Here is a 144,179-nt window from a genome sequence, read left to right on the forward strand (position 1 = left end):
GAATGTAGCAGGCGGGACTGAGGTGCTGTGCTGGGGGTCTCCGCTGCCTGCACCACCCTGCCATTGGGAAGCAGCCTGGGGGGAAGCCACAGGAGGCTGCTGACCCCTTGCTGCAACCAGCTGCTTTGCACAGCTGCACGCAACATTGAGCAAGCTGCTGAAGGCCAGCAGAAACGAGCTGTGTCTCTGCCAATACAATAAAACTGGTTCTGATGGAAAAAAAGTAATTAAAATCATTTGGAGGCCAGTACATCCCCCACTGTGTGTCTCACGTACCGAGACAAGCAATGATTGAGGCCAGGCTATTCCCCACATTGAGAGCACATCTGCATCTAGACAGAAACCTAACGCTTCAGCACAGGTCTCTGGGTACTTTACACAGAGTGCTCAACCCAAGTAGCAACCATTAACTGTTGAATTAGGACAATGCCTGCTATTCTGTCAACCAACCTGGCCTCCCCACCTCTGCCACCTCTCACTGGTTGCACTAACAAAGAGCTAGTGCATTGTTTACCCTGCAGTGCCCTTCCCACCTTGTTCACATCACCCCCAGAAACCCCTAAAGGTGATGCTGCCATGTCCCTTCCCCAGGCTCAGCAGCTTCCCCTCTTGTGAGCCTCTGCTTTTCTCATTCCTCTTCCCTCCCTCCAAGTGCCAGTACCTCCTCTTGCTTGAGGTGAATCTCAACTTTCAAGGCAGCCGGCAGGTTCTCCCACTTTTACAATTAGAACCACAATTTTTATTTGCTGCTTGGGATTTTTGGGGTAGGTGATAGGGGGAGGTTTAAAGAACAGACTCTTACTGCACAGCCCTACATGAAATATCAACTACATGCAACTAGTAAGTACCCATCAGTATCAGAACACTGAATCAGAAACCTGATTAATTTTTTTAGGTTTAAACAAGCACTTCTTTTTCAGGACATCCTAGAGATGAGATGTCCTTTACCTCCCAGGTAGTGGGAGGTAGCAAGACACAAAACAGACTGTGGTCTTTTTCATAGCCTGTATTTAATCCCAAATTCAAAGACACCTTGTACTTTAAAAACAGATCCCAGTAGAACTCGTCCGACTGGAAACAATCATGTATGTTTATTTTGTCATCGGTTCAACCCCATATGGTTTCCCATCTCTAAAATTCTGCTGTGTCCTGCCAAAAATCACTTGCAAGTATCTTGTGACAGTCTTAACAGGAACATAAGCGCTGATAACAGTGAAACACCAGGACAGCTTTACCGAGGTTGGAATGCATTGCAAACACCCCACTTGCCCTAGAAGTTGGATTCCCTGCATTGTCCTGATGCACCCCATGCTGGTCTTTCCTATCAAATCTGACCAAGTAAATACTTTATCTCAGTCATCTCTCACTCTTCAGCCAGCATTAGCAACTTTTCCCAAATAATTTAGTCCCCAAATTTACTTTAAAACATAGAATTTCTTCCTACAGGATGTAATCAGGCTTTTTGTCAAAACCATTAAAAATCAGGGTTTCTTGGCAGAGGTAAGAGAATGAGGAGAGTAGCATGTGTTTCAAGAAAAAAATATTCCGAGTCCAAAAGAAACAGACCTTGGCGCAAGAGAGAGCAAGGAATCCCACTCATTCTGTTCCAACTTACCTTGTTTCAGAAGAGAAGCCAGATTAACATGGCCTAACTTCTTAAGATATCTCATCTATTTACACCAAAACAAGTGCTTTGAATACATACTAAATCTGCAAACTCATTGATCTTCCTTAGGGAAGCCTGCTCCTTCACCCTCACCATTCCCAAGGATCTGGATATTTCTAGATTCTCAATACAACCCTTCAGTAGTGGTACCACTGAGCTTTGCTTGCTCAAATTCCTAGTTTGTACCAGTCACAGTAGAGGATTATCTATGTAGTTGAGCGAAACTGTATTCAGACTCTTTAGATGCCTCTGGATGATGAAGTGGGGCAAAGAACCCTCCCATCAGATGACTGCAGATAGCTACTGGATACAAGATACAATCAGAAAAATTCAAGACAACAGTGATGCTTCTATAACAGCACCAAAGTACTCCCCTATAGCAAAAGTATTGGAACAGTGTTAGAAATCACTCACAGTCATTCATCCACCTTAACTGTAACACATGGGAGAAAAACAAACGTTAGGATTAGGGAAGGCAGGCAGAGCCTAAAGGTAAAGCAGCAAATTACAGTACTAGAAGATTCAAACGATTGTGCTGGTGGGGAAGGAGGAGGAAAAAAAAAGTCAACTGTAGATTTCAATGTAACAAAGAACTACTGTTGCAGTAGGCTTTTCTTCCTTGGGAAAGGAAGAATTTAACTTAAAATGGGTTTTGTTTGTTTGAGGGTTTTTTTTTGTCTAATTTCTCCTACTTAGTGAATTCTTGTAACTCTTCATCCTATTAGTTTGCTAATATTTTCCCCAAACAAATGTACTCATTTGTGCATTTGAGAGTATTTTTTCCAGTCTTTTAACTACAGCAACTTGCCTATTGAGCATTTTAAATTTCAAATCAGCATTTTGAAGTTAAAAGTTTTATTTTGTGCTTCTCTTAGGACTGCTGTCATCAGCTTACCTGACAGTCCCTGGAATATTACGGCTAATGTTAGGGCTATCAGAATTGTGCTTTCCTTCTCCAACCACACTGCCTCAGTTTGTGCCTCTTGCACAGTCCATATATATTTTCTTGAATGACTTGCTAGGATTTCAAAATTATTTTTTGAGGACTAGAGGATTTTCATCTTAAAAAGAAACGCGATTTCATATTTGATTACTTGACATTATATTCTCACTTCGCATAACTATAAATGCTAAAAATGCAAGACCGCCTCAGTGACAGATATTCCCATATTAAATTCCCTTCGAAAACTGACCATGGAGAAAAAGATGGAATCTTGCTCTGAAACAAACTAGCCGACTCCACAAACTGCTTAGACTTCCACTGCTTCAGAAAAGCGTATTTACATTGTCGATGTTATGCCTCCCTCTACTGTTTATCGTAAGAAGTGCAGTTAGGCCTTAACATTCTGAAGTCTTCCTTAAAAAACTCCAACATATAAACCAATCTTTAGTGGCAGGCAAAACTCAGCAAATAAGCTTAATGAAAGTTTAATTTTTAACGTGAGATAAAGGAGGCACTGAGCAGAACTATCCCCACTTACCTCAAGCTCAATGCTAGATGAAATATCAACTACAACATGCTATTAGTCTCTTGTCGTAGTTTACAGTCTTTAAGAGTCAACTTCAAGCAGGCAAAAAGCTTCAAACACCACAGCAATGTAATGAAGAGTAAAAAAAAAAAAAGTCAAGAACCAAAGAATTATCATGGAAATAACTAGTCATGTGACAAAACAGTGTTATGTATTTCACATCATTGATTTCAAGAAATGAATTCCACAGACACATTAAAACAGTCAAAACAGTAGTGGTCTTTATTTCCATCAGACAAGTTAACACTTCTGTTGATATTAATTTATTTCAACATTCGGAAGAAATTAATGACTATTAAAAAAAGTGAAATAAACCCCTTCCAAAAATATACTGGATAATACATGTGTCTGAATTTTATACTGTCCTTCTGATGAGCCCTTTGCTTTATGTGACATCACATACAGTTTTTGCAAGACAAAATTTATGGACTGGTTTTCAGCTTCTGATTTGTGAGCCCTCACAGTGTCCAAGAACAGCAAGTTTATACATGCTATGCAGCAACCTAAGGACATAGGTTTCAAAAGGGTCTCAATTTAACTGAGAAAAAAATTAATAATCTAGAGAGGTCCACAAATCAAAAAAGGTAGAAAACACTGTATTGGAAAACCCACTCAAGTCTTAGTGTCCTGGAGGGAAAGTTAATATCAACTTAAAACCAGAAAATACATTAGTCAGTGTTTTTCTAATTTTAGAAACTGGGCTTTGAATAATGCAATTATCAGTTGTTTTCGATTAAGAACAAGTTTAAAATTGCAGACTACAAAAAATTCTTCAAATAAATGAAAACAAACTCCTCCCTTTGTCGCCTAACACCAAGTATGTACCATATAAGTAACATCTGTACTACAGAACTCCTCATATAGATCAGAGATTTTCAACAGGAACAGGATTTTATTTTAGTGTCAAGCAAATAATTAAGATTTTAGTTCACATATTGTTTAAAGTTTTTAACATAAAGGAGAATTAGTCCTGCAAAACCAGTTACCACTCTGTTCCTGTTGTAAGTCATGACTACTGAAAACATTAAGAATCTTAAACCCCCTGCTTCCACCAAGTTTTCTCACAGTCTTGCCAAGAAAGCCATGTAGTCATAGAAAGTTTGTAAATTTATTTTCTGGGGGGGAGTGGGGAAGATGTTAAATAAGAAAGTGTCTCATCAATGAGGAAACGAAAGGCAAACAAAATCAACGACTAGTTTTCACAGTAAAATGCATCAGCTTTGTAGTTTCATTTGAAACCAAGAACAAATCATGAAACGTCATGAAAATAAGATAAAAATATCTCCTAGAGTGATTACTAAATGAAGTTAAAATTATCACACTAATCAGTAAACCCCAGAAGAAAAGCAGATGCCTCATATCATAGGTTATACATTAAACAGTATCTGCTTTTTAAAATAAATCCATAAAATCTGTATGTTTGGCTGCTTTGCACATTTTTCCCCTAAAAAATACAGTGTACAGAAAAAAATTCTCATTATTCCCAATACGAATTCTGAAGTATAAGCTCAAAACCCAGAAGTTAAAGATCAGCTAAAAGAATTTTAAATTATTTACAAATCCAGCAGGTAGAACTACCATAATGGCTTCATTTCCATCCTTGTAGTGGCTTTCACTCTTATCCAGCAGCATCTGCAGTAGGAATCTCTTCAGATAGCTTCATCACTGATCATCTGTCATTTTAAGCAATTCTAGAAGAGCCCCAACAGCTCCAAAATAACCCTTTAAACAAGGCAAAAGCAAAAAAACCCCAAACCAATCAATCAAATCCCAAGATAAGACATAAGCATGAGCATGTAAAGTCTTCAGTTCTGTTCAGGCAATTAAAAGACCTTTCTTATAAGTCTGTTATGCCAAGTATTTTCTTTAATATGATCTTGTTTAGGTCCAAGAAAGGGCCTTATACCAGGAGACATCTCACACAGTTCTCCAAAATTGCCAAAAAAGAAGAAATTACAGAACCGCTATAATGATGCTGTATTGAGATTGGGCAGTTTCCATTATGAACACATCCATCTGATATTCACCTCAAAATTATGCTTACAAAAATTAATTCTAGTACAGATTTATATACCAGACCATGCAAAATAACATTGTTGGTACTAGGGTCAGAGGGCAAAAATAAGAGATGTACAATGTTTAGCAACAAATACCACAACATTAGTGATCAAGCCAGAGAGTTAAAAAGGGACATTTTCAAATGAATTTGTAAATATATTTATGCTCAATTTAAGTTTGTGCATTCACTTCAGAGCAATAGCATTGAAACTCTCCCATTTAATTTCACCAAGAACCACAAGATTTTTGTACTTACAAAGAAAAGTAAATTTGACATGTATTTCCTTACCTCGTGTTCCAAAAACAGAGCTTTCAGCTGTCCCTTGGACCAATAATCCATTGCATATGCTAGCACCTTCATAGAAATCATATTAATTCTGAGAAAGTTGCCAACAAAAACCACCTTGTCGATGTTCTGTAAAATTGAAAAGCAGACCAGCAAAAATTATATTCAGCTACATTATTTGCCTCATCCAACATGTACTTCTGCCTCCACTATGAAGTTATATGGGAATTTTAGATAACATTTAAATTCTCCAGACTGAAAATTAGTTACAGTTACTGACTGCTAAGTAGAGATGTTGCAAGAGCAAAAAAATAGTTTTATTCCAAAGAAAATGAGAGGCTGGTATCACAGATGTTGAATAGTGAATATTTGCTTAAAAGCACATGACCTTCCCAACATGAACAGGGTTATGACTCTTTTGTTGTATTTTGGGGGGTGGGGAGGTTGTGATTGTTCCTTCTGTTTTTTTTTTTTTGGTTTTTTTTTTTTTTTTTTTTTTGGTGGGGGGGGTGTGTGTGTAGGAGGGGTATTTTTGAATTACATATGACTATGACATGGCTGCACTGAAGACATCTTTCCCCCCATTTGTTAAATGAAGCAACTTCAGAGATCACTATGATTATTAAATCCAGATGGACAACCTCTGAAGGGTATCCCAGAAGGATTACATTACAGATGGGAAGAAGCATCTTTCATTATCTATTATCTGGACTGTGGTTCCATTTTCAAAAAACAAGTGAAACATGGCCAACATGATATTTGAATATATTGCATTCGTTTGTTTCAATGCTCACTTGTACTCAGTTTCCATACAGAAGCTTAAGATTTTTGAACAATCAGCACTACACGGTCAGTAAGAAAGCCACACGCTATCATTACCTACATGCACATCAGCGCATGTAAGCAACAGCTATGGTGCTCAAACAATGCCCATATCTTAGCAAGACCACTTTTGCCCGCCATGCACAAAAACACACTTGCATTTTGAATTGGTATACCATATGATGTTCATAATACAGTAAAATCTGTCTAGAAGACTCAGTAGCAGGCCATAAGGCCATTCTGGAGACAAAGTTTTTACAGGAGTCCTGAAGAAGGAGCCCTACAAATGTATCTTCAAGAGTCCTCTGAAAATTACCAGCAAAAATCTGCAGAGAGGCTTGAATTACCAAGTGTTACTTCTCTAGGTTCCTACAGCTCTATAAAGCCCAAGACTTGGCTCTGCAGCAATTACTTTCCCTGCAGACTGCAGTTTTGTCATGTCCAGTACTGTGCAGGTGGCATGCCACAGAGAACATCCTTACTTGAACACTTGATACTGGAGAGTGCCAATAGCCAGATGCAATCATTCATTCATCTTGTCTCTGATGACTGTTACATGTCTGACTGTCCTCTAACCAAACATCAATGCAAACTTTATTTAAATAATTCAGGCTTATAGTCATCTGTCCCCATACACTCTGCAGCCACATTGGAACACATTCATACTGCTTCCTGGGAACTTTTATGGCTGAAAAGAACTTCTCAATTTTCAAAAGGCTGCTATTAAACAGAGCCTAAAGCACCCTGCATCCTCTGACAAGGCAGTTTTGTCTCTGAAGTAATTTCTGACAAAAGAGGAACATGTAACTAATTAATTGCCTGTAATGCAATGCCATCAAATTTATTAAAATCTACATTTGGATTTAATTTTCATGAATTTGTATTTTTTGCAGAATGTACACACGCTACTGTTACCAAAAATCCACGCAAGCAGTACCTAACATTGAGTATAGTGTTACATTTGCATGTTATATCAACATGCAAATTTTGTATCAATTTTATTTTCCAAGATTGCTTGACTTGACTAGGTTAAAAATTATGTTAAAAGTTTTCTAGGTTTTTGAACTGAACTAAAACCAGCTTTGGCATATTTCAGGAGAAAATGAAGAAATGCTACTTTTATCTCTTAAGGGAGTCTTGCCACTTTTAAATTGTTCACTGCTGAAACATTCAAAGCTGAAAGACAGAAGTTTTAAACTGATGAACTGATAGTGACGAAATGACTAAGCTAACCAAATTACAACATCATGGAAAAGACACTTTCGCTTCGTAGGGTCTTGCTAAATTGTTCAACTACCCTGCAGAAGAAAGCTATAATATAGCTTCAATATAGTATACACACGTATTTCCAATATAATTGAGTAGGGGAATCTGTATTAAAGATGCAATAAAAAATACCCTCCTGCACATGTTTTTGCAAGAAGCCTTGTTCAGATGCAACTTACATGTTTTGCTAGTAAGAAAAGTATAAACCAGGGAGATTGGCTTCCTTTATGTAATTCTGCTGTGCCTAGGACAGACTGTTTCAAATGATGTGTAGCCAAATGGTTCCAGACTATGGAATTTTTCTACCCCACTGCCAACTTTGTGCAAGCAAACTTTGCTTTGAAGTTCTGCAGACAGAATATTTCATTTATTCCCCAGCCTCAATTTTTTTCTGCACATATGTAAGTCATTTTCAACACAATATTAAAGCTGCAATCATTGAAAAAAAAAAAAAAAAAAAAACCCAAGGAAAAAAAAAAACCCGAAAACCCCACCCGAAAAATACCCCATTAAAAAAACCCCCCAAAAAATCCCAACCACCACCAACAAAAAAAAACCCCCAAAACAAACAACAAACTAAAACCAACTTATCAAAACTCATGCTTCAGGGCATAAATTGATTTTGACAAAGAACTTAAAAGTGAGCTTCACCATAACCCTAATCTAATACAGAAAAACTCCACAAAAGCATATATCATATTCAACGGGGTTTTAATCTCTTATTTAGGCATTTCATTCATCAAGCTTGGTGAGAGTAAGAGCCATATCTCCCAAAAGGAATTCAGGTGTCTAGATTACTTAGCAAAACAATAGTATTACTTCCCCCCACCTCTGAGAGCAAGCTCTCTGGAGATCAGCTTACTTGCAATGATATATCATATTTGAATTTTTTAATAGTATGTAAATACTATTAAAATGAAGGTTTCATTCTGTAAAGCTACAAAATAACTTTGTTCATGTGTTGGAGAAATTGACATTGTCTGCAAAATGAAGAATACTTTACACATCAATCTACATTCTTCCACAGAGTTCTGTGGATCATGTCCAGTTTTTAAGCCCGCCCACAAAACAAAGATGTTAGGAACTTTTTCACAGTGACTCGGAAGCATTAGTTTCATTAGTAGCCCACTTCCTCCTCTGAATGCATCACATGTAGTTCCCTGCTGCAACTCTCCATGCTTTGATAGCCCTGTACAATGCTGCTTGAACTCCATGCCACAAGGCAACACTGTAAAGAAGCTGAAAGCAAAGAGAACACTGAAAGAGAATCATCCTGACTGAAAGAGTCAAATTGCCAAAAAAAATAATGTCTGTAGCCACTCTTCACGATAAAGGGAGGTTATCAGTGGCATTTGATAGGGGCAGACACTAAGATTTGTCCTATTCAATATATTTTAAAAGTGCTCTACAAAGGAATATCAGCAACAAACATAAAGGAATATTAGCAATAGACGTAACATGTATTGGCATATAAAGATATTCAGGAGAGTCAGGATAAAAAATTAGGAGCACAGCAATGCTGAAGAGACACACAGTGGCCAAGGAATAATATAACAGATGAAGTTTAAAGTTAAAAAAATGTGAAATAACAAATGGGAGGGGGAAGAGAGAGAGACTTCAGTATTCAGACACAATGATAGGCTCCAAATTAGCTACCCCCAATCAAGACTGTGGATGTACTGTGGATGGTTTCCAAAAAAAGAGATCCATGGTCACAAAAATTAAATACTAAGAACAGTTAGTAAAGGAACTCAGAACACTGAGTTTATCAGTATGTCATCACATAAATTCATTGTGCAACCACACTCTGAATACTGCATGAAGATCTGATCATTCATCTCCAAATTAGATCCAGAAAATATTAAAAAGACAAAATGAAACAGTGGAAGAGAGACACGGAGCACCTTCCAGAGCAGAGGAGATGAAGTATTATGACTTTCTGTCTTGGAAAGACCAAGAGGGAGATGTGGTAAAGGTTTATTAAAAACCAAAACCCACCAAAAGCAATATTTGCTATTTCTCATAAAACAAAAAGCTAGATAGGACCCAATAAAGTAATCAGATGGCAGTTTGGTGAATTTCTTGGGTTTGTTTTATTGGGGTTTTGGGGGGCTGTGTGAGTGTACTGTTGATTAAAAAAAAAAAAAAAACAAACAAAAAAACCAAAACAAACCAAGAGGCGCTTTCTTCCAAACACAGAATGCTGTGGAGCTAAAGACATTAAGTATTAAAAAAAAAGATTTGATGAATTAATTGAGAGCAGATAAAGATTAATTACCATGCAATAGTAAAGGATGCAATTTGCAGCTCAAAACAAGTGCCTAAAGGTTTGATTTGGGGTTTTTTGTTTTGGGTTTTTTTTTGTCTGTTTTGGGTTGGTTTTGTTGTTTGAGTTTGTTTGGTTTTTTTTTAAATTTTGTTTGGTTTGGGTTTTTTTTTGGGGTGTGTTAGTTTTTTGGTTTTTTGGGGTTTTTTTGAGGGGGTGGTTTTGGGGTTTTTTTTGAAGGGGTGTGTGTGTTCTGTTTTTTAAACTGCTAGAAGCTGGAAAGGTGTATGAATGGAACAATCCATCTATAGCTATCATTCTAAGGAAAATAATGTAACAGCATTTGATAGGAGTTTGAGGCAGGATAATGAACTATATTTTTCTTCTTTCTGACTCAATACAATGGATCTCATATCTAAACATTTAACACAATACACTATTTAAACCCATCACCCTATGGAAAAAAGCCAAACAAAATACTATTAAAAAAAAAGTCATGGGTAAGATCTGTTAATAACTACAAGGTAATTGGGAGTATTAATTTGGATTACAAAGGTGTTAATACACTATGTATTACATATAGCTTAAGAGCAATTGAACAGCTCTAGGCATCAATGGTTCAAGGAGATCTTTACAGTCAACCTTTCTCCTTTCTTCCCTAACTTTGAAGCTCAAAATACCTTACTCTTTGCAACAAAGCATACACATAACACAAATCACAAGAGTTAGGACACCACATTAAACGTATACATATTTCTCAAGGCCAGCTACACACTTGCTATACCACCAATTTGCATTTTTGTATTCTGATAATCTTACTATGTTGTTTCTAAAGGTTTTAAGCTCATAGTAAATATGCTATCTTACCTCATTCAATGCACACATGCGAGCAATAGAACCTATGTTGTTGGTGATGGTGACCAAAGTAGCTCTGGCCAAGTCCTCTTTACTGATGGAATCTCTCTTTTCTTTACTCATCATATGACCAAAGCTGTGTGAGGAAGATTATTCCTTTTAATATGAGTTATTCAGTAGTGCTAAAAGCCCCTAGAAATTTTATCATTTAATAAGCTTTGCTTGGATTCGATATCCATTGATTTGAGACAGACCTGAAATGTGAAAAGGGATCTCATTGGAAAGGTACAACAATGAGCAAAGACGTTTCTAAAATAACTGTAATTTAAATTGAGGCAAACTACATCAAGCACTGCTTACACCTGTTTAAAAAAAAGGCAAGTAGGTGAGAGATCTAAGGACAAACAACATGATACATTCAGAGTGACATTTCCACAGGGACCTAGTACATAGTCCAGGGATTACGCACTCAGTTCAGCATGCACAGTAAGTTTCCCAAGGAACTCCTTAAAACCAGCTCAATTAACACATACCTTGAGGCTACAGCAGACCCTTGAAGGCCAAACCGCTCATAGTCTCCTCCGTAAATATCCTTCACCAGCTTATCCACATTGGTGCTGTCTCCCTTCGCAGCCATTTCTAGTGCTTCTTCAAATGTCTCACAGCCAGTCAGCAGACAGCAAAGGCCCAGGAACGTTCCTCCTCCAAGACTAGAAAAGCACAGTTCCTTCAGACCAGCAGCTTGAACCAACTTTTACCACAGCACTTCAAACTCCTGTTCGCAACATGGTCTACATAGCTATCAATTGTATCTTGCAACTCCTCCCTCAGAGCAGTGAGGACAGAACCCTAAATTAAGTTTCTATTTAACACAAATGTCATCCAGCATGGTTTTAACTGAATTGCTCTTAAATCCTTAATATTTAAATTGGAGAAATGATACTAAATAAAGGGTTAGCTGAGAATAAAGTCCAATCCAACACTGCAGATGTCAGTTTGCTATTTGTAGCACTCTAGCAAGTTGCCCTTGTGCAAGAATAATTGGCCAGCAGATCGCTTAAGTCAGTGATGAAAGAATAAACAGAGATCAAAGCTGAACATCTATGCAGGGGCAGGCAGCCAAGACAGATCTTGTCCCCCTAGCCAGTGGCAGGAAGCAGTCTGTTCAGAGTAAGGCTAGCATCAACCCTGAACATCTCAGCCCTCTGAAGAACTCTTCTTTGAGAAGAAATCAGTCACTTTAATATCTTCCACAGGCTCAAGTACAATATTTACTGACTACAGAAATTTAGCAGATGGGTAACTCATTCATGAAAAATCTACTTTGGACTCTTCAGTCTTAACAGACATGAACTTCAACTTACTAACCTCTACATCCTTCCTCATTCTTTCTTAACCCTTGAGAAAGTTAGCTTATTTGCACTGATCGCAGTCACACCAACTGGAGCCACTGTAAACAAGAGGATCAGTGAGACACACACACTTCACAAGAAAGCACAGGTGGTGAGATAGGAACACCATTTAGTCAGTGCTCTTGGATTATTAGGCAAGTTTTTCGGAACACATCTAGCAGCACTGTAGTATACTCAGTATCTGAACAGTGGGAAGCTCTGTACACCAGCCACAAGACAGTACTGATTTCATCATCGATAGTAAGTCAGTAATCTACTGCAGTCATGTTTTTCCTTTTGTAGTAGGAAAGGTGGAAAGCACATCTACAAATACAAAAAGTGCTATGCTTGAAAAACAACCAGAACCACAAGAAAATCAATACCTCTTCCATTCAACTTGTGTTCATCTGTATCGTAAACAGAAAAACAGCTCATGGCTATCATGGTGGCAAAGGCATGCCCTAGATAAGGCAACAGAAGACACATAGGCAGTCATGTGCACTATACATGGGAAGCTTTATTAATATGTACCAAGCACTGAAGACCAGAATGCAGCCTGGAAAGGACTACAGCAAATCCAGAAAGCTTCTTTGGTGGTTGTTTTGGAAGGGGATTTTTTTTTTTTTTTAGGTTTCTAGTTTGGTGGTTTGTTTTAAAGATTACTAAAAATGAAGTATATCAATTTAGCTTGCATGTATGAAAAAAAGCAGGATAGATTTATAGGTATTTTTACTACTAGTCTGAACGGACACATTCGTAACTAAAGTGGATTCCTATCAGTAAGCATGGTTGCCACCTCTATAGCGCAAACTTAAATATGCCTCAAGACTGGTTTTTGGCCTTGAGAACAAAAGTCTGCATCCACGCTGCTGAAATCCTGAATTCCTAAACAGAGCAGTCACATCCAAATCTGTTACTGAACATAGCCCAGAGACCATTTCAACTCAGCTGTACCTTACAAATCATTTCAGAGAGCAGGAGCTAATGCAGGCTGAAATCACACTAAGGACAATGTAAGCATACAGACAATCAGGTTCTAGCCTTTACATGCAAGCATTTCTCAATTTACCAGCATGGTCCAAAGACTAGTGCAATCAGTAATGAGAAAGAGATCTAGTGAGATCCCTCAGCCAAAATCCAGTAGTACCAGGTAATCCACAAAGTTTTCCTATATCCTGGATTCATCCTAGCTACTAAGCGAGAGGTTTTTGTTTAACCCAAACATTTTTCTTTCACTGCTCTGGCTGTTCTGGGTGATCGAAGCAGGGGAAAGAAGATTCATTTACTGTGACAGCTTTATTTTGGTAATTCACAGCAAGAGATAGAATGTAGGTAAGAACACCAAGAGGAGACTAAGACAGCTCTAAAGCTGAATGGACCAATGATTACCCTGATGTAGGCCTCCTCTCTGAAAGAATCCTAGGATATTTCCAGCCTTGCTACTGGTGGCTTTTAAAAGAAATAAAAAAACAAGCACAATTTGGGGCTGCACCTACTAGTCACACTGTTTGGTTCTCTCTGTTCAAATAGTAAGGAGAAAAGAGAATTAAAAGAACACTGAATTAGTTACCTGGATCCTGTGACTCTTTTATAGTTGTCCTTAGAATACACAGCTAGGATGCTGACCCCTGAGCCTATGTTAACCAGCAGCATAGGATATGGATTATCAAGGCAGTAAGGCTTTTTCTGGCATTGTTCAGGATCTGTAGGATTTTCAAAATAATAGCACTCTGGTTGGCCATTGAAACCAACAGAATCAACATAAAGGAGGCCCTGGATCAAACAGTCCAATTCATCCAGTTTATGAAGTTGTAGATCAGCAATCTGGAAAACAGCAACAGGAAATTAATAAACAAACACTTCCTAGTATAATACAACACAGGACAAAAGGCTCCACTGAAGCACTTTGATCGCTTTAATAGTAACACATTATGCTATTTAAACAGTACAAAGATCTGTGTAAGCATGAAGTCCAAAATAAAACGTTTGTTATCTGCCCGACAATGGGCACCTCCCAAAACAATGACATGCTGCACAGTAACACTGCTTAGTTCCTTTGCCTTTGAGACATTCGCTGCTCTGCAAGCAGGAAACATTTCCCTCTCCCTCCCCCACCCCCCTCAGTATTCTGAAGCAATAAATTTCTTTCCCCTTATCCTATGCCAAGGGGAGCTGTGTTCTGCAGCTTTTGGACAGGATGCAAAGTGCTATAACTTAACATCCAATTACACTTCCCAGCAATTTAATGAAATTTTCAATAGAAATGTTAAGAGCAAGAAACTTCAGTTAAAGAACAAAATAGTTAAAGCCTTACGAAGTGCACATGTTTATGTTAATATGCATTAAATACACAGTGGATTACACTTAAATGATCTGACTTTTTTCAAGTATGCGTCACCAGTAATGTAAGAGAGCTTTTTTTATAAATTATGATGAGCACTATAAGATGCCCCATAAAAAAAAAAAAAATTAGGATTCCCCATGTTTGGTGAAAAACAATGTAAAAAAACCCACAACCAACCAAAAATATTGTCAGGCCCATACCCCCAGCAAAATGTTCACAGAAATATAACTGTAAAAGACGGCAGAAAAACAATTAATAAGAGCTTCAAAAGGACATTCCCTCTGAGATCTCACAGGTCATCTGTGATTGTATTTAAGCAGACATGCCTACTTGCCATAACATTCTGTTTACTAGAATTAGAAATTGCATCCCTTTCTTGAAATAGGATACAGTCACAATCTGTTTAGAAAGTCTCCTTCCCAGATGACATTGCGCTTAGACTCGTGTTAGGGAGAGGAGAGGGACGGAGAAAAAAAAAGTAGTAGCTGTCCATCCAAACCCTGAGGTCATTCGCATGCTCAAAAGTAGGTCTTACCTAACTCCACTTTCTAGCAGAAAAAGCTACAGGGTATTAGGAACAAAAGGAAGTTGTAAGTACAGAGCTCATTCTCAAACATTTGCATATTGCAGGATGTTTTTGTAACAGTTAATGGAGAAGATTTACAAGGCTACCTACCTCCTATTTTTAATTCTGGAAGCTATAATGAGTCACTATAAAGAGGCAAGATATTTCTGTGGAACAGGCATGGCCAATAGGTTACATTCTTTTGAGCTATTTAAATCTCTCCCCTTAAGTTTTTTCTCTACTTGTACATAGCCCTAACTTGCCTTAACTGAAAGCCATTCTATTCTTTGCATCTGACTTTTTGTTACGCTCACTAGTCCTCAAACCCTGGAACCACAGAAAAGAAATAAGACTAAAAAACTCCAAACCAGCAGTCTCAAAGACCTCAATATAGATCCAATTATTCATAGGACAATAGAAAAAGGTGGAAATAAATTCGTTTTGTGTAAGTATTTCCTCCTGTAACTTTTAAAACCCCTTTGTATTTTTTTTCTTGATTACCACATGGCTACACAGATTACAATTACAGAAATGCAGCATAAAAGACTTGAACCATTTAGCCAGCAAATAAAAAGAATAAACACAAATCGGGAGAAAAGGTTTTTAAAGAAACATTACAAAAATCTTCAGGCTGCTTCGCAAATATCTTGTATTTCAGCAATTTCTTGCTATTAGACTGAGAGGAAAAGCTCAAATCAAGAGATATACAATACAAGGCATTAACATAATAAATGCTTCATGCACTCTCTCTCACAGTGGACACTGTATGGAGCCCACTAAGTCACCACTTGTTAGAGGATTTGTTTTATTAAAGCCCAACTAACATTGCACAAAGCTAGTCAAAATATGGAAAGATTCTATACTAACCATGATCTCTCTCTACGTTATGTGCTGTACATTAAATTTCCTCATCTTACTGTATAAGCTAGATGCTGCATGACAAAACACGATCTAACACAGATACAGCATGCATGAACATGCTATGAACCAGAATCTTGCTATATAAAGAAAAGTCCTTAGTAGATTTATAGCCCCTACTGTCAAAACCTCCATTCACCCATAAGCCAAACACATAGCCACAAGCTGCTTTTGTCTCATCCATGTTATACCTTTACAAAAAGGTAAGCATCAGTGAGAGACTCTGCAAGACACGAGCCAGCAATACAAATCTAAGAGGAAAACACTTCTGGTGTCAGTGCAAAAACATAGACAAAATCCTGGTTTCCACAAAGTCTCCACTAAGCCCACCAATCCCATAAGGACAGAACAAAAGAAAACAAATCAAAGGTTCTTTTTCAAGCACTAAGCATAGCAGTTTTATTAGTCCAGCCCTCCATGTATAAAAGACATAATAGAATTTGTTCTGCTTTTTATAGCTCTGTGCTATATTTAACAGCTGATATACTGTAAGCAGAAAAGCCCTGTGATTGCTTTCTTTCATGTACGATATTCATAGCAGGCAGAAAAACTCTTTCCCTGCATTGTTGCAGCAGTCTGGTTTTCATTTTTGGAAGGAGCAAGACTGGCATCAGTATTCCATGTCAACCTGCCTTCATTCAGAGAACTATTCAGAGCTCTGCAGCCACTAGACCTCTGAGGCTCCAAATAACCCAGTGAGCCCTGACTGCTCTCGTTTCTAAAGAGAAATGAGGGCATAGTTGCAAGAAATGCAGTAACCCAGCCTTGCACAAGAAGCCATGATAGAACACGGGTCACAATTCCCAATACTTTTCCCTGTAAAAAGAACTGCCTTTTCTTTATTTGTGTCTTTGCTCAAGCAGCAAAACTGCACTACAAAATAGATGTGCTTGTAAACATCATAACTAATGTGTGATTAGGCAAATGTTTGGGTTTTTTTTCTGGTCCCATGACCTGACCTACCACAGTCTACTAGTCCTCATCTTTCAGTTGTTCAAACTGCTGCTTCTTGCAGGAACAGAAGTTTGCAAAAACGCAAAACAAAAACAGGAGTTGTGTGTAGAAGCAGGTTTAAATTTTATGTTTTCCCTACAACTTTTTAAAAATGCATTTGCAGATATTTTCCAGCCCTTTACAAGCACTAATGTGAGGGCAGAGAGCATGATGGTCAACTTATCCTGCTGTGCACTCCTGTAACTATATTCAGCACAGTGCCTCTCCAGAAAAGATCTATGTCAGAAAGTTGTGCTATGCAAGGAAGAGCTTCAGAACAAAGTAGCATACAAGACCCTGGAGGGAAAATATATGATGGTTACAGGCAAACCATATGTACATTTTTTATAAGACCAATTTTTCCGCACTGCAGAAATTCTTCTTTATTTTAGACTGTTTTTTTAAATACTGAGGGAGGGGAAAGAACAAAACACTTTGGACCTTTCATCAAACTCTTCAGGACCATCAAAAGGAGGGACACGGGACTTCAGCCATGGTTACAAGCAGGCGCAACACAGCAAGGAAGCAGTGAACACATCTGTGCAGTGTGGTTGAAGCCTAACGGATCAAGACTGGTGTACAGACATCTTTTTCAATGAAATTCCAGCCCAAGACTTCACTCAGTTTGAATTTGCAGTTACCAAGTTCTGATGATAACAGAAATGTCCAAACCTAGATGCAGTGATGAGTCTGTCTCTTGGACTTTTAATCAGATACAAGATTTTTTTTCCTGCAAGAAACTGTTAGGAACTAATGTCTTGTAAGTTTTTAATTATCAATTACAACAGCCTCATTTACTATATCACTGGGGCTTTTATATGCCTTCTGGGCATTGCTCCAGTTTTTATTTCTTATAATAGCTTTCAGTCTAGCTTTTCCTTCCATCTCCCTCCCATTATGTCTCCTTCACTTTCATAAAGACATACTTTGCTTCCTTTAGATTTTGATTGTCTTTACCTCAACGCCTAGCCCTGCTGCTTTTTGAGCTCAAATGAGGTACTCCCCCCAGCTGATTCCGCACCCTGAGGCTGGGAAACACCCACTCACATTCAAACAAGACAAAGTCGAATGCAAATAAAGGGTAAGCCCAACATTTGCTAAGGCATAAAAAAAAAGCACTAGTCTGGGATCTTCTGTAGAGAATCTGCCCTCTTGCCCAGCTAGGTGTAAGAACCTCTTCCCTCTCTTGACAGGGAAGAGATGCACATTGCTTCTCCCCACTCCCCCTCAAGAGTTTCCCAGCTTCTTGCAGTGGTGGCAACAGAAGGTACCACACTTACTTCACCCATTCTCTGGACGCAGCTTTCAACTTGAGCCCAGTCTACATACTACAGGCCAGCATCTATGGCCTGAGCAGCAGCATCCAGCCTCCTCAAGAAAGTTATGTGCAACAAGATTTTTGAGTGTCTTCTACTAACCTAGAGTTACATAGCTTACGCATCCTACAACACAGGACAGTAAAATTTCTATAGGTGTCTGTTCAGGAAAGGAATACAAAGATCCCACCTTTGAGCCACTGCAATAGAGAGGAATTTTGCAACAGAGCAGGTTTTAGGCAAAAGTCTGAATAGTCCATTCTTCCCTCCTCTCTCAAGTATCCATCGAGTTGCTTTAAAAAAAACTGAGTGACTTAATCATTTATTCCTCATTATATTAACAGCATACTTTCGTGCAAGTAATGTGTGTGTGCTATCATGGAGGAGTCACGAAGTATAAAGAGATTTATATCACAGGTACAAAAGCAAATATACTCCTTACTTTCATATAATTGATGTTACTTGAGCATTTACAGAACATGTAAAGTGACGGTACGTAGCTGGGTAAAGATTATCGGAATTAGATGACGTATCATAGATGAACATATTCATCTATGTTTTAACACCAGTGTTACCTGAAAGTAAAGTCAGCCAGACATAAAAATCAGTCATTTGGAAAAGAAGGAAGAAAAACCAAACAAAACCCAACAACAAACAAACCAAATTAAAACAAAAAACTAAGCTGGAAACAGTCCTTTAGTGAATTACTTACTGATGCTGTTCAATGAGTATAACCATATGGTTGGTAAAAATGATTTCTGTGGTCCAGTTTAATGAATAGAGTCTGTCTTCCTACTTCTAGCGGAAGCATTCAGATCTTAAGAATGAATTAAATGATTTGCCAGGCTACTGATTGTTATTGCTGGCAGTTACAATGCAGTTCATGGTGGCTTCTCCAGGTCTCCTATTACCCAACACTGTGGTTCACGTGAGATGGAGGTCAGATAGCTAAACCTAGCTAGCTTTGTAGATTTAGTCGCCTTTCTATGGCACAGAAGACAGGCTTCAACTAAACAGAAGATGCCTCCCTATTTTATTTTATAATACACAAAAGTAAGAGATGTCTAGACCAAACCCATCTAACTCATTTAGGGATTTGAAACTAGACACTGGAACAGGTGAGTAACAGGGTGCTTGCTTATTTGTCTGTTTTAGGGATAAAAAGTTGCTGTTATTTTAGAAGGATTCCTTATTTGGGATTTGAATGCTGTTTTGCAGTATGTTAGATGATCTGTCCTAAACCTGTGTAATCCTGAAAGTCCCATAAGCATTTAGAAATACCCTGAAAGACACATACCTTAAAAGCATGCACATTGAGAAATCTAGGGCCAGAACAAAAGCATGTGATCTGTATCAGTTTCATGAGTTTCATAACATTTAGTCAGATTTTTTAATGAAACTAACAACATTCACAAATATACTTTAGTTTTTCCACATTTCTTCCAAGTAACAGAAACAGGAATATTTAAAGTCTCCTCCATATAAGGCATTATACAATATTGAATCCTGCAACAGCAGGACTTGGCACATATTCTCCACTTCAGCAGGTGCATTAGAGTGATCAAATATTTGAAAGAGACATTTCAATGCTTTGAAAGAGCAATCCTGAAGCTGTTGTCCAATGTCAATTTACAGTCAGCAGAACACTGAGATAGCCAGCTGCTGTTACAATGGCTAATGAAGTGTGACAATTTAAGTGCTATTACCCAGGACGCTCAGCCCTTTGAGAGAGATTAAGCAAGCAAGCCTTCATGTAATGGATAGTATTGTGCTTCTGTAATACTCTATGGGTATTACAGTGAGCCAACAAATACTTGCTATAAAGGAAGGTGTGGAGCTGGGTAGCTGTGAGATGTCCAAAGCACTCACTTACGTGTGAGTGCACTTCACTGATGGCTACAAAACACCCCAGCCAGCTTTTATGGCGTTTTTCTTAAACTCCCTCTGAAGTGTTGCAGCACACAGAATGTTAACCAACACTGCAGTGATGTGGGATTCATGCTTAAGTCCACCAATAATTTACTATATGACCTCATATCTTTGTACAATAGCTAGCAAAACAGCCTCAACTTCAATTATGGCTTCCAGTGCTACATTAAGTATATTGCAACAGAGATTACAGAGACTTGTCCCTCACTGTAAGCTGCATATTTATACCAGATAAAGCCAAAGCTATGGAGAGAAATGCCAAGGTGCGATAGCCACCAGGAATCTTCCAGTTCAATTCTACAGCTGCGGGAGCAAGGGACGTGAACTTCCTTGTTAAGTAAGCAACTCCAGCTCCTAGTACAACATACAGGAGAGATGAATTTGGGAAGACTGACCATTCCAAAGGGATAGTCAGCCTCTTCAGAAAGCCTCAAAGTGACCTCCCATCGTTACTAGAGAACACGACCTGAATCATTCCCCAGACACATGGAAGGACGCTTGGAAACCTGAATGGACACCACACTGACTAGTGCTAAAACTCACCTTCTAGTGTGGTGCCAACATCCTTACACATTGTGAGACAAACTAAACTTTTGAGGACTCAATCATCAGTAGACCCTAACACAAGGGACTTGCAATCAGCCTAAAGGACAAGAAATTTGTGACTAGTAGTGGACGACTACAGCAATTCAGAAACTTGCTAGTACTTCATTAGACTAACTGCTTCCATGTCCAGCATTTACTGAAGATGATCATACAACACTATAACAGTTGGGATTCATGTTGATCTCCTTCAGCATTCTCTCTCCCCGTTAGGATCCTGGTCATCTGTCAGGTGAGGGATATTGACAAATTAAAACCCTCTTGCACTGCAGGAATAGATGCTTGGACTTAAACATGAAGCACACAAAGCCAAGGACTGCACTCAATAGCAGATGGTGAATCAGTATGCTAGCTCCCTAGACTGAAGCAGAGACAGAAATGCAACTGATGTAACCTGTCATACCCAGCAGCCACCCCTCACCCTCAAGATCAGGTCAAAAGTTAGGGACATAAATATCAGACCTGTCTGTCAAGTAAATCATTCACATTAATCTTAGTGAGACTGCTCTGGTACAGGCAGATTAGTCATTCTTTTACAGAAAATAAATGGAGATATGCTCCAGTTGAGACACATACACAACAGGCAACTGTCTTTCAAATGACTAGTTCTCTCTAATACAGTTTGTACAATGCCTCTCTATGCCTCTGTCACCACAATCAATTTTTGCAGTGCACTCAGTGACGTCATTTGGGAGCTAGGACTACTGCGGAAGTTTATACAAACAGCAGCATCCCAATACATCAGATTTACATCACCTTCTGGAGCGCCTACAGAGGTTATTTTTAAGTTCTCAGGGATCTGTGACTTAGTCACCTGATGAGCTGCTTTTCTTCATGATGTACTTCCAGAATTGAAATCAACAGCTAGCTGCTACTGTTATTCCTCCTGCACCATGCTTGGTCTTCCAGGCTCTTGACTTATGTCTGCTTGAAGATGAGTACAAGGGGAAGGAAACCCCAACCTAATCTCCAGCCTGCATGGCTTCATTTCTGGTTTTCCGATAGATAGCCAGTTTGAAAAGCAGAGTACCTGTAGTCTCGGGTTCTAGGTTGTCATAACACACCCTCAGTTGATTATGAAGCATCTGATCACCACAGCTGCACTATAAAAAAACCCCCCATTTACTGAAGATATCTTGCACAGTTAGTAGAACACCCTCTCCTGTCCCCTCCATGCTCTCAGCAATTCCACTGGTTAACAAATGTGAATTGATTCTGTTAGTCTTAACCAGTTAGGATGGACTTACAAAAATGTTTTCTCTGCCAGTTTTAATAGGGCTCCTATGACTTTTTCCCCAAAGTACTTCCCACTGAACCCATATGAACTATTCACATACCGTTCTAAAGTCTTCCTCAAACTTGTAAGCTCCACCTCCTGTGGCACAGAGCGTAGTGTGCAAACTGGAGAAGTTCTTTTCACTACCCATCTGTATGAACCTGTGCATGGCAGAGCTGGGAAAGCGGATGAAGTGCAGGTTTCCTTTCCGTCCACACATAGTCAAATTTTTCAGTTCAAGATGTACATCACGAATGCCAGTTTTACCATAAGCTGTATTGGAGGTCAAGTATTTCCTAATGCTTTTCAGATTTTCTACCTCCTCCTGCTCCTCTTCTGCAGTAATGTCCTTAGGTTCAAAGTAGACCAGTTTAACCAACGTTCCACCGATATCCATTCCAAACCATGGAAATGCTAAGGATAAGGAGAGGAAGAAAGAGAAAGTCACTATAAATATAGAGGTTACCCATATCACTTAAAGCATTTGCTGAAGGACAATTTAGTACAGTCACAATGACCTCGGTTAAAAAAAAGAATAAAGAAAATTTCAAGATACTCTTCTCTGGAAAAGTGGGTTTTAATAAAATGAAAATATTTTTCCCAGGAAAACATCTATTCCTCAGACAGCACCTCATGACAGAGCACATTTATTGCATTTCACCCAATTGACTCCTGGCACCAATTCTTAAAATAAACTAAGGAGGGTAGGAGAAAGAAACAACCAAACAGGAGAACAAGATATCTCAAGTAACACTGCCACTGTGTAACATCTACAATTGCCTTTCCAAGGCCAGTTGGAATTTCCACTGTCACAAGGCTCTGTCTAAGCAGCAATACATAACTCCCATTATGCTGAGAGTTTCCAGATTCCAACCCACCAGAACTAGCAGCTCTGTTGGAACTACACCACTTGTATATATTAGCAGAAAGAAAGATATTTGAAGTTGCATATTTACCACCGACAATCATTTTGAGAAAATATGAAATATACCTGTTGCTGTATGTGTTTGTCTACTATGCAACTATACAAGAAATGCCACTATTTGCTTCTCAGCATATATGCATTTGTCACAGCCAGACTAGATCAACCAAAGCCGCTGTTCTGCTAACAGCAAGAGAAAATGAGTATGGAGAACACGCAGGCATAAGATACTAACTCAACTAGATTAGTCTGCCTGCTCTGCTTGTATATGCAAGCACACAATTTAAATCCTAAACCAGGTAACTTCATGAAGCAATAAGAGGTGAGAATACAAAACCTACGCAAGGTACTGCAGAAGGAGGCAGCTAGTAATGTTTCTAGAGAAATGAAATTAAAAGTACTGAGTATGTGACTAACATCTAAGATGTTACTGCTACTACACTTTTGAAATGGTAGTCACATAGTCACTTCCCTGCTTTTAGGGACAATTAGGCAGACTTGCTAGAAATGAGATTCTACCAGCTAGGGCATCCCAACTTAGTTTTGCTACAAACTCCAAACCGTGGATACCATACACATTACTGATTTTTCTGCCAGTGAATCTAAATGTAAGCAACCTGGGGCAAAGATTTTAACAAGCATAGGAGGTACTGATCACACAGTTCTCCTCACATAATCACTGATTACTATTAGGCTACTCAACTTCAGGCTGAAAGGAGCTTAGTGTCTTCTTTTACAAAGGTCTCAGCATCACTCTTGTCTGGCTGGCCAATTCAAACTTCAATTTCACAATTGTCAATACACCCTCCGCCCCCTAAACCAATCCTTAAATGTCATGTTTAAAAAGGCTATTTTGCTCCTTTGCTGTATGCCAAATAATTGAATCCTCAGTTTCTCCCCCTTTCCCTAAGGACAAGGCAGACATAATGCATAAACTCCCCTGAAGTAGCTTGCTTACTGTTCATTTTTTCTAAGAGCAGCTACTGTTATCTGTTTTAATGTCTAATTTCTTTTTCCATGTCCTGCAAGCTGCAAGACACAAAGACACTGAAGTGAAGTCTAATTTGATGTTTGGGAAGATACATACTATGCAGATGCACGAGAGCTCCCTGAAACAGGAAAAATGCAAACCAGGTGTTTTTAAAACAGGCTTTATTTTAAAGAGGTGAAAAAAAATTAATTATCATGCACTATCCTGTAACTCAAACACTTTTGAAAGTACAAGGTAAACATTTAAGCACACTACCAACACTACAATGCATTAGAGCTCAGGATGCCAATCCCATTAGTGATTTTCACAAATCTTTATTTAAGCTGCTGAAAACTTTAATTACTTGTCCCACTGGAACAGTAAGTCTCCTCCTCAGATGTATCTTAACTACGCAGGCAGGAAGTTTAATTTTCAACGCAGCAGGGCTGGACTGTGCGATACAGAACCAGCCTGCAGCTAAGGGTAAGCCAACTTCCAATATTCTACATCAAGGGCACAAAATCTGCTACAATCTACCTGTAGTTGCTTTAATCAACAGTTGCTTTAAAGCTATAGTATAGACTTAATCTTCAAGAGAGGGAAGAAGCATTCCAGCCTCCTATCGAACACACATCCAACAATAAAAGCATTAAGTACTAACAGCTGAGAGCTACTCCTAAATGATTGCCAAGACATTTATTTTATATCTTAACATTTTGATGAGTTATAACCAAATCATTAACAAACAATAAGTGCTGTAGAACACAGTTCTTGACCGAGGTACAGATAACGCTCACATTTAAAAAGCAAGTAGAAATACCAAAACACTTTTTTTTGTTGTTGTTTCTTCTCTCTGTGAATCTAAGCTCCTTTCATTTTGTTGCAAGCCAAACAGAGCTGCAGGAAGAACTTTGCTCTTAGAACAGCAGCAGTTTTCTTCAGCACAAATAAAGAGCACAAGATCAGTCCACAACAACCAGTATTTTAGCTACACAGAACAGCAGTAGTTTTCTTTACAGCTTCTCAAATCAGCTGTCTGTTGAACTCACTTGCAACAAAGACAACTATTTTGACTGGTTGACCAATTAGGACAAAACCCAAGTCTCAAAGTTCCTGACAAGTCCCACTGTAATTCATATACTTCCATAAAACTGGAGTGACAGTAGAAACACTTCTGTATTCCAGTGATTATTTAAAAGATTTATTCATTGTACCTTTTGTTACTATCGATATGTTCCAAAACAAAATGCACCACTGAAGTTCCGTCAGTTCTTTTCAGTATATTCAGATACCCCACCTTAGCTGGTACATACACACTTCAACCTTCCTGACACCACTGAATGTGGTGGTAATAGAGGCATACATGCAGACTGCAAGGTGCTCCTGGGTTTTGCCACCTCCCTGAATACAGGGAGTAAGACCATACAGAGGCCACCACAGTTATTAGGGCCCTCACTACTACAAACTGGGGGTATGAAAAAAGAAGGGTACTTGTGCTGATACAGTCTCCACAGACTTGAGGGGAAATTGTGGAGGTTTTCTGTTTGTTTTAAACTGGAAATTCAGCATTTGATTGATAACCAGAATAAACGTTGAATAAAACTCAGCATTTGTTGAGTTCTTAAAGCCAGAAAAGCAAGGAGGGGAAAGTGAAATCCATCACATCCACATCTTAGGCTGATAACAGTTGTTCAAAATTGTGTGACTTACCATGAAAACTGAAGACACTGGATATGTTGCAGAAATGCTTTCACAGTGTAAAAAACACACTTAACTAAAATTGTCTGGTAAGACTGTTATAGGCCAATTTCTCTCTTCTCAGCTGTCAGTATTTGATCAATGCAACCTATTATTGTGGCGAAAACAGAACTATTCTACTCTATTGCTACACAGCAGTAAGTCATAAAAAGTAACAACACTATAAAATCTAGTTCTGTGTCCGATGGAATTGATACAGAAAGTGCCAGGATGAATTATGCACTCTTAAAAGCCTAGCATAAATCAAAGACTCTACTTAAGAAAATTAATTCTCTTTATGCTAATAAGCTGCACCAACTACTTACTGGTTTGTTACCTTGAGATAAAAATCTCCATTACTCCAAAATTTGCTGCAGAAGCATGTGACAACGCAAACAGAAGGTATCAACAGCATTGCATAATTAGGTAATCTGATGCACACCAACAGCTGTGCTATCTGGGGGAAAGGTTCACTCACAAGAAATTCCATGATACATTTCACCTACTTTCTGCACTAACTTTGGAGAGTATGAACCTAGAGGGCTATTCCTATAAGGCATTATTACATTTACAATTGAACACATTTGATTTTTAAAAACCCTATCCTTAACATACAATATAAGGAGGGGGGGTGGGGCATAAATATTAAATCACAACCTGCTCCACATGGACAAGAGCTCAGAGGAAGCAATAATGAAGAGGAACTCCTGAGTCCCTAAGTAACATCTCTGTTCCATTAAAGAGGATAACCAAGAGTAATCCTTTTCATATGTTTAAACCACCACAACATAAGGTTGGCTGAATCGTTTTACCCCTCAACTCTTACAGACTGTACCTGAATCCTGCTGATTAGAACTTTCTTCTCTCTACCTGGACCCTAGATTTACTCATGACCAATATGCAGCAGTTTTTTTCTTTTGCCAAAACTGTTTCAGCTTACACATCTCTTACAAGACATTTATTTCTTCAAATATAGGTACAGTATCTCCATTTTTCTTTTCAATCAATAATTTGAATGGTGGTATCAATACTCTGATATCTTACTCATATATATCTCAGATGAAATATCTTAGGTTCAGCTGCTTTTCTTCCTGGACACACATATGATGAAACCCTATTACTTAATTTACATTTCATTTGCATTGCTTGACAGTTTGATGATCTAAGAACTTCCCATTCTAATTGGAAGAGGCAAGAGAACACCAAAAATAGTGACGGGGTGAGGGAAGATCAAAACAAGAGATACATATAAGATGAGATAGTATTCTCACACCTTCTGAAAGCTGCTTTTTATTAAAAAAGCTGGTAATAGCTTACATAGTTTTTTTAATCACTCCTTACTATTTTACAAGCTATTTTGAGCAATCCAAACACATTGTAAAATTGAAGCATTTGTTTTCTTTGAACAAGAATAGAATATGTATCTTAAAAATTAATTATATCTGCTTAGTAATGGAAGTTTCTTCAAGCCTTACAAAGCTAGAGCTAAATAAATCATGCATATATATCAGGTGACGCCTTCCAGTTCATTTTCAGCAGCAAGGTCTTATTGAATGTCTAGCTCCTCATCAGAAAAGAAACCAAAAAATAAACAAACAAAAACAAACCCAAAGAACGACAAACCTCAAAGCACAGAGCTGTTTGATAAACAAGTGTGACCCTCACATGCAAGTAGTCATATCACCACAAATTGATTTCTGAAGATAGCACTAGGAGATTAGGTCACTACCTAGCCTGTATAGCTTCATTAAAAAACTCTGACAAATAAAAACACAACTTGCAAAGCTACAAGAAGCAATGATTAGCTAAGGAGAATCTCATTCTTTAATCTAATAGCACCCAATCTGATGGAAGTGATAAGTTTAATTTTCCCATTCCTGTTGGAAATGCATTATCTAGTTGATAAATTGGATATGCAGTTTTAACTCATGGGATGTTGGACCACAACACACCAACTAGTTCAGTTTATTACGACCAGTCCTATTTCTTCAGCAACCCTCACTTCCAACTACATTAAAAGCAGCTGAAGACTAACTTTAAGAATTTCTTCAGGTGACATGCTTCTTAGGATTAAAAAGACTGGGGGATATTCCAATGCCTTGGACAAAATTTAGGTAACCAATAACATTGTATTTATTCACAGCATCAAACAATAGCAAGACCAAAACCATTTTCACTCCTGTAGCCTTCACTAAAGCAGGCTAGATAATCACAGCATTCCATATGTAACATCACCACAGGTGAAAAAGCCTAGGTTTTCTTTATTTTCCACCTGGCCTTAAGTGGTACTACACAAGCATGCTGCAAACATCACAGTAACAACCTCAATATTGGCCAAAAGCCTTCTTTACTGTGAAGCTACAGCTCTAAGTGTTTAGAAATTATCCATGACAACTATAATCCATATTAGCTGTAAACAGTCACACTACCTCAAAACACACATTCTTTGACCCCTAACAGCTACCACCTGACTTGGGGTGAGATAAGATACTGACTGGAATAGACCCCAAAGCTTTATACTAATTTAAGAAAGGCAATAGAATTAAGAAGTCCCGCTGGCTTCTTCCCTGCCTGATGTAGAATAATGCTGTGAAGCACCAGTCTAGCTAACTGCTGCTCTGAAATCTTTGTCCTCACTTGGCTACAACGCTGTTTCAACAGGGATCGATGAAGGCACTTAGCCGCTCTTTTTCTTTCTTCTATTCAAAGATCACATTTAAACTGAACAACATGACAGTTTAGGAGGATTTTGAAATTTGCAGAGTTCACACTTTTATTATCTTCTGGAGCACTTCACAATGCAAGGCACCAGAACAGGTATTTTTCTGCATTCATTATGCTGCGCTGTGCTACAGAATGGTAATGCAGACCTTAGTATCACAAAAGTTCTGCACTAGTAATTTGAACCAGAAAACTGAAATAAGCCTTACATCCCTGATAACTCACCTAGTTCAGCTAAGGAAAACACCAACCAAAGACAAGCTTCTCAGCACAAATCGAGTCAAAAGGACATAAATTGGTCCTCAGATCCGTTCTTACCACACTCTAATCAGCAACGCACACTGGTTTCACAGCAAATCTTCCTTTCTCAGAGGGAAAACAGACTTGGGAATATAGAACTCTACCTCATGCTGGCAGAAAACAAAAGCAGTCAAGAAAACATATAATTTATAAGGATTTAAAGGGATACTTGTTGCAGAAAGATATGCTTCATTTGCTGAAATATTGGGAAATGCCAATTACCTCATTATCTTTTCCACAGCACAAAGCAAACCCCACAATCAATAGTGAAGTCTTACATGCCATGTGGCAACTGCTTTTCATTTTGCAATGTATCCGTAAGCACAAAACAAACATCTGCAAAGGCCGGGATTAAATACAAAAACCAGTAAAACAAGACTGTATAGTATTCACTGGAGATGGATAGAGAGGAAAGCTATGCAGTAGCAGAAGTTGAGTATAATTTATTTTTTTAATAATTAAAAAAAATTGTGTGCTATCATATTTTCCTGCAAGACTAATAATTGCAAATCAATTTTCCTACAAAATAAACCATATAAATTAAAAAGTACAAGATCAGCAAGAACTCATGTCATTTATTCAGCTAAGAAATTCCCCACAAAATAGTTCTACAAAGCACTTCCCTCATCTGCTGCTGTTTTCATTAAAGCCTCATTTCATTAAAACCCCACACTGAGGACTTGGTTGTCACACATCTTGGGCAATACTGCCAGTCACTGATGCTCTTCACTCTGATGGGCTCTTTTTCCCCCCAAGATGGGAGGGAAATTCCAAATTCCAGATTCTTTCTTATTCAAGCAATTACATGGATCCGTAAAAGCCTTATTCTTCACTTCAAAATAGTTTTTAACTGTTATGAGGAGTTTGATATGCAAGTGCTAACTTCTTAGTTACACCAAATCAAACTGTGAGTTAGCTCAAGTTCTGCAGTTTTTGTTGCTGAATTAAAGTGAAACTGGACAAAGACTAACCCAGTTTGTGACAGAGAATGATCTGGTCATCAATTTGGTAAATTAACTTTCAACAAGTACTGTAAGCACTACATGATTAATCAACAAAGAGAAAGTTCTAAGGGAAACTGGTAAGTGTAGCTCAGCAAAAACATTTAAAAAGCTGGACAAGGTACTGGCTACTAAGTAGCCCTGTGAAAGCTGCAGCTCTTCAAGGCTGTTTCTAACTATTTTGTTCGGCTTAGACAGAAAAGTTTTTTAAGTATTCAGTTCAAAAGAAAGAAAGGAAAAAAGAGATCCAGACTAGCTGAATGCACTCTACTTCCTACTGAGTAGAAACATCTTTAAGTTTTGGCAGCGGGTAGCTGTGATCCTGACTATTCCTGATTACCCTTTCAGAACATGCTGAACTTTTAACAAAGCAGCAAACATTTGTTGGCTTTATTGGAAGGGCTAGTGAAGTGGGAGTGCAAAGAAACAGTGCTTTCTCCATTGGATTGTTTTACTTAGAGCTTACCATGGAACTATTCGATGGCTCCATACCTACAGAGAAGAAGTTAGCCACGATCAAGAAAGTAAAAGATGTCATTAATCAAACTTTACACAGTTAAGTACATTAGAAGTATGGATGCCTGAGACTTGCAGCCTGAAAACAAAACATTAAAGACAATTCACTAACACCTCCCAAATCAACTAACCAAAAGCCACAGGCAATACTCAAAAGGAGCATGTTACAGTTTTATTCTGTTGGCAATATAATTTTTTCCCCTCCCTGTCAGAATAATTCGCACTCAGCTCCCAGGTCTTCTTTTCTCTTAATTCTAACAGTGCATGGGGAAGGGGAAGGAGCACGCACGAAGACCACAGAGCCTTCCCACCACCCAAGGGCCGACCCGGCCCGGGCTTTACTTACAGCGCTGCTTGGGCACTATGAGCTTCATGGGCACGTCCGGGAGGCGGCAGCGACCGGCAGGATCCTGGGCACCGCCCGACGCGGTGCTCGGCGCGGCGCGAAGCTGCTGCCGCCCGCCGGCGTTCGTGCCGGGCCGCCGCTCCCCGGCCGCCGCCGCCCCATTGGCGCAGGGCGGGCCCGGCCCACGCGGCAGCGGGGCCGTGCCCGGCCGCCGCCGCCGCATTGGCCGGCACCGGGGGCCCTCGCTCCGCCCGCCCGGCCCGTGGAGGAGGGAGGGGGAACGCCCGCGGCGCGAGAGCCGGGCGGCCGGCGGCCGCGGCGGGGCACCGTTCTGGGCGGGGGGGTGGGAAGAGGCGGAGGCGCAGGACCCGCGGCCGTCTGACACCGGGCCGATGTCGGGGCCCGCTGGGCCGGGCTGCGGCAGCGCCGCACGGAGGGGGCCGGGCTGCCGCGCTCATCACTTACGTGGCCTGTGCCGGCGGCCCGAGTCCATCCTCCGGCGTAGCCTGCATTTCTTGGCCGGGGAACCGTGGCTGAGCGGCGGCAGCTCCGGGCGCAGTAGCAGCGTGTGCGGCGCCTCCCCGCAGCCGCCGTTGCTCAGCGGCTGGCTCGAGGGGTGGAAGCCGTTCTGCAGCAGCCCGCCGAGCAGCGAGCAGGAGGCGGCGGCGGGCGGTGCCGGCCCCGCCGGGGCGGCGGGCTGTGCGCGGAGCTGCTCCCCCATGGCGGCAGCCTCTCCCCTTTGTCTCCCGGCTCAGCTCCGGCTGGGCGCAGCGGAGCCCCTGCTCATGCCAGCGCCCGTGCCCGCAACTCCGTGCGCTGGGATGCGGCGCCCGCCCCCCCCCGCCGGCGGCGGCGCACGGCGCAGGCGTCCTGCCCGCAACGCGCTGCAGAGGGGCGGCCGCCGCCCTCCGCCGAGGACGCGGCGACCCCCTCACCCTCTCCCCCGGGTAACGTGCGCGCTCTCGGGCGCCGCGCCCGGCACCTGCGGGGCACCGCGCAGCTCGGGAGCGCGCCGCGGCGGGCGGGGGGCTCGGGGTGGTCCCCGCTCGCACGGTGCGGGCTGGCACGGGCGGCGGTACGATTGCAATGCGCCCTCTCTCCCGCCGCCCGGCTCGGTGGCGCGCACCGGGCAGGCCTGCCCCTGTCGTTTTCTCTTCAAGGTGTCCGCAGGCCCGCTCAGGTGACTCGGGTATCTACACCTCGGAGGCCTGTGAGCCCAGGTGTGCCCTGTGCCTCTCACACACCTCCCTGGGCATCAGCGTTCACGTTTTTGTCGACATCGTCACGCGTTTCCTCCACAGCATACAGGGACTAGTATGACCTTGAGACTGTTTGACCTCAGGCTTTTTTAGTGCCTTTGCTCTCCCTGCGCAGCACTGGCAATCCTATGACTGTGATTTACGCCCTGACCACTGACACATCCAAGTGTAAAAACACATTTTCTGAATGAAATGTATTAAATATAAAGTGGACATAAAACAGGGCGAACCGTGCTGCAGTGTCATGTGTGTAGTTGAAAAGAAACACTAACTGAATTTTGCCCTGCACATGAAGGTCATGTCTTTAGACAAACTGCCAGTCACAGATGATTGTCCTTAAAGCAAAAACAGGCCACGTAATGGCTCCTCCTTATACCTAAAATTAGTACAGGACACAGGCCCTCCACTGTGAAACACCTACAGAGAATAAAGAGCTACTCTAACTGCGTCCAGAAAGGGATACTGTGTTAAGAAATTGCTTCACGAGATGTAACGTGACATTCTCTCCACTTTCTGGCTGAGACCAAAACATTATGTTAAGGTATCTGGGAGCAAGCCACAGGAAAACATGCACATGAAGTTGGGGAAATGAAGAAAGAGTGTTTGAGAACAACGAACAAGTAAAATTTTCTTCCTAAAAACCAGTTACCAATGTTCCAAAGGTGATTAAAACACTCCAAATTTTCCTCATATCCTAAACAACTGCTGTAATTGCCAGCCCAAAAGCAACTGCCCTGAAGAGGGTAGGAAGGCAGGCAGGCTATATACATTTACTTCTAGGAGCTGTAGTGCTTCCAAAACTGAAATTCTTCAAGACCCCCTAACTTACTGAATTATGTTTAACCTAAAAACCAGAAGGCTGCTGCCTGGACTGGCAGGGACCTTCACACCACTTGTTGGCAGTTCTATGCAGCTGGCTGGATACGCTTTATGAACTTTTCTTGTTAATTCAGACCTCTCTGGGCATGAGGAATCCTTACTGCTACTGTCCCCAGGTGGCAATGGTTGCCCCCCTCTCCATGCCTGACACAGAAACTGACTGCACATTCAACCAGCCCAATGCAGAACAGAATCATTCCTGCAAACCTGTTTTCCTCTGCAATCGCAGCGTAACTGGGAGCAGACACACGGGCAGTTACTGTATCTCAGCTGAAGGGTAGCAACTTTTTACCTGACTCCAACAAAAGCAAGACCACTTTTAATTGCATGCTTACATTTCCTTGTGGTAGGATAGCTGTCGTTCCACTGGCTCTCCAATGGAATGTGGTACCTGTTTCAAGTACTGTGCCCAATTTTAGGCACTAAGCTTCTGTAATAACTAACAAAGGATTAAATGAAAACATCAAGTTTTAGTCTAGGAAATGAAAGACTTGAAGGGATATTCAATTGGAATAGGTAACAGCAAAGGAAATACAGCACAGTTGCTGAGAAACCAGAAAGAATTTATAAGCAATAACTACAGTAAGGGAAATTCACTTTAGACTGGAGGTGGACATTTCCTAGGATGAAGTTAGACGAGCACCAGGCTGCATTGGCAGACTCAGCTGCCCATTGCTGCAAGCCTTTAGGAAAAGTTAAGTATCTGTGAGGAACAGTCTCGGTAGAGCTGATTCTGACTTAGAGCAAGAAGAAGGCATGGCCTGGACACCTTTCTGAAGTTCTTTACAATCTTTCATTTCTAATTAAATATTTCCCTAATATTTTACTGTAAATACTGCAGAATTATGCCCAGGGTAGAATACTGTGATGAATAGAAGTAGGTGGTCAGGAAAATACTGTTGGGATACGATCCAAATCACTGACAAGTTCAGGGGCAGTGTAGACCAATGGCATATAACAACAACAAATGTCACCTCAAATAATGCTGGAGAAAATATAAAAATGGAGAAATGCTAAAGACTGTCAAAATCAATTGACAAGGTTTATGTACAGGGACAGATTCACTTCCAAGTGTGGAAGTTTCCCTGATTTTGTAAGCTTTCCAGCAGGAATGGATGAAAACACTTTCCAAACTTTTTGCATTGTGTAAAGATCAAGTTTCAAACCAATGTGCTGCTTTATCAAACCCATTTCAGACTTTTGTACTGCTGAATCTCACATTAGCTGATTTCTGCACTGCAAAATACCACCTTTTTCAGATTATTTTTGTTTACACTTGTTTAATTTTGGAATGAGCTTCTCAAAAGGTTTTACATACCCTCTTTAGTTTTGATTTCAGAATTCTTCAGCTCTTCTGCAGTGTAAACTAAGACAAGGGCAATAAAATTAGAGTATGTTTAATGTATTATGTGATCATCTGTAAGCATTTAAAATGAAGGAATCTCATGTCCTCTGATGCATATAAGCATGGCTTATTTTGGGCACAAGAAACTACAGCGCAATCATTTGGCATTCAGGGAAAAAGACCTGAGCCTTTTGCATTAATAAAGTTGAAACTGGGAGCAGATGAACTGTTTATCCTGTTCTGCATCACCTGTGAGCCACAAGTAGAACCACAGCACCAGATTTCACAAACTCATTGCCTGATGCAGCTATACAGACAGCCCATGCTCTTCTAATATTCAGCACAGGGGCTAAACTGGTGACCTGATGGTCTTGCATTATACTCAGTATTTCAAAATCTGGATTGTCATGAAAAACACAATGCAGATGAAGTATGACAGAAGTGATAATGTCACCTCCTCAAAACAGGACAAAACGTAGAAATAAACTGTCCTGTTATTCTCACAGTTGAGCAGCTGGCTCAAGACCTGCTGTATGCTGGGTTTTTTATCCATACTATTTATGAGACAATGCATCACAGCACAACTGGCTGAAAGCAGATACTGTTTTTAATAGGTATTGTACTCTCTTGCCTTCACACCACATGTATACACACCCAGTATGGTACTGCCTACTCTACATCCCTTTATATTAATTTCTATTTATTTTATATATATTTAAGTTGTTGCAAATCTAGACTACGTAGAACATACAACATCCATGAAGTCATAGCGTGTATTACAGGTTCAGTTTCTAACACTTTGGTACAACCAAACTCAACTTTTCCTCTTCCTTTTATGCTAAATTTCTAAACAAACCCTGTGAGCCAGTTCAGTTTTCAGTCTTAGCTTGCAAGACAACAACCCAGGTAGAGATGCAGTACTGACAACCAAAATCAAGGATGCTTCCAGTTCTTTCAATATTAGTTTACTCGGTATTTCTGTCTTCCTTTCTGAACAGGAGTAAGTGGAAACTACTTGTTTATTTTTAAATATTTTCCTACATATTTCACAGTAAACCAGCAATCTGTTGGGGAAAAGGACTACAAACACATAGCATGCTGAAGAATCCAGGACACAAATGGACTCAGAACAGCAAACAAGTCTGCTATACTGACTCACTGCACAATGCACATTTGCATGGCAAACACTTCATGGATTATTCGATACCTGCCTACACTTCAGACACCAAGCTTTCTATCACCTCTATTTATTTCTTTAGAAAACACAGAGAGCCAGGCTGCAATTCTCTATGAGTCAGCTTCAGTAAACTAACAATTACCTTGTGATTAAGATACTCTGCTACAGGATCAGAAGTGCTGTGCTACAGGATCAAAAGCACTGTGCTCCAGCCCTTACAGTTTCAAAACCAATGGCACTGGAAAACAAAACAAAACAAAACCAACCAAAACAAAACACCCCATCCTTTCAGGTACGTTATCATGAGGCAACCTGACCTGAAAGTTTTAGGAACGTATGAGGATTAGCTCCTCCTCCCTCATTCTGTGCGGCTCACATATCCGTGGTCTGCGGATAAGCTAAAAAAGGCATCAAACAGGTGCAGTCCACGTGTACATCCATCACCCAAGAACCAAAGAGATACTACAAAGCACCAGCGGTGTTACTCTAATTCAAAGCCAGCCAGCTACAAAGCTTTGGTCACGTTTTGGAGAGAAGTGGTAATGAGGAGCATCTACGCATGTTCTCAAATTACGCAAACTGTATTATGCAACCCAAGTGTAATGAAACAGACTTCTGGCACAGCTGCCTGCAAATTTATGTTCAAGGGGTTGCTGGCACTCAGCCATTCCTGTTTATATTTCCATTTAGGTTACTTCTATGGTTATCTTGTTTCTATATTACAGGACAGTCATACTAGATCTTATTCAAATTTTTCCCTTTAAAAATAAAGCAAATACTGTACGGCTTAATAAATTAACATAAAAACATTAAGAACATTCCTTGCAAAAAAATCAGATCCTGTTGATTTGGTTTAGGTATATTCACATTTTACACATATTAAAAAGAAAGTGCCAAGTCCAGAAGTCCAGTATTCCTTCCCAATTTCTTTTCAGAACTGGGAAAAACCCCATACTTTTTTGGTGTATGCAGGACCTTCAGTAGACACATGTTTAAAATATATTTTAATGCTCTTTTTCCCTCACTTTAAATTGCAGGGCTAGAAGACCAACAGTCAAACATAAATGTATAATGACAAATGATAGATGTATAAATCAAATGGGACAAAACAGCTCTAAAACTGTGTAGAATTCTTATCTGGAAAATGCAATGACATTATTAATTTAAAGAATTATTTAAAGAAGGACCCAAAGGGCTCTAATATTGTCAGTGTGATCACAGGAAAGTTCAGCCTTGCTATGACAACAGCTAGCTAGCACGAGAATTTTGCTTTCCCCAAACACTAACACTTCTGAGAGAGGAAACTGACTGCAGATGACAAAGTGAAGGGCATAAATATAGTCATACGCCTAAATCTTTACCAGATGGAGGCCAAGAAAGATTATATCGAGACCATCAGTTCCTTCCCTCCCCACCCACCTCCTGGTACAGTTATGCTTTCTGTGACACTTAAACAAAACCTGTTGATTTAATAAAGAAAAATCCTGTTCCCCTGCAAAGAGTTGAAGCTATCTCCCCTTCACTTTCATTAAGGGAGCAAAAGATGGAGAAAGACACTGTGCCTAAGTAGGAACTTAGCTTTGGCAGTCTGAATGAAATAGGGCATAGATAGATCTCCTGATGCAAGTGCCAAGCTGAGTGTCCAGGCAAGGCAGTAAGAATGCTATCTGGATAAAGTTGTCTGGACTAGGACATGACTTGCATATCTACACAACAATAGCCAGGACTAGGGAGTAACAGTCAGAAAAGGACATAGGTATAGTCTGGTCTTACCACCCTGCCCATCCCTGTGGCCAGATTTTGCGGCGGCGGCGCAAGTGGTTTCTGCAGTTATCCGCAGGCAGTTCTGAGATGAGGTTGGAGATTGCTGTCTTTCATTCCAGCTGAAAAAAAGCACACAGCAGTCACAGTGAGAATCTTTTCCTTCTGAATCTTTCCCTGCCAATACTTTTGTTTCTCTGTGTCCAACTAGACAATTACAAAAAATTTGCAGGTGCATTTACTCTCCACAACTTTAACTGAACCCTGGCAGAGCTTTTGGTGCCATTCTTTTATAGGGGACAAAAACCTTCAGTGCCTTAGTTCAGTTTTAAATCTAGTCCTTAATTATTGTTTAGGAGTACAAGCCAGTGAAGATAAAGTAGGTGTTGGAGGTGAATCATCTTTTTTTCCATGCCACTTTCTATTCTGCAGTGATTTTATAAAAAAGAAAAGGCCAGGTAATGGATTTAAACTATTAGGTATGTAAAAAACCTAATTTTTCGATTACGCTCTCCTTTGACCCTATCATCTACTCTATCTCACACCCAAGTATTTGTCTCAGTGTACTGCTGCTTATCTTTAACTATCGAACTTAAATATACAAAATGTAATTGGAAAACATGCAAGTTCACAACCCACAGATTGAGAAATACTGTTCATCATCATAAAAAAAAGATTGCAAAAAGTGGCAGAGTATTTGGTAGAGAAAACAATGGCCTTTGCTCCTGACTGCTCCCCCATAGACAATTACCCTCATGTATGTATACATACCGGTTTTGCTTGGCTGTCTTCACTTTTTTCAACTTGGCATTTTTATATGGTCTTTCATAATGCCAACAGGAGGGAAGTGACAGTTTCAAAACCAGCACTTTGAAAGATTGGTTTTGAATGACAGAAAGGCTGACAGTTACAAAAGACTCTTCCTCATTCATCACTGCTACATCTGAAGAGGAGAAACAGGTTCTCCTATCAATACTCAGCTGCATGGTGATTTTTCACTTGCCTTGGTCTGTATTCCCAGAGTTTACATGCTGACATGAAATCCTCACGGATATTAATGATTACAAATCAGTAACAACAAGGAACCAGACTTTCTACATCTGTATGGGGAAGGGATAAAAAAGGCTTCTCTCTGAACTATTCTAGCTAGACACATATACCTCCAATGCAGACAAATCTGGCTTATTCCTCTAGCCCAGAAGGAAACACAGTGTCCATCAGAGGGTAGAGAGGACACAGAACTTCTATTTTCCTTCTTCCAAACTAGTCCACAGATGGGAATCAGTGTAAAACAGAAACAGACCACACCTTTGGTATTTCTCCTCAACCACCTTCAGTAGCAGGGGAATGTATGTCTGAATGAGTATTTAAGCTCAGGGTTAAGTCTAACCACCACAACTAATCTGGAGTTAAAATTTTAGTACTTGAACAATATGGCTTTGCTTTCGGATAGATAAACCAAAGATTTGTTTAGGTTTTTGATGCTGAAAAGAACATTTAATAAGTCCTTGTGAGATTAAGCTGAAACCACAGACAATAAAACTCAAATGCTAATCTTATTTTTAAAAATATCTTTTTATCCATGTTTGCAAAGAATAAGAGTCTTGTGTGGGAAGGGGCTGTGCTATAAATGACAAATTTGTTCCTAAAGGCTCCAACTACCTAGTAACAAAGAAGGGAAACAACCAAACATTATGCTAATATTGGGTTGGTTTGCCATAGTTACATTCTCTGATATTTCTGGGACTGGTGACCTTTCAGAGTAAATACTACAGTGAATAGTCTGTTCTTTGCAGTGCATTTAGTTTTGTTCAAGAGGCGAATTTGGAGCTTTCAGATCTTCACAAGATCAATACAAACTATGTACAACTCACGAACTGAAAGAAAAACAGAACTGAAATCATAGACTTCTGTTTTCTGATTAGACACGTTGTAAAGAAAAAAACCCAAACCAAAAGAAAACCAATAGGAAGTAAGTTCCAGGTCTCTCCTGCATAGAAAGCAACTTGCATTTCACTGCCGGAATCTTAGTGCCACCAAAATATTTGTTTTCTTGTAATAAAACATAACTAATACAAAACCACACTTGGTCTAATGGGAATTTAAGACACAAAGAGACCACCTGGGTCATCAAAACAAGTTCCTTGAATCAATGATTAACCTGAAAGGATCTAAGAAACATATATGCCAAGTACCATAGAGCACAAAATTTTGTATTATTATTTTGTAACATACGACTGGACACCTTGGGACCAAAGCATTATTTTGACACTCACATATAAAGTCCTAACTATACACATTTATTGTTGTTTTTAACCCAGAATGGCAAATCAGATTCCTTGATTTCATGAACACTGCTAACCAGATTTGTTGTATTTATCCTTAATTTTGACATGGAAGTCAGATAAAGGAGCTACAGAGTTACTTTTGGTGCCAGCAATTTCATGTATGGGAAGAGAAAACAAAAGCATTGTGCATCTCCTGTAAAACAGGAGACAAAGATACCTTTTTTTTTGTTTACAAAACCTCTGTTTATCCACTGAAAACAGAACTGAGAGGGCTAAGACACGGATTTCTCATACTTTTTGCCTGACTGCTCTAGATATAGCAAGAACCAATTTATTTGCTTTTCCTTCATTTATAAAATTTACTTAAGATACCAAAGGAGACATGTATCTTCATTCCATTTCCTCTTAGAAGAAAGGAGAAAAGGAAAAGAAAAAGAAAAAGGAAAAGCACACAAGCCAGAAAGAAGGTTCAGCTACTTCATCATATGCAGGTACAAAGAAAATACCGCTGCAGTGGTTACGAGGCATCAGCGGTCATGGATTGCAAATAGGAGAATCCTCACATGATCTAATCTCCATTCACAAGCACAGCTGTAACCTAGTATAAACTGGAATTGATACGCCTGACCTAAAATCCTAACCCAAGAAAAGTTGTCTGATTTATGACCTCCTTACTATTGCCAGTTTCCATACCTTAGATCCTCCCACAACACATAAACAATGCAGATGTAAACGAGGTCATTTTTAGAGCAGATTAATTCCCACGTTCTGAGGCAAACAGCACTGATTGACCCGACTGTTTTCACTGCACTAATAAAGACTACATAAGCAATGAAAACAAAAAAAAAAAAAAAAAAAAAAAAAAAGATCCCTTTCCTGCAAGAGAAATCAGGCTGGAACCCCAGTTTCAGTGAACTAGAAAGCCTGTGGTTAAAAAAACAAGCAAACAAAAAAACCCAAACCACTACTTCTCCCCTATTCACCAACCAAGTTTAAGTTTGATTATAAGCAGATTGATTTCAGTCACAGCACAGACTGGCATAAGGAAAAAGGAAGAAGACATAACATAGTTCTGAATTTAAATACTTTGCACTTCTCTGTACCCACAGATCTTCAAACACTTCACAAACTGTGAATAACCGCTCTTCTCACCTCCCATCTAAAGAAACAAAAGCAACAATGCTAAACCGAAAACTAGTGAGACAGCTGAGAAAGGACTTGCAGACAGGTCTCACCTCCAAACTGAAATCCATATTTGGATCAGTTTGACCCAGAATGGAAATTATAATACCTATGCCCCTCAACTGGAAGATTTAGTTGCAGTATTCCAGAATAATTTTCAGATTTTTAATTCATTTGCCTAGGCAGGGTCAGTGCTGAAATGGAAATCTGAAAGACTTCTGTTTGAAAAAAATCAGAATATCTTGATTTTCTTAAAAGGAATTCCTATTTTTCTCAGCCAGTCATAGACCCAAGAAACAGCTTCAGATCCCCAGAAGTTGTATTCTCAACAAAATCAGCTATTAATCTAGCAATTAGCAGTCAAACTTACGTTTCATCAGATAGAATATGCTGTCTTCCATTTGATGTGTCAGGACACTGGAAAGACTCCTCCTTCATGCTGCTTATTATAATCAGGATCCATTTAGGTTTAAAAAACAAACAAACAAACCAACCCCTTGCCTGAAGTTTCAGCAAATTAACTCATCAGTATTAGCTTCCTTTGTTGAAGCTCCTTGAGCCTCTCAGAAGCATACATTTTCATTTCACTGTCATTTTGCTGTTCTGCTTGTGAAATTCAATGAAAAGCTATTTATCTTTGCAGGTACATCCACATAAGTTGTGTCATTTGGCTGTTACCACTGTGATCAAGGTTCTAGGCACACAGGTTATTGACCTCAAAACACACTGTTTGAAGACCTTGTTTGACATAATTTGTGTTATTCTCTACGTCAATAGTAGTTTCATCTGTTGTCTACTACATTTACAACTGAACAAAATAAAGATAATAGAAACTAATATTCAATGCAGTTTTCTTAACACATTCTCCTGTCACAGTACAGGAACTAATTTCAGCTGTACTAGTAAGCATCCTGCTTTTTAAGGATAAGGATGTTTAGGTATCTGCAATGAAAAATGAATAATTTCTAATGTTACTCCAACTCCCAATGTAAGAATCATATTTGAGAAACATGAACATCTCACTAAAATGTGCCAGACTTTCCTCTTCATTACTTCAGCTGAAAATCATTCAGAACTATTACAATAAAATTGTGTTCCATATTTTCATTGCATGCTGAATGTTCAACATGGAGGTAATATCTGACTTCCTCAGTGAAGAGTGTACGTATAGCCAAATGAAACTACATGCCCAGCAACCAGTGACACTGAACTTTGATGTGAGTTAATACAGAGGAAGAACAGCAACAAGGCAAACTGGAGGGGAAAAGGGAAGATGAGCAACAAACTTGCCTGGTAAGAGGCCAGAAAGCACAAGTTTGTGGTCTGGGTTCTCTTCCCATCATAGGCGGGCATTGGCACTAGTTGTGGTTTCATCAGATCAACCCTGCATTATGATACTACCTTGCACACTGCAGCCGAGAAGGAGGGGGGAGGGCAGGGAGAGAAAAAGAAACACAACAGAGAGAGAGGGTTACAACCAACAATACAGTACTATATCCACCCCAAGTAAAGATGGCACAGATCTTCATATCACCCCGTGTCAATGTTCTCAACAATATTTGTCAAACAATTTACTACGAATTCTGAGACGGAAAGTTTATTCATACGATGTTCCTGTGATGAGGCTTTAATAAATTATAGTTCCTGGATGGAAAGAAATACATACCACATTAGATTTTCCTTGTCCAAGTTCACTGTTGAGATTCCTGGTGACCGTGGCTGCTTTAGACACCCAGTACCTAGCTACAACATCCACCTAAAACTGGGGGAAAAAAAAAGTCAGATAAAAAAATTTGGCATGTATAACACATCCTCAAGAAGAACTCTGGCATAATTTGCAGGGTATAGCTACATTTGTTATACACAAAATCAAGCCTCATGTTTATGTGTAACAGCAATAGCCATCTGATTAAAACAATAATAAAACTATAGCATCTACTTCTGAGTCATTTGTCTTGGATAATTAATTTGCCAAGAGCATGAGTCACTCAGTTAGAAATGAGTTAGAGAATGACTCATTTTAACTTTATACTAACATTATCCTTAAAATAAAAGGATTCCTTCCTTACCCTTAAATTGTTGCACATTTTGGTTCTTTTCACAATGCCAAAATCTGCTTTATTTAGAATAGCTGGATTAATTGTTGGAATAATTATCTTCTTTTTATTATGCCATTCACCCAGAAAGATCTTATGGTGCTTTATAAATGTGTGTGTATTCTTTAGAGCACCCACATATATGATGAAGCATAGTAGTATGACAGCACTTGGCAACACCACAAAAAGCACCCGACTGGAACTGCAGTCAGAACCTATAATCTGTTGAAATAGCAAAGGGAAATTCAGATGCACAAAACTGAATTACAAACAATGGAATTCTGCTGTTTACATCTCAGTTTTTGCAAAATGGGGTTTATTTTGACTACAGAAGATCAGATCAGCCAGTGCTTGGTAACTCATCTCTTCAGTGGAAACCTTTCTGTTTCTTCAGATATCAGCTGTGATCAAACGTTCAGTAAGGAAGCCTGGCCTGTTTCAAAACCTGCTTATCCTTGGCTGCAGCATGTTGTGACAACATCAGGCAGGGCAGCATCAAATTGAGAACTATATGTGGAACTATGTTTGGAAATACTCTCTAACTCTGCGAGTCTGGATATGCCTAAAGGCTGCAGTCCATCCAGCCACCTGCAATCTGACTCCTTGCTGAAGAATTGCCAAAGGTGCAACTTCACAAGCAATTTAGCCAATCTAAGACTGCCTAACAGAAGAGAAGCGGCCCTGCCCTTTTGTCCCACCAGCATTTCTGCCTGTTCTTCTGCTGTCCCAGCACCTGTTTGGTCACATAGATCTACTTGCTGATTTGGCTGAAAATACTGGTATAAAATGTGATTAAAAAATTAGCTGTTCATTAAGCCACTCTTTAGAAGCAACTGAGACTTTATGAGTTTTCATAATCTTTCATCTGCTGCTTCACTTTCGGGGAAGAAGACTGTGTTTCTCTTCAAGGACTGCAAAGAGCAGTGTAGTCTGACTGCATGGCACAAATACAGGCTCTTCTTTTCAGGAGTATGACTTCATTATGTGCAGGGCAGATGACTAGCGTGTATTAAGCTCTCTGCCTTCTGTTTTTCCTACAGGTTGGGCAATGCCAAGACTGAAATACTAATAAAATATAAGCTTAAAAAAGAAAAATGTTAATTCCATGCTGTTTTATCATTCTGTAGGATAACTGTGTTACCCAATATTAGACATTAATTTTGATAGCTAAACTAATAGCCTAGTGAAGAAAGCTAGGGCTTCACTCCTGCCTTCCTCCAGAGGGTAGTTCGGTTACAGTTACGTTGCTTACCTGTACCATGTAGCATAACTATACTTCCAGAACAAGAATTTAACTTAGGCCTGAAACTATTCTGAGCATTTCTCGCCACTGGCTCTACAGGAAGCCTAAGTTAATAAATATGAAGGTCAGTGGTGTGACTATCCCACTCCAATCGCATCCTCACATGAGTTCAAGGAGAAGCCTCAAGTGTCCAAAGCCATGATGACATTCCAAGGAACAGTACATAGTGTCAGAGAACAGCACTAGGTTCTGAGGTCAAGGCAGACAGTTGACACTTGCCAAGAATAAAAGAAGCTCTGTCTTGGGTGTCAGGGCCAGAAAGATGAGTAATACTACACTGAAATACTGTAATGACTGCACTGTAACATATCCTGCTCCTTGGATGCAGCCCATGTTACATGAGCAGCAAGCTTCTTGCTCTTGAACTACATCTTTTTGAGTCATCTTATATTTCTGACACACAGAACTGTCCAGTCTTCTGGCTTCTACACAGAACTTATGTGTGTGTATCTATAAACATGTACACACACACATCTTTAGAGGAAATCTTTCAGTTTCTTCAGCTATTACCTATATATCTGATATCTGTTAGATAGATCTTGGTATCTTGGCCAGTTTTTCTATTTCAGACTTGCATTACTCTAGATATTTATTGACTTTGTGTTCCAATTTATTTATCTTGTTTTCAGTAAGATGACACAGCAACAGTTGAGAATGCAATGATCAACAGAACGTCTTGGTAAAATTTTCTGGGGCTGTTCTGAGGGGTCTGGGACCATTAGACAGCTATTTACAACCCATATTTTACGTAACACTACAAAAGAAGAAACAGTGTTCTCAAAACAAAGTAATCCTAAGGATTAAAGCTTGAATCTCTTACACCATGGAGAATTTCTACAAGCAGCCTGGAACTGAAATAAAACTTCTGGAACCTAAACTGAAATACAACCGAACCACATGTGTCATTTTAGGAAAGTTAGAGGTTAAAAGCTAACACATTCTGCAAAGAAAATAATTAACATCATGTATAGCAAAAAGTGGCAACAGGTCTAGGCCTAGACTTGGAGCTAAAAAGACATTATGCAAATATTTTCAGAAATTAAGCACTGGTTTAGGAAACCTAACGAAATTTGGATACACAGTTCAAACACCCTTCATGAAATATAAGCAGCATACAGAAAAAAAACCCATTTTCTGAAGTAGTCAATGTTTCTGGACTGAATCTGTCCTTCTGTATCAACAACACTTCTCCATTTTTATGTCCAAAGGATACAAAGACTTGAAATCCATATGAAAGCTAAGATGTAAGACTCTGGCTATGTGTAATCAGTGGCAAAACTCATACTGACTTACCTAAATACAGGATTCAATTTAGTATTCCAGCTGTAGAGCCATTTCTAACAGTATGTCCTGAGACATCAGTATAATGTTGACTAGGAGGGAAGAATATTACACGCCTAGTCAATACCAACCATCAGTCTTCCTATTTGTGGATTTTCTGTTAAGGTTTCCAGTTATGTGATTATCAGTAGAACAAAAATGCCTGGTTTACATGACTTAGCGTGATCACAACCCATAGTGAGACAGTGTATTGGGTCTGGTTATGGTGGAGTTAATTTTCTGGGGCACATCATAAATGCCCCAGAAACTCTCTTTAGCAACCAGTTGTATGTAAAAGTAATCTGTGCAGACCGGTTTTTAAAACTAAGACAGTACACAATTTAAAAGAAATAATCTATTCTCATATAAATACACTTTCACAAAACAATCCTTTGTATATTTTTTAAACGATAGTTATACTATTCACAACACGTACCTTAAACACTTGATAACTAACTACATTATTTGCTACATGACTATGAATCAGACAGAACAGCTGATACATTTATAGTACAAATGCTTGTCTCAACGTGAAAACAGTTCTTACCATTTTCTCCAACAGAGGCCACTTTTGCTGTTACATTGACTAACATGATATTGTGTTGTTTGGCTTGATCAGCCAACTCATGTCTAAATACTTCAGCACCTTTCAGCAACAAAGAAGCAAAATACTTAGCCATCACTAGTGATCTTATAGCATCGGATGCCAGAGTTACAGAGAGACCCTGGAAAAGGCAGAAAAAAAGTAGTAAATTTTTTTTTTCCCTCCAGTTAGTAAAGCTTCAGTTTCCTTTGGTGATAAAACATACAAAATTATATATATACATACACACACATACACAAAATATTTCTCTATTATTCTTCATCTTGACAGTCTATTAAGTTTTACTCCAAATTGACAATTCAAATGAGTAGGGTGTACCACAGAAACATTTAAGAAACATATTTTATCATCATTTATGCTGTGATCATGGTTAAAAACCCCTGAGGTTAAGAATCCCACTGTATTAGGAAAACATGAGTACAGCTGCTCTAATGGAAGGCCCTAGTGATTCTGTCTTGAAAAGTTTCCTGTTCATAATAACAAAAGATTTAAATATGGGTGAGTGTAAAAATATACAACATGCTAATACTGAAAAAAAACTTAACTGCATTACTAATTCCTCAGAATATCCAAGCCATTTACTTGCTTAGAGTAAGCTTTACTTACTTAGAGCTAGTATAGAACACTATCACTGAGACACTTTGTTACATATGCTTATTAAAGAGCTGTTCAAATTCAAATAATCTGAAAACCTAAGTACACTCATACATTTGGTAAGCATTATGTTTCAAGACACATGAGTATGTCTATAGGTATGTTTTAAACCTGTTGATGAGAGGTAGAAGGTTCTGATTTCAGAATGCTAGATCTCACTTTCAAAACAGTGATTATGTATATTACTGCATTACAGAGAGTAATTGATTTTGAAAATTTTTGGTTTAATTACAAGATTAAAAGTTTGGTTACAGCTGAAATGATCTCTTTAGCTCATCAGAGAATTATGCAATAATTAAAAGAGGGACAGACAGAATAACCAGAGGGTTGACGGAGAATCAGGATGAAAACAGCGACAGTTTTGTCTCATTTGCACTCTCTCCAAAGACTAAGCCTTGAGTTATGCAAACTGAACAAAATACATCTCAGTAAATTTATTTCAGATCTTACCTACATAAGACAATACAGCTCCTGCTCAATAAGTAATACTACGCTTGCCATGCACAGGTTTTCCAATGAAACTGTAAAGATTTAAAAACAGTACGCTGAGCACATGAAGCACATTTTCATTACACAAAACACTGGCAAGGGACCAGGAGGCCTCACGGCATCTACAAGAAGCACACATGGGGCAATACTTAAACAAGCCTTCTTAACATAACCATGTCTCCAGCTGTGAGCTCCCTGTCTCTTCTCTCATCAGTGAATGACTTTTTAAACAACCATGACCTTACTTTTTGAAGCAACCAGCCCTGGCCCTGGGAAGCGACCAGAGGCCAGGAATCAAGCCCCAAATCCAGTACCAGGCACTCTGGTTTGCCTCCAGCTGCCCATCAGCTATCCCTTCCTTCGTTCCCAGGCTCCTACCTGGATATCCCACACTGGATTGTGCTCCTCAAGGCAGTGGGTCTACGATTCCTCCTCAAACCTTTTTGCCAGTGGGTCTATGATTCATTTTCCAGACTGTATTTTGTGCTTCCAGAGAACCTCAAGGGAGCGGCCTCACAACCATCCACAAGCTCCTTCCAGTGAAGGTTTCCTCCCACCCAGCCAAAATCCCACAATTACTCAGTTAACCAAATCAGCCACGAAACAGCCGCAGCATTTGTGGCTGGCAGAAAGCCCCTGCGGCCCTACTGGGGAAAGCTGCCCTTCGCCACCCAGCCCCATTGTCATCCCCTGCCCCGGGGCAAAGCCTCCCTAGCCAGGGAACACCCGCGGCAGCTCCCGATTCCCCTGGGCTGGCCTGGGAGCCTTCTGCTGGGGGTTGGCCTGAGAGCCCTTCAGGGTCAGGGTGGCAGAGGGCAAGCTGTGGTCTTAGTCCCAGCCAAGGAGGCTTCCCCAGTGCAGTGTAGTGAGCAGGGCTGGGAGGACCTCTGTGGTAGGGCCGAGGCAGTAACTCTGGACATTACTGCAAGCCTCACACTCACGGCCATGCCACCTCATCTCCTGTAATCAATCTGATGTGTGTTCATATCTGATTGAAGCAAGAAACGCTGTGCTATTCAACTTGCACAGGATGGCAACGTGAACATTTGTTTGCTTTCAGGTGGACTGCCTCTGTGCACACGGTTCAAGGGAAAGCTTCAACGTATGCAACACTGAAGCACACTGAGTTAGACTGACAAACCCAAGCCATTTTCCTCTTAAGTTTGTGACCTTAAAGCTAGTCTTGCTGTTTCAGATAACATGACACCAACTTTTACAGAAAACCAAAAGAAGATGTTTTAGGAGGCATAAGCAGGAAACAAGCAAATAGGTAAAGATTCAAAAGTCAACCATAGAAAAACGATATTGAACAAACTGGGAAATGTGAGACTGAAAAGTAGCTCATTGCTTAAAACAGATGATAAAGGAAAACATGCCTGTATTACCAAAGAAAAATAAGCAAATGACCAGCCTACAAAGTGATGAGTTCATAAAATCAGCTGTATATGCATCAGAAATAATGTCACCTGAAAGCAACTGATGGGAGCAGGGCAGTGGAGGTACCACTATACAGGTTCAAATTGAAGGAAGTGTGACATGCATCCACAGGACTGCAAACAACAAGATAAATGACAAGCGCTGCCCTGAAACATAGGGGTGAAAAAAGGCTGATGTGGCAGACTCCAAGCAGATAATACAACACACCATTTTCCTGCAAGACACCTGGGGGAGAAGGAATGGGGGCTTTCTTGCCAGTTGGCTGCAAACCCTGCAGAAGGACTTTGCAAGCAGGATGGGAAGGCAGCACGGTCAGAGGATGGGGAAGCACAGCAGAATCAGGAGGGCTGAGGGGAAACTGAAGTACTTAGTTAATTCCCTGGGGAAGGTGAGTTGAGTACAGAGAAGCTGAAGCCAGTCCTGGTTTGGCTGCTGCTCAGATGTGCTGAAGGATGTTGGGCCAAGTCCCAACAGTGTTGGCTGTGTCTCTAATTACTTCTGACAGCAATTTAAAAGCTAGCCGAGATATGCTGTCTCATACGGCATCATCTCATCATTCAGATGAGTAGACTATCCACAACTTTGGAATCCTGTCCCAAATACTAGGAGCATAAGTTTCTAAGGGTAATGGTGAGAGTTTTGGCAAGTCATTTATAAAAAATCTTTTCCGCTTCGGGCAGTGGCAGCCTTGCTCCACAAGTTATAGAGAATTTGAAAAGAAGCAATAAAATTTCAGGGGCGAAGGAGTTAACAGTTTTGGCAGCAAATATTTTTGTTGCAACTGACTGTCCTTGCACAAACCACTTTAAGGAGAAGATATTGGTGGAAAGCCATAAAGGTTATTTACGTAGATAGAGTTTCATCATCTCCCACTCCAAAGCAGGCTGGATTGGTTATACTGATCTAATGTTTTCTTTATCATGGTTTCTGTAAAGCTAGGAACACATGTTAGATCGTGTTTTAGTTTGCTCTTTCAGTATGCTGCCGGTAGTCCTTTGAGATGCCAGTTTAAATTATGCAGCATGTGCAGTATTATAGAAACAGTTTCCGAAATCTAATATTCAAACAAAACCAAAATATCGTTTGTACCATGAGCTTTGTTATGCTCCAACTTAGCAAGAACAAAGTTCTGCAGGAAACAGCTCCCAACCTTTTTAGGAATATATCTTGTAAAATACTCCAACAAATTGAAAAGAACAACTTTCAGGTTTGCTCCCAAGACCTAATTTTTCCATTTCCTTGACAGCCATTCTCAGTCCCCTCCTGGTATGAGAGGGGTGTTTTGGCATTAGGTTAGTTCAAGAGTTGGTATTTACTGTTCTGTTCAGGACAGAAACTAAGATACTTTTTATTTTAAAAGCCTAAGTCTTAAAGCATGTCTACAAGAGCTTGTCAGTTTTCTTTGGCAACAATTTCAAATTCAATGTTGCATCATATTCTGCTGTTAGAACAGACCTACTCTTGCAACATAGCCTGCATCCAAACTGACATCACAGAATCATAGAATAGTTAGGGTCGGAAAGGACCTCAAGATCATCTAGTTCCAATGCCCTCGCACTAAACCATGTTGCCCAAGACTTCGTCCAACCTGGCCTTGAACACTGTCAGGGATATGACATAGCCTCTGTTTAAAGAAAGATGGGATTTAATCTTAAAAAACCACCTCATTAAAACAGCTGATACAAGATCTGTGTAGAATTATTCTTTTCATAGAATTGCTTGCACTGGCTGGTATTCTTTTCTTCAAATGAAAGACAAACGTCTGGTTTTGGTAGTTATTGACTACATTCAAGTTACTTTTCCTTTAATTTCAATTTTAAACAGGCAGACATTCCTTATTAAAGTTCAAAGAATTCCTGCCTGAGTCTAAAGAGAAACTTATGATGATTTTGCTACCAAACCCTGTATATTTCCATACCCTGCCATTCTACAAAAGGATGATCTGTTTAGCATTATGATACTGTTTTGAAAATAAAGCCAAATGATTTCCCTCATTCTTGTTTAAAAAATTAAATCCCTATCTTGCAAACCTAGTGCCAAACCATATTTTCCACCTGCGGAAGGTTTTAGGCAAAAGCACCTTACTAAACATTTTCCACAGCTGTCACTCTGTCGGTATTGTAACCCAAGGTGAGGAACAAGCACAGCCTGAACTTAAAACCAGAGTTTCCCAATTCTGCTGATCCTTCCTCTGATATAACACACCTGCAGCTTGAGCAGGTCACCTGGCCTCTTCGCTTTCACCGCCCGCAAACAGTGATTATCCTGTTTTATACACAGACTGCAAACCGCCTGTGGAAATAACATCCCTGTAATCACCCACAGAATCGACAAGCTTGAACTTACATATATCCTTCTGCCAGGCATGAGGGAGGCGCAGCCCGGGCTCTGCAGGCGGCGAGGCGGGCAGGTAAGGGCAGGCCCGGCGAGGTTAGGGCGCCTTCCCGTGGCAACCCAGCCCTTACTGCCGCGGAGGGGGCAGGCCCTGGCGGCTTTGGGTGCGGGCAGAGCTGAAGCCCAGCAAGCACCCCCTCATAGCCCACTGCCATAGCAAAGCCCGGCCGCCTCCTGAGAGCACATCACACCAAGCCGCCCCGTCTTCTCTTCCCCGAGACTACATTTCCCGCCGAGCCTTGCGCGCAGCCACGCCCTTTCCCAGCAGGCCGCGCAGCGCCGCGCACTGCCATTGGTGGGATTTGAAAAGAAGCCGCGGCCGCGGCGGTAGCGTGGTACCGGTGGGTAACGGCAAGTGGCCGGGGAGCGGAGCGCTGGGCGTCCTGCCCCTGCCTGCAGCCGGCGGCCGTGCCCGCCCGGCGTGGCCTCGGCTCTCAGGTAAGCTGTGCGGGCTGTGGGACTGCCGGGCTTTCCGCTGAGGAGGCAAGGAGGCGGTGGTCGCGGCCCGCGGGCCTGGGGAGCAGCAGTGCGGGTGGCCGTGCTGGGGGGCGGCGCTGCGGCCTCTCGCGCTCGCTGCCATCGCGACTAGCGCCTCGGGGTGCGGATGGTGTGTGGAAAGTCACGGCTGGGGGGGAGCTTGAAAACTCGGTACGGCTGCGGGGAGTGCAAGCCGCGGGTGATGCCCGGCCCAGAGCCGTGGTGCTGGCAAAACCATGTGCCAGGGCCGCGTAAAACCGGGAAAATAGGGCAAAGCCTTGAAGTGAAAGGTTGATGTTTGCAGAGGGAAAATGTTACTTTTTTTTTTTCTCCTCCCGTTCGTTTTAATGAAATATCTGATGTCTTATATTTTATATAAGCTGCCAGGCCTGTGTGGTTTGGAGCCGTTTCTACCCTTTCTTGTGCTGCTTAACAGAGCTACACAGGCTGTGTGTGTACTGTGACTGCACTTTGCTGTGTGTGCCGTTCTCGATCCGTTTCTACTAGGGTGTCTGCAGCTTTAAAATCTATTATCACGATAATCAGAGTTATAATAACATATCCCAGTATGTAAGTACCCTTTAGTGCCTACAGCCAGGTAATATATCTGTTTACATGAGAATATCTATGGTAATTACAGTGCCGTATGACGCACTGTGCAGATGGGCGGTCTGCATCCTGGGTTTTCCATGCTGTCTGGCTGAACTTTACTGCTTTGAGTGCTGGGCTCAAAGTGTGAGCACTTACAGTTCCAGCTTTGAATGCATAGCTTAATGTTTGTCTTTTGCCTCTTGCGTAAAAAGGCACAGAATAAGAGCATAATCTTGACAAAGCACGTTTTAACTTTACATTTAAAGCAACTGTCAGTTATCTGGCAAATATTTTTCCTGTCAAGTCCTGTTAAGAGTTTTACAGTGTGACTTTCTATAGCCTATCAGTAAGACTTCTAGATTGTAGTAGCACAGGTATGTTTGTTTCCTCTAGTAGCTTAGTCACAGCTCAGTGTTTGTCCAAGCTGTGACAGTATTTCAGGCCAAGTTTTCCTGGTTTTCATACCAGGCCTGACAAAAATAAAACTGTAAATTAGAAGAAACAAAGTAAATGTTGCTGCTTAGCTTATGTATAGCTCTACCTCATCTGTAGCTTGGTGACATTTGCCTAGATTAATAAAATTCTGTGTTTGCCTTTTACAGGCTGGGTAGGAAGACTAAGCTTTGAAGTTTTTTAATGCTGAAGTGCAGACATGTTTCAGGTTTTATGCTGGGGGGAACAAAACATTACAACTGCTTGATAGGCAATACTCTTCCTGAGCAAAGGGGCTTTGAACCATCTCTGGTCTATTTCTTTAATGAACACTGCATGTGTTTCAAAGCTAGGAGGTCATGTGGTAGGTGTCCAATTGCTACAGTGCTTGCTGCCATCCTCTATGAGCAGTTGCTCAATGAGTTAGTTATTTTAAACTTAATCCATAATTAAAGCTGCCAAGTCACATCTGTAACTTCACAGGAAAAAGCAGTAAAAGAATAAAATGCCAACAAAATATACTGATATTTTTAAATGCACTTTTAAAAAGTTATTTTGAAATTTACCTGTCTACTCTCAACACTGAATCAGTTTACATTAATTTTCTATAGCAAATTTTCACTGCCCTGGTTCTGAGATGGACAAAAATCTTTAAATTATGGATTAATAAATGAATTGCTGATGAGTAAAATGACTGAAAAATACTAAGAAGCAATACTTATACTGTGGCATGAGGTCTTCTAATTTTCTAGTGTCCCCTAGTAGCTAAAGGTATTTTTTAGACTTTGGAATTTATAAGGTCCTGCAGAGATAACTGTGAAGTTTGAGTTACTCATACAACGAGTATTCAGAATGATTGCTATAATGGGATGATGGACAAGTGGATGTGGAATGATATAATTGGGTTTGGTGGGTTTTTTTATTGTATCTTCCTTGTTGGACATGTTTTTTAGCAAAGTTGTGGTATATGTGTAAGGCTTTTCCTGGTAAGCAGTTGCTTTTCATTGAAAGAAGAATGGAAGAATGGCTGCTCCTGTTTCATCATGATGCTAACCCCTCTGCAGACCCTTTCCCCAGCTATTAGAAACTGGCCATGTAAATTATGTGTAGAATAAAGAAAACTTTCTCCTTGGAGAAATTGAACCTATTGATTTCAAATAGTCTTCTAAGGGACTTCACAAGCTCTACGTTATATGCTCAGAGAGCAAAAAATAGTTCTGTTTTATCTTGCAGGATGGAACCAATGCTGGATAATGAGGAATTTTTCAGACGATCCTATGTTACTAGTATTGAGCCACCTCAAAGAACAGGACCAGTAAATGTGGAAGATATTAAAGCAGATCTCTCTACTGAATTTTCTTTGGTTTCTCCAAGTTCAGACACAAGCCAGGTAAGGAAGCTTTAATGTTTGCATTGTTTGGATATCTTTTAAATGAGCTTAGACCTTTCATTGGCAACAATAATCAGAACTTTACATAGAAGATGAAAAGCATCTTTAGTATGGCTTTTAATTTGGAGAAGATGCATAGGATTAGACTAAATAGCGTGGCACTGCATTGATACCTTGCTGGGTGCATCAGTCTTCTATGAATGAGGCTAATTGCCAGTGTAGAGTAGCTTAATTTTTTTTATAGAACGTTTTTGTGGGTTTCATTCTTGATATCTAGTTGACCTGTATGTAGTGTATATATGTGTGCTGCTAGGTTAATAACTAAGTTATGGCAGTGACCTTCTACAGGAGCCTAGGCACTTGTAAAAACTGATAGTATGAATTACTTTTGCTTCCCATGTCATCAAATAAGTCTGTTCAAAATAGCCTGTTGAAAATAAAACTGCCTGAACATGCTAGTTATCAAAGCATCTTGACAGATTTCTAACTTTTTTTTTTTTTTTTTTTTTTTTTTTTTACTGAAGAGGAGCAGTTTGGAGTCTAAGGGACACATACAAGTTTGTCTGCGTATTAGGCCGTTTACAGCATTGGAAAGAGAGAATGAATTCCAGGTGTGAAACTTACTTGGTTTAAAAATACCTTAAATGTATGGGGGTGGTTTTTTCCCTTATAAGCTGAGCTCTGTATACTCTTTTCATGCCTGCATTGCTTATGTTTCCTTTTAATAGGACTGTGTTTCACTTGAAGACTCAGCAAGCATCATACTGAAGCCCCCCAAAAACTCTTTGAGTCGACTAAGTGAAAAGAATGCTGGACAGATGATACAGAAGTTCACTTTTTCACGAGTAAGTTAATTGTCTTTAAATGTTTTTAATTTATTCCTGGAAAAAGTTGATTCAACTTATTTAATACTAAGCAAACTAGATTTTTAAACTGCCAATAGTCTTTAAGTTCATAAATATATAAAATTTAAAAGAGTCTTTAAAAGCTTCTAATGATTGCTTTACCAAGAAATATCTTTATTTTGTTTATGCTCAGGTGTTTGGACCTGAAACAACTCAAGAAGAATTCTTTGAAGGTGCCATGAGGCAACCAGTGCAGGATTTCCTCGATGGATATAATCGCCTTATTTTTACATATGGCGTTACAAATGCTGGGAAAACCTACACATTCCGAGGTATAAGCAGAAATGAGTTCTCCTTGAATTAAATTACTTTTCGTTTTTGAGTGAGCATTGCTTCTAGCAGAAATATTATAACTTTTTCCTTTATTTAAAATGTAGGTCCTAGACATTGGCTTCTCTTGAATATTAATAAATAGCCTTTGAAAGTCCCCTTCCATAACAAATATCACTAAACTGCCAACAGGTGGAGTCCCTCTCAGAGTTAAAGTAAGCATATAGTGATATGGATTTGTAAGGCTGCAATAATTTCAACCAGCTGTCTGTGATTTTTCTTTTTCCCTTGAAGTATCTAGAATGTCAGGGAGGAGAGGGAGTTAGGAAAATATACCTTCTATGTATCAGGATATGAAAGGTGTGTAAGTCACTCTACACTAGACTAGCATTTGGGGGATTTATTATTATTATTATTTATTATTATAAAGGTCATATGCATCTTATATGCCCTGTCTTCAAATAAGGAATAGTATTTGAGTCTGTTTCAATTATTACAGGCGGAGAATAAGTGTTTTGAAACATGTTTGATTACTTCAAAGGATTTCTGTTTTGTCTCAAGTTTCTGAGCTTATCAGTAATATCTTGGGAGACCTTGTCTCCTGATGCACTATTTCTGTGCTGTTAAAGCTCAATATTCTTTCTGGTCAGAAGATGTCATTCTTTAACTATTTTTCAAAACATTTTAGCAAAAAGGTGATTTGATTCACATGGAAACAATTTCTCCTATAATGAATCTAGCAGTTTTAGATGCTATACAGCTAATTTTATACACACAGGTAGTAGAAGGACAATGAGTTTTGTGCCATATGAAAATGATCTTTATTAAAGTGATATTTTCTTCTAAATGGTAATCTGTTAGGTGGATTATAACCAAAGACTACTGACAGTTCTTTCAGTTATCACTAATCTGGGGCAATTATGGCATGCTCTTTACTGTTAAATAATATATAAATAAAACCACCAAAATTCCTAAAGTGTTCAGTCTCCCATGCTTGACTAGTTTGGGTTATACTGTTTGATGTGCTTTTTTCAAGAATTTTTTATCCATGTTTTTTCAGACTGGGGACTTTTTCATGGTATTATACTTCTGGGACTTAACTATCAAGTTGTAATAAGAATTGGCAGGGCAGAATATTGCTTACTGGGTGCCATGATTTCCTCTTCTGTTATTCCAAGTATTGCCAATATAGCCTTTCCACTTTGGCATTACATGGGAGCCTGCATTCAGTCAATGGCAAAGGGCTTAAGTGAAGGATGAAGCAGTTTTTTTAAGACTGTTTATTGTTTGCCAGTAACTATTACTTTGTTCATATTAAGTTGAATAACAAATGGCATCACAATAAACAAAAAATGATTAGAGAAGAGAGTGAGGAGAAATAAACGTACTGCAACAGTACTTTAATTTCACGTTATTTAGTTACTGGCTTGGTTTTTAAGTGCCAGCCAGATTTCATGTAAGTTCTGACTTACGTGGCACAGCTAGTGTTGTAGCGTTTAGAAGCCAGTCCGTCTCAAGAGTAGAAGAAACTACCAGAGGCTGGAAGATAATGCTGTCAGAGTCTGAGACAGGACAGTAGTTTCTCTTCCACTCTATCACCTTCTCTCTGGTTTAGAAATCAGTTAAGTGAACCCTTCTTGAACTTGCATCTGGATTCAGAAAAATTGAATGTGCGCAGAGGCTTTTATTTGACTTCTTTTTGCCTTTCAGGTGCAAAAGTAGTATGCTCTGAAAAAAGGGTCTGGGATAGGGAAAGGTGTGCGTCTTGTCACAAGGCTTCTAGTACTTCTTTTGTAGGGTCTGTGGAATTAGTATAGGACAACAACTGAGAGATCAGTCATGACTCGTACTTGAAGATTACTTCCTTGAGAGAGTGAGCGAAGGCAGCTTATGAAATGCAATTTCAAAAACTGCAATTCTCTATTAAGTGTCTGTTGGTTGAGGTATTTTTTTTTGGGTTGAGGTTTTCTTTTTTTCCCTTTGAGGCTAAGCTTTTGAGAATACCCCAGCAGTTTTTTGTTGTATGTTATACGTCTTACTGTCAAAAGTGTAGCGCATGAGCAGTTGCTGAAACTGAATACTTTTCAAACCATTAATAGCATTTCTGTTATATTGAAAAAAACAAAAAACCCCTCCCACTGCTTGATGCTGTAAGTGGCCTCCAAATTCCTCACATATGCCTGGAGATTAGAATTGCTTATTTTTCTGTCTTTATTTATCTGTATACCTTGGTCCCAGTAATAACTCGGATCTTTCTTTTGTATGTTGCCTTCAGGGACAGAAGATGATGTCGGTATTCTGCCAAGGACTATGGATATGTTGTTTAAAAGCATTCAAGGAAAGTTATACACAGCAATGGATCTCAAACCCCATCGATGTAGAGATTATATAAAGCTGACTAAAGACCAAGTGAGAGAAGAAATTGCTCTTAAAAATTCAATACTTCGCCTAACAAAAGAGGTAGAGAATGACTTCTTCCTGTACTGATGAGTATGCATATCTTTAGATAGCTCAATGTTACCCTGTTCATATTCCAGCGGAAGGAGACTCTATTTAAGCATGGGCATGTCTATTTGCTGTCTGCCAGGTATTCAGATGAGCAGTAAAGTGGGCAGTAGAGCTGATGAATCCTGTTCTCCTGGGGATTTCTACCTTGTAGCTGAATACTTGATAGGATGTAAACCTGACAACTCATCCTCTAGGGTTACTGGTGCTTAAAAAGGACTGTATGCAAATAGTATCCCCATCTGTGGGGATGCTACTAGGTCTGCTCCTTTAAACAATTACTGTCTTTCAGGATACTCAAATAAAACTAATAATTTTGAGGTTGTTCCCCTCTCCAGTTTGGCAAGCATCCTCAAAAGAAGCAATATTTATTTTTATTTTTAAACAGCAGAGCTGTAAAGCCAGTGGACTTCTAAAGATTTGAATTAAAATGTGTTTTTTCTGGGCTTCCTTCTTAAACAGATCACTGTTGAGCAGTTCAGAAAAACACTTTGGTTTCATGAGCTGCCTGGATTTCTGAAGCTGTTTAGTCCAATTACATTTATGGGGGATTTGTATTTTATAGAAGGATACCCTTTTTCTTGATGTTTTTAATTCTGAAATGAATGGAATAATAGAAGAAACCTGAGCATATGTTAGCAATTTGAACTAGGAAGGGATTATTGTGGGTTTGTTTTATCTTTAATTAAAATACTTAATTTAATGAAAATACTTAATACCCTAGTGGTATGCTAGGTTATAATGAAGTGTTCTGGCTGTTGTGTGTAGGAATATATGTTATCTTGTTTTTATCTGTGAGTTAGTTAACTGGACTTCTCCAGTGCGGAAGGCAGGTGGCAGCAAAATTCAATTCAAAAGCACAGGCTTATGTTAAATCTTGCTCTAACAGTCTTTAAGAATTTCAGAAAAGCCTGTTATATATGCATTGAATACACATATATGTTCCCTCTAGCTTCTGAAACTGTACTTATAAGAACAATACTTCAGCTTATAAATTTGGTGGCAAGGTTTGCATCTATATTAAGAGACAGATTTTGGTAGGTGGTTTTTATGTGTAAAGTTTAAACCTAAAAGTTTTGATTACCTACCTATGTAACTATTTCAGGAATCTCTTTATGGAATCCTAGCTTTAGATGAAATATACCCTTGACAAAACATTAAAAAAACCAAAACAACCAAACAACCAAAACCCCAAACTGGCCCAAACCACACCTGTTTTCTTCTCTTTTAGGCAATTCTGTGCCTAAACAAAAAACAACCGACCAAAACTAAAGCTGGGAATAGAGTACATGTGTATGAACCTCATAAGTTCTAGCTCTGATTTGTTCTTTTTTTTTTTTTTTTCTAGATTTGTGAGTTTCTCTTTTTATTGAAGAGCACAGCAGATTTTCCTTCTCTCTCTAAGACCTAGACTTTATTACAGACTGTGGAAACCTTTCACAGTTGAATGATAGAATCATAGAATAGTTAGGGTTGGAAAGGACCTCAAGATCATCTAGTTCCAACCCCCCTGCTATGGACAGGGAAATGATGAATCATGAGGCAATAAGTTGCTCACTTAATTTCTTAAGTGAACATATGTTCTACACTTACCTGTTTCTGAGAGTTGACCTAGTAAGCTGCAAGATAAGGAATCCTGGATTAGCAAAATGCCAATAAGAAAAAAATTCAGGACTCTACATCTGCCATGCCAAGAGTAATGTGTAAACTGCAACTGGGCTCCTGCAAATCATCCTGTTTGAATAATCCTGTTTCTGTGTGGATTCCCACCTCTCTCTCTTTCTGTGGCTCGTTTTCTTCTGGTTCAGCAAGCTGAAGTGCGATATGCTGTGATAAGGCCTGACGTAAGGGAAGTGCCAGGAATGAGTATTAAAGTAAGAACAATCCTTTCAACAGGAGGGTACTGGTGCACTAGGCATAATATGTAGCCACGATTTTTGGCATATTGCAACTATGCTGCATTTTTATCTAGTAGGACAATAGAACTACTACAGAAGTAACTGGTGGTGTACTGTCAACAATATGTCTTAAAGTTTCTGTTCTCTTTTATAGGTAGACCATCAAAACAGCACCACGAACAAAGCACCGATTGATTCTAGTGGTATGTTTAATATTAAGGAATTGCAATTAAAGCTGGCAAAGAAGCTTTCTTAAGGTCAACAACTGTCTTATGGTCTATGTTAATAATAAAATGACTACTTGGCGTTTTTTATATGCCTGTGAATTGGATAGTAAGCAAGTTATCTGTGCAGAAAACACAAGGGTAAAATGCTTAGAAAAATAACTGAACAGGCATTGAGATGAAACTACAGCAAAAAAAGTAGTACTACTTATTCCGTGGGCCCTAGTGGTGTCCCGACAGGCTTACAGAGTACCTGTATGTAATCTAATTCTAGCATGTAAAAACTACCTAAATACTAGGTTTGCTTTAGAAAGTCATAATGAAGTGTACTTGTTGGTTTAATTCCATCTTCTAAAGATATTGAAGATACTTGAATAATTCCAACCAAGCTGTATGTGTTTGGTAGAATTTGCAAGTGGAAAAGGAAGTGGTAGAATGTCTTATTACCCTTATTATGTAGGGTAAGCATTTGATGCTTAATAAAGGGGGGGATTTCAATGGATTTTTGTCTGTGACAAGTGTTTTAGAAGGCTCAATTTTCACTAATTTTTAAAATGAAATTCACTTTACTAGGCCTATATTGACTTGTAATATTTTGTTCTTGGCAGATTTGGAAGAACTTTTAAAAGACTCGGAACAATCTAGCACAACTGTGAAAAATTACATGAAGTTTTCTGTTTGGGTTTCATTTTTTGAGATTTACAATGAATGTTTTTATGATCTCCTGATTCCGATATCAAATGACAAGAAAAGAAGAACACTACGCCTTGCTCAAGACATCAAGGGATGTTCTTATGTAAAAGGTGATTGGAATACATTGCGAATTGCCAAATGATATTACTCCTAGTGTGCATATGTTATCCCCGAAGCCCTTCTTACTTTTTGATGATATTTACAAGGTTATCATGTTTGTTCTTCCTAAAGGACTGCAGTGGGTACAGATTTCTGATTCTAAAGAAGCTTTTCGACTTCTAAAACTGGGGTTGAAACAGCAGAGTATTGCAAGCACGAAACTAAATGCTTACTCCAGCAGGAGGTGAGAAACAGCTTTGAATAACATTGGGCATAGGATGGTGTGTGGGATGGAGCAAGCATCAAAAATATGGCTTGAAGGTCTAGGGAAGAGGCTTTAAGAAGGTCTAGATATCTAGGTTTAGGGTTTGGCATCCTTTAGCAGTGCTTTAAGCCAAAAGGATTCAATCCTTCAATAAGATGAACATGTACTAAAACTAACAGTGTTTTATCAAATAGCCTCCTTCAAGCAAAAGCAGTTGGCTCTTATTCTATCTAAATGTCTGAGGAAAAAGCAAAAAAAGTGCTACATAAATATCTCTTTAAAAGTTTGCATCTGATATAGTATATGCTTAGATATGTTGACAGATTCAGCAGTGTTTTGAACAGATGTTGTGGAGGCTAAAAATATTAATTTCTCTACTGATTTAAACTTCTTTTAGTCACAGCATATTCACAGTTAAGGTATTGAAAATTGAAGATTCAGGAGCACCACAAGTGATTCGAGTCAATGAGTAAGTTCAGAGCAGAGTCTCCCTCTTCTTTTATGATATTGTCATTTATCTTTACGTGTTGGTGTACTGGTACTGCACTATACACCCAGCACTCCCTCGTGAAGCCTCATGCACGTATAGTGTTTTCCCCACTTCTTACATTCATATGGTACTTGGTCCTCTACCTCAAGCCATCAGGTTGCAATGCTGTTCTGTATCTTGTCCCCTCTGTTCAACACAAGGTTCTGTTAGCCTGCTGTACTCCTGAACTCATGTAAGTCCTCATAAGGAAGTGGGGGGGAATGGAAAACCTGTTGGGAAAGAGTTTGGCAGGAAGTAGTGTGAAACTTTTTTGGGGAATTCTTCCTCTAAGAAAAGCGTTTTTAAAAGTGAATAACTTGTGCATGTTCAAAGGTAAATAAAGTGAATTTCTTTATCTGCTTTCAGATTGTCATTGTGTGATCTTGCTGGTTCAGAAAGATGTACCAAGACCCGTAATGAAGGTGATAGATTGAAAGAGAGTGGAAATATAAACACCTCTCTCCTGATTCTAGGCAAGTGTATTAATGCACTCAAGAACTGTCAACAGTCAAAGTAAGTCCTTTTATGAATTGCAAACTGGTTGTGGATTTTAAATATTGCCTACAACATTTAAAAGCTATTATTTAAAATCAACAATGCTCACACTAAGGTTTTGGTAGAAAAGATATATAGACTAGTAAAGTCTATAGTGTAAAGTCACGTTGATCTAGCAAAGTTATCATTAAACTTGCCTTGTTTTGCTCCTTATATCATTCAAATTCAAATTGCTCTTATATCATTCAAATCCTTTTAGACACGCTGTCATGGATTTTATCAATTTAACTTGCTTCTGAGCTTGGCTTATCAAACAAACTTTGGAAAAGAGTTTTTTAAACTTGTGTTATAGTAAGAGTCAAATTTTCAGCCTTTTATTACTCCTTTGAGCTAACTCAATTTTCTATGTACTTCTACTGGCAGCTGCTTAGAAGCTGTTAATGTATTCAGAATGTGTTTTTCTGATCTTAACTTTGAATTTTAACAATATAGAAGAAATATTCTAAAGCTTGATCTCTTAATATGTTAATGCACGCACCTTGCAAGTTGGATTGGAAGCAGTACCTGTCTTAAAAGGATTCTTGTTTCAGTCCTGCAGCAAAGCTACTTATGAGCTGTATATGTATCCTGGCAGGAGCGCCACTATCTTGAGTTCTACAGTACTATTCATATAACTGAATAGCTGTCATATGTCCAAAATGCAGGCAACCTATTCAGTGGGAAGTGTGTCTTTTAGTCATGTTTTAGGAATTCTCCTAAAAATTCTTAACATAAAAAAGCTACATCACCAGCTGTTAAGTTCAGGGTCACAGATTTTGATTTTGGAAATGCTAAACTGCTGGGGGATTAGGAAAAGTTCTGGAAGGTATCTCCATGTGTTTGATGTATACTTGTTTTCTTGTAATTCTCCATTTTCAGAGGCAGGATACTGAGTGAGGGGTCTCTGGCAGTGTTGGATACTGCATGCCCAGAACTAAATATGTGCTTTCCATGAATGTAGAAAGGAAAAGAGGTGGGGTATAGCTTGATGTAGCATGAGGCCATGTGACCCACCTTAGGCTGTATGTTGAACATGCTTTTGGTTTAAGTGCTCCCACCGATTGTATTGCTATAGCTGATCTGAGGCAATGGCTAAAGCAGCAGTTTACATTAGCCATGCAATCTTTTCACAAATAGCTATATCTAGTCCAAAACAACTTTAATTGATCTAAAGACTGCTTTTATAAATATTTAAGCATTTGGGTTGCACTGCATAGCTCTTACACTAACTGGAAATTGTTAACCTTCTGGTCATCTGTCTTTTGCCTTTAAAGGTTGCAGCAGCACATACCCTTTCGGGAAAGTAAGTTAACTCACTACTTCCAAGGATTCTTCAGTGGAAAGGGGAAGATATATATGATAGTAAACATAAGCCAGTGTGCCTCAGCATATGATGAAACACTCAATGTGCTAAAGTTCTCAGCCATTGCACAAAAAGTAAGTGTGTTGTAGTTCATCTTGTGATCAGTACTTCTGATTTGCATTTAAAGGGCAGGTGTTCTCACTTGTAAGAATAAACTTAGTTACTGGATTTTTGTCTTGTTGCAATCATATTTATGTCTAGTCAGGCTTTACTACTTTGATGAAAATCCGTAATTCCCATAAAATGTCCAGCCTAACAAGATACTTGCTATATTTAGAAGAAATTCCCTGAAATCTAGGTAAGCTTTTTTCTGTGGTCATGACATGCTCTCACCTAGGAGCAATTCTAGCTTGCCATGCACTACTGCTATCTTAATTTGGAATATTGCTCACCTGAAATATTGATAAAATAGGTTGAGCACCAGAGTTTGAAAGGTCATCTTTATGTCCATAGAGGCTTTAGTGGGAAGGTGGAGGAGGTCCAGGCCTTTGGAATGTGGGCTCATCTAAGTGGGTTAAGTACAACACCAGAAGGAGCAGACTGTAGGGGTGATACTGCTATTTAAAAAGTAGAATTTGTAGGATGACATTTATGTAACGCAACTAGAAAATCAAAGTATAGGAAAAAAAGAAATATATTGGTGTGTGAAGTGGCAACCCTCTTGTAGGTTGTTCAGCTAGTGAAACTTGGTGTTCCTGGGATTAAAAGAAGGGTTAGATTATAAAGTGAGTCTTTGGTATCCTAGCTGGGAACTGGTCTAAGTAGTGACTCTGAACAGAGGATAGTCTCAGAAGACCTATAGGAAAGTGCCAACAGCTGTCTCTTGGAAGTACCAATAGAGGTTTAAAAACCACTGGTGGCTTTGTTCTTTATTTTCTGGGTAGGTCTTTGTCATGGACGGATCTATTCTTCCCCAAGTTCAGTCATTTGGCCAGAAATCAGCAAGAGAATTATCACTACTTGACACAAAAATGCCAATCCCAAGGAAAAGAACTACTATCCTATGGGACAGGAGCTTAGAAGATGTGATTGAAGATGATGATGAGGAACAGCATGTGTCAAGAGAAGAAGCAGTGCAGAAACATGAAGCGAATCAAGTTTGTATTGGAAAAGAAGATTATATGGTATGTGCTAGGGCTACTTTAAGGATTAGTGTAGAATGGAGCCTTGAAACACAGCGGTATTCTCATTTTCCCCATCTCTCACCTTTTTTCTTTTTCCCAATCACCATTATTCTACCTAAATACAGTGTTAAGATCTAAAAGTGGGATTACTCCTGACTTAGTGCCTGTTGTGGGAAAACTTTATACAGGCCAAGAAGTAAGAGTTGCAGATTTGTCTTTCTCTCCCTTTGGTAACCCATGGTCAATGCACAGCAAGTATTATTACCTGTTTTCTAGCAATACAGAAGACTGTATTGTTCTATATTCTATTTACAGGAAAACTCTGAAAACTGTTCTTTAAAGAGCATCAATTTTGGTCAATTCTAGGGAAGACAAAGGTGACGGAACAGAGGACTTGAGACTTTTGTAGAGTTTTCATTAATGTTGCCCCAAAATGAGCATCTGGAAAACAAGAACCAAATCCTGTGGTGCTTAAGCCTGTATTTTTAAGACAACTAAGAATTCTTGTAATAAACTTAATGTTATTTGCTGATGCCTACTCTGTGCAAACTTATAAATTGCTAATGGTATGATCTACTCATGAATCCTCCAGTTTTATGAATGAGCTAGTAAAAGAACTGTAAGAACTTTTGCCAGTTAAAAGTGTTGTAATGTTTGAGGAAAGGGGGGGGAAAAAATGTCGCTTCTGGGGAAACTATTTCTTTATTGAAAGCTTAGTACTAATGGTAATTCTAGACGCTGCTGAATCTCATAGAAGACTTGAAGAAGAAACTTATTGCTGAAAAGAATAATAAGTTACTGCTGGAACTAAAAATTCGTGAAGAAGTGACGCAAGAATTTACACAGTTTTTTGCTAAACGGGAAAGAGATTTCAAGTAAGATAACTTTAAGTGGTTTTAAAGTTACTGATTTACCAAAAAAAAAAAAAAAAGTAAAATTCACTTGTTGCTTAAACCTGTCTCTTGGCCAAAACAAACCACCCACACTCTTCTGATTGACTTACTACATCTGTTAATACATCGGTTTCTGTTTGGAGTATGAGTTCAGGAAAAATGCTGTGTACAAGAGACTTTGATTTGGGGGGATAGGTAGGGGTGAGTGTGTCTAATCTGTAAGTGGTGTTTGTTCCCTTAGAGCTTTCCCTAAGAGAAGGGCTTTGTTGATAGGATGTCTATGGAAAGAGGGACACTTGCATGTTCTTTGGTTACTGCAGTCTTGGGGGTACTCCAGACAGATATTTTGACTTGTGAAGCTTACTAAAAATGTTTGTAGTTAAGTGCTATCCATAATCTTTGTATGTATTTGCCTCCCCTCATTCTTTGAGGGCGTGTGGCATGGGAAATATACTTGTATTTTGGTGTAGCAGCACTGCTTTGTGTATCATTCTATTGTACTAAAATAAATAACTCTGTTTATAAGCAGCTGTACTAATAACTTGTTAGCATCTCATACTGACTAGCTTTTATCTGACTTATTTTTCCTACTATAGAGAGTGCCTTTCTCAGGAACGAGAACGACTTGAAGAGAATTCTGAAAGACGCCTGGAAATCTTCAAGGAACTTGTAAATGGTTATACTAAAAACACAGATGAAGGAAATACATTAAAAGATCAGCCTAGCAGTGAGCAAGCTGGACCGCTGGTACTTTTACCTTTGCACACCCCCTAACCCCTGCCCCAACATCTCTTTTACTAACTACCCATTATGGCCATGGTATGTCTTGGGGATTAGAAGGGTGGTTTCAAAGATTGTATGCGGTGTAACTGTGTCTTCAGCAAGATATATTTATCCAATTTAGTAGGAGTAGTTGTTGATCCTTGGGTGGGTATGCATTTAGGCATCTTTGGGGTTTTCTCCATTCCTGCCGCACAAAGTGAAAAGTTACTGTATACGAAGAAATTAGGGGGGGGGAAATTATGGTATAAAATCTATAACTTTAGGTGCTGCTTGAAAATATTTGAAGCTGACTTCTTAGGCCCCATATAGAGACTGTAATGGAGTGCTCCCAGAGACTTTTTTTTCTCTTAAGGCTGTCGTAGCTACAACTGAAGCAATAAGAGTAGCATATACACTGAAGTGATAGCTCAACTTGAGAGTGGCTCTTGAGTTTGGAACCCTTTGCGTTTTTTAAAAAAAAAACCAAACAAAACAAACCAAAACCCAAAGAAACCCCCCCCAAACAAAAAACCAAAAAAACCCCCAAAAAACCCCAAATCCCAAAACCAACCACCACCACCATCAAAAAAAGTCCAAACTACCAGAAAAGGAAAAAAAAAAAACCCACAAAGAAGAAAGATATAAAGTCAATGTTTGAGCACAGCTTAATTTGATAAGTTAGCACAAACTTATTTGACCCCACAAACTTTTACTGATATATGGAAATTTCAGATGTATTCCTTCTAAAACTGTTCTCGTGCTGTATTTATACAATGTTCTCATCGGGTAAAAAAAATGCTAGCTTTTACACTAAATTTGGAGGGGATGCTTTTGTGGTGATATGAAAGGGAATGTGATGGTGGGTCAATAAATACTTCAAAAAAAAAAAAAAGTAGCTATGACTTGATACTGGAGAGTTGTGTGTAAAGGTAGACAGAAACTGGCAACCAAAACACATGAACCCACAAAATAGTTTTGAAGCCAGAATTAACTGTACTTATATGTTTGAATTCATAATGGTCTTCCAATTTTTCTGTAGAAATAATGACTATTGTGTAATTATTTGCCATTTCTAAATGGGTACAAATTACCTTTCAGGATGAAGAACATAGCATTGGGTCAGGCACCTACGTTGATCTTGAGGGCGTTATTGCTTCTCTGCAGGATGATGTTGCAGATATCAAAAAACAAGCAGAAGAAGCACACAGGTACATTGGGTGCCTAGAGGACCCACAGAAAGCTATAGCTTGGCTTGAAAAAGAACTGGGAAAAACTACCACTGAACTAACTAAGACCAAAGAAGAGCTGACAAGGAAGACCAGGGAACTAATCAAAACTGAAGAAGAGCTGGCAAAGAAAAGCAAAGGTGAGCTGGGTGCGTGATGTGAAAGGTAGAAAAAAGAAAGGCCTGACTGCTGTTAAGTAGAAATAATGATCCAGTCAAGCAGGATTTTGGAACCAAATCATATATGTCTAGGTGGTAACCAATTATTTTATGTATTTTTGGGTTGAACAATTTCACAGGTCTTGGTTATTCCATTTTTAAGATTAAAAATTATCAATTGCAGACTTCTGAATTGTGGGGTAAAATATAGAATTGAATCTTGATTTCATGATATTGCAGTCCCAGCACTTTACATTTTGCTGATGCAGTGTTTTTGGGTACCCTGCGGAAAGTTCATAGAGGAAAAAGTAACAATACCTTGTAATACAATTTCACCAGAAGTCTCTTGACATGATCTATGTATGGGTTGCAAGGCCCAAATCTCTGGTTCAAAAAGCCTAAGCAACTTCTGAAGTGTCCTGTAAGTAGATGTTAACATGGAAATAAATCAATCTATTCAAAAGCCACTGAGGTACTAGAAGACCTGGAAAAATAGACTAATAAGTAAACTACATATTGGCTGCTTATTTGATACAGTCTTTTCTTGTTACAGACTTTGAAACACAGATGATAAAATTAGCTGAGTCATCTGAGCAACTTAAAGAAGCAGCTGAGGTAACTTTCTCAAGGGAAAACTTGTGCGAAATGATGTTCTTTAATATAGAATTCCAGTAGCTTAAAATTCTATTAAAGTGTACTTCTAGCTTATTTTCTTGCATCAACTTAGTTTAACTGATATTACTTCCAAGTAGTTCAATGATTTAACACTGACTGAACTACTATTCTTTCATTTCCAAGAAAATGAATACACAGAATAAAAGGATTCAAGAACTAATGGACATTGTGGAGCAAAAAGATGATGTTATTACAAGACTACAAGACCTGATATCCCTTCTAGAAGAAACCGTAAAAGACTATGTGAGTCTTGGGCATTTCAATTTTCTTTATACAAAGATCTAAATATCTTATAATTGGCTTAACTACTTAAGAAAATTGAAATTTTCTGTAATTAATTGCTACTTGCTTGAATGGTAGCAGGCGAGTTGGCATTGAAAGTAAAGCTACAGCAAAATGTGTGTGTGGGTGTATGTGGAAAAATGGGACTTGCAGAAGCAGTGATCTGGAGTTATTGGGCAAATGTTGATGAGACTTTGAAGAGCCACCCTAAATAAAGAAGGGGGGGAAGGGGGGATCAGAACTCAAACTGGGAGGACTTAAGCAGTGGGAATAAAGGGATTATGTTGCTGTCTTTACTTTTGCCTGAATGGAAGAGGAAGAAAAGGAGGTTTTGCTGCGGTGAAAAGTCAAATTTCATTGAAGTTAAAAAGCTAATAATGTGAGAAGGATAGTAATTGCATAAATTGGTAAGAAAAATCAGTGTGTTTCTCCCACCAGCACCACCATGCACACACACTTTTAAAGGAAGAGCAGTAATATGAGTATATTGAGCAGAGTTTGAACTGGGAGTGGTTGGCCAGGGTATCTCTGCTTTTGATGCGATTAATAAAACTTGCAACTGATTAGTCTACTACCACCTGCTGAATACCAGAAGACTAGCTTGGCTAAATGTATATGGGTTTAAAAAAAAAAAAAAAATCAAGACCTGCATTTAGGGGTGTTTTTTGAGCCTGGTGTCCAGCAATCTGAAGTAGTTCTGAGAACCCATCAAATTTAACTTAGCCAGCACTCTGACACATTTCTCTCTCCCACTGTAAACTCAAGGCTTTGATATACTTAATCTTCTACTCGCTCTCCTGCCCCACGGCAACTTAGCTTTTCAAAAGTGTGAATGCTCTGAGAGTGTAAGAGTTTTGATGACTCCTTCCCATTACCACTCTTTCCCAGAATAAGCCTTGAAGTCTGTCCAGTGTTTCTATGAAACTGCGTGACACAAAACTTAAAACATGACCACAAACATCACGCTTGGCTTGTCACTTTTGTCATCCTGAAAGTAAAATTTTGTTCTTAATCAAACGTACAGTCTAACTGGTCTTTTAAGTTGCATCAGCTCTGGCATGATAAAAAAAAAAAAAAATCTGTGGCTTTGCTGAAGGCTGTTAAAACTTCCAGCTACCAAGTATGACAGGAAGGTGACGAACTTATAGAGCTGACTATTTGTCCTTTGTACAAATCAGGAATTTCCTCAGCTCTTTTGACACTGGACACTGCTTTAGGTGGTAAACAAACTCCTCTTACAATGCAAGTCTTGCATTTTGTAGCTTCCTAGTTTCTTGCTACACTTTCTGTACTTCAGATAAGCACAATGCTTTGCACTGTATCTGAAGGTGTACCTGCTTTTGATTTAAGTAACTGATCTGTAACCGATTTGTTCCTCTCACAACCCCTAAACATGTTAGATAATTTTGTAAAAATATTTGGCTATAAAAGATTACTAAGCTTTTCAAGTGCTCTACTTACTAAAATATAGACGTAATTGATTTTATTTTAACACAGGACAACACTGTAACTAGCCTTAAAAGAATGGCAGAAAAGAACTCTAACCAGGTGATCGAAAGCAGCCAATTCAAGGATTGTGAGGATACCGTATTGGAAGTGGGAAGAAAACGCTCCTTTGAGAATAGGGCTACTGTGGAAGAAGAGCCACCTGCAAAGAAAGGTACAATTTCTACCATCACTCAAGAGGGGGCCTCCCAAAAAAACTTGATTAGTATTCCAGAACAGAAACTAAAAGTTGTGAAGTGTAAACGTTGCATTATGAAGAGAAAATCTGCTATGTTGAACTGTAAATGGAAGTGACTTATATAAACTTAGTCTGTCTTGCGGCAGGTCCTATACTGTTCACTCCTAAGTGCTTAAAATAAAAGTTAGTTTTTAGACTCTTTTGCTTTTTCTCATCTGTTTATGTACTTATACACTCAGCTGTAGTTTTTAAGCAATTTCTTAGCAGCTGTTTTTGTACAGAACTTGCTGTTGATGGACTGCTGGGAAAGTAGTATCTCCCACTCAAGTTTTTTAAAATATTCTAAGCAAGCATCAAAAGGGTCTGTCAGTGACTTTTTTTGGTCGTAGAGTATGTGCTGTTAAACTTGATGTTTCATTCTGAATGCATGCTGTGAACACACCAGCTCTGGTCACGGTGACAGTGCTGGCAAAGGAGAGAAATTTTCCACTTGAATGGAAGTAAAATTATTTCAAGTCCACAGATAGCATATTTTGTGCAGCTTTCACATTTGCGCTTCAATATTTTTGCTTTCCTTCCTTCATCTGTGAGCTTACTAGTTCTCTTCAAATGAATAAACTAGCTGCAGTTGAAGACCTTCAAGGATAAGGGTGAAACTTAAAAGAACACTGCATTTACCTTATCCATTTCATTAAGGTCTATTCATCAGTGAGATTTGAGCTATGGGACAGACTTGTACAAATGGTATATGTAAGATCTGCGTGCCTCTAATGTAACTTCAGGACATAGCTGGTCTTCAGTTTCTCAGAACTATGGAAAAGCACATACAAAAGGAGAATTAAAAGTCTTTCCTTTGTGTCCCTTACTTTCTTGCCTTCCTCCTGCAGAATAGGTGCAAACAAGAAAAAGTTCCACGGGAGGATGGGATAGAAAAATAGAAATAAGATTTAAAAAAAAATGGGAAGCAGAAAACATTTATCTCCATAAAGAGGAGATAAAACATGTTAAAAGGAGACTTGTTAAATTCATATGTTCACAGAAAACTGTGGGGATCCAGATAGTGAGAAAACTGAATGCTGGACTGTCATTTATCATGCCCTGCAGTGAAAGAACAAGGGGAACAGTAGGTCGAGTAGAAGATCAGTTTAAGTTTATGGAAAAAAGCATTTCATGTAATGGGTAGTGAACTTCTAATATTTCCTGCCCTAGGAAGTAGGAGATGCAGATGATTCTCAGATTCCAGGAGTGATTAGACAAGCTAACAGTCAACAGGTCCACACACAGATACTGAAAAGGTTAAGCAGGGATATATTGTCCTGTATTCTTCCAACACTCCCAATTGTTCTGTGTCAGGGAAGGTCTGTAGGAAGTGGCTGGACCTACCAACAGTAGGAAAAGAAGGTAAAATATTAGGCTATGTCAACCAATGGTGTGTGATGCAGTAGGGCATTTCTGATGTTTGTACAACTTCAAATCAGAGAGTCTTCAAAAGACACTTACAGAAAGCTTCTATCTCTGTACCAGATGCATATCTGATTCATCTATACTATCTTTGATTAGGATGAATATTGGATTATAGCATGGTCATTTGATGGTGCCACGTATATAAATGTTACAGGAAGGGGGTGGGAAATGAAGCTGAGGTAGACTGATATACTAGATAGTAGTAGGTTTGCTATCTCGTGACTGAAGCTCATCTAAACAAATAAAAAATAGAAAAGTGATGGCTCTTCTCAAACAAGAAATTGGATATCAGAGCCAATTAATATAAGCACTGAGATTTTTCTGTTGGGAAGAACAGGCTATTCAGTCATGTTAAATATGTTTCTTTTGTGGGTTTCTTTTAAATGGTTTCTTTTGAGAATAGAAAGCATCTGATTTTAAAACTGAGTTGTTTGATGCTCCATGATGATGACATTTATTAATATATGCTTACATTTAACCATTCTTATTAGATGTACGATAGAACAATTTGCACCTAAACTGTGATTGTTTTCTCATAGTATTTAGATATGCTAATGGCCGAAGATCAAATTTTATTTTGGGAGAAGATAAGTTATTTTGTCTTGAACTTTGTTTTTGTACTCTTCTTTAGAACTTGCCTTTCATATTTTGGGATGAGGCTTTTTCTTTCTAAGTACTTCCTGCATAAAAAGCTTCTGGACTAAATATCGTATCTTCTTGCACTAGTATTTTACTTTGCTGTGTGATTGTGATTGTCAGTATCATGCATCTAAATTGCCTCAATCTTATTGTGAATGATCATACCCTACTCACTGTAGGTGTTGGGCTATCATCTGCTACTGTTTTCATCTTGCCACCTTAGATCACAAAATATGTCTTAAGGCACCTCAGCACCTCTCCCTTTTAGTGAAGAACTATGCAAAACTCATGTCCAGTGTGAAAATATGTAGCATTTGGATAGGGAGAAAACCATCCTCCTACCCAGATTTTTTCATCTTGTAGGATTCAAAAGCATGGCTTTAAAGCCAAAGTAAAGCTGCTGTTGTGTCTGACCCAGCAGGAGCACTTCATATATGTCTAACTAGAACAAAAAAGCAAAAGTATAGAAAAGCCAGAAGGAAAAACATCCTGAATTTGATCACACTAAAAATAAAAAAAAACCAAACCCAGAACCTCATTTCAGATGGAGAATGCTATTGCTAATGCTTCAGTATGGCTTCTGTTAGCGACTCTATAAAACTTGTTGGATATGTTTGGAGGATGTTTCCATGCGGTGCCCATGTGCTTAATGCTTCCAAAGTGAGATGACAGCCAAATTCCACCTCACTGTAGTTGCAATACTTGCAAGAATCCATAGTATCTCCCGGTCAGGCTTGGTTTTAATACTAAAACATAGAATGTATGCTAATAGTTGGACACTGCTGGATTCTAAAATGCTTGTATGAAGCATAGCTGGAGTCAATTTTGAAGGTGGTGAAATATGTGTTATCTTAGTTAGAATTGCTCATTACCTGGGGGAAAAACAGTCTTCAGCTAACAAAATATTTATGAAAACTTAGGATTGGGGTGGAATGTTTCACCAATCTTTCTGGGAGAACTTTATGTGCAACACATTAGGTGTGTGCATAAATAGTTATCCTTCTATCTAGTGTGGAAACCAATTGAAAAGAGAGGAAGGTCCCAACACTAAGCAAAAAAAAAAACTTGTGCTGGATTTTTTAGCTTAACTTTTAAAGTTAAGGGAATAGCAAGTATGAATGAAGCTTCTCAGAAAGGTATGTGACATTGCTCTTCTAAACATGGAATGAGTGATTGCTGGCTGTATTAAATGGATTGTTGAACTGATAAAGGTGGAAACTAAATAGAACTGGATGGTGTCTAGCTCACAGGTATCACTATATACTAGTAAAACTGGAAAGACCTTTCTACTAGTGGTGCAGAGTAGAAGGCTGGAATAGAGCCATGGAAAAGTGTTCTTTAAGACTTCTGAGCACCTCCTGCTGCAAACCATTTCTAGAAGCCTAACAGGCGCCTATTGAATGTTAAACTCTTCAGAGGGCTTTAACTACTTGAAGACTCCAAAATGTCTAATGATATGGGTAAATGCTCCATCCCTGGCAGTGTTCAAAGTCAGGTTGGATGGAGTCTTGGATGACATGGTCTAGGGTGAGGACTCCCTGCACATGGCAGCGGGGTTGGAACTGGATGATCTTAAGGTCCTTTCCAACCCAAACTACTACATGAGGATGTGGCTTTCAGATGGTGACTGCTTTCCGCATAGTAATTGCTATCTGGTATTGCTAGTGACTTGTACTATCTGTTTTAACCAACCTGAGCTGTATGTTGTTTTTTCTGTTTAGGAGATACAAAGGAGAGTTGGGAACATGACTCGCTAGAGCAAAAGAGAACTGAATGTGTGAAAACAAGTACTTCTGAGAACTTTGCAGAAATACTAGCACTGAGGGAAAGAACTGAAACCTTGGAAGGTCAGCTAGCTGCACTTGAAGAAAAGAACAAAAAAGAGTTCAGCGAGCAGATAACAAACTTGCACCTCAAGCTCACTGCTTCTGAAGAAAGGGCTTCTGGCTTAAGTGAAGAACTTCAGCAGTGTCGAGCTGATTATCAGGAGATTGCTTCTGAATTGGATAAACAGAAAACTATAAATAGGGAACAAGAAGAAAAGATTATTCAGCTAAATAATGAAGTAGAAGGTGCAAAACAAAATATAATTGATAAAGTGTCACAAATTAAAGCAATGCTGCCCAAAGTAGATGAGTTGTATAAATGTCACTCACTAGCTGAGTCTTATGCTATGGATATTGATTTTTTTAGTCTAAAAGCTTCCTTAGACTCTCAAAAAGGTGACCCAGAGAGAGCTCAAGTGAGTTCTGCATACATGCAGTCCCAAACTGCTTCTGCAGGAGATCAGAGATGGGAGGGCTCCTTTCACAGCAGTGTTGAAAGCATTTGGGAAGAATGCAAAAATATTATAAAGGTTTCTTCACAAAAAAGTCAGCGGATTCAAGAACTACTTCAACAAATTGAAGACTTAAAGAAAGGACTTGATGACTCTGAGAATTGTAATAATCAACTGAAAATAAAATTAAATGAAATTGCAAATCAAGATCATCAGTCCTTAAAGGAAAAAGAACTTATGAGTCAGTTACAAGAACAAATCCAGAAGAAAACACAGGATTTTGAAAAACAGGCTGCAGAAGATCACAGAGTAATTGCACAGTTTGAGGAGGAAGTTACCACCTACAAGGGAAAAATAAGAGAGCTTGAATGCCTGTTGGAGGCTTTTAGAGCTAAAGATGACAGCATAGAAAAGTTAGAAGAAGTACTCAAAGAAAAAGAATCTATTATTTTAAATCTAGAAACTAATACAGTAGCTCTGCAAGAGAAATGTGCTAATTCAGACCAAAAAATTAAAGAACTAAATGATAAAGAAACAAATCTGAAGGAGGAAATTGTGCAGTTGATGAACAGTTTGGAGAACATGAAACACTGTCTTCAGGAGAAAGAGAAAAATGAGGATGAACAAATACAATCTATAGAATTGTAAGTAGATAATGAAACTTCATTGAGAATAGACTCAAAACTACCTTCTGTGAACAACAGTTTATTTAGACATGACATTTGCATGTTTATCAACTTTATTAACCAAACTTCTTGTTTAAGAAATTTTAAAACACTACTTGAATTTTACAGTTGCATATTCTGCTGACTGTGTTTTCCTCACCTGTTTGTATATTCTTTCATAAATCTGGATCTAAATAATGTGGAACTATTGTAGGGGAAAGCAGGAGCATGCAAGGAAGTAAAGAATTATTTGAGGATCTCTAATATTTTTATGTTGCATACCCTCTCTGGAGGAAATAACATATAGTTTAATATTATATCGTGTAACTTGTACAAAAGCAGGTAATGTTTTCTTTGGAAAAGACTTAATGTTAAAAAGGAAAAGAAGAAAGGGGAAAAAAAAAGTAAAAGAGCTTAGGGAGTAAACAGAAAACAGCTGGTTTTGGTTATAGCTGTTCTAGGTGAACAGAGCCTACTATAAGAACTTGAAGGAATAATGGGTGTAGAAGGATAGAACTTCCCCCAACCTCCTCTACTTTTTAAATCTTTAAGAAAGAAGATATTAAATGTATCTGACAGACTATATTTGCTATATGGTAAGGAAATTGCAAGACATAAAAGTAGCTTTAAGATGCTATGTAGGCCTTCTCCTTACTAGGGCTTCTTTAGAGCCATATTTGTAGGTACCTGCATATATTCTCAAGCACAATTTAACATGAAGGTCTGGGGATCCCCCACCTTGAAAGGTGTGAGGCCTTGTTTTGTATTGTCAGTTATAGAATCTAAAACACCTTCTATTATTTGTAACGTAAAAATCCAAGATGTCTTACCGTAAACTTTAAAAAATAAATATGATAATTTAAAAATAAGCTCATCAAACTTCTTAATTACTTTGTAGCACTTGTAACAGCAGTACTTGTTGCAACGTTAGTGGTTTTTCTATTTTCTTATTTTTGCATATTTTGATCCTTACAAGGTCTGGGATGTAGATATGAAGTTTAAACTTACTTGATACTAACCTTGTTCCTTTTCTTACTTTGTAAGGACACCTAATGATAAAAATGGTTGCTCTACTCCGCTTAAAAATAAATCGCAGCGTTCAGAAGTGAATCTGATCAGTTTGTTACTTCAGGATCATATCATAAGAAGCTGAAATCCAAAAGTAAAGTTATAAGGCTTGTCATCGATCTGATAAATCTAAGATTGTTTTAATGAATAAAACCAGCAAAGAGCCTGAGTTAATGTGGAAAAACTGTTTCTCTGAGATATCTAACACTAATGTCATCTATGTCTCTTGATTTTGAACACAAGGCTACGTAAAGATCTTTCTGAGAGCTCTGGCCTTGTACAAAGTTTGCAAGAAGACTTGCAGAGGGAAAAGCAAGAATATACAGATTTGAAAGAGAAATATTCTGATGCCAAGAAACAAATTCAGCAAGTACAAGAAGAGGTTGGTAACTATAGGCCAAATGTTTCTTCTGCAAGTTTGTTTGTGGTTCTGTTGTTAAAAGCTGTGTTCACAAATTTCAAGCTATGAATGTTAAGTGAATAATAATAAAGCTGTTTCAAGTGATGCATTTATCATAACAGTGAATCTTAAGTTAAATTGCCCTTAAAGCTGTAAGATAAAGATAATATTAGATGTGAAAACACAGATTAATACAGATATTGAGGGGGGGATGTAAATTTTGTTAATGTATTTGAAAAAGGTTTGTAAAAACTGTGGCTAATCTGGGTATGGAAAAAGAGTTTATAATCTTTCTGACAATAGCAGCCTTGTGTTGTTATTTGTGCTGACTTCAAAGACTCATATTGTGGGTGGAAAACACTGATATCTGGGAGGAGGAGATGGATTATTCAGAAAAAAATTTTTAAAATTTGAGTTATGTTTCCTGTTATGGTATGGAGAAGAAATGAAAACATGGAATCGCTTTAATGTTAATTGTTAGTATTTGGTTATCAAGCAGCAGGATTTCTTAGAACCTCATGGGATATTACAAGAACTTAAAATCCAAAAGACTATTGCAAGAGTTTGGTGTGAAAATTAAAACTTAAAGTATTAATGTGTTCCCCAGCAGCCTATCATTTGAGGACCTTTTCCTATTCAACATTCAGTGTATAATCCCTTGTTTGAGAAATAGCAAGGAACTGAATTTGTAGCTTGATTAGATTATTTCCTGTTGGGTCTTTTTTGTGGGTTTTTTGGTTTGTGGGTTTTGGTTTGGTTTTTAACCCCCTGCCCTTGAAATTTAGCTGTTTACAGATATTTAACTCTTAATTAAAATAATTAGTTAGTTAGCTAATTTACAGAGATTGTAAAAGGCTTATACAAAATGCTAGCTTTGCTTGATGTCTTTGTGCACTGTTACAGGTGGGTACAATGCGATCTGAGGAGAAATCACTGAGGAACAAAGTTAATGAACTTCAGAATATTAAAAAACAGCTTAGTGAAGAATTAGAGATCAAGCAGCGCACAATTCTGCAACTTAAAAAGGTGGGGGTTTTGTGTTGTCTTTTGTATTTTTGTTTTATTTTGGTTTTTTTCTTTTGTGTGTGTGTGGTTTTGATTTTTTTTTTTAATTTTTTAATTTTACTTGCTCTCTATTTTTTTTTTTTTAATGAATCCATTAATGTGGCAAGCACCAAGAGAAAGCTTACAGAAACTGGGGTAAAGATAAGGGCAGCCAGTTGAAATTACTTTCAATAGGTGAATAAGAGACGTTTAAAGAATTTCTCACTGCATGACACTGTTAAATTCTTTTTAAATAATCTGCCTAATGAACACATACTTAATACCTGCAGGTATTCTGATTAGTGACACATAGATATGTTAGTAGTAATGTCTTCCTCTAAACTTTTTTATTTTTTAATCAACTTGAATGCTGCTTAACACTACATAAAAAAGTTATGCTGGACTGTTTTTCTTAAATGCTCTAGGAGCAATTGAATAATGAGAAGCTGGAAGAAATCTCCAAAGAGTATGAGAAAACATGTAAAGGTCAGAAAAAGCCATTTTTGTTACTTCCCCTTCTTGGTGTGGAATGGCAACGTAATGAGTTGTCATGTTGTTAATGAATTTGAGACAGTTTTGTATATTTGTATTTTAAAATACTTGGAAACTCCAAACAGGGCATTAAAATGATACAGTCAGGAACTAAATTTTATTGAGTGATTATTTGCAGGTACATTTGAAAACAGACGGTCTCAGAATAAGAAACATAAGCCAAGAGAAAGTGTGGATTTGCTGATATCAGTGTCAACTTATTAAATGTTGGTATTTATTAGCCATTTTAACAAATTAAAACACTGAAACACAAACTAGCACAGTAATGGTTTCTGCAGGTTTGACAAACATCTAGCAGTTGAACAATGCTTAGTTTCGAGTATAATACAAGCCACTGTCTGATGTTAAACTGAAATGCTCATGAGAATCATTCAAGAATTTTGGATTCCGATTGTTTAGTAGAGTCGCACTATTTCTTGCTAATAGAGCTTTTAATCTTGGGGAATGGGGAAGTGACTTGTAATGAAGGCCCTTTGGGAGAGAATGGTGGGAACAAGGAGAGGGCTTGTCCTGGTTTTCTGCTGGGATAGAATTAATTTTCTTCCTAGTAGCTGGTACAGTGCTGTGTGTTGGCTTAGTGTGAGATTAATGTTGAAAGCAACAACTAAAACATTGGTGGTATTTAGTGCTTTCCCATGCTCAGTGAGGAGGAGCACAAAAAGCTGGGAGGGAGCACAGCCAGGACAGCTGACCTGAACTAGGTTAAGCCATGATACGGCTCGTCTGTAAATATCTTTTCAAATCTTCAGATCTGTGTGCAAAGGAAAAAATAATTGAAGATATGCGGATGACATTAGAAGAACAAGAACAGACACAGATTGAACAAGAAGAAGTGATTGAAGCCAAACTAGAAGAGACCAACAGATTAGTTTCTGGTAACCTATGGAAAGGGAGCAGGGAGGCAAAGTTGTACTGGATCTATTGCGATTAGCTGCTTTAAATTTCTGTTTTTATTTGTTGACTGCTGGTTAGGCATTAATTTTATGTAGTCCATAACAAACTTCTAATAGTTAAAGGCTCTGTTGTCCCTTTGTGGTCACAGCTGATAACACCAAGTAACTTTAGTATAAGGCTGTGAATGTGCTCAAATATGCATTTGAAACTATATATTATGTAACCCCATTTTGTGTACTGACTAGAACTGGAAGTATGGAAGCAGAAATATAGAGAGCTGAATAACCAGAGTGTTAGTGACTGGCAGCAAAAGATGAGCAAAAATGTGGAGAAAAACATAAATGAAAATGAGGAAATAATAAAGCTGCAAAAAGAACTGAAGGTAAAATATGGTGACGTAATTCATACTTAGTTTTAAAGCCGTAACTTTTGTTTAGGAATCTACGTGGTTGTTTTTTTTTTTGGTTTTTTTTTTTTTTTGTGTGTGTGTGTCACTATCTTCAAGAGCTAGGGCATTATATGGCAAGTTGTCACACTAGTAAAGGAAACCTCCTCTAAAAGCTGCTGTGCACCAGTGCAGTACAGTCTGGATGCAATATCTTTGTAGCATATGGCATCACTGATGTCCCATAATGAACTGCACCCTTCCCTATATTATGCTACTGTAGATGTGCTTCTATAGCTAGGCTTCTCTTACAGTTGTCTTAGCTAATCTAACTTCTGACACTATTCCAAACCTCTTTCCTGTTGATTGCTTTGGCACCTAAATTAAATTCTCCCAAGATCTTGCTCTTGCTGTATGACCTGTAAGCCCTTCTTGTTAGGCTGAGGATTTATCCTTACTTCTCACTGGATTATAGAGGAGATTTTTCTCCCCACCCCCCCCACCCCACCCCAGTCAGCATTTCTGGTGCCTTCTGTTTTATGTGGGTGAATGTCTGACAAGAGCTTGGATTGTGATAGGAAAGGAGGCAAAGTTGCTGTGGATTGAAGTGACATTCTTTGGTATGCCCTATCTCTGCCTACCATTCAAACTGTATTGCATTCATTGCCTTTCAGTCTCAAAGTAGAAGTAAGTTTTCTAACATGTCCTGCAAGGCAGCATAGAAGATTGGGAATTTGTAAGTTAAAAGGGTCTCTTTACTTCTGGTGTAACTTTTATGGTGTGCTCACTTAGCACATTTTCAGATGAGAAAAAAAATTTTTTTCCATGAAGATGTGTCAGTCTGAATAAAACATGCTGAAAATTGTTATTTTTTTTCAATACAGAGGAACATATGAGAATGTAATACTTGGGAATATGCTGGATTAAAACTGTGCTAGTATTTTTATCTTTTTGAAACAAATCCATTTAATGGTAATCTGGATTTTGAGACATACTTTTTTTTTCCCCCTTAATCTCTACCTATGGTTTTATTTCTGGTTTAATTGAAATAGGAAAATGAGGCAAAGTATCAAACTGATAGAAAGAAGTGGCTGGAGGAAAAAATGATACTTATACATCAAGTAAAAGATGCTGAGATCCTTCACAACAGAGAAATGAGAAAATTTGAGGAGGAAAAAGAACACCATGTAAAGCAACAAGCAGAAATTGTAAGTGACTGGAGGTCTTAGTGTAAGTCTTTAGTACAGAGCAAGTCTCATGTCACATGTTAACAGCGTGGGTGCTTGAGGGTAGCTGGCCTTTGTCAAAATCCCCTCACTTTATCACGTGGCGAAGCCTAGATGAGATCATATTGTGAAAAGGGAAGAACAGGAGGGTCACAAAATGAAAAAGCTTAGCATACAATGGAAGTTAACATGCCTGTTCCTTTCTATCCAATCACCACCTCACTGAATTCTTCAAACTTCATTTTGTGTGTAAAACACCTATCAGTAAGCTTCGCTTAAATGAATTGCTACTGAATTGAAGCTAAGAAAACATACTTTGAAAAACAAGATTGTTTTTTCGCCTTTTTCCTAAAAGCAGAAGTTGACAAAAAAGCTTCTTTCCAGGTATAGAGTAAAAATACTTGGTTAAAATGCTAGTGGTTTTGCTCCCATATCACTTTCAAAGTAGAGTGACTGATAGCTAATAACAAGGTAAATACCTTGCCTGTTCACCAGACTGCATCAAGGTTGTATTTCTTAAGCATATAAAATTATTACATGAATCTGACCAATCTAAAACTGTATTTGCATCCAGATATAGTTAGCAATGACTTTCTGGACCTGCAATCAGTACAGGAGGATATTAGGAGCTTAAGATTACTTTAACATTATCTGTGACTTTGCTTGCCTGAGATTTGCTCACTCTGACTTTATTACTAAGAGTATAAATATAGATTCAAATTTTCTAATTGAAGCATAGTTTGCTTTTGCGTATTTGTTGTAAAACTAGTTCTATGTGAGCTTTGTAAGATCTACATAGGCTTTCAAGTTTAGTAAGGCCATAAAATAGTACTATGTGAAACCAAACTATCAGAACAGTTCAGATAGTGTGTAGAACTGGAGTTCATTTCTAATCTACTTTTTCCCTATTTAGGAAAGACTTGCTGCACAGCTGGTAGAAAAGGACAACAATCTTCAAAAGTGGCGTGAAGAAAGAGATAAATTAGTAGAAGCTTTGGAAGTACAGCTTAAGACTTTGGCTTCTAACACCACACAAAAAGAAAAGGAAATAGCAGAACTGAAACAGGCTGCACTAAAGGATTTGGGAAAGGTTCTTTCTCTCTTGTTTTTGTGGGATTTTTCTTTCTTTTTTTGCTTTGTTTGTTATTCATTAATTCTGCAAAACACAATACTTTTTGCATTTTGGCTCTATTTTTTGTTCTTACTGTCATATTGAAACCATTAGCAGCTCATTAAAAATAGAAGCTTTATTTATGTTTGAAACTGAATTTGTAACAGTAACAGAAGTTTCAAAACATTTAGCAGTTTATTTAAACACTCAAGTCCTTTGGTTGCAAAGTTGGACTGGAGATCTGAAACAGTTATCACAGCTGCTGCTTTTTTCACAGCCCCATAAACTTCATGAACAAATGGGAGGTGAACTATTTATAATTCCACATAAGTAAAATAAAAATTTGCATTTCATCTTTGCAGGCTGTTACATGACTTTTCTTCACTTTAAATAGTGACCATTCATACATGAAATCATTGGCTTTTTGTTGGATAGCTGATTGTTTTAGCCTGCAATTCTGAAACTGATGCTTTCAAGTAATTGTAACAGTGCTCATGTGTGTATTATTTTCTTTTGCCTACCAATCCTGCCATTTGTGGCAATTTTTGCTATGGTTTTTAGGATAAGGAAACTGATATAGAAGAACTAAGAAAACAGCTGGCTGAGAAAGATGACTTTATAAAGGAGCTGACACAACAGATAAACCATGAAAATCTTCAGTCTTTGCCAAAAGTACCTTTACCTAAAGAAGGACAAGATGAAATAGATCAGTCTGTAAACAAAGAGGTATGGTTTGTCATGGAAAGTATGTACTAACTATAAGTTTTTAATATCTTTTGTTGTTTTCTCAGTATATGTTTCAGCAACATTGGGAATCTACCAAAACTTACTGTTCATAGTTCTTTGTACTTTAAATGTATCTTCAGTTCTGAGTTCTTGTTCATACTTTCTCTCTCCCACTGTCGCTATCAGAAAAAAGGTACTTTAGTTAATAGAATACCATCTCTCTATACATTATACAACTTACATACCTGAGGGAAAAACTAGTTAACTAATCCAAGTTCTAGAGACTTTAAGACATTGTAGTGCCATTTCAGTTTGGTTATGTTAAGGGAATTTCAGCTCAAAACTTTTGTGATATAGTCTATAGTGTGGTGATAGAGATGATTCTGTAATTGGAGCTGCCAGCCCATATGGGGGTTCACAAGAATAAAACAGTATCTTGCATCCCACTTAGAACCAAAACAATATTTGAAGTTTATACAAAGCAAATATCAACTTTGCATATTTCCTGAAGGAAAAATTAAAAGGCTTGCAACTGTACTGAGACTTCCAATTCTGACTGAACCCTTGTGTGTTACGTGAACAGTATTTAATGATATAGTTCTCCTGCTAAACTGAATGAATGCTGTGTGGCTCTATTGCTAATTAATAATGAACAGGGCTGAACATGGATTTCCTAGCAGTCCCTCCCCTGGCTGCTAGAACATGCATTTCTCCTCTTGCTACAGAACTGGACTGAATGACAAAATGCATCTCTTCATCTCTTTCCTGTGTACTGCCAAATAAGACTGTCTGGCTAGTTTCTTGCTACTTCATCAATTCAGCTAGTGCTATATAGATAAAGCTTGTGATGAATGAGTGAGGACAGAGTAGCTCTCAGAAGGGTTACTGCTTTACACAGCTTTGTAATAGCAGGTAAGAGAGCACCATAATTTTTTTTCTATTAAAATAGTTATTGAAGAATTGTTGTAAACAGTTGGTGCTGATGTATTTACCTCAAGGAAGTAGAAACGATAGTTGTTGCTATGGGTAAGGAGAAACGTGCAAGAGGATTACTGTGTGAGAAACTTTTGTGGGTGTTGAAGTGAATGGGGTAAAGTTTTGGGGGGGAAAAGTCAAATAATTCTTGGAAAAGACACTGTGAAGATAAAGAATTAAAACTAAAGCAACCAAGAGGATATGTGTCTCCTGCCATGTAAGATGAGCCTAAGAAGATGGCACTCTGATTAGGAGAGGTTAAGGCTACTGGAGAGTTATGGAGCTGAGGTTTACAAAATCATGGTTGTGGTGGGTAAACAAAAGCCAGAACTGTCCTTCCTAAAATCCTCCAAGAACTGGGCAGCGTTTGATGAAACTAATAGGAGGTAATTTTAAAACAATTAAAATAACGTATTCCTATCTGAAGCCACTAGTGATCTGCAAATGAGTACTATCAGCAGGGGATAGAAAAACTTGTATTTGAAATCCATAAATGTATTCGTAAATGGATACTCTGAGAATTAGACAGAGGTATATCCTTTGACCTCTCTAATGCAATAACTGAGAGTGCCAGGCAAGTACGGAGAGAACAGATGACAAGGTGGCCAGGATCACACATCCCTCAACAGTAGCATTTCCCTTTGCTGCTGCCAGAGGCAGAATATTTGAGCTAGATGGCGAGAGCCAGCAGGGCATTTCTTATAATCACCTAGTGAATAGATGTTAGTGACTTAAAATGTGTCCTGTTTCCTGTTGCCCAAACAATTCTAAAGGGTTTTGAGGTTTTTTTGGTGGGGATTTTTTTGGTTTTTTGGGGTGTTTTTTGGTTTATTTATTTATTTATTGGTGTGTGGTGTGGTTTGTTTTTGTTTTTTATTTTTCCCTGTAAATCTTTCTTGATGATCAAATCACCTGGTTTCATGGCTTTTGGTAGCAATAAAAGCTGTATAACATAATCATGTGAATATATCTGACTTGAACCTGTGTTCTTGAAAACTTAACCTCTTGCTGATGCTTATAAAGTAGCTGATCATTAAACAGATAGCAACTGTTCAACTCATCAGTTGAATTTGGCTTGAATCAGTTGGACCTTGTTGCTTACACAGTTCTCTAGTGTAGAAGGGGAAAGGAAAGCTCTCTAAAAGCAAGCTAGAGGAAGATTATACTTTTCTCTCAAGCTCCTATTACTGCCCACTTCCTAAGGAGCAGCAGAGTGAGTATGAATAAAATCGTGTCAGTGCTACTACCACTAGCTGTGAAAACTGTGATTAGCTGTCTCTGCCCTTGAGGAAAGTAACTTGTAAACAAAGTATCAGGCTGAGTTCATCAAGGAAGACTTTAAATTCTGTTATCATATATGGAAGTGGTAACTTTTTAAAATTTAACAAAAAAGTTTTGGAAAATAAGAGTTAAAATCTATTATAGTTGAAGCAGATTTCTTCACTTTTATTAGAAGTGTTCCAAAAGCTGACTGCTAGAAAAAGGAATGCCTGCTTTGCAATCCACTGAGGAAGGATATATATTATAGTATTTAAGTCATAGTTATTTTAAAACTTGTTTTCTGAAGATGTCCCTATGCTTGCAGGACCATTCAGAAATTGTCCTTGACTCGTCTGACGTGTCTACAGAAAATGGAAAAACTAGTCGGTTCCCAAAACCAGAGATGGAAATCCAGTTCACGCCTTTGCAACCCAGTAAGATGGAGGTGAAGCACCAGGGCAGCAACACACCAGTTACAGTTAAAATGCTCAAGCCAAGAAAGAAAAGAAAAAGTGAAGAGATGGATGAGGTATGACCTAGACCAACCAACGTATTATGTTGTACAGTTTTTCTCTATTACTCTGATCATTTGTTAAAATCCTATCTTCCTGATTCTCACTGAGACCCAAAAGATATATGTAGGGTATATTTAAGCCTCTTCAACATCTCTATACTTCTAAGGACTTTTGAAGTTGACAGGTGAGTATGAGATTGTGGATGATTTGGCTACGTGGTAAGTGATCTCTTTCAGTGGGTGAACTTGTCTCAGCTGAAGAGTGAAGTGTCTAATGCTTTTCTAGCATTTCTCACTCAAACATTCCTAAGTGATATATTTTTTTTTTTTCTTAATCTCTTAATAAAATAGTTAAGATAAATAATCACTTCCATGATTAGTGTGCACCAGTACTTCAATAAACTCATTTTGTTAAACCTGTTAAAACTGTGTAAGTTAGTTCATCTGGAATGCAACGCTTCATTCTGGAATCATGTCCAGAGTTGATTTAAATTTCTTTTATCTTGAACCAATTTTCTTTGAGAGTAGTACTTTTTCAGCCTGCTGGAAAAGTAGCTATAGTAATAATCACCTTTCTGAAGACACTGAAAAAGTACCAAACTTTATCTACAGATGAATATATTTAATCTAATGTAGTTATAGAATCATAGAATAGTTAGGGTTGGAAAAGACCTCCATGTTTTTAGAGAAGATTGTTTTACCTGTTCATTTAAATCCTTTCATAGTGTAGTTTGTGTTCTTTTGTGGGAGAACATTTAGCTAAGTAACTTTTCAGTAACATGAAACTAAATTTAAAAGTATCTTGTTGCTGTTCTGTTCACCCAAATATTACTCTTAAATATTATTTTTGTTATGCTAAGTAGATTATAGAATGATTCAGTAACTTTAACTGTCACAAGTCTACTGAAGACAGTTTGTTTTTTAAATCGTCTAAAACAGAAAAGCATATTGTCAGTAGTAAAACTAAGGGCTGAGGGGAAACCTGTGGTGTTCAAATAACAACACACTGCTCATCTCAAATTCTCTCTTTTTTTTTTTTAAAGAAGTGGTGTGGTTTGGGGTTGGGATTTTTTAGGGTTTGGGTTTGGTTTTTAAAAACAAACCCACATCTTATGCAGAGACTCTCTTCTAATTGGGCAAAGAACAAAATCCTCTTTCTCTTCTGGCACTGTTATCAGTTGGTATGGCTATTGGTTACCTGAAATTTCTTTGCACTAATTCACAAGATAAGTCATCTTTTCATGACAGCTTAGCAATGGTGCTATGCTACCAAAATGTTTTTGTAATTGTCGCTGTAAATCTGAATTTGCATTTAGATTTATTGAGTTAACTTAAATCTGTGTATTTGCTTCTCAAATGTCTTAAAGCCAAAAGTACAGGAAACAACGGAAAGAAGAAATAATAAATGTCTGAATGGTTTGACCACAGGTATTTCTAGTTCCCTTCCACAAGTCTGTTTAGCATTCAATTCATGTTTGAATAATTACTTCTATCCAGTGTTAGCCAATGGCTCCCTACTGTTAGTCACAGCATTTAAACAGTGGCTGCTTCTGTAATATAAATAATTGTTGTTTTTTCCAGAAGAATCCTAGGTAAAATTTATCATATTTATTTTCTTAGGATTTTGTGAAAAGTGAGAACAAAAAAAATGCAAAACATGATATGACTAATTCACCTTCTTCAAGCAACAAGAAAATGGTTTGATTTTTTTTTTTTTTTTTTCTTTTCTTTTCTGTTTTTGAAGTTAGTTTGACCTTTTCTGTCAAGGTGGACTTGTGAAAGGAGCAGACATGCAGCAGTATCTTATCTTTATTTATGTACTTGAATAGGATTCTAAACATGTTGTCTTCCTAAACTCTATAAGTTAACCAAAGAGAGTAAGTCTGTATTTGTCAAGAATGTGTACTAGCTGCAGTGTACAATAATTCAAAGGGAATGATCTTTCATGTTGGACATACTATTAGTATACATGATATTATAGGCAATACCTTTTAGTAAAAGAAAGGTTCATTTCATCTAGGTGCATGAAAATTATAAAGATTATTTTAGGCATTAGTAGTAAACTGGGTGGGTTTAGAGGGTGCGTAGTAGATTGATTTTCCCCACCAGTTTTCTCCTGTTTTGGTTATAACCAGAGCAGCTGGTCTAATGAAATTGTCTACTACTGTGAATCAATTTTTTTTATATATATTTATATATATATAAATATATATATATTTATAATTATATATATATAAAAAATATTTTTTTTTTAATTTTTTTTCTTTTAAGAAACTGTTTTCTATATTACTCATGCCCTTAATATTATTCTGTGAAACTTTGACATTTTTCTTCTTCTGGGTATAAAATAAGGTTATTTATGTTGTTTGCAGTGATAGTATCATTAGTATAATGAACAGAGATGTCAGTAGCAAAGCTCAAAATGTCAGCTTGAAAATTAACATTAAGGTAAAGTAAAATGTAATTAAACTTTAAGATAAGTCAATCTGCAACTTAAACAATGATTTTGTATTTCTGTACAGATGTCAACTATGCAGTTTAGAAAACCATACCCCTTAAGAAAGCAAGAATCTACTTCAAGTAAAAAATCTGCTAAAAAGAAAGATGGAACACTACAAAAAATTGGAGATTTTTTCCAAAGTTCTCCCACTATTATTCAGTCTAAAGGTTTGTACAGAATAAATAAGGCTTATTGCATATTCTCTGGGCATTGCAGAATAGCTTTTTTTCTACTCTGACCTATTAATGCATATACTGTTAAATGATAAGGCTGCTTTGTTAAGTTGTTCTTTTGTTTATGAAATAATGGAGTCTGAACTGGGGCCTGCTATATGAAATCCTGCAGAGCAGAAAAGGCTGTCCTGATTGCCCTTGACCACATGGTTATAAAGTTTAGCTTGTGAAAGGTAAACTGGATGGAATAAAAGCGTGCAGTGTAGAATATATGCGTATAAATTTATCATAAAAGACATGATAACTGTTAAGCTCAACATGTTGCAGTTAGTTTGGCTTTGCTTACAGTAAAACAATTAAGGGCACTTTTAGGAACTTGCCCTGCTGCTCTAAAGAAAAAAGTCAAGAGCTGAATTCAGATTCTAAATCTTACCTTGTTCTATAAGTCATCTTTCCTCACCCACACCCCACCTCCCCACCACTTTGTTTCTGTGGAAACTGTATTAATGCTTTTTTTTTTTTTAATGTACATATGTGGGAGAGAAAGATTAGTTGTACAGAATCTGAAAGCTGGTGTCTTGTGAAAATATTTGGAAGACTTCAATAAGCTGACTATGAAGCAATTAATGGATTTCGTTAAGTTAAAGCATAGCCTTGGGAAGATTAACTGCTGGGACTTTCTACTGAAGAACGTATTTTTATTCTTTCCTATACTAAGATATGATTTCTGAGTTGTTGTGTTTAAAAAAAAAAAAAAATTATCAGAGGGCACAATGAATTGCCCATATTAAATTCTAAAAGACGCTATCATTTGGTTAAAACAAGATCAATCATTATTCAGTGTGGGCAGTTAAAATTAAGATCTCTATACCAACTGGAAAACTTGACTTGCTACAGAGTATGTCTTACTTGCTGTAAGACAGTCTAGATGATGATAGTGGGATTTCTAAAATATCCCAGGCTTGTCAGATTTGGCTGCATGCGGACAACATATTGTTATCAATGTAAGCCAAAATCTGCCTATTCAAAATTTCACCCCGAAAATACTTAATTTGGGCAAATGAGATCTAGTTTGTAACCTTTATCATGTCCTGTATTTTTTCTCTTTTGTATAACTCACTATTTTTCAGGATTTCTACTTTCTTTTCTAGCTCATAATATGCATACACTCATCTCTTTATAGAGCTAGTACTACTCTGGTAAAACTATATGAACATATAGAGAAAATTGGCTCTACCTTGTGCTCCTGTCAGCACAAAGAAGTATTAAGCCTGTTGTTCAACTTCTGTTAAAGTGCTTAATTTCCGGTGAAATCTGAGTCCTAACTGATTTTAAAGGACGCCTTTAAATAGCACATTAAAGCTTTTGCATCTGAAGCTATGGAAAACTTTTTCCAGCCATAGAAAGCTGTGGTAGTCAAATACCACATCTGAACTTTTATATTTAAACTTCAGACAACATCTCTTTCATTTTTAATTTTTTTTTAAGAAAGCTTGCTTTATTCATTAGTTTTGAGGCTTACAAACACAGTAAAACATTGATTTATGATAAAATATTTTCATCTAGCAAAGAAGCTGATTGCAACAATAAGCTCTCCTAATTCTGCAGAACCAGAAAGTGCCAAAGAAAATGAGCTCAAGCCAAAAAGAGCTAAGAGAAAACTGTATTCAACTGACATTTCTTGCCCTCTAGATATCCCTGCTTCTTCGGTAAGTGATTATAGGTTACTGTTCTGTCCACTGTGATCTATTTCTGTAATCTCGATTTAAAATAAACTATTAGGGGAACAGAACAAATCTGAAGGTCTGATTAAGTTGCAGAAGAAGTTTGAAATTACTGACTTTTTTCTTGATTCTACCTAGCCATTGCTTTCAGCCTCTTCTTCCTGCTGTTTCACTTTCTCTATTTTCTCACCTGTCCATAGATTTGGAATAGCATGATTGAAAAGATGATGACTAAAGATATAAAAGTCTGCAAGTACAATTAACTTTGCAGGGCAAGTGAGCACCGAAGGTAACTTCTAATTCCATTTATGCCCAGCTGATATTTGGGTTCCTGCAGGATGAGGGATACATCTATGCTTTTCAAAGCACAGTTTAGATAGCCCTCTGTGTGTGCTTAAATTGTGTTGCCCTGTCTAAGCCAGCCTAGAAGGAGCCTGCTAGGCCAGGGCTTAATTTGTGACGTCTGAAATCCACCTACATGGTTTTGACAGTAACTGTAGTTGCCCATAGTGCCCATACTATTGAATTTTATGTAAATTGTATGAATGGATACAGCAGAAACCATAATGTTTTTCGCAGGAGAGTGAAGAAAATGACAGAAACGCAGAGCAAAAGAAGCTAAGAAGCTTGGAAATAAAAGAAAAAGTGACAGACCAAATCCCAGGAAAGGCAGAGATAGCTAAAGGAAATTAAGATAAAAATATGTTCTCTGAACACTTCCTGTTTCACAAAATTAGTATTAGATTTTAGAAGTGAAAGCTGCTTTCAGGTCACATTTTGCTTTGGACTTTAGTATTAGTTTCAGAAAAAACGTAATTTTGTATGTCCCCAGTATTTGTTGCTTATTCTGATGCACTAAAAGACTCTTTCTCTCCTAGAGACCTCTGGCTAAAAGGTAATAGGCAAACTTCATTCTGAAAGCAACTTCCAGGAAAAACTATGTTAATTACATGGGTCCAGAAGTGCATGTCATTTGTCTCTGAAGAAATGCTGAGTAACCCTTGAAATGTAAATCTCTTTCAGATCCTTATAGAACAAAAAGAGAAGGAAAGCGATCATCTAATCATCAAGCGACGGCTTCGATCAAAACCAGCTAAATAATCTTGCAACAACATGTTTGTATTTCCTTGTTATGTCATATTTCCATTGTATTATTTCAGTTGATTGTATATAGGAAGTAATTGATACTTCATCATGCTCTGAAGTCTATATATAGATGTATAAAATTGTTCTGAGGTTATTCAGTTTTGACTTCATTAAAACTGAAATGATGTTCAAGAAAGCTTGTTTGGTTTTTGTATTTTTTTTTTTTATGAATGATGTCTTTGGAAGTGTTCATAGTTTACCCATTGTGCAGGAAGTACTATGCCTGTGCGGAACAGTTTAATTTGCTTTTTCAGGTGGCCAGTATATCTACCATAACTTACAGTGGAAAAAAATGAATGCACATCGAAACTTGTATATCCCTTAAACACTTTGAAAAGATTAAAAAAAAATGTGAAGGGACAAAATCAAGGATTTGGCAGGATGTGGAGAAATTTATTTCCTTTTTCATCACATGTTGTTTAACTGTCTTCTGTTTACTTTTCTAAATTAAGTAGGTTATAAGCATAATATTATTTGGGGATTAGAATATCAATAAATGCTTATAATCTTTTAATAGAAGTGACCCACTGTCAATAATTTGACATTTTAATCTAACAACCCCGTTTTTTTCAACTAGAACAGCTACTTTTTGCACAGTAAGGTTTCAGCTTTATAATTGGTGACAAGTAAACATTTAAAACATTTGTGGCTTCATCAGTGTAGCATTTACTTAACTCACAGACAGTGACTGTATTTCATAGGATTTTGCATTGAAGGAACCATAATAGTCATCTTTCAGGAAGAGATGAAATTACTATGACAGTGACCTGCTCTTGACACAGATGGAACAAGACAATCGCAATCATTTACTCTAACTTGTTGCTTGTGCAGCTTTCTTACTTCTGTTTTCTTGAATTACTGCGAGCCATACAACCCTGTTTTTACTTGGACTATTGGATTGTTTTGATTATTACTGCATTTTGGTCTGTTTCACCCATCATATCTAAGATTCTATGATCTCTTTCTATATATAGAGTTCCTTTTTGATCTGTTTTGCACATACAGTGTTCAGAACTATACGAAGAGTATCTTGTTTACAAGATTCCCTTTTGAGATTTAGTATTGGCCTGACAAAAATTTTTCAGAAGTTCTCTATCAACATCCAGTCTGATGGTTTTAGTTTCATTTTTTTATTTTCCTATTCCTCCAAGACATAATGGTTCATCGGCAACAACCAGCTGGTCTGTAAAGGCACTGACAGTTGCTCATATAGCCAGATACACACTAGTCATTTTTTGATAGTGCAGTTGTAACCTTACTGTCTGTCAGAAATAATTCCATGATTTAAGTTATAAGTGGGTTTTTTGATTGCTTTCTGGGATTGCTTCTCTCTATTGTCAATCATTTGATTAAGGGGAAAAAAAAAAATGAATCAGATTGATTCATTGACACAAACATGAAACTAAAATTGTTTTTCTTGAAAGAAAAAGGGATTTGAAATACCTGTTGCAACTTAGCTTTTATAACAAATCTAATACCCTTAAAAATGCAAATCAGCATAAAAACGGTCATTTCCTTAGTAATTTTCCTTTAATTTTTACTTGCGGACAACAGTGTTTTAAGTTTAGTGGCAACAAACCCTGATACGGTTTTCTTTACTCCTCTCCAGTAGATTGTCTGAACATGAAATGTCTCATTGTAAGGATAATGCGTAGTTCAGTTCTGTAGATCCTGATTTGTAAGATCAGATTCTCATACTATGTTGCTTCTCCAGTTTCCTGACTGTAAAGAGGAGTTGTACCCTTATACACTTCCATATCTTGTCCTTAAAATTAGATGGTTTGTTCTTTCTAACTTGACAGCGACAAAGTGAGCCTGATGCACAAATCTTTCACCTCTATCATTGCTTCATCTTTTTGTTTCATCTTCTGTTTGTGTGAATGTGAACTCAGATTTCCTTTTTGTTAGCTCCTGCTTGGTATTGCCATTTTCTTTCTTCTCTCTTCTCATTCTAATAGAAAAATGTAAAATCCAGGTATGATCAGATAATTTTAGGTAAGAATAAACGCAGTGTCACTTAATACCTCTTCACAGGTAGGTTTTTATACTTTGAACCCTTTGTCTTTCTCCAGATCTCCTGTCTTCTGCTGTCTGTAGTCTAGATATCTGGATTGATCTCTTTCAGGGCTCTAGAAGAACACAGCAGTGAAGATTCTTACCTGATGTTGGTGCAAGTTGCTCATTTTACAGAAGTCTTCTAGCTGGAGGCAGGAAATATGCAAGGTGAAGATGTCCCTGCCCATGATAGGAGGATTGGAACTAGCTGATCTTTAAGATCCCTTCAACCCAAACCATCCTGTGATTCTATGATAAAACAGTCTTCAACAGTGGGACAGTACTTGGGATATTTATTCTTTGCGTTAAAATTTTGTCTGGTTTTTTTTCTCATTTTTAGCAGATATTTTCAGTCAGCTGCAATCTTGACCCTTAACTTGTTTTTTCTGAATAGTTTCAGTTAATTTTAGAACCCATCAGCATATGCCTTCTTAGCTGGATCGTTCCTTCCATTGTGTACAATCTTGCACTTGCCTGCAGTGAAATTCATATACCATCATGTTGCCTTGAATGACAGTTTGCTTATCATTAAATCTTCAAATGGCCTTACAGCTCTTACTTAACCAAAAAACATTTGCAAGGTAAATGGAGAATTGGAAGAGCACTGAATTACTGGATTGTTGCATGTATGATTTCTTTATTGATCCAAATGTGTGGAAAGTAATAGAAATATCCTCAGCTATTTGATGTATCTGAAATTGATGATTGATAGTGTTTGTTCTCCTTATCAAATATAAAATTTCATAGTTTCAAATAAGATGTGCTTCTTGCTGATTTCATGGTTAACTAAGTGACAAAATTACTTCAATTATTCTGGTAAATTGCAATTTAGTTACCTGTGCAACTAACTAGGAAGTAGAATCTCTCAACATAGTCAAGCCACTGACATTTAGGAATGCTACTGTACTTAAGCTCTATTGCCAATTTTTCCAAGCTCTTGTATTTACTAAAATTTCGTTAATGTTGCTGAGCTATCTAAAGGCTATATGAAAACTGTTTTTTCTGGAAGCCATTTGAATGGTTGTCTTCATTATAACCTGAGCACGAATGTAGCTATATATACACGCACAAAATTTAACTTGTTCTATTTTTTTGTCCTTAAATTAGCCTTTGCATTTGGAAGAACCACACTGAATTAACTTCTTTTGTAGGTGTAGGCTTGGTTATCAAACTCCATGGTTACAAATTTTTAATACAGAAATAAAGCATGTTCCCTTTTGTTTTGATCAAGGGACTGTGATTTCTGTACTTCCTACAGTTCTTGAAGCCTATATATTAGTAGCCTAGAGAATGGGTCATACTCCTTTCTCCATGTCAGGATTCCCAGTTATTTCCTGAGCATAAAAGAAATAAAAAAAATAATCCAAGAAAGGAGCATGTTCATGTTCAGTTCTTTGGAAGTAATGGGAATTTTTTTTTTTTTTTTTTTTTTCCTCCTGGTCAAGACTGGTGCTAGCTCAGCATTGCCCTTCTTTCAGCTCCTCTGGAGAATGAAGCAAAAAGGTATATTTTAGAACCTCATTTTCTTTTGCCTTCTGACTCTTCTTGATACGTACTGTAGCCAACTAAATTCTGAGCATAACTATATCTCCTATTTATTTTACCTTATACTTTAGTGTAAGGTTTATCAATTAACTTGCAGAGCAGAGAATGGTTTTTGTCTGTTAATGGAGAAGAGGTCAATTCTTCACACAACAAAGACTGAGATAAGCACCATTTAATGGAAATCTGGTCTATATTTTGACATGAAGGTGTCTGGTAATACTGAAATTGTCCTTGTTCTCTTCAGAACTTACTTGGCTGTAGGAAGGTGTACCGCAACAATGTTGTGTTGTGCGTGTATCACTGTGCATCACTGGCTGAAGGAGAGAATAAGAACTTCTATATATGAAATGGGGTCGTCATGCAATACTGATATCCGAAGAGAACTCAAATCCCACAAAGGAAAATATCTTGGGGCAGGAACAGTGACTTCCACTGTTGTGTGCTTCAGTTCGCCCTCCGTCCCCCCAGATTTGAATAAACCTAGTTTCTGAACTAGATTTATTCAGGAAGAGGGCAACTTTACTCAGTATCAATCTACTCTATACATTGAAAACTTCTGATACCTAAAATGAAGATTCCTTTTCACCAAGAGAATAAGCCTAGATCCTTATAACTTTAATAACAGACTTTTAAATATGGCCTCCCTTCTTTCAGATGTGGCCTCGCTTATCTGGTGTTTTGTTTTCCTACACAAGGAAGGAAACTCTTCTGTAACATGAAACAGTTCTATTCCTGGTGTAACACCTGAATCCTGCAAACTGCCTTGTACAGCAATGCCATTGTCTTTGAATAGTTCCTTTTGAACGTGTCATGCTGTGAGGGGTAATTCTTAGAAAATAGCCTGTGCTGTATTTGTGTCAAGCTACCCAACTTTTCCAATGGTTAATCCTCATCTTGAAAAGACTTTTCCTCCCTCAACTTCAGGTCATTTGGGGTGAACACTTTTGTTTGTCACCCTCGTGGCACTCCAATTACAGACCTAATGAAGGCTTCTGGAAGGAAAATATGAGGCTATTACTTCAATAGGTCAAGCTTTTCTCTTTGGCAAAAGAAAACAAGGAAGAAGAGTGGCATTATTTAATCAGACAGCTCATGAAGTGAGGGTAACTCGGGAGTCGAAGTGAGCAAAGGGAGCAGAATATTTTGGGGGTGATTTTTCCATAAATGATGCAAGTACTTGAACGTTCTTGAAACTTGATTAGTGCCTTGAAAGAAGAAAAATAAAAGTACTTTAATGAAACATGTTTACATGGTCTCCTCAAAGCCAGTTAATGCGTGTTGCTCTCGACAGCAAAACTCCCAGGAGGTGGCGCTGGGACACTGCCCGGGATCGCGAGTCTTGCCACTGAGAACTTCAGCTGAGAGCCTCAGACTTTGATTTAAACTAATCCACTTTTCATCCCATTTAGCCAAGCTTCATAAAAAGTTCAGAACGGAGCACTGCTGGACGATTCTCTTGGCAAAGTCCTAGTCCTCCGGATCTTTTTTCCTGCTACAATGATGCTACCCATGCACAGGAGCAATCAGCATATAGCCCTGTTACGGACAATTTTGTTTCTCAGGTCAGGATTCTGAAAAGAAGTATTAGTTTGTACGCACTGATGCCTACTGTAACCTGTTCATCAATTTCTGCACGCTAACATTTCATAGGAGTGTATTTATCTCTGCTAACAAAGATAAAGGATACTCCCATTGAAAACCTTAACAGGCAGAACTAGAAGTCCTCCAAGGCTTAAGAGTATAAGAACAGATTTGTAAAGGAAGAGTTTGTTTCCAAAGCTGCTGGTTTATAGCTCTTTGGACTTGGGGAAGTAGGTCTTTCCAAACCCAGAACCACCACCCCCCACCCCACCCCCCCAAGATGCTGACATTGAACAAAACCAGTATTCTGCCATAGGGGCTTAGAATGTATTTTATGTAAGTGCTATAACGTTGTTTTATTTTTTGATAATTTATGAGAATAACAAATATTCTGAGAAGCAAGCTGTGGCTTACTTTACAACATAAAAATGCCAAATTGTACTTTCCTGCTGTGCACTGAGGCCTCCAGGCACTCTTGGGTTGCTGCTGAAAGATGAATTCTGAAACTCTATTCTGGGAACAAAGACAGGTTTTTTGAGTTGAACTGAAAGACCAGCTTTTCCAATTCATTAAATAACTAGAAAATTTGGGCAAAATGAGCTTGCACCTATTTCAGTTCATTTTCAACTGTTTGAAGTGTGCTTTGCTCTTAAAACGGAGTCCTTTTAATCATAGAGAAATTGCTAATGTGATACATCAGTGCTGCTTCATGTCAGATAGGAGAGAATAGAAAATTCTGGCTTACAGTGAATAAAGAAAGGGCAGCATATATAGATAAAATCAGTATATTAAACAGCATGTATATTATAGATCTCCTTAAAGTACCTTACCTTATAGGCAAGTATACTTTAGTTTGGAGACCTCATGTAAAGTGGATAGTTCTGACTGTACATGTTTGGGGAAAGCTATCCAGCTACTTCTGTGTGCATTGCTAATCAAGGAAGATTTAGATGTCATCTGTTGTCAATAGCCCTTAAATAGTGTTTCTGTTTTGACATGTGTTAATGCCTCAAAGCGACACTAGAAATGATTGCACAGGCTCTATGCAAAACCCCAAATGTTAACTCTCCCCTCAGTGGCCTTTGAAACTTTGGGTGTAGCCAGACAAGCTAGTTGAAAGGGTCTTGGCTGGCAGCATGTTCCCATGCAATCTCTTATTGATTTGATTGCTCAAAAGATAGAAGCATGGAAGGAAGCTGGCATGAGTACTTGAGAGGGTTTGACAGGAGTGAATTGCCTCAAAAGCAGTTGACAATACATCTGAATAGAATTTGGTTTTATTTTCTGAAGTCAGAATCACAGTATTTGTTGCTATACAAATAAGCTTTTTTTACTTGATTGTAGGCTTGTGATATCCAGGTTTGTGTTCTGGAGAAAATGATTAGTGAAAAAATCACAGAAATTATGCGTTTATATTTAATTGTTTCATTAAAAACTTGAAATTTGGAAGTTTAACTGCTTGGTGACAGCTGTATACATCTGCAACTGGACACCAACGTGGAGGTTAGTACTAGTCTTGAAAGGAACGCAACATACGTGACTCCCAGGAGACACGGGCATCTACTGCACAAGTATCTAACAAGGAATTTATGGAAGCAGATGCATTTGAAATCATTGTCTTTACTCTTTTTCAGTTGTTCCACATATCGCAGTTACAAGATAATACTGTTTGAACTATGGCAGAAAACAGTTTTCAAAATTTTATTTTACTTTAAGGGGATGAGTGTAGTGTCTTGCTCTGCAGGGTAATGTGTGTGCTATATTTATCCCGTATTACTTTATTTTGGTGTGGGTTTTAGGATAGCATGGGAAAGGGGAAAAAATATTAACATGGAAGGTAAAGTACCTAAACAACATCAATCCAATCAGATAAAAACCATTATTTCCTTCCAGTATTAATGAGACCTGGCCAAATGCTTCCAGTAGACAGTAGGATGGCTTAGGACCACATTGTAAAATGAAATGCTATAGCCTCACATTTATCTGTGAGGCCATTGAAGCTGATGAACTGCAATCTGCAATTTACTTGAGCAAATATTTGCATTCCAGAAATCTGCAGGTTATTGATCATGTGACTGTAGAGGCAAAGGCAAGTAGGGGTAAAAAAGAAACGTTAACAGAGCCTTCATCTGTATCAAACGTCTTATAATGTGCAATTACGTTACAGAAAAGCTGGTTTCTTTAAACAGCATCTTTATCCTGACAACCATCATCTAGTTGCCAGCTTTCACTGTACAAAAAAAACCAACCCCAGTATACTATACTGCTTTTTACTGTAATGATATATTTACTGTACTGATCTTGTGCTTTCCTGCTACAAAATTGACCTTTTATAAAATGTCACAGTGTTTGGTGAGTCTCAGGCTTATTTGTGTGAGTTTTCATAATGCACAGCAGGCAGGGAAAATAAGTTGTTTCACTTAAAAATAAATAATTGAAACATTTTGCATAGCCGTTTTATCATTTTGACAACCTCTGACATTTAGCCACTGGGACTTAATAGGGAATCTTACAAAGCTATTAACATTTTTAAAACACCATGTTGTCCATGGTTTCTATCTGAGCTGAGGCTTTAGGAGGTGATGAGGGTGAGAGAGACATTGTAACTACACAACTTCTTTTCAACACTGCTCTCTTCCTACTAGATATTCCTAGCAAGCTAGACGGTGCTGGCTCCTCTCTCTCTGGGATGCTACAGCATTGTGCCTATGGCCTGGCTCTGGATGACCATATAGCACCAAGCTAAGGAACAGATATGCTAGCTGGCATGTCATTTCTGCAAATCTCTGAGCTCCCTATTGCCCAATGATCGTGGAATGAAATTACCTGCACTCGCTGCTAGTTACACCTGCCTCTCAGCTTTTAACATGGTGCTACTTTTCGTGGTTTTGATGAATTATTTATACAATGTTATTGATTTCAGTGACTTGAAAATCTTTTTTAAAAAAATTTGAAAATTTAAGAATCAAAACTAAATGTGAGAGGTGTTTGGAGGTCTCAGACTTTGTTCCACACACAGGAAGTCACAACTTCCTCCCCTGAAACAGCTATTATGATCATGATCTGAGTATTTCCTTATTGGAAGAAGGTTTTGCGATCACCTGTGGGAACTGATAGGTTTCAATGGCAGCTGAGATGCTGCTGCACAGGTTGACATTCTCTCTTTCACAATAAACTGGCTTGATGACCCATGCCAATTTGGACATGTTTTATCTGTATCTTTGTATCTGGGATTTAAGATGTTGATAAAGAAGAGGTCTTTAGTCCCCACAGAAAAAGCCTGCTGCTTCTGTAACGGGGAAGTATTGGAAAAGTGGCTTTGGAGCAATCTTGTGGCATTGAGCATAGGTGAGTGTTGAAGTAAAGGCAGTGATGGAATTACTAGGTAAAGTGGTTTTATAGACACACTTCCGTGTTCATAGGAATTTGGAAAAGTTACTTATTCCTCTCCTAGCAGGGAGGAATGTTACTAGCCATGATCTGATATCATTAACTCTGAGGCTTGTGCAGGTATGCAAATAAGATACATTCCTTTTAGGAAAAAAACACAATGGAAAGTTCCAGAAAATGCTTCGCTTTGGCACATTCTGGCTTCTCTCTCTTTAAAGTCTTTCTATCTTTCCTTATCTGTGATGGGAGGTCAGGAGAAAGTCTACTTTCCAGTCATGTGTTTATGCTTTCCCCTGAAGAATTGTAAATCACCTGGTAGGCAGCTTTCAGAGCACTAGGCCCTCCACAGCCACTAAGCAACAGTCTTGGTTGGTTTGCCCTCAGTGGACTGATGAATAATTTTGAAATTAGGGAAGTGATTTCTTTGTGAAGAGTCAGTATGCGAGATGTTCTGGATGTCTGTCTTTCCGAGCAGTTTAGCCGGCTAGAACATATTATCCAGATAATAAATTTGAATAATCCTTGTTTTTCAAACCAGGTTTTCACCCATTTTGAAGCAAACTCTGGAGAAAATGCTTTGAGCTTAATTTATGTCATCAACTTAAGCATGATATCAATGTGTGAAATGCCACATGGCATTAATTTCCTCCAGCATTTATTAATAATGTTAAGATAATTAGGTAGATGCTTTCACTACCAATATCGACTGCTAATCTTCTTATGTAAAAAAGGCCCAGTGAAGTGCTTACTCCTGCAGATGCTGCTTAAGCCAAGCTGGAACACTGAGTTCCCAGCAGGAAATCTCTTGGACAATCTCCCACTAACCCAAGTTTTTTCTTCCTTGTAAATTAAACTTCATAAATATAGTCAGACTTTAGTGATGCAAATGAGTAATAAAAAATGAAGTAGCAAGTACAGTCAGTGTCCTTGACTCTCTCATGACAGCTTTTCAAAGAAAAATCCTGAAGGTGAATTTCATTTAAGGAGTGACTCCTATTTGCTAATGCAATAAACGAAACTGATGAAAGAGGAAATTTCTCTTCTACAGATACTGCCAAAATAGTAAATGCTTCATAACTTAAACATTTAAGTGTTGTGGGAGGTAGAAATTTATGTTCCAGTGAAAGATACATATACTTTATGCAAGCCGTATTTGCTTACAATTTGTGATTTGCAGAAATGAAATGTTCTGCTTGATTCAAACACATAATATACAGCATCTCAAAGATGTTGAAATTCATTTTTACTTAGGAAAAAAAGTTCAAAGTCTTGCATGAAATGACCTTTCTCATCCCTATATTGCTTTAATGTTAAAGCCACTGTGAAAATATGTTGTCTGTAGGTCAGTGCTCTACAGGTAAAAAGTAAGATGAACACTAACTAGTATGGTTACGGACTCCTTAACCTCTCCAGTGAACAGATGAAGTTAGGGAAAAACCAGGGTTCTTCAATCTAGCCAAGAGTGCTCTAATAAAGATTATATTTTTGCATTAAACGTTATCTCTTTTGAACACCTTTTAGAAGTATTCCTATCTATTCTGTCTCACTGCTTTTCATTCTTCTGACTTCTGTTTTGCTTCTTATGTCTTGATGTTTTATATGTTTTTCTAATGTCCATCACTCCATTTGTTGTCCCTTTCCTAGAGATTAAAAGTGGCGTGCTGTGAACTGTTTTGTTCAGGTTTACTTTCATTCTTTCTCATACTCTAAGCCAGCTGATCAACTTGTCTGTGGACTTCATGGATGCAGTGCCTGACCTAGTCGCAAGCATGACAATATCTTGTGATGCTTTATAGCTTGATGGGAGTGTGCGACAACTTCTGAATTTGGCTATATTAATAGCTCTCGAGTTTCTGTCAGCAGTTGTGCTTCTATCAGCGGGAACTTGAGGTCTGTTTGCCCATCTTTGATATGGGGAGCAGAAGCTGGATCTCCAGATAGCTTCTCTTATTGAATGTTACTTTATCTTAGTGCTGACAGTAAAGGCCTATTTCTTGCACTAAGATTTTGAAGACATGAGCAGTAGTGGCATTATATTTACAGAAATTCATAAAACAAGTATTTCCAAATATCTGATGGAACAGCATTAAGGAGCCTGTTTCAGCATGTGGAGCGATTTGCCTGTCAGCATTGCTAGTACACTGTCTGCAAATTGTTTATCTGGACCAGCCTTAGATTTAGAACTGGTACCAGGGTTGTGCCAGTTGAAACAACAGCCTTTTGTGCTAGGGGAGGATTAGATTGGATATTAGGAAAAACTTGTTCACCAAAAGGGTTGTCAAGCATTGGAATAGGCTGTCCAGGAAAGTGGTGGAGTCACCATCCCTGGAGGTATTTAAAAGATATATAGATGTGAAATTTAAGGACATGGTTTAGTGGTGGACTTGGCAGTGTTGGGTTTTCAGTGGGACTCAATCTTAAAGGTCTTTTCCAACCTAAATGATTCTAAGATTCTATGATCTTTTTGATGGAAATTTTTTCAGATGTTTTAAATTCTATTCATTAACAAAATCTTATTCTTTAAATAATAAACCAGATTCCAGATGCAATGAGTCACTAAAAAGTATTTTTTTTTTTCTAACATCCACATTTAAATGACTGAAAATGAAATAATTTATTACTACAGGGACAACAGTGAATTAAATTGGCAAGGGATGTAAAAGATAACAGGAAAGGATTCTATAGGTACGTAGCAAATAAGACAGACTAGGGACAATGTGGGCCCTCTCCAGAAGCTATCAGGAGAACTGGTTACCATGGATTTAGAGAAGGCTGAGGTTCTCAATGACTTCATTGCCTCAGTCTTCACCAGCAAATGCTCTGACCACACCACAAAGTCTTGGAAAGCAAATGCAGGGACTGTGAAAATGAAGACCTTACACCCACTGTAGGAGAGGATCAGGTTCGAGACCATCTTAGGAACCTGAACGTGCACGAGTTCATAGGACCTGATGAAATCCATCCGCGGGTCCTGAAGGAGCTGGCGAATGAAGTTGCTAAACCACTGTCCATCATGTTTGAAAAATCCTGGCAGTCAAGTGAAGTTCCTGGCGACTGGAGGAAGGGTAATATAACCCCCATTTTCAAGAAGGGGAAGGTGGAAGACCCAGGGAACTACAGACCAGTCAGCCTCACCTCTGTGCCTGGCAAAATCTTGGAACAGTTTCTCCTGGAAAACATGCTAAGGCACATGAAAAACAACGAGGTGGTTGGTGACAGCCAACATGGCTTCACTAAGGGGAAATCCTGCCTGACCAATTTGGTGGCCTTTTATGATGGAGCCACGGAACTGATGAACAGGGACAGACCAGTTGACGTCATCTACCTGGACTTGTGCAAAGCGTTCGACACTGTCCCGCATGACATCCTTGTCTCTAAATTGGAGAGACATCAATTTGATAGATGGACCACTCGGTGGATAAAAAACTGGCTCGATGGCTGCACGCAAAGAGTTGTGGTAAATGGCTCGATGTCCAGTTGGAAACCTGTAACAAGTGATGTCCCTCAGGGATCGGTGTTGGGACCTGTCCTGTTCAACATCTTTGTCGGCAACATGGACAGTGGGATTGAGTGTGCCCTCAGCAAGTTTGCCGACGACACCAAGCTGTGTGGTTCGGTTGATACGCTGGAGGGAAGGGATGCCATCCAGAGGGACCTTGACACGCTTGTGAGGTGGGCCAATGCCAACCTTATGAAGTTTAACCAAGCCAAGTGTAAGGTCCTACATCTGGGTCGGGGCAATCCCAGGCACTGCTACAGGTTGGGTGGAGAAGAGATTCAGAGCAGCCCTGCAGAGAAGGACTTGGGGGTGTTGGTTGACGAGAAGCTTAACATGAGCCGGCAGTGTGCACTTGCAACCTAGAAAGCCAACCGTATCCTGGGCTGCATCAAAAGAAGTGTGACCAGCGGGTCGAAGGAGGTGATCCTGCCCCTCTACTCTGCTCTCGTGAGACCTCACTTGGAGTACTGTGTACAGTTCTGGTGTCCTCAACATAAAAAGGACATGGAGCTGTTGGAGCGAGTCCAGAGGAGGGCCACGAGGATGATAAGAGGGCTGGAGCACCTCCTGTATGAAGACAGGCTGAGAGAGTTGGGGCTGTTCAGCCTGGAGAAGAGAAGGCTGCGTGGAGACCTCATAGCAGCCTTCCAGTATCTGAAGGGGGTCTACAAGGATGCTGGGGAGGGACTATTCCTTAGGGACTGTAGTGGTAGGACAAGGGGTAATGGGTTCAAACTTAAACAGAGGAAGTTTAGATTAGATATAAGGAAGAAGTTCTTTACAGTGAGGGTGGTGAAGCACTGGAATGGGTTGCCCAGGGAGGTTGTGGATGCTCCATCCCTGGCGGTGTTCAAGGCCAGGTTGGACAGAGCCTTGGACCACGTGGTTTAGTGCAAGGTGTCCCTGCCCATGGCAGGGGGGTTGGAGCTAGATGATCTTAAGGTCCTTTCCAACCCTTACGATTCTATGATTCTATGAAATTAAAGCGGTGGGCACAGAACTTCAAGACTAACTTTATCTTTCTTTTGACATATTTTTCTCTTGCTTGCTGTCAGTTTTTCTTGCATGAACTAGAGGCAGTTGAAACATGAGTTCATGTAATAGTAAGATGAATAACAGATAATTTGGAACAGCTCATGATAGATGCAGTGATGGACAAAACCCCCTAAAACACATTCAGAACTGAGACACTGCAGAACATCGGGTACTTGGATATGACACTAGCACACTGGGTTTGCAGAGAATACTGATACGAGAATGTACTAATTTGAAATTTTAGATAATGGAATTATTTTTTTCATACCTCACAGCTTTGCTTTCCAATGCTGTGATTCAAAGATACATGCTAAAGATTAAACCAGAAAGAGAAGTCTACATCATTATACATACCTTTTTGTTAGTGTCCTATCCCAGCTTGGAAGGTGATTTAATTTGTAAATTGAATTGGAACAAATTGCTTGTGGGATAAATAAAATGTCTGTATTAGCTGCTATATTATTCAAGCTGCCCTGACTGACTGTTAACTGAAGTGTGCCAAAACCTGTCTATAAATGCACTTTTACATGGTTGTGTTGGCTTCCATGGAAATTTGCCTGAAAGCAGAATTTAGCTTCATGTGGGAGATGCAACCTGTGAATTATGAATGAAAAGTAAGAAATCTTTGTCAGAGTTTGCTAAAACAACAAAAAATTACCATTTCGTGGACACTGGTCAAACAAAAACTCCTAAAGCACTGAATTACTTGCTGGCATTATGAGAGATTCATTGATGGGCAAACGCTGACAGGGTGATTTTATTTAAAGGAGCTGGAGAAGATGTTAGCAGCTGCTACTAGGAGCATAGCCTTAAAATTAGCAGAGGCATAAAGATTAGACCACCTCAAGTATTTTAAGTAGTTTTTCATCAGTGTGTGCTTGGTCTCTGCAGTGCTTCTTTGCAGCACTCCAAACAGTGAAGGAATGAAAAACAATTAAATAAAACTACCACATTTTTAGTCTCCTGCCTTTAGCGAACACCACGAACCTTTTGACACAAAGCAATTCTTCACATCTGTCTCCACAACTTAACGTCAACTTTCTCTTCCTCACAGTTACGGTGTCAGCACTTCTGGGGTCAGAGGAACCTCATGGAGCATCATCAGTGGCCTGTGAGAACAAAAACCAGAGTGGCAGAATTCTACCCGTTTGGTCTGTATTCTGTCAATGCCATTGCCTGTAAGCTGTGAATTTATCCATGAAGCTAGTCAAGGTAGGAACTTGAGGCTAAAAATCTGAGGTGGCGTTATCTAAGTTGCCCATTAGCAAAAAGACTTTCTACAGCCAGTGATGTAATTTTCCTGTAATCAAGATTAATGGTGCCTGCAGGCTTCCAGGTGTCTCCTCTGTTGGAGGGGTATGACAAAAGAATAGCACAACTCTGGAAGTTCAACAGTAGCTGCAGTCCTGTGCTTTCCATTGGTTACCCCCACTTGCGAGAAGAGGCATTTCTCTCTCTCCTGGTCACCATCATGCCTCAGCTCTACTCGCTGCAGGTCTTCATGGCATATTACATTCTGTGGGATCTGGAGCCTGTGCTAAAACTTGTGATATTTTCCTGTAGCTATGATGGACCACAGACACAGACAGAACAAGATGTGTAAATAGAGGCAATGCCTTTGACGTATTTTTTAGACTGATGGGAATTTCTGGAAAGATCAGACAGGCTTGTTCCCACAAAGACTCGGGGCCTACTTTTAGTTACTGCTTTATACTGCATTTTTTCTTTTTTAATCTTTCATGCTACTTCCTGGCACAGAGATATATATATATACACACATATCCATATACCAAAAAATATATATCTCACATATACCATCCAAGACAACACAGAAGATTTCAAGATTTGTGGTAGCCGTGGTGTTCTGAGGTAATTGTCCCTGTTGGATCAAGGAGGGCTTACATTTCCAAAGGCTTGTCTAATTCTTCCCTCTGTACAGGGTAGCCCAATAAGCGACATCTCTTCTGTTTGTAATCCTTGTCCTGCATTAGAATGCAGAGCTTTTGTGCCCTGTTGTGGCCACTTCATAAATTTATTTGATGCATGGTTGCAGAATGGTTTCTTGTTATTCAGTTACATTGAAATTACTCTTAGCTCAGGCAAAGTTTAGGTAAAATGTGAAAAACCCAACCAAAACAGAAGACAGGCCTGATCCACTCATCTCATAATGAGATCAGAAGTTACTGAATCTCCATGATTCAGGAACTGGTTGTACGTTTTTCCCTCGTATGGGAATTTATGTCTCTGACACTTTCTTAGAAATGGATAGGTCTCTTCACTGGGCAGGTGTCATTTCTCATTCTTTAAAGGCCAAACAACAAGTCCTTGGGTGAGAAAGGAGTAAAACTCCTCTGCTGATGCCGCAATGCGCACTTCACAGTCGCGCTGTGCCAGGATTCAGTGGTGAAGGTGAGCTCATCTAGTGGCCTGTTGCTGTCAGACACAGAAGTCCTATGCCCCTGCTGTCCCTCTCCTTGCTCCCATTTCTAGTGCTGATGCCAGCACCCAACAGACCATTTGGGGAGCCACAGAAAACTTCCCCAGGAACAAAGCAAATCGATCTTTCTGTGGTTTGAGGAATGGGGGATTGGCTTGGCAAGAGTGCAGACAACTACCACAGCTGCAGGAGGAGCACAGAGGAGCAGGAGGATGTGGCTGGGTGCAGAGACAATGTGGGGTGGGAGGAGTGGTCCATGGGGCCTTCAGCCTGTCCATCAGCTCAGCTCTTCTGGTGAGCAGTAGGTAGCCTGTGTTCTCTTTCAACCTGAACTTCAGCAAGAGTAGCTGACATAAATATTTAATGGTGATAGCTGTTAGCAGTTTGTTATTGGCTCTTGCTGATTGATTTGGAGGTGACTGCCAGCGTCTTTCTTCCCACAGAGCTGTAATCCCTTGCCTGACACTGTGGTCTATAAAGTGTGGGTAAGGGCAGGGGTCTCACATTCGGGGTGGTGTCTTGCCCTGTGGTGCAACAGGGGCTCTGGCCAAACTCAGCGGGCATGGGAAAGCACTGGCCACTTCACAGGGGAGTGGGATGGGCTTAGATGTCATTTCTGGATGTGGTAGAATAGCTTCTTGCTTTAGTGAAGCTTTTGTAATTTCAAAGGAAGTTTAAATGTGTTTTCTCTAGAGACAAATATTTGCTACATGGAATGAGATTTATGTGCTTGCAAGGAAAAAGCAAAGAAAGTAATATTCATCTGTTTTTAGCAATAAGATTCCAGGCTCTCCAGGGATACATAACAGTAAATAAAATCTATAAACAAACATAATTCTTTTGATCAAGAGGTGAATTTTTCTTTGTGTAAACCAGAGCATAATTTTACTCTGTAGAGAGAATAAAAAAAAATTGTTGCAATATTTATTCCAGCCATAGTTTTCCAAAATAAACAGACAAAACTGAAGGGGTTTTTTTCATTAGAAAAAAAGATCTGTTCTCAGCAAATGCTGTCACTAGGCTCTTCTAGGACAGAGCAAGGTTATTCTACTAATTATAGTTCTGGTCACTTGTCTTACCAATGTCAAATTCTTGGTCCACAAGATTCCACTTCAATGAACAGCTTCAGCTGAAGATGAGCGATGAGAGAGCATTATGAACTTCCCATCTCTGCTTTCAAACAACATACAGTAGGCTGTGGGTGTTTCTGGGCAGCTGTAGTGTGCTCCTGTAAAGCAAATCTTGATTTGTCACACCTGAGATTCGAGATGCTTCAGGTAATAGTCTTCTGTGGGCACTGTTGCATGATAGGTGGGTTTCTGCTGATTTAGTGAGCATGATCGGCTGGTGACAGGGCCCCACAGGTGATACAAGAGGACAGAGATGCATAGCCAGAAGCATAGGGGAAGAAGGTTAAGATGTTTCTTCCTGTCTATCAGTACTGAGCTCTGCTTCTGAACTAAAGCTAGAGTTTCAAAAAGCTATTACAGTCAGCAGCAGAGGCACATCTAGCCACATTTATCTAGTATGGTGAGGGAGAAAATGTCATGAAATATAAAGAGGATAAAAGACCCAGAGGATCTTAAAGAGGGGGAGGAAGAATGTGGGGATTACCCTGTACTAGCCATGTTTGCTGTGAAAACTAATACTCCCCTCTGCAGTGTTACTAGCCTCTTTTGTGCCTGCACCAGATATATCAAAGATAGTGGAAAGAGCGTTACCCTGGAAAGTTATTACGTGGTCTGACTCTCACCTGTGTTCTTTCCCCATTTGTCAGGCTGAGCTTAATTTTCATCTCTGGGTTTATTTTTCTGCCTCTGTGTCTCTATCTAGATATCTGAATTTACTCACACAAGAATTTCAGTAATGGTTTCATGTAAAAACTGAAACATTTTTTGGAAAATTTTCACTCTTAATTCCTTGCTGGTGGGTGACTGGTTGTGTCTTTGGTGTCTCAGCAGTTATGGGAAGAGGGATGGAGTTACAGACAAGAATTATAACTGGATGATAAAAAAGTGCTCAGTGCTGAAATGGTTAATAATGTTTCTGAAGAGCTAATGTGCTCCTGGCTTACTTGGAACAGCTGATACCCTGTAACTGTTTCTGAGGTGGAGGAAGACAACAGCACCTGCTCTTACATTCTTCAGGTAAGCAGTGGTGTATTCATAAGTCTATAGAAACACTACATACATAGAAATGTAACTATGAACAGCTGGGAACTGTAAGTTCATGGTAAAAGAGATATTCCTCAGGCACGTTATTGTAAGAGTGCAGTGTTTGTACTGCCCTTTATAACTCTCTTTTGGGGAGAAGTCTCCCAGAATTCTTAAACTTGTGGCTTGCTCAGTCCCTGCAGCATGTTGAAATCTCAGACTTTATATAGCTTAAGCTTATGTCCCTCTCAGATCCTCTATGGGGTTAATCTGTACAGCTCTGTGGAAACACAGCAAGCAGTCAGCAACTGATAGCCTCTCAATATTTATCCATGCTGAAGGTAATTTCTTGTCACTACAGCAAGCAAGAACTGCTGATCTTCTAGTGTTTAGCAAACTCTTCAGGGGATCATGGACAAATTAGCTAGTGTGCAGCCCCCAGGTGGCCCCTTTTTTGAGTTATGCTGACCGTAAATCAAGAGCTGTCTCCTGGGCTACCTTCTACACAACAATATAGAAGGAGGGAGAAATTGAACTAAACTCTGCAAAGAAAAGCCTTTCCTTCAAATGCAGTTTTTGCTTTAGTTATGTTGAAAGTGTAAACAAAGCACGGAAGGTCCTGCTGACACTGCCTGATAACAGTAGGCTGAGAAGTTGTTCTATTACAGTGTTTGGGAATGAATACTCCTTTTTCTACCTGTTTTCAGGTTTTCCTTCTCCTTGCTTGTACCAACAGGTAGTTGGAGTAATGGGAAGGACAGCTGAAGTGTCTTACTGCAGCCTTACTCTGAGGTTAAGCCAAGGACTACCCTTTCTACCCAGATACTGGTTTACTGATTTGCTTCAGTTGAGGACTTAAAAGGCAAATATATTAACACTCCTGGAGCAATGCTAAATTAAGGACTCACATGGATTGAACAGCTGCCCCTAATGTGGACCTTGGTCACTTATCTTTGCAAGCACAAGTACTCCAGAAGAGATCATATGGCTCTACCTCCATCTCAGCCCATTTGAGCTCCCTTTTAGAAGCTGGCATTAAGTGATACACAAATAAAACTGTGATGCAAAGCCCTGCGCTGGTGAAGGGTTTGCAGCTTACTTTATCTCTGTCTTCATGCAGTTTATATACAAAGCATTTTTTTGGCTTGAATTTCCATACACTCTGATGTGTTCTGAGGTGTGCACCTTGGTAAACATCTTTCTCTTAGAAAACTTACCAAAAAATAGGAGAAAATCCATATTTGAGTCAAAAATAGATTAAAAGTGTGGTGTAATATAGCACCATTTGTTATCTTTGCAGTATTTGTATTTATTTTAATTAAAACTCCTACAGCAACCACATGAGGCTACCATTGAAAAATCTAGGAGAGTCCCAACTCTCACCTAAACTTTCTCCTTCACAGAGCTCCACATTCCGTTAGTGACTGGAAGAAAGGATTCTTGGAAAATATTGATGTGTCAAAAGGAGTTAACCTAAGGCAGTTTATGAATATGTTTATTGGATTTTTCTTTAAATTCAGATTTTATGAAACTCCTTTTAACCTTTCAGAATGCTTTAGCATTTAAAAAAAGAGGTAAACTTAAGTGTACATATGTGTACATTTGGGGAAGTAAAAGACTTTTAAACTCCAAATTCTGTTACAGTAGCCAAATCTTTGTTCTGTCTGGTTGTTAACATAATTTTACAGCTGTTCTCAGTTAAGCCAATTGCTCACAAATCACAATCCAGAGCACAGATGAAGCTTCATCTCAATTAGAGCTGCTATACTGTATGGTATAATTGGATCTTCAGGAGTATTTCCCCCTACGTCATGGAGGATAGGAAGAAGCAGCCTGAACTCAAAATCAGGTGCAAATGATTAGAAACAGGCTGCAACTGTATGACTGTGTGTTATAATTTACTTTGAGTCTGAAAATTACAGATTTTTTCCAAACTTAATTCTTTTTGGGGTTTGGTTTCTTTATTGGCTTGTTTTGTTCTGTTTTGAGTTTTTGTTTAGGGTTTTTTTTTTGGATTTTTTGGGTTTTGTTTGTTTGTTTTTTGTCTGTTTGGGGTCTTTTTAGTGTTTTTTTTTTCTTTTTTAATGACAACATCTAAACTTTCTGTTTTATGGCACTTCATGGTTTACTACTGAATTTGAGATTTTTGGAATGGGTTGGCCTTACATCAGCAATTCCAGGTACAATAGTACTTTTTTCCTGGAAAATAATTAGATTTGAACCTGCCACAGAAGTAAGTCACCTGTGGGAGAGAGAAGGTGAATGTTGGTATGATATTCCTCATGCAGACTTCTGCTGGCTTTATTATCAGAACTACGGAGTGTTTGGCCAAAGCTGATTACAAAGGAATCTTGAATGTCTTGTCAGTGTGATACATGTACATATGCAAGGAAAGGAAAAAAAGTTCTTTCATTCACTCCAAGGTGCCCTATTGCAAATTGTGTTTTTCTGGTCACTGTTGTCTCTACCTCTAACAGGGTCTTGGTGCTGTTGGAAATGGGTATCAGAGAATTAAGTGATATTTCCCTCATGTTCAATTTAAACAGGCAAAGTAGAATTCAAACCAACCACAACTGCAAGGAGCAGTAGGCAGACTTTTAAAGAAAAAGAATGGCTGTTTGCAGGCTCAAAGAGTGCATAATTTTTCTCCATAGTGTGAAATCGGCTTTGTTGACTCTTCTTCAAATAGTACCTTGAGTACTTTTGGATTTGCAGAAGACATTCCACCAGGTTTGTTCTGTATTTTCTTCACTGACCCCTTGAGGATTTTAGCCTGTTGTTGAGTGTCTTTCTCTGAAGGGCACAGAAAGCCTGCACACATGACTCCTGTCAATAAGGAAATGCCCAAAATGGCAGGTGTCCTGTTTGCTGCTTACACCTTTCCGCAGAGTGAGGGGATGTATGTGCCTTCTTCTACTGAAGCTCTATCAGGGCTGGGGGTGCAGAAGGCTATTACATTCTGGCTCTATCCTGACAACTGCGGAATTATCACCTCTTTTGGGGGAGTATCTGTAATGTAAACAAGTTAGTGTTGTATTTCTTAACACTATAATCTATCAAATATGGGGAAAATGTGGCAATTTACTGAAACAGTCTACCTTTTATCTGACACTATCTGATATACGATTACAAAACAGGTTCTCCTATTAGAGGAAAAATTGCATCTGAATTCAGTGTCTGATCAGCCTAGCAGTTTCTCTTTACAGTTGATAGACAGCCTCCCAAACTATGTTTCAAACATGGATGTCAGAGCACATTATCATACCGGATAAAGCTACCCTCGTTTGTTTATGGAGCACTGTGATATGTCTTCTACAGACAGTGCTCCAGCTCTGGGTTCCCATGCTCAGTATGTCATTGTGTTAGTCTAATCTCTCCCAAGGCAGCCTGATTTCAACGTGTTTGGGTAAACTTCACTGACCAGGGTGGTTGACTTCTAATTTTTGTGCTGGTGTGTTAGGCGCAGAGATTCAACTATATCTTTTTGCACTGATTAGTTTTCCTTTGTCATGAAACTCAAATAATCATCAGGTGAAAAGTCCTCTGTTAAAGCACCTGCAGGACTCGCATGATAATTTCTGTCCCAAGCAACAGTTCGAGTGGTAGCAGCACTTAAATGCTAAATGTTTTAATGAGGGAGTTTATAGATGCCCATTGTTTATGCATTTTGCAACAACATAATACACCCACATGCTTTTACGTGAGAGAACATCCTGAGAAGGAGGCTTTCTCTTATGAACTATAAATCGAGCTAGAGATACTATTCATTCATGTTTCTCAAAGGCATCCTAGCAATTTCTAAGTATCCAGGGACTTCACTGTGTCACTTACCAAACAAAACAAACTCAAACCCACCCACCCAACCAAAAAGAAATATTATTGTAGTACCAAAGCCTTGAAGAAATGGTGTATGGACTGATGGATACCTGAAAGTATTTGTTAGTGGAAAATCAGTGTTGAACAGCAGTATTTCCAGTGAAACTGTAAAAACTAGTGCTAGGTCTGATACAGCTCAGTGTTTTTTATAAAATCCAAAGGTATATAAAATCTTTGACAAAGTTTTAGGTTGCTACATTGAGAGGTAAATCACAGAGTGAAGCTGAGCCCATTCAGCTGAAATGTGTTTTAGACGCAAATTTCAGCACCTAACAGCAATGAATGCAAGGTCACACTTACAGAAGGGAAGAATGCTTCTGAAATATAGTGTCTCTGAGTACCTTTGCAGGGTTGCGTGTCAGACACCATGATACGGTATGTTGAGTTTAATGAAAAATGCAAGACCTGAATCAGTATTTAGGAGAGCAGAGACCAAGGCAATTGAAATGGGAAACTGGGCATCCCGTTTTAGGCTTAGAAGGTTTAAGCATATCTAGCATATCACTCCAGGAAAAGGTAAACTCACTGCCTGATGTCCTCAGGCCTTTCTGAAAAAGATAATTTAGCCAAACAACTTTTTGAGTTCAGTTAAATACTGTAAATACTGCACTGAGACTATAAATAAGTAATTTTAGCCATTTCTATTATTCTGCTGTTTCTAGCTTGTAGGTCTTGTAAAGGGCCTTGACCTTCCTTTCCAGTTTGAATTTGAAATGTCTGCCTGTACATGGGGAGATAGTCTGAACTGGCAGGCAGATGTATTTGTTAAGAAGCTCTTCTAACTCCTTCAATCCTACAATTTTATAATTATTCAGCATCCATCTGTCCTGAATTCATAGCTTCACTTTCCATGCTTATCTTCCCTGTCTCATTCGAATTTCTGCTCTCTGCTACTTCATCTTTCGTATACAAATCAGCATCTGGTTTAAATTGCCATGGTTCACAGCTATTATTTGTGTATTTTATTTTGGCTAGAAAACCCAGGCTTGGCTGCATTAAGAAGTACACTAAGCATTGGGTGGTAAGATTCTCCTGACTAATTCTCTTTATATTAAGAATTGTAGTTTGAATGAAGGATTTATTGGGTATGTGTGAAATAGCAGCTATTACCAGGTAGACAACAATGTGTCTGGAAGTACATTCTCGCAACCAGAAAGATGGCAGGTGTCTGTTCCCTGATGCAGTCAAGGTATAACCAAGTATAATATTCATAGAGACTTACTCAATTTTTTAAGAAACCCAAGCAGTTTTGGCAAGTGCTACTAAAAGAGGTCATTTCTCATGTAAATTAGTTTATCTCTTTATTAACTGTATTATAAACTGTCTATATGAAGTCTTCTCTATTTAAGGAGATCTGCAATTAGCATAACTGCCTTTTAAAATAAATTTATTTCAAGAGCTTTTATGGCTTTTAATTATAAATAACTTTACATTTATATTTACATATAAAAAGAGGATGAAGATATAAATCTCTTCCTACCTCCTTTTTTGTACAGCTTGACTGTACTATGCCTAGGCCAGTCCTGAAGATTACCCTTTTTGTCCATTTAGGCCTTGATTCAAGTCACATACTTGCTTGAGTTTAGGCAAATGAACATGCAGAGTGATTTTTAACTGAACTGGACACTCATGGAGAATATCTTTGTGAGTGAACTAAGGTTGCAAGAATAACATGGCTATTAATGTGATGAAAATGTGGGGGCTGAATTGGGGAGAACACCTTGCTAAAATCAGTTTTGATTTTACTGATTCTGGAATAAACAAGCACCTAAATTATTCTGCATAGAACAAAACATTTTGCTTGATGCCAACCAGAACATCTTGATTTGGGAGCATATGTAATAAAGCCAAGAGAACAAAAGGCTAGAATTACAAAACAAGAATGTAATAAAACCAAGAGAACAAAAGGCTAGAATTACAAAATAAGACGAACCAATGGAGATCTCCTGTCCCAGATCACCTTAGCTAAAACTTTTTAGCAGTGGTCAGGGGTTCACTAGTTTTCTACATTTCAAAACAATCCAGACCTAATTGCCATACCCTTCTCACTTCGTCCTATTGACTTTTTTTCCACTTTGCCAGGATGGTTCAAATGCTCACTGGGAGAGTTGGTGGTGAGAAGGAACAGGCAGATGGACGATGGCGGTGGGTAGGGTAGTGTGCAAGTCATGTAGGTCGCCTCCAGGACTTCATATAGATCAGTGCTTTGAATCACAGTAAGAGTTACCTTCCAAGCTTAGTGGTTGCATATGTTCAATGGTTTGAAAATGTCAATGACAGAGGATTACATGCAGGTACCCAGGGATGCTCTTTTGTAAATACTCTGCTTTTTGAAAGGCCCCTGTTTAACACTTCGCTTCTGGTATGAAATTGTCAGGGCTAGTGGTACTCCCAGTTCTTGTCACTCACCAGGTAACTTATCAATTGAAGAGTGAATGTACTCCTTAACAGTAAGATTTACAAATTTCAACACTCAGTAACTTTTTTCTATCAGTTTATGTCTTTTACCATTTAAATCATCATCACTGTTCACCTGACAGCTACCTGGGGGCAAATACCTTATCAGTTTGTGATGTTGTTAAAGTAGAATCTTTGTGTCATGAAACATATCACAAAATCAGCAGGAAAAAGTGTCTAAAGGAGAGCTGGGGATGGGAATGTTAAAGTTAGAAAAGAAGTGTCAACTGCCTTGCAGTTTTGCAGCTCTCCTTGGGGTCACTATAGGCACATCCTCTGATGAGACACCTGTAGAAACTTGATGCAAATTAAGCTGAAGACACAGAACCAGCTGTGTTTCTGCAGAATGAAAGCCCTCCAATTTGTGTTGTGCCTGGTGTAAGGGAAGACTTGGGAACAAGTTTATGGGCCCTTCCACTTTCATTACCATTTTCTTTCTCAGGACAGTGTGATGGCTTTCTCTTTCCCCACTGGCTCTGTCCGGGTGCAGTGAGGGCTGGGGAGCTGAGGGTGTTCCAGGGACAGGGCCCATCCCATCCCATCCACCACTTCCCAGGTGTGGAAGTAGGTCTTGGTGGAGGCTGGGCCGGGCTTGCAGGGACTATTGGAGTGCCCCGACAGGGTCTTTGCTTAAGCAAGGGCAAATAGGAACCAATCCAGGACTATTTTACTAGGTAATTCAAAGGAGAACCAGACTTTAGTATTCCAGGAAATGGTGGAAAGCACGGGTGGAAGTGTTCACATTTCGTATTTCGACTGATCCTGACTTCCTTTGAAAAGTTTTTAGGCAACTATGAAAGGGCTTTGGGTTTTTTTATAAAAGGCTGAGCTTTTACTGTGGCTGAAGAACAGTTTAATTGAATACAGTATTGGTATGATTCTCTTCCAGAAAAAGAGCAGAGACTTTTTAACAAGGTTCTAGTAAATTTCCCACTTTCATTTAATGTTTTTTTCTTTGGCTTCAGATGCCACTCTTTTATCTTTTTTATTTTTATTTTGTTACATGTTTATCTGAAACAAATACAGTGGATTGTAATACTTCACAAAATGCTGTCTGTTCTTGAAAGGACTGAAGTGGTTCAGCAATGCTTGCAGAGATTGCCAAATTACAAATGGGCTGCACTGAGACTGCATCTTTCTGCCTCTCCCTAAAGAAACTGCAAGACTAAAACCTAAGCTTTTTATTTTTTTTTTGGGGGGGGGAGGGGGGGAGCTTTCTTTTATACAAAGGTACAAAGAGGAAGGAAAAAGATGTCCTAAAAGTGGCACTTATAGAAGTGCCACCAAGAATAGGGCAAAGGCATGTTTCTCCAGGTTATGAGGTGGTTAATCTATCTCTTATTTACTACTGATATATATCAAGAAGTATTAATTACTATTGACACCTGGCTTTCACTGATGGTGGAGTAAGTTTGAAAAATAATTGGGTTTGCAAACGTGAGTTTATTCAGACCATCTCACCTCTGGGAAAGAGCTGTCAGCTTTCGTTTGAATTAGGTGCCAAAAGAAAATGTTTCGGACTTTGTGCTGCTGTTTCTTACGATGTGATTTGTGCCTGAATGTCTGCTTGCAGGAGGTAGTGGGGTTGCGAGTGGGGAGTACTGCGAGACAACATGTGAATACACTGACAGAAAGGAAGGCAAAGCTTTCAGCAAGTCTGTCCAGACAACTGCAGAGATGCCTCAAACTGCTAAAATTTCCTGAAAATGAAATTATTCACAACTTACATTTTCTCAAGTTTTTTTCTCTCTGCCTTTGCCTGAAAGCTCGGTTTGCTTTTTTGAATAAAATATATTCTAAAAATATTTTCATCAGAGGGAATAAAGAGTGTAAAATATGTTGATGCCTGCCTAAGAAATAATAAAATCCTTGTTTTCTTCAGCAGTGTGAAGTGTGGAAAGACCCCACATTTGCAAGTCAATGTATCTGTGCATTTCTACTGACATCTCAAACCCTTGGCAATACACCTAGAGCACCTTCTCAGGGACCACTCCTGCACTTTCCTTAGGCTCAAAATTTAAAAACATACTTGAAGGGCAGCCCAGCGTTCAGCAGATGGGTGTGTGGTGACTGTGGCAGTCACATTTATTCACCTGGTGAGTAGATTTACACATCTGCCTTTTTAGAAGATGGATTACTCTGGTCCTGCAGGATTTACCCTCAGCTCTTCTGGGATGCAATAATGGCAAAGATCAGCTGTAGGTAAGTGATCTCTGATACAGCTGGTGGTGGGTGCTTTTTTCTTGGTTTCCTGAAGAGACAAGACTTTATACAACCATACTATGTGCATGTGTCCACATCTTAACTGTTTAATACATAGGCAGACATGTCACAATTATTACATCTTCACAGGTTTCATGAAAGTAGGCAGCCAGACAGAGGAGAGAGAGAGGAAAAGACTGCAGGATGATCTCATTCCTTACTAGATAATCCAAACTGATGAAAGTCACCATGCAGTAAATCATACGAATCTTATCATTGCAATTGATAATACTTGAATAAACAGTATTTTAGTGATGTGATAGCTATATAGTTTTTTTCTTAATGCAGTAAATGGGTTTCAAACTCCTTAGACTATATGTTAGCTCAAATAGTGTCTTACATTAGAAATAATGGCATGAAAAGTAATTACAAAATCTTGCTATACATATCTATACTATAATCTTGCCATCAGGAATTAAATGCTTCAGCAAGTTTGTGTGAACATTTAGAGATTATTTAATTCAGGAAAGCAAGACGTGGTTTCACCACAGCTGAAGGTAAGAATCGCTTCACTAGTCTCTCTCTAGATGGTTTCCTTCTTAGAGCTACTGATGCACCGTGTTCAGAGCTTGCTTCTCTAAGTAGTTACCTATCAGTCTTTCTCACTGAGGAGTTCATGTGGGCAAGATGTAATCTAATGGCAATTAGACACAGATAAACCACTTTTTATTTAAGTATCAGCCTTTAGCTGAACACTGACAATGATAAGCTTTCAATTCAAAAGAACTACTTAGAATTTACAGGATTTTATTAGTTTGTGGTAAAAATATAAGAAATAAAAAGAAAATCTGGCTTTTGCATTAAGGAATTAAAAAAACGCACAACAATTTGAAGTATATCAGAACTAGAAATGTTCAATAGAATTTCAGTAGGATGGTTTCTTTAGGACCAAGTTGATGAACCTCTACTAAGCGTGAATTACAGCTGACTGTCAGAGTTTACATTTAAAGAGAACCTAGGACACTGAAAGTCTCTTCTTATGAACGTACAGTGTTTATGAAAGAACTGTGCACACTACACCACCTATCCACAATTCAGGCTTTGATTTTCTGTAAAGTGGGAATTGCAGTTCTTCTGAGGGGTAGTCTGGGAACTCCATGCTTTACATGAAAGCATAAGGTGTCTCTTTTAAACCTGCCAGAACTGCACTGCAAACTGTAGAGGTGGAAAGGCTAATCTTTGCTATCATACCATGAGTGTATGGGGCAACACTTGGAGGTGCAACTTCCTGTGAGTTTTCAGCTTTGGCTATTTGTCCACATCTCCAGGGCAACATAGATAGGAAACTGGTAAGTGAAAGTTAATTGGTATCAGGAAAACGTGTTTCATAGTGGATCACTAGACTGAGTAATAGTATGTGATATGCAGATGAGCAGCAATCACAAATAAAGTAAGACTATCAAATCTCATGTTATGGTAGTAACAATAAGTGATTGGTTAGAGGAGTTTGAATTACATAAATATCATTTGGTTGCTCACAGAGAAGTGGGAAATTTTATTTTGAGGAGGTTTGTGTTATGTGAAATATGTTTGAAATACTAAATGAAGCAAGTGCCGTATCTCTGCTAAAGACAGATTCTCCCTCTTCTGTTCCATGGCTGGGAAGACATGGAGTAATATAAACTGAACTATTATCTAGTTTAAGTTTTGCTTTTAGCTTTTTCAGTAGAACCAGTTTTGAATCAGCAACATGAACTTGCGTATCTTTTGCCATTGTTTCTGGCAATCTCTTAAGTGGTGAGATGTGGCTCAGTACTTATTGTTAAGGATTAACTGTAACAATAAACATGTTGTTATTAATATAAGCAACCTCAGTTCTAAAGCTGAACTTTGCCAAAGTTCAGGTAGAGAAACTCAGTGGTATGAATTTTCCTGGAATTCTTACCTCTTTGTTCTAAATGCATCCTGTCTGCCATGCAATCTATGCACTTGTAATCCACATTCAGACCTGGTGGCTTTAGCTAGCATGCTAAAAAGCCTAGGATGAGATAAGGATGTAACCAAGCTGAGACCTACGGGCTTTTCTGGTCTTGAGACAAAATATCTTCCCAAGATGTCTGATAAAACTTAGTGATGCAAGTGATATTGTACTGGGATCTGCTCTGGCGTCCCTTCCAAACTGTGGGGAGCTGGCAGAACCTTCTCACAAAGAACCAGCTGAGGGGATGGAAAACTGATGGTAGATGCAATTCATTTAATTGATTTTTTTGGGAAGAAATACTTTGAGTTTGGGGGTGGGGTTTTCTTTATTTTATTTTTTATTTCAGAAATACTTTATTCAATAAAATGCTGCATCAACACAGGAACAAAACGTTTTAGGTTCGACAAAATAAACAGCTCAACTGCATTAAAGTGCAGCTTATTTAGAGATTAAGGTGTGATTTTTGAAGTCTTTCTGTTTACATGTTTTAAAGTGGAAAACTATAAAAAATGAAAAAGTCTTTCTCTCACCTCACAGATTTCTAGAGGCAAATATGAGCTCTTCTAGCACCTAAGAAGCAAGTTAGGCTCTGCTACTGCTTATGGACTCTCAGCTGAGGTAAATTCATTAAAGGTGTGAGAATTCACAGGTGCCTCTGCAGGGTTTTTTTGATACCTGAGTTGTTCGGGCATTAGTGATGATGACTGATCTGAGACATACCAAGGATAGCTGAAGTCGGTAGCTAGATAGGTCTTTTGGGTTTGGGCAGAAGGACATCATGGTGTCTGCTCTGCGTTATGGAGAGTGGAAAAGAAAAGCTTTGAGGAGTAGGTGCTGATAGAGGTCTGCACTATAGAACACAAGTTTGGGGCTCTGCCTGCTGAAGGCATTGAATGTACCAGTGCAGCTTCAGTCCTCTGCTAGGTAAGAGCTGGGTGCTTATTTTCTTCTTTACATCTTTTATTAAATCTTCTTTTTCTTGAGAGGTTAATATTTTTCCTCATCTGTAAAGTGTTTCTGCTGTTTGTCTGGGAGGTTATTGAAGTGACTTCTGATGTAGGCTTTATCTTCTGCGGTGCAGAAAGAGATAAAAATACCAAAGATTTTTCAGGTTCTCTGATCTTTATTTAGCCTGTGTTTTGTAAAACTTTATTTCACTTCAAAGAGCGCTCTGCTTACATAAGAACTGAACTTAGTGGTTTTTATAAAACAGTTATTTCTGCAGCAGTAAAAACTCCTAGTGCTTTTCCTAGTGCATTGAGCTGTACATTCAGTGCTGTGGAGGTGAATACTTGACCAAGAACACCATTAAGTTTGTGTTAATCTTTGGGCTTTCACAAGTGCAATATGTTGGTTTTGTCTGTATTTCAGCAAGCAGATTTTTAAATGTGTAGGTAAACGTTATGGCACTTTTAAGACATAAAAGGATATGAATTCAACCAATTATTAAACAGAATTCTTTTTTTGCCTTTTCTCACATGATTGTAAGTGGAAACCAATCGTGTGGTCATTCCAAATAAAATTCAGGCGCGTTGTCTTTTAATGTGGAAAATGGGATGTTTTTGCAGCCTTACTCTCAATTTGCACAGTTGTTCCCTTCCACCTCCTCTGATAACTTTGCAATGTTTCTATTCAGAACACTAGGCAATTTAAAGGATTAATTCTATACTATTCGATAATCTCTAAGCCTTGACTATAAAGGCAGAAATGAAGCCCTACAACTTCAAATGACTACCAAATGTTTTGCATTTCAATCTTGAGACACAAAGAACGATGTGGATTTGTTGGAATGAGTCCTGAGGAAACATGGAGACAATCAGAGGGCTGGAGCAGTTCTGCTGTGAGGACAGGCTGAGAGAGTTGGGCTTGTTCAGCCTGGAGAAGAGAAAGCTCAGGGGAGATCTTATAGCAGCCTTCCAGTGCCTAAAGGGAACCTACAAGAAACCTGGAAAGGGACTTTTTATAAGGGTGGGTAGGGGTAGGGCAAGGGGTAATGGCTTTAAACTGAAAGAGGGTAGATTTCGGTCAGATATTAGGAAGAAATTCTTTACTGTGACGATGGTGAGGCACTGGCACAGGTTGCCCAGAGAAGTTGTGGATGCCCCATCCCTGGAAGTTTTCAAGGCCAGGTTGGACAGGGCTTGGAACAGCCTGGTCTAGTGGGATGTGCCCCTGCCCATGGTGGGGGGTTAGACCTAGATGATGTTCAAGATCCATTCTGACCCAAACCACTCTGTGAAATAATCAAAGCTGTCTTTCAGCACAGCAAAGCTTTGCTGTCAAACTGTGAGGCTTGGCCACAATCAGATTGATGCGCAGGGTTGCGAGGTCACTCTTTTCATGTGATGATGATTTTGATGAAGATGTAGTGCCTATTAGTTTCTTTTTAATCCACTGCATAGACTTTGCTAGTGCTGCTGGTAACACAAAAGTAGCATGAAATAGTGGAGTTTTTTCAGCTTCTCGTGCCCATGCTTCTAAGGGCTTAAATTCAGAAGCTAGAAGGAGGGGTTATGGGCTGGCAGGCTGGTCTGATGTTACACAGGTGGACCAGATGAGGCTGGATGATGGGCTGCCTACATCAGAGGTGACCCTGAGGTTTGCTCAAGCAGCTTGTAGTGAGTTTGAGCAAATTATTTCACATGTTTGCTTGTATAAAGATTGTCTTAGAATAACAAGATGTAGGACTCACTTGAAACAAACACTTTGCTCTGGGAGAAATGTGTTTGAAACAATTGCATGAAGTGTAAATGACTTGGGGAATTGGAGGATCCATAGGTGATTTTGAGTGTGGTGTTATTGTAAGATTTCTGTCAAACCTGTTTAATTTTGTAATTCCTTTGACTTACAGCAAAGAGCTCAAGAGGCGGAGTAGCAACAGTTTTCCTTGAAATGTGATGGTCTGAAATAACAAAGTTGGGAGCTGAAACACATGAAATGAAAGCTGTGATTCCTCTTCCACCTTTCTTATAAAGTGCCACAAGAACTGAATTGCGAAAGTACAAACAGCTAAGAGCTGGAATTAAAACTTTGGGCAGGTGGGGAGGAATGACAGCTTTACCTGTAAATCAGCTATGTTTGATAAGCCACGATTGCTTTCTGTAGGTCTGGTTTGTGTCAGTATGAACCCTGCCACTGTGAAATTAGGTGTTTCTATTCAGAATCTGAACTTCATTATCTGTGTTTCCATCTTGACACCCATAGATGATACTTTTGGTAGATAGCTAAAGCAAAACCTGCTGAGACATGAAGCGGTACAAAAAGAAAGAAATACGGCCAAGAGCTGTACATGTGTTTCCTGAAATCCCTGCCTCCATGTGGAGAAACAGAGCTGGACCTGACAAAGATGTTTTTGCCTGCAGGTTGCACATATGTGTGCAAAAAGCTTTGTTGCTTGAATAGATCTGCCTTAGCTCTGTCATTAAACATAGTAAAAGTTGTTTAGTAGAGTCTTGTACTTATTTCTGATATCAGTTTCAGCAAGAATAAAACATCTGAAAGTCCTGAAATATACAGGGACTCGCCGAACTTTACGTATGCCCTCTGAAGCTGGTGGTAGCCAAAGAGGACATGTGCAGGAAATTGTAGAGTGTAGCTGTGCTACCAGATTGGTTAGAGTTGTATGGCAGTGCTGTGAGACTTGGATAAAATGAAATGCTTCAGGTTCTCTAACTTAATGGTTTTGTGCTTGTGCGCTTGGCATCTGAGAAGATGCAGGATGTCTTGCTTAAGCACTGGCTGCAAGTCCTTGCTGCTGAGACGTGGAGGCGAACCTCCTGTAGATCCCCTTCAGTGGTTAAAATGCAGATCAGTAGGACCTTAAATGTAATGATGGGTAATTGGGAAGCGTTAGGGTAACGTGGACTGGTGACGTTTTGAATCAGCATGATTATGAAGCTTATTGTACAGAAGCTTATTTCTATGTGTAGAGGGAGGTGAGCAATAGGTGCTCTTGGACGTGCTTGAAAGAGACCAGAGTTAATAAGGAAATGCAGTTTTTCTACTTGAGTACTGCTTGACCTAGACATCCTGGAACAGTACTAAATATCACTTGGCAGCCTTAATTTTTAGTTAATAAAGCTGTTTATCTAAACATTTTGCAGGAGGAAAGTGCTGTAAAAGGGAAGATCTTACACTCCTGTAAGAAAATAGGTCCATTAAATCATTGCTGTTTATGAGATTAAACTACAGCTGCGACCACCTTGTGATTTTTATGATTCTTGAATATCCCGCCTTGCACATGCACACTCCCTCCTTAAATGCAAGGGGCTGACACTTTCTCTCCTCCATGTTCTGACAATAATAGTCTTATACTATGACTACACTGAACTGTAACTGTCTTGGCTATGCCTGGCTGGCCCTAGGTGCTGCCTACTCATTCTTGAGGGCTGGAGAATTTTATATGTAAGCACAACGCGTTTTAGGTGCAGTTGCAATTCAGGAGCTGGATGTTTGGTCCGTATAGACAAAATTTGCATCTCTGAAATTTTAACAGATTGGCCAAGCTGAAGCACTGAGTTTTCTTTGAAAGTAACTGTGGAGGCTGTTGGTTTGGCAGAACTTTTCAAGGCATATGTGGCTTAGCTTTAGATGATGAATCTCAGTAGCAAGCAAATGAAGATTAGGAAAGGCGCTAATGTCTTTAGACATTGCTGTGCTTGCAGTGGTTTTGATGTGCTGTCAGCTGATGCAATGTGCCTGCAGATGGGGAGGAAAGAGGGCAGTGGGTACCTTCACCACCTGGCTCATGCTTCCTTGTGTGCAGACTTTGGTCACTAGGGAAAGTTGCTCCCCTCACCTCATTTCTCCACTCCTTGCCAAGTCTCCTTTTCCCTCTGATACACTGTGAAAACAATTGTTAAAGTCACCATTTTCACCCAAACAGAATTCTTGCTGCTGTGGCTAGTGTTGTTTTAGCGTTTGACACTGTTTCCTTGAGATAGTTTGTTAAGTATCTTCCTCTCATAACAAACAGACCTGGCAAGGAAAGGCTCTCTAAACTCTTACTATTAAAAATAAAATCTAAAAAAGTTGTTGGTCAATAACCAGTAAAGGGTGGAACAGGACTACTGGAAGATTATTACAAGCCAATTTCAAATCCATAATTTGCACTTGAGTAACAAACAATGTGTGTTTTCAAGAAGATTAAAAGGACAGATGTGTCAATTCTTCATAATAGCAAAATAAAACCAATTCATAGTGATTGGGGGAAGACTTTAATAGCCTCTAATTTGGATGTTATAAATAATTAAGGTTTAGAAGTACTGCCAGACAATGAAATTGATCATCCTGGATTTAGGATATGTGCAGTGATTGTCCAAATGGGTTGATATCACCAGTATAGGTATAAACGAAGGATGGTGTGGTGTTTTTGTTTTAATATCAATATTGAATTAACTGCTTCTATTTTCCACATAATTAGGGTTATTTTCCTATACATTTATGCAGTCAAATCCTTTCACCTTGCTCCAAAAGCCCACGTGCTATCCTGTTCATACGCTCTTCAGGATCACAAGGTATTGCTCAAGACCAGGTTGGAAGTAAAATGGGCAAAACTAACAGATGACAGCAAAAAATACTGATTTCTATTTTTATTGTTTGTCCATGACAAGTCAGCTGTCCTTACTGAACCTCACTGATTAATTCACCAAACTTACTGAAGAACTATGTTCTCAGTATGTTACATGATCCAATTAGCTCAGTCACTCTCATTTCTTGAGAAAATTAGTCTGACTAATTCCTTTGTTTTTCTTGAGATTTTTACAAGTAATTTAACATCTCATAAAGATTAATGTCTCAGAAATGTCACTTTGTTCTTTGCTCCAATCTGATAACTACTCTTTTTATTTTGCGGCAAGAGCAAATTAGTGAATTTCAGTTAATGCTATAATCCGTCTTCCTAGATACAAGTTTGCCTTTGAGCACTTTCTTTTAAGCTGAAAGACTTTAATGGTAGTAAATATTACTGTTGAAGGAAACCAAATTCAATCATACAATTTCTCTGCCTAGAGTACTCCATTACATAATCCACAATAGGTGGTTGATTTGACTGATTCATTAACTCTGAAACATTTCAGTGTATACCTCACTGGATTTTGAAGCTAAAGAGGCCTTGCCAACCTGCCATGCTCTTGGATGCTCTTAAAAGATTTTCATAATGCAGTAATCCTATTTCTTTGTTTGGGTTTTCATTGTTTTCGGAGAAATCTAGAATGCCGAGAAGAAATAAAACTGATTCATGAACTGGCTTTAGTTATTCAAGACAAATCATTCAAATGTTATTTGCTGTATTGGAATAATTTGAAGTATTTTGGTCTAGGCACTAACTTCAGGTGCTTTAAAGTTTTTTGTCATTCTTAATTTGTGAAAGAGTGTTTTGAGTTTTTTAAATGCACATTTTTGTGTATAAAATCTGCAATCTGCCCCTCAAGACAATACCTTTTATATATATATACACACACACGTATATTATGGCTTCCATTAAAGAGACCCGAATAATTTCTGAAAACCCTCAGTTACTTTTTCGATCACTTTACATGGATGAAAACCTAAATAGAAAAGCAGCAGATGTTGCCTAGGTAACTGCAGTATTCAGAGCTCTGATTCTAAATGATATTTGACCCTACTGTTGCTACATATTTATTTATACTTCTAATTGTCTCTTGAAATAAGCATTTATGGGTTTGTTTTGTTTTTTACATAGTTAGCCTGATCTTTCTGCCTATGTTGTCTTTTCTTCATCTGGATGCCCATATACATATGCATCTAACTGCACGACAGGAGCCCTGATAATGCTGATGGGCTAAAGAAAGGTGCCTTCAAGTGTGCTCGTGGGGTGGAAGCAGACAGATCATCACTATAACTTTCTGGATATTGCATACTGATGTATGCATTTAATATACTTGTGGTTTTACTCAGGATTGTTAGAGAATTAAGCAGGTGTTTTTTTAAAAAAATTCTTGCTAAACACAAAATTAATCTAATTAAGTTTAGGAAACGGAGTTATATTAATTGCATTTCCTCTTGGGATGAAGGTGCTCGGATCCATATCAGTAACCCCTTTTTTGACTCTGTCTGTCTGTAAATCAATACTACCTGAGAACACTCATTTTTCATCTCAAGCACTAGCACCATTTGCAACATAGGTGGAGAAAAAGTTATAAACTTTATTAGCTATGTGAGGTAGGAGTAGGAGGCAAGAGAAGTCAGTGCTCCTAGGAAGGACTTGGCACTCTAGTCTTGTGTGTAGGTGCAACAGGCTGCTGGGTCTGGGGTGAGGGGGAAAAGCTCTGGCAGTGCTGCTGTGAAGGTTTTGTTTACTTGAGTTACTTCAGCCAAACTTTAGCTCCTCAGCAAAAAAAAAATCATATTAAATGTGAGCAAGAAAATATGTTTGGGGAAGAGTTTCACTGAGATGAAAGTAAAAAAATTGCTACTGTGCTTTATAGCATTGTAACTTCTCAAATGCAGAACAGGACAGCCTGCTAATGCAGAGGGTGTACGTGTGTATATATGTATTTTTAATACCAACCAACTGCTCAAGTTTTGTAATTTGAAAGTGTAAGTAATTCAATAGAAGGTGTTATTTTTGCTTGAAATGCTGGTAATACATGTTTTTACAATGCACGTTCCCTGCATATTGCTGATTGAAGTGCACTATTTTTTCTGTGCGATTGCTTTGATTATATCCTGTAAGTAAAATTACCTGTTTAGAACCATTCAGCTCTGCTTTGCCACTAAAGAGCTTCCCATCACCTGTATTATGTCCATGTATGTCATAGATAATACTTAGGGGAGAAAGCCGTGTGTCTATGAGATACAGTGAGCTTTCAATAGCTACAGAATGGTGGAGGATCCACCAGTGCAATTCTTCCCACCGCTGCAGCAGCATTGTGCCTCTCTGTCAAGGGAGTAGTGCTGCTCTCTTTTAAGGAGTGATGCCCCTGAAATTTTTCCCATCAAACATCTCTGCCTCAGAATAAAATTCTCAGATATTACAGATCAGAGTTTTTATTAGCTCTGCATGTTCCTGGTCTGCAGGTCAGGCAAAAACTTTAGTTCATCTTTGGTTTCTCTTCATCCTAAATGGTCTTATGGTGCCTGATGAATTCTGTGTAAAAAACACCACTGAACTGTACTTCACTTACATTAATATAATATAACGATGTAAAATCAAAATTACCACCTCGTACTCAATATATAATATCTCAGTTTAACTGAATATAAAAAAATAATAATTTTGGGTGTTTCATGAAAATCGCTAAAGTAAAAAAATAAGTCCTGGTAGAACTAGGAGCATGGCTGTAATAGTTGGCAGTTTTGCGTGAGAGTAGCTTATGAAATGGTTTCTCTAATTTTAAACTTAATCATCACAGAACTTCAACTGGGTCTTATTTGGGAAGGTTTTTTTAATTGTAAACTAAGTGGAATTTTAGTCTTATTAAAATGAGTGAGGAAATAAGATCTTTCCTTTTTCTTTCATACCAGAAATAGCTCCATCTCCTATCCTCAGGGACTTCTGCTTAAGATCTCCCATACATCAGGAGAAAATAATGAGATGGTGGTAGAGAGTGAAGGACCTGAAAGGCTGGGACTGTACACCTAGGTAAAATGATGACCTCATGACACCAGCTGGTGTCCAGAGCTCATTTTCTTGGATGTCGCTCTCCCTGGCATCATGTCCTGTTATTTTCAGGCATTCTTAAACCTGGGACCCCTGTACGTATGAGGAAATGCTGCTTTGCCTGCCAGTAGCAAGCACAAAGTGCAGTCTTACAAGCCTTTGGGCTCTAGACATTTTGACCAGAGGGACTCTGCAATGATATGTATCTTCTCCTGTGGAGGGTGCTCTGTATAGTTGTATAACGTATTAGCTCGACTCATGTGCCAATGAAGTGACTTACTACCGTAACTCTGGATTTTAGCCCTGTTGAGTAAGTGCATCTCTCAGCCAAGTAGTATCTATTTATAACATGATGGTTCAATTTTCTCTTGGCCTGGAATTTCTATTCTGTCTTCTCCAATTTATATCCTGTCTTTTCTGGATTGTGCATTATTCACAATCCTATGTTTAATCCGTCTGAAACTAACCTTTAAAATCCATTGCTTCATTGCCCTGAGAAGGGATATGAATGTTAATCCCAGTCAGGAGATAGTAGTTATTTGTTGGTGTCTCAAGTCTTGGTTGACCTGGGTGAGCCAAGAAAGCAGGATGAAAATGGGGCTCTGGTCCTTCAAGATAGAAGCTTTGCAAACTATCTTGTTATTGGTGGTCTCCTTGAAGCAAGAAAGTACTGTGTTATACCTTTTCCCAAGGTAATCTTTGGCCTTCCACACTGCTTCCATGCTGCTAATGAGCTTTCAGAAGACTGGTTTTATGATGCTATTGACATGAGAATGTAGAACTCAGCATGGAAAAATTTCAGCATTTTGCCACTTTGTCAATGTTTTCCATTCTTAACCTTATCAGAAATTTTTACCACCTCTCCTTCATTTTTGGATAGGAGATAATAACACGAAGAGCCAACATGCATAATGATTGCCATAATATTGGAATACTTTTTTATTTTGTTCTTTTAGGTTATTCTAAAATACTTCTTAAAGGGGCTCTGTGACTCAATAAATAAGTCATTAGAACACAACACACAAACTTCCATGTTTGTACGTATCTATAAAAGGTAACATTAAAAAAAAGTTGTTGTCTGGTCCCTATTTTTAGTAAGTTATAAAGTATCAATTCCAATGAGATCTTCTAAGGCATTTGTCATATTGCTGTTCCAGACTCCTTTTCTTTTCAGCTCCCTCCTACACATCTCATTATTTTAAATCTTAAATCCTTGCAATAAGAGTTAACTCTTTGATACGACTCTGTCAAGGAAAAATAGACCATAAGACAGGAAAACTGGAAAATAAAGTGCGAAATGATACACTAGACAGTAGATTAGTACTATCAAAGGTAAGTAAAGTACTAGCGCCAAAACTTGCATAAGTAGCTACTCTGAGGTAATAGGAAGTTGTTGTGGAAAGTTTTCTGGGGTAGACAAGGCCAGAGCCAGGTGGCTCTCTATCTGGTAGTACTACAGCCAGCTCTTTGTACCTCCTCTGGTTTTCACCTGTCAAACACTTGTCTATCTGAATGATGATGATCTGTCTTATTGTTTCATCTCTGTGCCAGCCATATTCTTCACCACATTAAATAATTTCTTTTCCCTTCTCAGTTGTCAGATTCAGTCATCTGTTCTTCCACCTATCTCCTCCTGTTCTCTTCTGTCTGTTGGTGGAGCTGCTCTTACATGACATGGGACAAAACAAGCTGCCACTATTTTTGCCATTGCTAGCTCTCTTGTTGCATTTTGTTAGCTCTGAGCTACAGATTATTTACTTTTATTATATTGTTATTATTAGTTTTATGTTTCCTTGGAAACAATAGTTGAAAACTCAGAAGAATGTGACAAACTTCATAATTTCACTTCTCAGTCTTTTTATCTAAAGTAGGCCTGGAAATGTGTCTTTTCAGAAGGCAGTGAAATTGAAATTTTCTGCTGCTTTTCCTCCTTATTTTGGTTGACTGTATTAATTAATAGCCCATTAACTGCGGAGTTCCCTGAAGATTCTACTAAGACTGTCAAAACCTGAAACATTAAGCTTTGCCTTAAAAATCTTTCTGCCTTCGCTCTCTGTGATCCATATAACAAGACAAAAAGTCTCTGAAGTTTTGCCCTGGAGAAACTATTAATGGGGTTGTGGCTGCTGTTGTAGTTTCCCTGCAATGGACCTGTACTTTCCTCTTTGTTCTTAAAAGACATCTTTTTATCTGGTTGGTTGTTGGTTTTTTGTTGGGGTTTTGGTTGGTTTTTGGGTTTTGTTGTTGTTGGCTTTCTTTTCCCTCAGTCCTTCCTAAATAAAGGGTGATGCCATCTGTATTCCATGGGGTATAAAAAACTGGACTTGATGTTTGCAGAGGACAGTGTCTATAGTGCATCTTCTACAGGTTAGATGTCTGCTACTCTGAGCCCTGCTGAGTCAGTAGATGCAAGTATACTCTGCTGTTGATGGCAGCAGTCAAGGCATATATCTGAGTAGCTTCTCATTCTGTTTCACAACTGAACTAATGGCTATTGAAAAGCAGTAGATCTCAATGTTGCAAGGGAAAAGCTTGCAGCTTTATAGGTACGTATCTAAAGCTGTAACCTATTGTCTCTGAAATAGTTATTTAACTACAATATTATCCTGCTCTTAGTAGCTGTTTTGACACAGGAATCCTTTTGATTGTTTTGCCTTTAATTCTGATGGTGTTTTTTTTTTTTTTTTTTTTAAACAATTGACGCTGAAATATATTGTCACACTTGCCATCTCAGGTATCTGTCAGACAGCTACAGTCATCTGGAAAGTTGCAGGATGCACCCTCTCATTAGTTACACTTGATGGCTCAGAATGTATGAACAACTGAAGTTGTTCGTTGGAAGGGAATGGGAAATGCACTTAGGATTTTCAGTGTCTGTGTCATCAGATGAGAGCTTAACGCTCAAGCTGGGAGGTGGAAAAAGATCATGTTATGCTTGTCATTGTCTTGACAAATATTCCTTAGTAAACACTTCTCTGCTTCCTATCTGGAGTTCTGAAGGCAAACACAGAATGTTTCTGTTGCTGAAAATAACCAGTGAAATACAATAGATTTGCACAGCTGAGCCGAACAAATGGTTCAGCAATTGTATCCCTTCCAACCATGCAGGAAAAAACTGCTTTGGAAACATATTGAGAAAATGAGTCAAATCTATATAAAGAATTTGAAAAGAAAAAAGAAAAAAAGAAAGGATTATAGCCTACAGACTTCCCCCGTCCCCTCCTCCCTCCCAAGATTTGACTCAGTGATGCCCGGAAAGCTTAGTCCTATGCAATGGTGTGTTTTCCAGCTTTAGATGTGATGACTAATATACCTGTTTGGCTAGGGGGGCTGGATGTGGCCTGTGCTCTTTTTCCCTGTTTGAGGAGATAGGCTGCCCATGTCTGTTATGCTTTGTAGTTTACACAATGAAAATATGAAAAAGGTATGCCAGGGTTTCATCAAGACAAAATAGTTTTAAGGAACAGCTTTGGCTCAAACACCATAACATTAAAAATATATATAATCAGTAGCAATACTGTTTAAAAATGAACAAAATATTTCAAATGTGATTTACCATAATATTGTATAGTTTAATTTAGAAATTTAGATTCTTTTCAAGTTTTAAACATTTTCAAAGTAATTGGTCTGTGGTAAGGCAGGAGTATGACAAACTAAAATGGCTGACATTAAACTTATATAAAATTTTTAGGAGTAACTAGAAAAAAAAAGTCAAAAATGAAAAACAGAATGAGCAGTTTTAACTTCAGAATCAAACTTTTTGCCCACACAGTACTAGAAAAAATCTGACATACTATTTCACCCTAGTTTGTAATAAGGCTCTCATTTATTCAAGTGAAGAATCTTAAATGATGATGGATTATCTATTCGTGGAGCAGAAGAAGTAAGGATCTTGGGGGATTAATTAACAATTAAAGTTAACCTGTTCTGCCTGAATAAGATGAATTTATTCTAAGTGATTTTCTGCTCTGTTGGGATTTTCTCTTAGGAGATAGGATTATAATATCAGCAAATACCACTTGCTATTATGCCTGGATATCCGGCTGGATGTCTGGTCCAGATATGCACTATTCCATGCTACTCGCTGGAATCCTTTTCTGGTTCAAATGCGCTTTTTTTGCTGCGTCTAACCATGAAATTAATTGATAACCACAAACTCTATTACACAGGGCTATTACCGAGTGACATTTTCAATTAAGTCAGATACAGCTGAGGCATTTGAAACACCATTTATTCTTTAAACTTTTGACTGTGAAGAAATTGACTTTTTGCAGCTGTAGTCTTAGAGAATTTCAACATTGGTGTATATCTTTAGCATTTTAAGGATACGCAAATGCATTTATTAAAAACGATGACAACAACAAAACCCAAACCAATCAAACAAAACAACCCAATACCAAATGAAACAGCAAAGCAATAAACTCTGAAGGCTCGAGCAGAGTTTGGGCACCTTAGTAAAGTAATCCTGGGAGAGTCTGTTTTATTAAAAGCAAAAGTAGTAAACTTTAGAGTTAGCTTTTGAAAATTTTCTCATTCAAATTATTTCTTCAGTTCAAAAGCTAGCTTGTCACATGAGTTCTTTCTATTTTGCTTACTTGATTTTTATTTCAGCTTCAGCATTTTCTGAATGAGAATGATCTGGCCTTTGACTCTTAGTTTTGTGCATGCATGTGAAGAGCAGTTAATTCTGATTAAGTTATAAAACTTCCCTGTTTTAAAAAGGTGGATGTAGATAGTAACTTTATGTAGATGGTATCCCATTGAAATAGGAAGCATCAAACAAAGAGTAATGTATGCACCAAGAAGGCAGAGCAAGTCTTATGTCCTCTGTTGACTTTCTCATGAGTTGTCTGATAACAGTATTATTTCTGAGGAAAGGCTAATGCAGGCGAGCAGGTCTTGCACACAGATGTGAAACGAGTTGGATTATTCCAGTCCCCTCACAGGGAGCTGTAGAATAGCAGGTTGATTACAGGAAGAATTTTGTACCATTCTCATTCAAGCTTTAAAATTGGCGTGGAAAAGACTATAATCACTGTTTCCATTCTCCAGCTCTCGTGTACGTGTACGGTTTTTAGAATTTTTTAATTTTATTTTATTGTTTGGGTTCTTTTGGGTTTTTGTTTGGTGGGATTTTTTTTTTTTTGTTGTTCCTGCCCCAGCAAAGACAGTAACAGAGTGTTCTGGGTTTCAGAACTTAGGGGTAAACCATTCTTTTCCTCTTTTTAGGACTATATGCTATAATCTGTTTAGAATAGTCCTGCAGTTGTAACATTGAGTGGCAAACAGTTCAATTCTGATAAGAACACAGTCTTCATGAGGGAAAAACTTGTAAAAACACTAGCAAAAATAATTGCTAGAATGATTTTTAAATTGTTCAAACTAGGAACCTTTGAAAATCAAATTTATCAAGAAATCTGGATGCTATATGACTTTCTGAGGCCAGGCTGCCTCAAAAGGAGCATAACTAGCAGGCTGAGGGAGGTGATTTTCCCCCTCTGCTCTTGTGAAACCGCCCCTGCAGTACTGCATCCAGCTCTGGGGCCCCCAACACAAGAAGGACATGGAGCTGTTAAAGTGAGTCCAGAGGAGGCCACGAAGATTGTCAGGGGGCTGGAGCACCTCTCCTACGAAGACAGGCTGAGAGAGTTGGGCTTGTTCAGCCTGGAGAAGAGAAGGCTCAGGGAAGACCCTAGAGCAGCTTCCAGTGCCTAAAATGTGTCTACAGGAAAGCTGGGTAGGGGCCTCTTACAATCTCATGTAGTGACAGGGCAAGGGGTTATCGCTTCAACCTGAAAGAGGGGAGAATTAGGTTAGATATAAGGAAGAAGTTCTTCCTATGAGGGTGGTGAGGCACTGGAACAGGTTGCCCAGAGAAGCTGTGGCTGCCTCATCCCTGGAAGTGTTCAAGGCCAGGTTGGAAGGGGCTTGGAACAACCTGGTCTAGCGGGATGTGTCCCTGCCCATGTCAGGGGAGTTGGAACTAGATGATGTTTAAGGATCCTTTCCAACCCAAACCATTCTATGATTTTTTTAGTGGCAGTTGAACAGAGGTAAGCTTCCATAGATAAGAATGCAGTGAGATTAATAAAAACTCTGGATCATCTGAGATTTAGCTTCTGTACACAAACAGGGTTTATATTCACCATTTGCGGTTTTGCAGCTCATATACTTATGAGCTTAAGAATTGCCAGGAATTGAACATTTCACCTGGGCTTCAATGTGTGTTTCCCTGTCTTTCCTTTTCCAACCAATTGCATTCACTTCCCGTGGCTCTATCGCTGCTTTGGCCGCATCTAGCTCACAGCAACCTCTAATTTTGCATGTGTTGTTTTTCATTGCATTTGTTACTCTACATTCCTTTCTTCACATCCTATTTCTCCCATATGCTTGCACTGGGAGCTCTTGTATTGTCTGCTGTTCTGTTTGTGATGCCCAGCACAATATAGTCCCACTTGTAGTTGATGCCCAGCCATGTTTAAAATAGAAATGAAGACTAATATTAAAAAGGCAGCAAAAAAAAGCAGTTTCACTTGAACAGAAAAATACCTTAAAGAGAACTGCAGAGACAATGTAGTTAAGTTGATGTGAGAGGGGAAAAATTTATTAAAATGTGTATCTTTACTGTGCTGGCTTCAATCATGTCTTCTCCTTTTAGCAGAATACACTGAACTCTTCCAAAATAATTAAACTTGTCTCTACTTTCACAACTAAGTTTTATCAGAGAATTGCTTTCTTATGAGCTTTCTAATTCTATAATAGCATTTTCTGTTGTTTTTCTGAGAACATTAATTTAAATTTGTAGTAGTGTACAGAGTTTTTACTTGAAACTAAAAATAATTTCCCAGTGGATTACTGCTTCTCAGTTTTGGGCTTTGGCCTGACATAATTGCAGGATTTTTGTACTTCTGGCAGTGGAAGTTTTGTTTCTGTTCTACCCCAACATCAGTGCTTCACACATCTCTAAAACATGTGTGTGTTCAACCTAGAGAATATCTAGGAGCAAGGGCAGCCTCAAATGTGAGCAAAATAAAGGAGCACACAAAATAAGAGATGCTAATGTGCTTTGCCTATGTTAGTTTCTATTTTAAACAGCAGTGGCCTCAGTTATTCAATGCACCACTTGCTGAGAGCTGGTCTGTTCCAGAAGCACTGATCTTGATTCTTTTATACTTTATTGCTTTGGAGGGAAGAAAAGGGGGGATAGTTGATTAGACAATGAATATGCATTTTTTTGTATCCCTCTCTGCAAAGGGGTAACTGTAAAGGGAAACATAACAGACAAGGAAGACAGGCAGCTGGCCTTCCCTAGTGCCCCAGATAACTTCAGCCCCGGCCTTGAAGCCTGAAATAACTCGTCTGCCTATTACCATTAGACTGGAACTGAAACGTGCATATTGATATTAAAAGTAGGTCAAGACCACAGTGAAGACAAAGGAGCTCTGCAGATTCCATAAATCTATTGAAGGGGCTTATATTTCTGCTCAAATAACTTTGAAACTCTTAATCATGTATTAATATTCTGAGATTTGTTAATGAATTTTTGCTTTGCTCCTTTTTATTGTGTTCTGACATCCATCATGGAATGACAGATCATTGTGTGGACCATCTCCCTGGGAACAGGCATATTAGTTGCAAATGAGTTGTGACAGAGTTGAAGCCTCCTCATGCAGGTGATGGTACTCAATGGCTGTTTCAACATGCTTTAGGTTTGGCTCCTCAGTGTGATACAAGACAACTTTTCAGACTAGACAGTTGAAACCCAAATTTCTTCTACTCTTTACTCTTCCCCTGCCTTTTCAAGGGTCAGACTTCTTCACTGTGGAACCCCTACTTGGTCCATCCCTTATTTTCCTTTTGTAGAGTTTACCACAGATTGTTATAATACAGAGGTTATGGTACGGAAGGTATGTTGTTCCTCCCTCATAGGCACCAATATTTTGACCCTGTACTGAACAGAGTACCTTCTGCTGTCTACACTGCATTTTTAAGGTAGAATTACAAGGCAGAAATTGTCATCTTAGTGTCTTTCAGGGCATCTTGTTTTAGGGACAGTCACATTAATTTTCTCAATATAAAGTTGGTAATTTTTTGGACTGTAGAATATACTTGAAAGGGTTGTAAACTGGTGCTTCTGTTTCTTTGGAATCATTTAGTGTAATATTAGCACTGTGGTATCATTTGCCAACTGAGTCATTGTTGGTAAATCTTTCTTTTCAGAAGTGACTGCATTGGCACAACTTCTGTCATTTAATAGGTTGTCTTCAGAAAATATTCAAAGCTGGCGGGGAAAATATAACAGCAGCATAACTGAAATTACTATTTCATATTTTCAGCTTGTGTATGTTAGTAAGCCTTTACAGAAAGTCCCACTACTTGCTATATGATTCTACATCAGTGGATGAGTAAAGACTGTGATGGAATGGTGATCTTGTGCTGGGAGATATGCAAACAAGTTTATTGAGTTAAAAAGAAAATAAATAATAATTTTATATCTTCTATCATGCCAAACTGATACAAAGGGCTAAGATCTTGCTTGCATTTGGAAATATACCAAAAAAACCTTTCTTGGTAATTATTCTGGAATAGTTATTTTGGTTTCAACCAAAACAGTTATTCTGCAATAACTATTCTGGTAGAATTCCAAGTGCAGACAAGTGTTAATAAACAGAAGTCTGTCATTTTGTTCACACAAGTTACACTTCCACAATTAGCGTTCTGTTTGCCTTCTCAGCTGCTTTGTTCCACATGTTGTTACTGGTGTCATCCAAAAAGGCTTTTTAATCTTAATTTGCTGTGGCCTTGAGGAGACCTCCCAGGCAAAGGTTGTGAAAACTTGCATCACTTTTTGGAAGGAAGAAGACTTACATCTTAATAGTATAAAATCAAAACCAACCCAAATGCAAAACAATTCAGTGACAACTTCACTTGTGTTTGAATCGAGGTATGATGTAAAAAATAAAGAAGCATCTGCAACTTACTTTGCTACCATGTAGCAAAATTGTTCTGGAAGGATTTTCTTGAACTTTAGTGATCATATACTGACAGCAGATGGTTGAGAGGGTTTTTAAAAGCTCTCTTGCAACAAAAAATGGCCATCTTTTACTTCTGTGACTAATTTGTTTGGTGTCAAATGTATTATTTCAAATTGCTGAGAATGGAACCTTTTGTGATTTTCTCAGTTTTTACTTAATTGGCTTTTCCTTACATGCAGTGTACATTTTCCCCTTCTGAATTATCTCCTAGAATATGGCGTTTTCTAATTGCTGTCTTTGTATCATAATAGCTATTTGTTGGGAGGAAAGCCAGATATGTGTTCCTCAGTATTAACTGGAGAGAAAGAGAGAAAAAGCTCCCATTTTCATAAAAATATTTCGCTTCTAGCATTTTTTTTTTCCTGTAGTTCATTTTTTCATTTTTTTTTCAAGTGTCATCACTGAAGTGTTTGGCCCTGCTCTCATGTAAATGAGAGCACAGGAAGTAATCTGAAAGTTAGAGCTTGCAAGGTTTGTGGCATGCAAAGGAGAGCTGTGAGAGTCTACTGGTCATAGGCTGTGCTGTGGGAAATGAAGCATGTATAGAATTGCTTTGAACTGGTGATATGGGGAGATTGGACCAGGGTATATATTTCTTTCTTGGGTAATGATCCAGTTTTTGACGCATTTGATTGCATTTATGTGTCCTGCAAAGTAGGAATCACAAACCCCCTGAAATTTCTCCTTCATTAGCATAAAAACTTCCTTGACTTCTTCTGAATAAAAGCTGTCTACTCAATGTGGTGCTTCTGTTAGTTTATAAGTAGTAGAAATGAACCCTGCCTTCAGGCTGTAAATAGATTGTGTGCATTTAATTCTTTCCAGACAAAAATAAAACCACAGTATTTCTGTTTTTTAACACTTTCCTGCAAGACCCCTTCAACCCATTCTCTCTATCCTCCACATTTCTCCAGATTGCAGGGCTGGGTTCATGCTTTGCTAACCCTGCTATCGCTTTGTCACATCCACCTCTACTGCTCAGCACAGGCTTAAGTTAATGCACATCTGATGTGCATTAATGGTAATGTCCCAGCTTTTGTTCCTGCAGCTGGTTATCCTTGGTGTGCAATTCTGTTTAGTGGATATGGGGAATAACCCATGTGAGCCCAATGGTAGTCTGACATCCATGAGAGATGATCACAGTGGTACCATTAAACTACTGATTTATACACTTACTTGTAACTTGGGTGATCAATAGGGGAAAGCCTGTCTACATGTTGCCTTAATCTTTCGCATGAATGCAAATTGAACCATAAATGTTATCTTTTTTCTATTAGGAAGATGAGTTCTTGCCTATCGTGGATGATACAGTTCTTCCTGCTACTTTGCCAGTGGTGCTCTATCGGATTCAGTGTATGTTTTTCGGAGTGCTCTGCTTAGCTGGTGTTCACTCTGGCATGATGGGAACTTTTCTCAGGGAGATAAACAATATCTTCGTAAACAGCAGGGAACATTCTGATAAATCAACAGAAGCACATTTACCAGAGCTGCTAAGCTCTTCAGCACAGATTGTTTCTGGATCTCCTGATGCCTAGAGGTAGTAGGAGCTCTCATTTTATTTCCGTTTTACTTTGAACACTTGTCACTCTGCCTGTCGCTCTTTCAAAGCTATTGCTTTTCAAGGAGATCAGAAGGTCATTTAAAAACAACAGCGCTTCTAGATTAACACTCTCTTCTTTCTGACAAGAGCTAAGTCTAAGGACTTTGGAATTGGGCTGTGAGCAGAAGCAAGCATGAAGTGAAAATACACTCTTCTTAAATAAACCCTTTCAGATGGTTTTCAAACTGTGAATGTGTTACCGCAGTTGCCAGCCTAAATATGACCATGTTTCATTTTAAATACAATCAAATGAAAGATTTTATGAATCTTGGACAACACGATTTTTTTTTTTTTATTTTTTTCTTTTTCAACTTAGTTTAAAGGAAAAACAACTCTGCAATTGCAACAACAGAAAAAGCTCCAGAATCGTTGTTAATCAAGATAAATGTATAGATTTACTAAAATAGAGGAGGTTGGCAAAGCTGAATTCTAATCAAGACAGTAATCATAGTATATAGAGAGCTCTGTTCAGGAAGCTGATTAGTCAATCAAAATGCAAATAATTTGCAATCTGCATGGTATCTGGAAGTATTTGGTTTATGGATACTTTTAGCAGAGTTCCCCTTAAACATCCACTGTGTTTGCATTTGAAAGCATGTGGTTTGTAAAAGGATTAGTGAACCGAAGCAGTGTTACGTGGTTTGTCTGGTAGGAGGCAAGCTGTTTCTTTGAGCCTTTGTGTAGCCTCTATGTGGATACAACTTCCTAGCTCACAGCCCTGTGCCTGTTCTCTCCCATAAAACTGTGTTCACTGTACTGAGTCTTTGGCTTGCAGCTCTCCTGTGAGACCTCAGCAGACCCAACTGAGTTTTGTTTCATTGGAGAAATCTGTTTGGGTCCTGTGAGTGGGGCTATGGGAACAAATTATTTTCCTCCTCCATTGACATGCCTGTTTCTGTTGTGGGGTGAAGAAAAAGAAATCAAAGGCAGTCGCTCCAGACAGATTTGAATCTATCTAGTTTTGTGTCCTAAGGTGGTGTAAAAAACCAGGTTTCTTGACACGTGGAACAACTTGTGCTGGTGCATTTGCAAGAGAAGACAACTAAGATAGATATTCATTGTTCTGTATCCTCTTCTGTAGTGAAGGTATGCACCTAGCAAATGTCCTTCCACTGCCCAGGAGGATGCCCTAACCTCCTGTTAGAGCTATCTGATCTTGTATAAAGTAATTAAATACCTGATGAGATAGAACAAGAGAAGAATAGATTGTCAGCCTGCCGGCAAGGATGAGCTCTTGAGGTAGGACACAGGGTTTTTGCTCTCTGCTCCACTGATTTCATTATTTATTTCTTTTCTCTACAGACCTTGGCCTGCACACAGAAAAAACATCTCTCATCAGACTAAGCTATGTGTGTTTAGGGAAGGTAAGAAAGCATAAAAGCAAAGCATTGATACTGAAAGGAGACTTTGCCAGGATACTTCACTGCATCACTGCACTTCCAGGATAGGGAGGATGTGGGACCAAATCTGGTTAAGCAGAGGAAAGAATTGAACTTATAGGTCTATCAATATGCATGACTGTCTCAAACAAGGGACTTTTGGGTATCAGGTACCTGGGGATAGCAGTATTACTAGTGGCACCTTCAGAAAGGGCAGCTTCATGTTTCTGGGAAATTGCCACTGACAGTGATTAGAGCAAAAAAAGAGCAATCAAGGATTTTCTGCTTAAAAATGATCAATATTTATTCATCTGTGGAGCAAATAAACTTATCATATAAATATAACAGTACCATGATAATCCTTTGTGTTTCTGTGTTTGCTTTGTCTCGCCAAATTTGGTGCCCTATGTTCTTCTCACAAGGGTTGCGAGGCTGAGATGGGCATTTCCCTCTGACTCTGGCAAAGGTTTTCTCCCTGTGCCCAGAAGTCAGGGCAGTCAACAAAGCCCATTCATTTGTTTCTTGTTCTGGGGACTTGGTTGGTGCAGCTCTGCAGTAGGCTTGTGGGAGGAGATTGGGTTTATCAAGCAGCATTGGATTGAGGCCATTATTTACCATTCTAGGCTATATGTTGATTTTTTCCTTTTAAACTGGAGTTTAACTTTTTCAGTGGGCAGTGTGCCAGGAATTACAATATGTGGGGCTAGTTATCTCCTGCATATTTTGTGCTTTGGACCACGTAACTTGAAAGCTAATAAAGAATAAAATTTCCCTGCTTAAGATGATAGACACTTAACAACCCAGTCAGGGACGTCTCTAAGGGGCACTATCTACTGGTGAATGTTCTCTCAAGTCCTGTGCATAGGCATCAGATGCTATCCTTTGTATCTGCTGTATTGCTCACTAGGCAATAATTTAAGCTATACATAAATGCATATGTATATAAAATAGAAGAAAAACATGAAGAATAAGAGAAAATGCATTTCTATTTTTAAGACATACTTCTAACGTTAGCTGATCTTAGCCCTTTCAGAAGTGCCAGCTTTTCTTCAGTCCATTCCATTGTACAGTTTACTGCTCAAAGGCTTTTGAAAATTGGCTTTCTGGTGGTTCGTTCATTATGTTGTCCCCTTTCTTATTAAATGACAGTTTAGAAAATGCTGAGCCACACTGTCAGTGAAGCACCTGGAATTCTTGCCTACTTATACTAGAAAGACAACATGATCAAACTCTGCTATGTTTTGGACAATGTCAATTATTTTCTTGCTTTGGATATTATAACCACTTTGGTGTGCTGGTATGGTGCGTAGAGGGACTAAAAGAAGTCAAAGTTTGGAGAAACTTATATAATCCCACTAATGAATGCTGGCATCGTGAGTCAAACCTTGGCTTTGCCTAAGTTACCTGGGAATTTTGCCATTGAGTTCTGTCAGGCTGAGATTTCTATGTCAATAATTGAAATTAGAGGAGATTTGTTTTAGCCTTTGTTTTAGAAAAGGATCTCTTTTTATGAAAAATCCTATTTTAAATTCTTCTCATGAAGATTGGCAATTATTTTTCTAAATATAACTAATTGCTTAAATAGAAAACTCAGTCTAATTAGCAGATAAATGAACATGAACAGTTTATTTATACAGTGCCATCTAGTTGTTGTAAAATGTAGTGGGTTTTTCTTGTAAAATTTAACTAGTGTGGCAAACCACAGCTCTATAAAAAAACCTTCAGTGTAATTTAAAGCTGTTTTCATCCATTATCCAAACAGTTATTTCTCTGAATAGACACTATTAATGTAAAGCAGTGACTCTCTTAATGGAATTTGTGGAGCTGGCTGTAATGTGATTTCTTTCCCCCCCCTTCCCCACAGTACACTCTATTAGAAAGATTTTATTTACAATTTAAAAGTTAACCTGTGAAAAGGTCTAATGGCTTCCCAGTTTTGCCAGAACATCTCTCCACATCTTCTTCCTAAATCTCCCCAATAATCTTTCTACACCACAGTTCTCAAAGATAAAAATTCACCAGATCTAACTTATCTAAGACATTCTTAATATATCTGTGCCCAGACTATCCAGGTTCAATAGTCAATTTGGCTTTTTCAGTCATACAGAAGGCCAGGCATCAATAACTTGCAAGGAATTTCTTAAGAACTTCAATGTTTCTTCGGCACTTGCCTTGCTATATGCCTTATTATTGATTTGAATATTGAGCAAATGTTTAATATAATGATTGCTTTCTGCCCAAGACTGCGGTCTTCTCTATTTTTAATAAGTGAGTAATCTTGCTTGTCTTGATGTCAAAGAAAGATTAGGAACACAAAAGCTATTTATTGGGAAAGTAAGCCCTAAGTTGGTGGAATAAATATTTTAGGAAATGTCAATATTAATGAATATATTGGAGGGCTGAGGTTTCTAACTTTTTTCTCCTGTTTGTTTTCTATCACACCTATAACTGAATGTTTTCAGAACATTAGCTTATAGTTGAGAGTCTTTTTGTGACTTATTAATTCACTGAATGCTTATCTGCAATAGAGATGCCTATTTGGTAACATAATTAGATTGACTTTTTGCCCCCCTCCTCTTAAAGAATTAATTTTAGACTTCTACAGAACCCATAATCAGAAAGCAAACAAATATCCCCATTTATTCACTAAGTGGTTTGGTGGTCCTTCCCTCCCCACCCCGATTAAATAAAACGTAATAGACTGATAATTTTTTTTACTTTGAGGGGAAAACTTCATGTTAAAAAGATTCAGCAAGCAACTGTATTCTAGTATTCAACAGAGGTAAGTAGAATAATTTCTGGAATAATAGCTGCTTATCTAATAACATCTTGCACTTAAAATAAGCTCCTGGTATAGATAGAGCTACAGGCCCAGTGCAGAGAACCATATGGTTCCCTAGGGCTGTCTCTAAGAGCAGTCAGTAATGGATATGTTGGGTAAAGCGTATTACAGTCATCAGCTTCCAGCAATTTGTAGAAGTTGTGATACTTGCTTTTCACCCCACTGATATTTGTTTTTTTCCCCCCCCACACCCTCCACCGCCTTCCCAAGAGGAATTTGAATCACAGTAGCACATTAGGGAAGAAAATCCTTATGCTAAGAAATAGTCATTATACAGGATCATTGTAAACAGTTCAAGCTCTGTATTGCAGAGCCATTGCTGTAAGAGAGTAAGTAATCAGTCTCACCTCTTTCTTGGCCTTGAAGTCTTAGAGCTTGGGTTGCTCAAGGGCTGGAAAAGCAATTGTGCCTAAATCATATCACTGAGAATCAGAGAGGAGTGCCAGATGTCAGCAGACTGCCTTACCTGAAACTTCTGCAGAGTTCCACAGAAAAAGTTATCTTTTTGGCCAAGAGAATTGCTTGCATATGATGTGAATGACACTGGGAAAATTACAGTATATTTATCTTTAATTTCTGTTCCCTAGGGCAAACAGTAAATCATGACCAATATCACTGTGCTCACAGAACTCCTAATGAAGCTGCATATGTGCAGGCAAAACTGTTAGTACCACTGGTTTCTTCTGGGTGATATGTTTGTACAAAGCACTCCTCTGCCAGTTCATTTGTGTCCAAATTCCGATCCCATCAGAGATCTCCCTCTATAATGAAAGTCTGACCTGCCTGGTTCTGAAGTCTTGCTTTCACAAGTATTTAACTTGTAGTGATAGGTCCTCATGTTTGATTAAGCTATGCGGTCTGAGCTGAGATGTTCTGCAGGCTTTTGAGAAGGTCAGAATTTACTGAGATGCTGGAAATAACTAGTTAGTCTTCACTAAAGCTTGAAAAGGTAAAAATAGTTTTACGCATATTGATCAGTTAGAAGTTTGAGGCAAAGATTCATTGTGCACAATTATTTTATAAGTACAGCCAGTGCTTACTCAGAACAGATGGTCAGTGATTGTTAAGGTATAGCAACAAATAATTATCATTTGCACTAAGTCACTTTGGTGACACCAAGATCATTACTGTTATATTCAAGCCTCTTTGGTGATAAGGAAGGTGATCCTTCATTTGCAATGACATTGTTCAAGGCGATCATAAGAGATGTTCTCTGGTTTCTGCTTATTCAACTTCTGGCTAGATACAGTCACAGCATCTTTAAAAAAAAAAAAAAAAAATCCAAAGCATAAATGACTTTGGAAAAGAGCTAAGCTAAGGCTGGAAAAAACAATGTTTTCCTCACACATGGCAGAACTTGCCAGTTAAAAGCTATTCACATCAGAAATTTTCTGATAGTCTTGTGCAGAATTTGAATAGGAGGACAAAAGGAAATATATTGTCAGCTGAAGCATATGCAGACAAATTGAGGTGCTTTACCTGAACGTGCATAATAACAGCTGATGCTGCAGAGCATTTGGGTTCCATCAGTTGACAAATTCTGAATCTGATTTTGTATTTTTAGTTACCAATTGATTTATCCTACTGGGAAGTAGTTATCATCATAATTTTTCATGTAGTTATTAAAAATACAGAAATGTCAAACTGTCTTAGAACAGTATTCAAAACTTGTCAGTAGTGTTCATTAATTTTTTGGTAATTGACATGAAGATTGCAAAGTTGAGGAGGGATTCAGGGCAGGGTGTATTAATTCCCGGATCTGTTTTTGGCAAGGAGCATAATAATCCAGAATATATAATCCAGCCTGTGTGCCCCTGTTCCAATTTCAGAAGTGGTTTCTGTTCTGAAGTTGTGCAGGTCCTTTTGAAAATCTTGTTTTCTAATAGGAATACCAAAACAATAGCAAAATACCAGGCCTTTTTTAGCTTGGGGATTCGAGGCTACTTCTAGTCATTCTAGATGAGAAGAGACAGAGTCTGGAA

General features: G+C 38.6%; 2 protein-coding genes across 12 annotated transcripts; one reads left to right on the forward strand and one right to left on the reverse strand.

The window, feature by feature from the left end:
• Nucleotides 1–3,394: 3,394 nt before the first annotated feature.
• Nucleotides 3,395–50,979, reverse strand: PANK1 (pantothenate kinase 1). Of its 8 annotated transcripts, XM_030486561.1 has the most exons (11): nt 50,737–50,979; nt 45,754–45,931; nt 42,154–42,249; nt 41,778–41,896; nt 37,030–37,139; nt 22,145–22,497; nt 13,710–13,963; nt 11,282–11,458; nt 10,761–10,884; nt 5,543–5,668; nt 3,397–4,917 (listed from the first exon to the last, which is right to left on the reverse strand). In XM_030486561.1, the coding sequence occupies exons 4-11, from the start codon at nt 41,828–41,830 to the stop codon at nt 4,858–4,860; spliced, it is 1,257 nt and encodes a 418-aa protein (XP_030342421.1). In that variant the 5' UTR covers nt 41,831–41,896; nt 42,154–42,249; nt 45,754–45,931; nt 50,737–50,979; the 3' UTR covers nt 3,397–4,857. The 8 variants fall into 8 exon arrangements, with proteins under 8 accessions (XP_030342418.1, XP_030342421.1, XP_030342423.1 ...); XM_030486563.1 differs by lacking the exon at nt 45,754–45,931 and having other exon boundaries at nt 50,737–50,969; XM_030486564.1 differs by lacking the exon at nt 41,778–41,896 and having other exon boundaries at nt 50,737–50,968.
• A 102-nt stretch (nt 50,980–51,081) lies between these two features.
• On the forward strand, nt 51,082–90,643 carry KIF20B (kinesin family member 20B). 4 transcript variants are annotated; one of them, XM_030486554.1, is made up of 33 exons: nt 51,082–51,222; nt 53,518–53,674; nt 54,199–54,285; nt 54,403–54,519; nt 54,713–54,851; nt 57,125–57,309; nt 59,407–59,455; nt 60,085–60,279; nt 60,401–60,512; nt 60,931–61,002; nt 61,429–61,575; nt 62,871–63,033; nt 63,844–64,083; nt 64,819–64,958; nt 65,573–65,723; nt 66,837–67,104; nt 67,676–67,737; nt 67,921–68,040; nt 69,577–69,739; nt 73,588–74,788; nt 76,121–76,259; nt 77,181–77,303; nt 77,747–77,807; nt 78,623–78,748; nt 79,013–79,149; nt 80,205–80,360; nt 81,292–81,468; nt 82,051–82,215; nt 84,776–84,979; nt 86,585–86,662; nt 87,487–87,631; nt 89,204–89,346; nt 90,385–90,643. In XM_030486554.1, exons 2-33 carry the CDS (start codon nt 53,519–53,521, stop codon nt 90,460–90,462), a joined length of 5,499 nt encoding a protein of 1,832 aa, XP_030342414.1. In that variant the 5' UTR covers nt 51,082–51,222; nt 53,518; the 3' UTR covers nt 90,463–90,643. The 4 variants fall into 4 exon arrangements, with proteins under 4 accessions (XP_030342414.1, XP_030342415.1, XP_030342416.1 ...); XM_030486555.1 differs by having other exon boundaries at nt 89,246–89,346; XM_030486556.1 differs by lacking the exon at nt 86,585–86,662.
• Nucleotides 90,644–144,179: the final 53,536 nt, after the last annotated feature.

Source organism: Strigops habroptila, chromosome 5 (genome assembly GCF_004027225.2).
Source record: "Strigops habroptila isolate Jane chromosome 5, bStrHab1.2.pri, whole genome shotgun sequence".
NCBI lineage: Eukaryota > Metazoa > Chordata > Aves > Psittaciformes > Psittacidae > Strigops > Strigops habroptila.

Coding starts and splice junctions, on each gene's coding strand:
- PANK1 (XM_030486558.1), bottom strand. CDS start 31,317: ATGGGGGAGCAGCTCCGCGCACAGCCCGCCGCCCCGGCGGGGCCGGCA. Junction 11,459..13,709: donor AAAAGAGTCACAGGATCCAG/GTAACTAATTCA, acceptor GTGCTTTTCTAG/TCTTGGAGGAGGAACGTTCC. Junction 10,885..11,281: donor GGGTCTGCTGTAGCCTCAAG/GTATGTGTTAAT, acceptor TTCCTCACACAG/CTTTGGTCATATGATGAGTA.
- KIF20B (XM_030486554.1), top strand. CDS start 53,519: ATGGAACCAATGCTGGATAATGAGGAATTTTTCAGACGATCCTATGTT. Junction 53,675..54,198: donor CAAGTTCAGACACAAGCCAG/GTAAGGAAGCTT, acceptor TTTTTACTGAAG/AGGAGCAGTTTGGAGTCTAA. Junction 77,808..78,622: donor GTATGAGAAAACATGTAAAG/GTCAGAAAAAGC, acceptor TCAAATCTTCAG/ATCTGTGTGCAAAGGAAAAA.